The following is a 115,337-nucleotide window of genomic DNA, read 5'->3' as shown; positions in this document are numbered from 1 at the left end:
TTTTTATAGCCTTCTTAACCCACTTCTACCCTTTGAGATAGTCTGTTAAAATATCAACTATATTATATCAATTATATTATAAAGGGAAGTAACCACCAAATAGGTTATGCGATGCAGGTGTTTGTGCCAGTCTGTCATCTTATAATGGCATACAAAAGTGTCAATATGGTTATCACCATACAGCTACAACTTTCACAAGATGGCATAACTCTGTAAAACTAAGCACAATCCAGCTCACCATTGGGGATGGGGAAACATGACAGTATAATTTATAATGCAAATGTTTTTATTTGAATTTCAAAGGCTGCAAATGAAAAACCACAATGTTTGTCAAAGGCCATTCATCTTCATGTACTACAGGCGGTGAAAACCAAATAAAGACAAAACATTTGTATATCATAATCATTGCTTCTCCAAAGTAATGGAAAATGTCCCCAGGGTGTTTAGCCTTTACTTCCAATGGCAAACTGAATAAACGGCAGGTTATTGGAGTATATATCCAAATGCTGCAGAACAGTAATCGCAATATTATATTTTGACTCTGCAGCAGAAGCCCTCTAATAATTTATTTTCCATCAGCATGAGCAGTCATTTGCACAAATGGAAATGAAAGCGCTAAAATGAGTCTCTTACTTAACAAAACCCTTCGAGTAAAGTGTGATCTGTTTGCATATTCTCCCTCAGGTAAACCCCTACCAGTTGACACTACTTAAACCCTGAAATCCAACATTGCATAACTGTTTCTATAGACTTGCCCTGCATTTCAGACAGTAGAAAAGTATTGTGTACTTAGCAAAGCAAACAGTGACTTTATACAATGAGGTTAATGTTCTGGCACGTCTAAATGAACCCCACATTCAATATATATATATAAAAAAAAAAAGAGGAATTGGGCAATCCACCTCTAACCCTTGTGTAAGCGACAAAGTCAAAGTAAGACAGTAACTTAAAGTTTTTAAAATTCTTTATTTATCAGTTTTACTGCATTTCTGCTCAATATAAAAACAATTTGCAATATGCAAGGACAAACAAATGAGTGCTTTCATTACGACACCTTTTCCCATTGAAGCATTCAGACCGGGGGGGAGGGGGGGGTTACCAGATGGAAGCAACTGAACAGGGCATGATGAAGGTATATAAAAGTCAAGGCACGCCATGTTACGGAAACACCGATCTGGCAAGATGTCTCAAAAGCTCTTCTGATAAAGGCCCTTCAGCCCAGCATCAAATAGAAGTTTGTGCGTTTTAAGGAGGGACAGAATAACCAGCATTCCAAATTCTCCTAGTCAGAAACCTTTGCTTATTGACAATCACACCAGTTCTTTTTCTGACAGATTCATGTTAAAATTTGAAATGAAATACCAGGGGAGGTTCCTGCACATCTACCAGAGCTGTCAATCATCTGGACTTGATAAGCCACCAATAAGCACAAACCATCGACCCTTTTGAAATGACAATGAACGAAAGCAGCTTGTTCCAGTCCAAATTCATCTTTCCTACAGGCTCATGTGGGCGTCATTGGTTTAAAGTTATGTTTAGTGGAGCTGGGAGGGGAGAAAGTGGGGGGATCAGGGGACCAGAAGGGGGGTGGGGGGTTGGAGTGTCGCTACTCAAAGACAGGAGTGAGAGAAGTGGCAAGGTGTTTGCCCTGGTCAGTTCACTGTCCATTCAGATCTTTGTTCTTCTCTCACATCCTGCTGTTGCAAGTCAAGCAGTCCAGGGGGTTAAAAAAATTAAAATTAAAACTGGGGTGTGACTTCTATCTCATGAAGTTCCCTCCGCCAATTTCCCTCTTGTAGCGGTTGGTGAGGTGGTCAGCCTGCACCGTGAGTTTGCACAGGACCCCGAACAGTCCCCTGAGGTGGTAGTGGAACTGGTCCTCCAGGTCCGAGTTGTCGTCCGGCAGTCGCTCCCCGCTTGATGGCTGCTGCTGCTCCTCCTGCTTGACGGCCATCTCCAGGAAGCTGGACCCGCCGCTCCTCTCCCTCTTCAGCAGACCCCACTCCATGTCGTTCTTGATGGACTTGAGCAGGAGGTAGTGCTCGTACATGTCCATCTGCTTGTTGGGACAGGGCGGCTCGTTGTTGTTGGCTTCCACCCGGCTGGCCGCCTGCTCCTCCAACAGTGGGACGTCCCGCAGCAGGCTGGGCACCATGATGGTCTCGTCCATGTTGTTGGCCGCCGCGATGAAGCGGTGCATGACGTTGATGAGGGAGTGCTTGTTGCTGGCCGGGTCGCTGATCTGCATCATGGTGAAGGTTTCGGGTGGCTTTTGGTTACGGTGGCAGGCAGATGGAGTTCAGGCGGAGTGGCTCTGTGTTCAGTTGGTGGTTGATCTGTGAGAAAGCGAGATGAAAAAAAAGGTGAGAATGTGGGTCAGGTGATGCAGCTTGATCTGATCCGTTTCCACTGTCTGCACTGCAGACCTGCCAACAGTGTAACATGAGGAAAACATGGCATCCCTGCCAAACGCACCAGAATAAACAAGATTCAACATGTAGCACTAGCGAGAGAAAAACGTTACTGTGGTTACTGTGCAAACAGAGTGCACCATGGTTGCAGCCTGCAGGCCTCATCATAACCTGGTACAGACTTTACAGTCAGCCTACTGATGCAGAAAAACCACAACGCATTTCGAGTCGGGGACTAGATACTGATCAAGCAAGGAAGTTCGTATACCAATTTAATCAATATCTATCTTAGTTATATTATATTTTGACCAACCGACAAAACCATTTTTGTTTTGTTACAGAACATCCATCACGCTCAAATCGCATTAATATGACCTTGACCGACTACAGAAAAATAATATATATAGGCTATATAACAATAATTTTAAAGTGCGATAAATAAAACGTCGACTGACCTGAACCACGAGGTATCCTGAGGTAAGTGCTTTCTTGATGATGGCGCGTTGGTTCGTAGAAACCAAGTCCAGCTCTTCTCAGCCTCTGAACACCACCCGCCGGGAAGAAAAGTGAAAATTTCCCCGGCTCGCTGACGGCGGAAGAGCTGCTTTTATATGAGACTCGGCTGGGGAAAAACACACACCCTCCCTGATTGGATCTCACGGAGGAGCCCACAGCATCTGACTCGAAACTGACCAATGACAAGCTGCATCATCAGTGCCGGCTTGTCGGCAATTTAGCTGCACCCTGCTTGCTTCCCCTATTCTTTCCAGGGCGGGGGTAGCCTCTAGGCAACACTGTACGCAAGCTTACATAATGTTCCATCAAGCGTTTTAGGTGCAGGTTTGTGCATCTGACGTATAACTGCATGTCAAGACACACACAATAGCATGCACTGTGAGTCAGAGTAAACAGGCCCGTTTGAACTTGTTCAGTGTTTTTTCTCGCCAGCATGCATCATAAATTATTATCCTCATACTCTGGTCAACCCATAATCACCAGCCTGCATCCCTGAATCATTATGTTACACAACACTGCCACCTGGTGTTTGGACTAAGCCAGTTCCCCAAAGCCACATCACGCCATAAAAGAGCCTACCTCTGCCTCTTCTGATAGTCAATGCTTCTGACGAGAAACACGCAATCACTCATCATCACTCACTATGACACCATTTAAGGTTTTGCACTTGTGGAAGCTAACCTGCAATACAGGCTATATCACGAGACACACAATATGATGTTGGTTGATTCAGATGAGTCTGACCGCAGATGAAATTTATTATTTTATTGTGTTTGTGAGGCTGTTTCATTGTGAAAATGTCTGACAACAGAAAAAACAAACTTGTTACTAATCTGTAGAGGTAACGGGTCCACCCATGATATTTACCTCCACAAATAAAAATATCAACAGATAGGCTGTGATAAAAACTCTAAACAAATACTAAATACAAAACAAATGAGGATGATTATATGTCATATCAGTCATTTTAAGAATTTGCTTTGACCCATGCCAATTAGCCCATTAGTCCAGTCCAGTGCAACTAACATTCATACACATAAGAACTCTCTCTCCACACGGTAAATAACTACAACTCTAATGTCTGATGTCATTAATATGTGCAGCCTGAGCCTGGAGTTGTAGTATTAAAAAGATAATTTCTAGATTTCAAGGGCCCCATGATGGAGGTTCATACAAAAAGTTTTGAGAGAAAAGTCTGGTGGGAATTATTTGTGTGTATGTGTAGAGAGGCCATTGCCAAAACAATTTTGCAACTCACTGATTAAGAAATACAGTTCTAGACTGGATCAGCAGTGTGTAATCAAATCTTGCAACATTCAGGATGGCTTATCAGACTGTTATGTGCAACTGTATCTAACAAATCATGTCTCAGCTTGAACCCTGGGCAGTTTGCTGGGTGAACTCAGGCTGGGCTCTCTTGAGGTATTTACTGTGCCAACATGGTGGACAGAGACACACTGCACTGTATCCAAGCCAAACTTCTATTACTTGGTGGTATTAGTGAGAAATATACCCAATTCAAGGGTATAGAGTAGAGGTAGACACTAATTGGCCTTGGATAGTCCAATCAGTATACAAACTAGTGTAGCCAAAGCTTGAAATCAGAGATCAAACTAAAACTGAATGAAGAGTATCTGACTTTATACTCATAGTTGTCTGAATTCCTACATGCACACATGCTTTATAAAAGCTAATACTCTGATTTAAAAAAAAGTACTGATCTACAGACAACTACCATACTTTAGCCACCTTTTCTATACTTAGATATTCATATGGAGCTGTACATTGGTGTGACTTTGTCAAATAGGGACAGCCCCCCTCCCCTTCTCTCTAATGGGGGCGGCTTTAGCTCAGGAGGTAGAGCGGGTCGGCCAAAGACGCAAGGGCTGGCGGTTCGATCCCCGCTCCCTCCCAGCTGCCGTCGCTGTGTCCTTGGGCAAGACACCTAACCCTCCTTGCTCCCGATGGTGTGTAGGCACCCTGCGTGGTGTATGAATGGGTGAATGTAGACTATCTACTGATTGTAAAGCACTTTGGATAAAAGCGCTATATAAATGCAGGCCATTTACCATTTTACCATAATGGGAACAGTCAGCGTTAATTAATACCAACACACTTCCCTGTGGTATAACAATGAAAATTACATTTGAAACATGCATTTCTGTTAGATGGATTACATTTAAATAAAGCTTTTAAAGTAGGCTACTCAAAGTGCTTCACATATCAGGGGGGGCTCATCTCTTCCACCACCGATGTGTAGCACCCACCTGGGTGATGCACAGCAGCCAGTTTGCACCATATCACTCAGCACACATCAGCTATCACAGTGACAGTGGAGACTAGAGGTGGTCATGATGGAAGGAGGGCCTATTTGGGAATTCAGCCAGGGCACCGGGGTTACACCCCTACTCTTGCAATGAGTGCCAATAGGATATTTAATGACCACAGTGTCAGGACCTTGGTGTAACATCTCACCCGAAGGACTGACTTGACTGCTCACTCACAGGACAGAGTCCCCGTCTCTCCCCTGGCCTGCACTGGGGATATTATTCATGAGAGCAGAGGGAAGAGCCCCTCTTTATTGGTGCTCCAACACCACATTTAGCACCTGGTGGACTCCCATTCAAGGACTAACCACAGCCAGGCCTGCTTAGCTTCCCAGACAGGCTAGCGATGTGATGCAGAAGCTGTTGTGCTGGTGTCCGTCAAAATGATGTGGTGTCACATCTTTTACATAGAAGTACTGGGTCGGTGTAAATATTTCCTGTCATATTACGTCCTCCTGCCTAGAAGAAGGATTTTTCTGCAACTTTTTAGATGAAAATGACAACAACTGTAGGATAGGCAAATTCTTATGCCACACACAAACACACTGTAAAAAAAAACTGGATTTCAGCTTTATTTTCAAGTATTTCACATGCATCCACAAATGAATAACAATTTAACACTGATAACTGTAATATGAGGACAATTAGTGTTCGAACACAAGCTTTCCAAGAAGCTGCCCATGGCTGTGCCGTCACAATCAATAGGGCCTGTGCCGATTCCCTAGCGTGAATCACATGTTCAACTTCAGGGTGGCTACTTCTCAGGCTCTACGTCTATGTGTTTCACGTACACACAAATTCACTTTTGTCTTGCGGAGAATTTGAACATTTATTAGCTTATTCTTTTCCTATTTTTCCATATCTATAGCTACGGAATTTAGCAAAATTACAAAATAAGGCAGCCACAATATATATCTAAATACACTTTCTTTTTTTGGGAGAACCGGAAATGTTTAAACTGGTAGAGTGAACCGTTTTCATTTCTACTGAAATGAAAAAGTAACAACATATGTACATGTGATAACATCTACCCTTCATGGAAATCCAGGAGCAAAAGAAATGAACTACAAAATATCTAGGTGCCATTTTTTTTCTTTTTCTTTGACAAACTACACTGCTAATACTGTCCCTTATATTTGTATCCCTTCTGCTTGGTTGCCATTAGTGAGGTCAAATAAAAGAAGCAGCAAGTTTTCCCCCCTTCTCTAAAACGATAGTATCTAACACACACACAATATTAAAATTATGAGAGATTCCACTTAGTTTGCATCGGGAGCTGCCCATCAGTAACCTATGAAGAAACAGAAAACATGTTAAGGCATGTTATCGAGTAAATCTATATATTTCGACATTAGATTCAATTATTGATTCAGCTTCTGTTTATTGGTACAAGGAGTTCACAATCTGTGTTTTTGCCTCCTATTGATCTTTTGTTTTAAAACACATTCGATTAGTCTCCGGCCAATAGCTATTATAGTTGGCTTTCTCCAGTGTGTAACGTTTTTGACTACAAGGTCCCACCTGTGGAAGGAGACTGCTAGACCATCTCATACTGGTTGTTGGTTATGTATCGAGACAAGCAGCAGGAGAGGAAGATTCCAATGAGCTGAGTGGAAGGAAATTACAGAACAAAGAAAAAGACTTGTGACAAAATATAGACAATAGCAGGATACACCAAATGTCTGTTCTTCCGCTATCACCAGCAGCAGAACAACATTTTCATGCCATTTCCTCCAAGACAAAAACATCCAAAACGGCGATATGTGATCTACCTGGAAGAAGGCAATTCCGAAAGAGATCCCTGCGATGATTCCTAAGTTGGCCTCCATCGCGATGGTGACCAGTGAGAAGCAACCCTGTGTACACAGACAGATGAAGATTTACAGAGCAGCTTTCAAGCTTTTTACAACAGTCAGAAATTTTGGAGCAAAACAAAAATCACAAAAAATGGCAACACACACTTAATCTAAAATCTTTGATTTATCGGAATAATTTAAATTGATGAAGACTGACGAAATGTTGCCTCGACATTAGAAGCATTGGGAGATATCAACACAGTGTGTACATTTTTACCACTTTTCCCTTTTCTTTTTTTTCAAGCACTTGTAGTGAGTTTTTGGGAAGTGCTCACTTTTTTCTGCTTAATTCAACCCAATTAAAGCAGCTACGAGCAAGATTTTAGATTGTTATTAAACAGTCTAAATTTAATATCGATGCCTCACATCTTACCTCTAATATTAGACGAGACCAACGCAGAGTAGTCTCGCTTGAAAGCAGCCGATGTGAATTGGCGAGTGTGGTCTTGATGATTAGTAGACTGTAAAGGTCTGTCTGTGGGCCGGTGTCATCAGGAAGTGAAATGAAACGGTTTGCGGCAGCCAGTTCGGCCATAACCACTAAATTACTAAATTACTTTCAAACAAACTGTTAGAATATAATGAGAGATGTTCGCGAGAGAAGTAGCAAGGGCAGCTGTTTTGGGTCTGTTGCTACGGCCGTAAACCGTTTCGCTCTGTCTAGCAACTGTTTACAGCTGCCGTAAACTGTTTCGCTCTGCCTAGCAACAGACCCAAAACAAGAAGGACGGCTTTCCCCTCCTGCTGCCTTTGCTACTTTCTGCTCTCGCGAACATCTCTCGTTATATTCCAACAGTTTGTTTGAAAGTAATTTAGTAATTTTGTGGTTATGGCCGAAGTGGCTGCCGCAAACCGTTTCATTTCACTTCCTGATGACACCGGCCCGCAGACAGACCTTTACAGTCTATGAGACAGACTAATCATCAAGACCACATTCACCGATTCACTCTGCTTTCAAGCGAGACTACTCTGCATTGGTCTCGTCTAATATTAGAGGTAAGATGTGAGGCATCGATATTAAATTTAGACTGTTTAATAACAATCGAAAATCTTGCTCGTAGCTGCTTTAAATGACACAAATATCCAGTGATCTCACCTCTCTGTACACCTCGTTTCCAAACTTCTCAGGGTTTTTGAGGGTCTCTGGTGCGCAGTTAGCATCGTCTTTACAGCAGCTGATAGGGATACCCTTCTCTTTAAAGTAGGTGGTCTCCAACCAGTCTGTGTAATTCGTCTTCCCGCAGCACTTCAGCTACATGTTAAAGAGCAGACAAAACAAATAAGACGTTGCAGTAACAAATGTCTTTATTCAACACAAAAGTGGGTCAGCATTTTTAATGACAGACAACAAAGGGCAACGTGGGACATTTGAGACAGGGCATGCACTATTCAACAAATGACTTGGCACTGAAACTCCTGGGCACAAGTCTCTGGTTAGTGGTGTTAGTGGTTAAAAAAAGGCTTATAACCAAACAGTAAATGTTACTTTATGTAGAAAGAGACAGATCATCTAAAGTCAGATGAGAGCAAGAGTCAGACGACAAACCTCCCACTTACAGTTGTTTGAATGGTGTCGACAGCAGTGCTCGGTTTGTCTGTGCCATTGTAATTCTTCACAGCGTTTGAATAGGCATCTGATAATATGGCCTTGATCTGGACAATTTGAAACAAAGGAGGTTAGATTCTGGCTGGCTGTGTTTGTGTGTGTGTGTGTGTGTGTGTGTGTGTGTGTGTTTTCTGCACTTAACTCACCTCGTGCCTAAAGAGGAAACCTGAGATTCCAGCCACAAGCTCAGCCAGGAATACCAAGGCCAGGAACATGGCATACTGCGAAGAACAAACAAACTTAAACAAAACACTATCAACACAAGGACACGTTTGACTTGTACTGGGGGAATACTGAACGGCGGCGCACTGACCAGTTTGAGCATCCATGGGCTACCGCGGCATGTAGCGAAGCAGCCGAACAGTCCGAAAATAACGATGATGGCTCCGGTCCCAATGAGGACATATGGCGCGTTGGTGCTCTTGTCAGACGACAGGGAGAAATAGGCCTCCAGGCTTACCTTCCCCCACACGCCGACCGCCAGCAGGATCACTCCTGTGAACTGAGAGACAGCAAAGAGACTGATCAGTGAACTGAGACAGCAAAGAGACTGATCAAGGGCTTTTTAGGCTGCTTCTGAGACGCAAACCTGAGATTTAAGGCTCTCAAACCAGCCGGCTTAATTACACACTGGCTAACCTCTTCCATCACGCTCAGAGAAGAAGCTGTCAGGAGGCCTCGCAAAAAAAACAGCTGTGAAAATATGCAGCTTTGCAGCATACGAACCAGGGTTCAAAAAAAGCATTTCATTGCAAAATTACATCCAGCATTTACAAAAAAGTTGAATAAAATGACACCCACCATCTCATAATGACAGCTGCTCACATGAAAGTTGAACACATTAAGGGTTAGTGTGTTATAGGAGTCATCGTAAGACATTTTATGAAATAGTACATTTCTTGAGGGCAAAATCATTTACATTTTACAAATATTTCCTGATGTATTTGAGGTACCCAAAGGTTTCTATATTTGTAATTATATCTATTGTATTTGCGAATGAAACCCTTCATATCAACAGTTAGGCTAATCTACAACATATTATGGACAGATCCTCTTTTCATTGAGTACACTGATGAGGTGAAATCTAGGAAACAGACATTATTGATTCTCCTTATTCAATCTGTACTGATCACAAAGGAGGATTTGTAAGCTTTGGGACAACTGAGATGCGGATTGTGCAAAAGGGACTGCAACTTAAAATCAGTAAAATGTAAACATTTTAGTACCTTCAGTGTAGGCTATAAACAGGTTATTTAGAGTATATGGCCACATAAACTCTACTTTGGCTTGAGGCAAACTAGTGTCAGTCAGGAAAAGGGACTCAAGTTGTCAGATATTTTATGCATGCAGATATTTTATGAGATTTACCAGTCAACATTTTATTATAAACACACCTGGGGCCAGCAGGAGCCCGAGGTTTCCACGGCTCAGCATCTTTCTCTTAACGTTATTACCCACAAGTCATTAGTCTGACAGTCGGGAGGCATCAGCTCATCCAACCAAGAGCAATAAATGGCCAGATAAAAGCATCGAGGTGAACTTTGTGAGTGAGGTGGCCGTTTGCTCGGTGCAAAGATTAATGGCTGCATGGGGGAAAACGTCAGCAACTGACTGATTTCTTCAACATCAATTTAAGATTTTCTCCCACATATATCGCACTTGGATTGTAGAAATAAGCACGATGAATGGCGGTGTTTAAATACTTTCCTGCACAGTACACCAGCTATTAACGCCACACAGCTGGTGACATTTACACGAAAGGAATCTTATCATTGGCTACAATTTTACAGTCCCAATCGGTGTCACAAAGTAACACTGCTGACTGTTTTTTTTTTCTTTAACATTTTTACGATTCTTAGGCCGCCGAGTGGCTGCACAAACAACACATCTGTTAATAGGAATGGAATAGGCTCTTCTAGCGTCGGTGAAATTCCAACAAGTGGTCTTCTCTTATTTCAATCCAGAACCCCAGTCCAATTTGAATTACGACCATTTTTACAGCACATTTCTCTTCACATGTGGGCAGCAGCGACGATCCACAATTGACCCAGACCCTGATCTGAGAAAATGATGTCACGTAGCGTTTGGCATCGCCGCTTAGCCCCATTGTTGCCTTTAGCTTGTTGTCCCCCATTGCATGTCAGGGCAACTTACCCAAAATATGAGACTGTAGGAAATGAGGAAAGTCTTCAGACAGGTAATCACGGGCTTCGTCTGAAGCCGTCGAGACGGCGGAGACATGGTGGCTTCTTCACTTTGTGGGGGAAAAGAGAAAAGTTCACTGCGCCCTGTTGGGGAGAGAAAAAACTTTGGGTGATAAATCCAAAGAGAGGGGGAAGTGTCGTCACTAACCCAGATTCATTTTCCTGACGGGAGAAAAAAAAAGCTTTCCGACAAACAGCGTCAAGTCAGCCAGGATGAGAGAGAAGAGGGGAAAAACGGATTCTCGGTTATAACTTTCAAAATAAAACGATATTGTTGTTGCTGTCCACAAAGAGTCAATAACACAAAACAGACAACATAGAATGATGACAAAGACCCTGAAAAAGTCAAGTTTAACCAATAATAAAGTTGTTCTTAAGAGCTCTACCACTTGACACATCAGATTTTATTTTGAAGGCAGTCTCGTTAAATCCGGTCTAATCTGACTACTTCTGTTTTGCTTTACAATAATGTACACAAAGATTAGACTTCTAGTGGGGCAGATAGCTAAACCAATTGTCCATTTTATGACTAAAGCATGATTGTTTCAGCATATCATCAATATACCCTAAGATTCAATTTCAGAAGTGGAGGCACTTTTCATCTGACCTCTGGTGACCTTGAGAGGTCCTCAAGCATTGCATTTTCCCAGTTTTTGCCCCATCACTCGGCATTATAATCTATATCTTTGCCAAAAAGGGATTTTTGTTCTAATAACCATGCTTATTTGCTGACAGCTGCCTCAGCCATGGCCCCGTAACACAATGGTTCTCAAAGTGGGGTTCCAGGGGGTCCCCAGCAAAAAAGCAGAATAATTTATTCATAAGTCTTGAGGTAGGCCTACTGTTTTCTTTCAATATTTTATTTTCATTTTTCTATACAACACAAACAAAACAAAACAGACAGGCTCAGACACAAGAAAAGAAAAGAAAAGAAAGGAAAAAAACATACAACATAATGAACATTCAACATTACAGTGGTGCTACCAGCCACATAAGGTGCTTATGTGTTTGCAGGCGATGTACTTGAGATCTCACGCAAGGGGTCTATAGGAAACCAGCCGGGCGAGTCACCCGTCGCCCCTAACCTCATCGAGGTAGGCTAAAAATGGGTCCCATAGCCTATAGTTAGAAATTTTCTAAGTGAGTCGGTTCTCAGGAACCTGAGTCTCTCCATCCGTATAACAGAGATCATGTCCATCAACCACAATTGGAAAGAGGGTGAAGAGGGGAACTTCCATTCCTTAAGAATTAGTTTTTTTGCAACGGTTGTCCCCAGTGTCAGAGATTGTTGTCCAGAGAGGACTCCGAGCAGCCAAAGATGGCAAGTTCTGCCTCTGGCTGAAGGGTTATTTCGTAGGCCTTAGAGTGCCTTGAGGTACCTACTGTTGGGATAGTACTTCAAGTATTGCCAGCCTTTCAATTTCATTTGTAAATGCAAGGCATAGATAGTCCTCACACTTTAGATGAGTTCACACAAAATACAACAAACAACTAAATGCTTTACATTACAACATGAATTAATCAGCAACTGTAGCATTAATAAGTGTTTATAGAACTAAACTATATAGAACTATTAACACACTGACTAACCATTAGTGCAGTGGTCCTCAAAGTGGGATCCAGGGACCCCCAAGGGTCCTTGAGGGGATTCCAGGGGGTCCCCAGCAAAAAGGGGAATAATTTATTTTCACTATAATTCCATTCATAAGTACCACAATGACAGAATGTATGACTATTTTGGTCATGGGGTTCATATACTTTCTGTAATAAAACATCTAAAAGCTGAAGTCTTATCAGATGGGGGACCCAGGGAACAACATCTTATCAAAAGGGGGTCTAATTTGTGTCAGTTTAGGGGCCCTTGATGTGAAAAAGGTTGAGACCTGTAAACAAAGTTCTGCTTAGAGCACCAATTTTGCCAGGGGGGCTCCTAACCTGATACATGTACAGTAAAAGTGCATGTTTATTTCCATGTGTGACTTCTGTTGTATGTTACAGGCCTACAGATTGAATTCCATGACTGTCATTCATTGGACCTCATTTGAGAAATCAAGTGCTTCTATGCTGACTGAAATCTACATGTACATTAATAAGAATAATGTACAAATCTACAAAGTGAAAACCGTCACCATGAGCAGCAGCCAGCAGTGCAAGAAGTCTTTGTGAAGCATGTTAGATCAGTGATCAAAGAGATGGGGAGCCCGTTTCTGGCAGATCCAGGGTCTTCTGGTGCTTCAATCCAGAGAAAAATCTCCATAGGATTATTATATGAATATTATACCATAACAAAAATATTATAAGCTCACCATACTGACTACATGCACATAATCCATATAGAAATATTGTATATTATTGTTGTTATTATTATTATTATTATTATTATTATTATTATTATTATCATTATTATTACAATTTATGTTTCTTGCCTTGCTTGTCCGTTCTTACCATTTGATTTACTTTTTTTTTTTTTTTACCTTTGTATATTATTATACAGCTGTATTACAGCTGTATTATAATTATGTATGATATAGGCAGCAGCAGCAGCTGCTATATTCTTTCGGTAGGGAATCAGCTTTTATCTTATTCTCATCATTTATATTGTTATTATGTATTTATCTAATGTCTAATGCAATTGGAGAGGAATTGTGGGAGTATTTTTACAGTCTATGGAGGAAACAGAGGACAACCTTGAGAAGTCCGACAGTGCCACCAAGCGGCGTTTTCCTTGTTGCTGCTCAACTAGGAGGAGGATTTACAAAACGAAGAAGACACTGGTGTGACTGGACTGGAGCGTCTGCTCTCCTTATGGATTAAAAAGTAGTTTGATTTGTAAACTATCGCTGGATTAACTTATTTTAATTTAAGTCTGTGATTCTCAACCACAGCCTGCACAAAAGCCTTTTTTTATCCGCACAGCAGGCGGTATCATCATTCTTTGCGCTTCACGACAGGCTACATTCTACGATGTCACTCAGCCGCATCGTCGCAGTGTTTATTTTCTACTTTACAGGTGAGTTGCTGAGCCTGAACACTGAAGGTAAGAAAACCCCAGCAAGGCCTTTCTGCACTTCTGAGTTTGTGCATCGAGTTTATGTGTTTCCATTCTTTAGGGCCTAAAGAATAGAAACATATTTTTGCTTCTTCTTTTTTTGCTGTATGCCTAAAGTTTAAGCGTAGGCCTAGAGCAAAAATATGTCAAGAAAAGAAAAAAAAGAAAGAAAAAAAATCAATACATCGATATTAATGTCTCGACATGATTGGTTGAGACAGTAGAAATCCCAGATGTCTATCATCTCATCATCATAACTCATCATAACACAAGACTGCAGTTGGGAAATCTCCTCAGTAATAACTCTTGTATTAGATGCAGATGTGCTGGATGTTTGAGGAGAGTGAATGAATACAAATGGCGCCCATCTGTCCCTGGAATGAGGAGCTCACAACACAAATTCCCCCTTAGAATATGCAAATTAAATAAAAAATGTTTTAGTTGTAAGAGTGCAGGTGAATTGGCTTCCTCTTCTCTCTGTGTGTTTTGTATGTTTTCAGGCTTCTGCTGTTAGTGTGTAATTACAGCTCCAATCACTACGAGCTAATTACTGAGTCCCCACAGGCCAATCCCCCGAGATTGACTGACATGACCTTAGATCCACCCATGCACAGATGATAATGCAGAATGATTAAAAGGACGTCAGGTCAGTTATCATCTCAGCTTTGTTATTATGCAAGACAAGGCTGTATTTAGCACAGTTCATACACAAGGCAAACGTGCTTCACATAAAGGAGAAAAAATACATAAAATGACATGAAATAGAGCAGTCACTCAGTCAGCGAGTAAAACTCTGAGTGAGATTCCCTCATTTTTTTCTCCTCTCAAAAGGAAATCAATTTAGATGAGATCTTGAAGCATTCCTCAAAGGAGCCTAGTCTTTCCAGTCTTATACCCCATCAGGCCCCACAGCTCCTATAGGACTTAAGTGTTCCTGTGTCATCTAACAATTACAATTATAAACTTCAAGACATCCTTCAATTCTCAATACAGGTTTGAGGATCCTATCGGAGCGGATAAACTACTTGCAGCGTAGACTCCTGTTGGGATCATGTTTGTGATACCAATGATGAATACCTTTGTATAAAATGGGTAAAACATCAATAAAAGAAAGAAAATAAATAAAGACAACACCTGTTACATCTACATCCAGATGATTTAGGAGAAGGCCACAGAGTAAGGGAATGTTTTGAGCCAACTTAAACGTTTTCACCCCGGGGAACAACTAACAGACTGGGCCCATAATATGACCTCAGAGGTCTGGGTGGCTCAAGGAGTAGGTCAGAAATGGATTTTGGAGCTAAGCCATTTAGATCTTTATAGACAATTCTATGCCACATGGCACACTGGAAGCCAATGCAGTGACAAAGAACTGGTGTAATGTGTTCTGTGTTTTTTTTGTCTTAAGTCACAACTGTGGCAGCAGCATTCTGAATGAGCTGTAACTGCCCGAGATAGAAGGCCATTACCAATACCACAGTCTAACCTGCTGGTGCTGGTAATAAAAGCATGTATCAGCATCGGCTTTTTATTAGTCCCAGATTGCTTCCTGTCCAAGTCTAACAGGATTGATTGGCATCAGCAATGGCATGTTTTAAATGAAAGCCTTCTGTACAATAACTCAACTTTTGTCAGCCGGCCATCGGTGGTGGAGCTGTCAAGTACGTCTAATGTGACTCATCCCTCCTGTTTGGATGCATGACTCCCTCAGTCAGTCAGTCCACTAAGAGCGTTGCTGAGCGTTTGTGTCTGGTTTGACTGATGCACACACTGTGTCAGTGTCTGGGCATCCTGCACTCTTTCCAACAGCACTGCCTCAGCAGTTTCACCCATATGTAATTAAAAAGATTGCGCCGATAGATCATTCATCTCAAGGTAATATCAAGAGAGGATGTAGGCTGGTTGTCTGTGTCACATTAACATTGACTTTGAGTCCTCCTGGTGCATATTGCCTTATTCAAATACTAGGCACACAAATCTGATGAGCTCATCTTGTTCATTTCCCCCGTGACTAATTTCCTGTAAGGGGGACTTGGGAAATATGAGTCTGAGGAAGTGTTACTGAGTGGAACGTTGAACTCATTAAAAGCTGATGATAGGTGTGATAGAAACATCACTGGAACAATTTCCAGAGCGGGAGTAGCCGTTTAAATGTGACAAAACTGCCATTATTAGGGAGAGCAGTGCCTGTTCGACCTCTCCTTGGGTCCCCAGTTTAGTGGAACCCCTTGCTCTCCCTGCAGAGGTACTACCCCTCATGCTCTCTCACTCTTCACCCCCCCCCCCACCTGATCACTATTTCTGTGTCTTATAAATATTGAATGTGTCGCGTGTCAAGATTGCACCAAATCCGACACTGCACTTCCTCAGGTCCGCAGCAACACACCTGCCAAATGTGAAGTTGATCGGACGAATGGTCCTCGAGATATGCGACAGACAGACAGACAGAGATTCCTGGAATTAGTAGGGCGACTTCATTGAGTGCTGAACTTAATTTGGGTGTCATCGTGCCAAAATACTCAAAATACAGCAGGTGAGGTTGAGCTGAAACTGTAGGGAAGCAGGCCTTCTAGTGCAGGAACTGACTTGATGCTGGGGGGTGAGGGGGGTGGGGAGGTTTATGGACTGGAAACTCTCAAGTTTGGCACTCCTCTCTAAACATAGAGTCATGTTCAGGGAAAAGGGGATAGGATAATTGTGCACAAACCACAAATGCTGAGAAAGGAGAATAGGAGTGAGGGAGATGTACGGTATGGAAAGTTGTATTCAGGAATAACATTGAGAATAAAAGTAGCCTACATGGACCATGCCGCTCAGCATGGGAGCAGATGAGTAATAGATGGGGGGGTGAGTAACAAGCTCAGAGTAGATAATGAAAACGTGCTGTTCATCATAATTGGCTGGCAGCTACATTGCCTCAAAAGTTTGAACCATGCCGTGAGAGGGCCAGAAGACAGGAGACAGACAAAGGTAGGAGGTAAACAAATAAAACCAACTTTAACGCCACATCTTTTATGAAGCGTGCTTTATGGCGGTGTTAATTCCTGTTGATTTATTTGCAACACTTCTCAAGAAAACAAGATAATCTCTACATCCAGGGTTTTTCAAAGCAGGGGGGCTCCAAGCTATTTCATTGGAGGCTCTCAGTGAATGGAGGTGAAACAATATTACGTTACTATCAATGGTTACATTCAACTGTTTTTTTCCCACTTTCCCAGTCAGAAACAAATACATGCCTTCAAACAGACCTTTTTATGTATTTGGTGTAGTCTGAAGTATGTCAAACAGCAATATCAGGCTATCTTGGCTCAATTGTTGAGTGTCTATGCCATAGACTCCCCATAGACTCTATGGGATCAAATAACATAATCATGATGCCATAGCCCTTTTTGCCATTTTCCTAGCTTTCTCTGGGGGGGAGGCCCACAGTCTCAGACTTTGAAAACCCCTGCTCTACATGCTTTTGTAAAGGATAGACCCTTTTCACGGGGGGCATTTTGTGTCGAAAAGGCAGAATAAACACAAGTGCAAGCAAGTTGGAAACACTCATTAGTGTTTTGCTTGCACCTGTATTTACTCTGCCTTTTCGACACAAAATGGCCCCCGTGAGAAGGGTCTATTTGTACACTTTCAGAGCATGCTTCAGGATCCAAAGTCCAAAAGCGTTCATGCAGGCTTGTTGTCCACTTCACTGATTGCAAATCCAGGTGTGGACTGGAATGTTACTGAGCCGCTGTTAAAGGAAACCTGAAAGGAGGTTATGGAAATGACTTTGTGGGGAGAGTTATTCGCATGGCAACCTGCCTCTGGATGACCTACATTTTGCTCTTGATGCAGAATCTCAAAGTCATCTCATAGCAAGTCATAATGTGCTGTTTTTACACGTCTGATTGGCTTTTATTGCTGCAGCTGCCTCTGGGACCACAGAGCTCAATGGCTACAACGAGGTGGCATCAGAGGAAGAAGCCTACACTCCTCGACTGGACTACAGCAGTGCGTATGGGAGGACACACACACACACACACACACACACACACACACACACACACACACACACACACACACACACACACACACACACACACACACACACACACACACACACACACACACACACACACACACACACACACACACACACACACACACACACACACACCTCCCAAATGCATATTATGCATCCTTTAGCCTGAATGTGCTGAACTGTCATTTTGCTTGGAAGCTCTTTTTATTCATTACAAAAAGGTTGATATTCTGTGCTTTGCTCTAAAAGAGTTCTGTTTGTTTTTCCTTGAATGCAGTGCCGCATTGGTGCCACTCTCCAGGCCTGACCAATGGGGAGGTGAAGTGCGTCTCCCCTCGACGAGGTGGCCACCGCAGCACCCTGGGCACCCGCTGCGAGATGAGCTGCGACCGCGGATACAAACTGCTGGGGAGGAGCTCCTTACAGTGCCTGGCCAGCCGCCGCTGGTCTGGGACAGCTTACTGCCGCCGTACGTAGAAACGCAAAACACTCGGGACAAAATAACTTAAGACAGTGGTTCTCAAATGGGGGTCTGGGGACCCCCAGAAGCGGGGTAATTTATTTTCGCTATAATTCCATTCATAAGTAACACAATGACTATTTTGGTCATGGGTTTTATACACTTTCTGTAATAAAACATCTAAAAGCATCAATCTTATTATCATATGGGGGACCGTGGGACAAAATCCTATCAAATGGAGGTCTGTGGTCCAATCTTTGTCAGTTTAGGGGTCCATCATGTGAAACAATTTGAGAACCACACTGACCACTTAAGATGCAACTCAACACCAAACCCAAATCTGTATAAAGCCTGCCATTTAAAGGTGCAAACTGCAAAGTATGCTACTGAAATTGCTATTGCAATCTATTATTGGCTGATCTTTGGTGCCAGGTGATGTCACCTTCTGGACTCTAGATGGTGACATCACCATCAACAAGTACAACTAAATGGGATTATTATTTATGGTTTTATTGAACAGCAATCCATAAATGCAGCTGGTAGGCTATAAGAGGTCAACAGTGACCAGGCACTTTTTCTCAGCTCTCGTTCCATCAGATAATTCCCCATTCATTTTCTCCATAGATGTTTCGAAAAACCCTTATAAAGAGTTTTAAGCCTGGAACAAAACCAAAGGGCCACCTACTGAATCGTGACCATAAAACTTTTTTTTTTTTTTGCTCCAAGTGAAATGTTTTATGGTCATGATTCAGTAGGTGGCTGGTTGGCTTGGTTCCAGGCTTAAAACTCTTTATAAGGGTTTTTCGAAACATCTATGGAGAAAATGAATGGGGAATTCTCTGATGGAACGGGAGCTGAGAAAAAGTTGGTGGTCACGGTTGAGCTCTATAAATAATAAACGTGTTATTGTGTTGTTTCTACAGAGATGCGTTGCCATGTTCTGCCCCTCATCATACATGGCAGGTACACCTGTACCCATGGCTTTATGGTGGACTCCAGGTGCGACTACATCTGTAACGCTGGCTACCGCATGGAGGGGCAGCACGCGCGCCTCTGTCAGCATGGGGGGTCGTGGAGCGGGGCTGAACCCCTTTGTTTAGGTACTTGTCACGATCCAACTAAAGCTAGCTTGATGTTCAAATTTCAAAAATCTGGTGCTGGAATAGGATTTTCCTCAGTAGTAAGATGCCACTGATGGCTAGACCAGTGGTTCTCAACGTGAGGTCTGGGGACCACCAGAGGTCCTTGTGGAGGTTCCAGAGGGTCCCCACCAAATTGTTATTGCAATTATTTCATTTAGAAGAAGCTAACATAATGACTATTTTGATCACAGTTTCTCTGTTATCTCTCTACCTGCAAAACAGTATTTTGGACAAAATCATATCTGACGATAAAAAACATTCTCAGATTTGGGCTTGAGACAAAATCTCAACAATTGTGGGTCCGTGGCTCTAATAGGGCTTTTCACACTACATGCTCTTAGCCTGGGGCTATCTAAGCCCCGGGCTAAGAGTAGGGCTAAAATAACTTAGCCCCTTTTCACACACGCATTGTTAACAAAGCATGGTGGAGATGGAAAGTCGGGGTTATCCCCGAAAAGTGGGGGATAACCCTGCTCCAGAGCAGGGCCAGCTAGCCGGGACTGAAGTCGGGGTTAGCCCACCTTGGAGTGGACCAGGATTGTGCAAGTGTGAAAGCTTTCTTAGCCCCAGGCTAAGAGACTGTGAAAAGCCCTAATGTGGACTAAATTAGGGGTATGAAAAAGGTTGAGGATCACTGGGCTACACAGCTGTACTTTTACCTCCCCTGCCTTAAGATGGACTCCAACTGAAACTTTCTGTATTGCTGGTCTGGTGGAGCTCTGCTCCCCATGTGTCCGGTCTCCCACCCACACAAATACAACAAGGCCATTTCCTGCCCCTCTGTTCTCTGGACTGTATCCAACATCATGGTGTATTATCTTCCTCCTTCAAATTCCACTCTTTCTAAAAAGGAATCGCTGCAAATAAACCGTGCCAAAAATGTGCAAACTATCAAACCACGTTAATTTTCTGTTCTGTATTATCGCCCCGTTGTTGAAAGATAGATTTAATTTCCCACTGATTTCAGATTATGATCCTCCCAAGATCAAGTGTCCTCTGTCCAGAGTCAAGGTCGCCGATCCTGGGAAGCTGACTGCCAGGGTGTCCTGGGAGCCCCCCGTTGCCACGGATACTGCTGACAAATCACTAGAGTACGCCGCTCCTTTCAGTGTTTTCTTCTCCTGTTCACTTTAATGGGGATGAAACATGTGTCCCCCTTTTTCTGCCTCTGCAGTGTCATATTAGTCGGCCCGGCGCCAGACAGCGAGTTTAAAGAGGGAGCAAGCATCATCCGATACAAAGTGTACGATCAGGCCAGGAATAGAGCCGCCTGCAAGTTCCTTGTCCGTGTGGAGGGTAAGGTGCCAAAATACTCAATGGCAAAAAGAGAATGTGATTTTCTTTATTTGACTGGAAGATTGATCAGATACATACAACATGCATGATACCTGCCAGAATGACACTGATTTTATTTTATTTTACAATATAAACACAAACCATGACAACTACTTTTTTAAATCACAAACAAAACCAAATTAAAAACAAAGAAAGTCGACTACTCGTCTGCCAGCAGAACATACAAGCAAGACGCTAACATTACTACGCGTCTTTCAGAACACACAGCAAAAACCTGCTCAGGCCGACATACAGTAGCTCATAGGTTTCCACCTATTCAGTAGTAAGCCTTCATTATTCCATCCCATCTTGCTTCAAATTGTGCTATTTTATTGTTTTCTATGGCTATAATATGCTTTCTATCTTTAAATAAAACATTTGATTGCAGTGTCTCTATAAAGTACTCGAAAGCCATACTTGGTCAAGCTGGGAGCACTGATTCGCCAAACCTGCTTGCTTGCAGGCTACCAAATTTCTTCTTTATATTTGAAAATAAGATGCTTAGGGGAAATGCAGTGGAGTAAAAGTTAAAGTTGACAGAATTATAAACACTCAAGTAAAGTACAGTTACTCAAAAAAACTAAGTACTGTACTTAAGTATTAATACCTTGTTACACCACTGTTTGATTCTTACAATGTTGCATAATTGCTGTTCTGATTTCTGTTGCGCTCTCCTCCTAGTGAGAAGGTGTTCGGATCTGCCGCCCCCTCTGTACGGCTACCTCACCTGCTCCTCTGACGGGAACAACTATGGCGCCATGTGCGAGTATCACTGTGAGGGAGGCTATGAGAGGAGGGGGATGTCTAGCCGTGTCTGCCAGTTCAACCGCAGCTGGGGTGGAGCCCCTGCTGAGTGCGTTCGTGAGTATTGACAGTCTCTAAGAACATAATTATCACGTTTATGAACTTGCTGTATATAAATAGTCGTGTATAATGGGGTTTAAATGCAGGGTATGGCTGTCTGACCTTTTGTGTATGTGCAGCAATGGAGATTAAATCAGATGTCAAGACAGCATCCGCCCTCCTGGACCAATTCTATGAAAAACGGAGGCTACTGATCCTGTCCGCCCCCGACATCACTGACCCGGACTACAAGCTGCAGAACATCATGGTACAGGTGAGGACTACAAGCTGCAGAACGTTATGGTACAGTGGAGGACGACATGCTGCAGAACATTATGGTACAGGTGAGGACTACAAGCTGCAGAACATTATGGTACAGGGGAGGACTACAAGCTGCAGAACATTATGGTACAGGTGAGGACTACAAGCTGCAGAACATTATGGTACAGGTGAGGACTACAAGCTGCAGAACATCATGGTACAGGTGAGGACTACAAGCTGGTGAGGACTACAAGCTGCAGAACATTATGGTACAGGTGAGGAAAAGTCTGTTTCCATAGGGAATGTTATAAATACTGAGTGCCGTAAAATTCCTTTGAGTCTTACAGATCCCCATGCATCTTTGTATTCCCACTAGAAAGCAGACTGTGGCTTAGACCTACGACATGTGACTGTGATTGAACTGCTGAATTCTCCGCCTCGGGAGACGGGCCGCATCAAGGAAAGTCAACTGGGCTCTGAAGTCATTGAGGGCTTGAGGTAACAGGCGGGAGGGGTCCTTATTCCCCTGGATCAAAATTATCAAATATAGACGATGCAATGTCGCATTTCCAGTGCAATTACAATGTAGTTTGAGAACAGAAAGATATTTTGTCTATAGACAGTTTTTACAGAATTGTGTTGCTAGGGAACAGTTTGGAACCCTAGCTTATTTCCTGTCAGCTATTGTATTAGCATCATGACTGTATACACTGTAACAGGATGTTAGCTAGGGGCAATTTAGAATGTTTGTTGTTTAAATGTTGTCAACTTGAAACAGTCTGTATAAAATATATACGGTAACTGTCAGGTTTTGGCATCAGTCCCTCAGAATCAAAGAGCCAGGGCTTCCATTTGGCACTGATGTTCAACGATCATACTGGGAGAAATCTATAGATACAGTCGGTCTGTGTGGGAATGCCCACAAAATGTTATACGGCTGGCGCGCGAGACTAAACAGTGGTGGAAACCCCCCCCCCCTATATCTCAATGGGCTGACTCAACAAAGACAGTGCTGCGGCTCTACACTATAGGATTGGGGATTCAACAGCAGGTACATAAGACGTCTGTTCAGATGTGCGTTTACTGCGGTGGTTGAATCCACGATCATGTCTGCCTGGGCTGGGCTATAGCAGCTAAATGCTAACCATGCTGGCTGGGAATGGGAGGATTTCCCCCAGGCTGACCCATTGACCACACGTCTATGACGAGACACCACCTGAATGTATTATAGAAGAGGACGAGATACCAATTTCTCGAACAATAGCCTCAATAGATCAGAATGCAATGCAACCACAAGACATGATGTAGGAAATCACTAAATTAAGTTGAGGAGAATTTGGTAGGCTACCACAAGATGGATAGAAGAGAGTACCGTACATTTCAACACCATTACAAAATAACGGAATGCATTGAACATCAGAATAACAGTATGAGATTATCAGAGGATGATTTTTTTTAACTTTAAGGATCTAATTTCTGTTTTGTGTTTTTGTGTGTGTAGACAAGCATTCAGAATCTCCAGGTCCTACTTCAGCATGGTGCTGTTGGATAAAAATGGAATGGACCGGGAGAGGTTCATCACCCCCGTGGCCTCAGATGAGCTCTTCTCCTACATCGATAATTTCCTGATGGACGAGGAGGAGCGAGAGAGGCTGGAGCTCCACAGAGACTTCTGTGACTAATCTAATCTGGCACTCTGGTTGCCACAGGGATAAACTGATCAGCCATATTACCAACAGAACACAAATGGCCAGCAAGCACGTCAAGAAGATGTTATAAAGGGAAACGGGGACAAGAGTAAAGCAGTTCCTCCTGTTCAAATGTGATCACTACACACTGAGACAACACTGAAGTGACACTGCACTGTTTCCTCTATATTCATCCAGCAGTGTAGACACATGACAGACAGAAAGCAGCGATCTTAGCTACCTGTGGACGGTCAAAATGTAAAAAAAAAAAAAATGAACCATGAGGTGAATATATATTTTCATCATAAAGTATTACATTTGAGGAACAAACAACCAAAATGATCCAACAACCACTGATTAGATTTTTTTAAGCCAGCTGATAATTATACACAATACACAATTAAGACCAATGGAGAATGTTTTTGGTTTTATAGTCGTTTAGTTTTTATTATATATTTTAAGACCAACCTTTATGTAAACCTTGGCTCTGATCACACACTTAGGTGTCAGCAGTTTAAAAACTACTATAGATCTAAAAATAGACAAATTAAATAATTGCAAATAGGGATTTTTATGCAACTAATATATAAACATTCATTTTACATGAAGATGTCAGGTAGTAATATGAACTACGACAGATCACATGATGTATGGATGGAAGTAAGCAAAATTTGTCAGATGCAACAGAAATTCTGTTTTACACCAGAGTTGATAATGAATGGTTTGCCGAGTATGGCAGTTATAATGCAACTATACACAAGTTCAGAGAAAAGAGTGATATGATATAACACCAGTTCTTTTGTTAAGTGCTGTGTGCGATTTTGGATTGCACAAAATAATAAAATAATATAATAAAGCAACAGTGTAGTGTTGTGATGCTTTGGTACACTTTGGAAAGAAACACCAGCATGCAGTCAGAGGTAGCTGTGACAAGTATGAACCCAACCAAAGAGACTTGTGCTTTGAGAAGAGGCTCAAAAAGGGGCCAGACATGCCATTAACAGACTTTATATATTTGTCTTAGGTATTGACATTTAGTGTTCAGCGGGCCACAAAAACTGTCTCTACTTACAGCCAAATCATCTGTTCTTGCCGACAAGTTCTGGTGTGATAAACCTGCCAGACGAATTAAGTCAATAATCTCATATTTGTCTCACAGCTTCTCCCCATTTCAGCGTCCATGGCTTTTCTCCCAAGTTTCAGGCTCTGAGCGGTGTCCTCATTTGTCCTCAGTCTTACCCATGGAGGAGCGCAGGGGGAGAGTGCCCTCTGCCCACGAGTCGGGGTACTGCATCACCTTCTGCCACAGACTCACCTCCTCTCCTACAGAGTCCATCTCCACCTCCTCCTTTCCGATTTTTAGAGTGCCTGGAAAGGTAAAGATCAGATTAATTCAGTTCCCATTCGCCCCAGTTTGATAACCATCTACGGTGATTCACAAAACTACACAGGAGAGTCCTCAAAGAGCAGACAAAATCACTGTCGCCATACCAGGGGCCAAATGTATAATATAAACCATACGTAGCATACACACAAAAAGTGTGCTGTACCACTTTCCACACAGATTTCTGAATTTAGCAAATTCCAGGTGCAGTGAGAATGTGCGCACTGGTACACATCTTTCACACATCTTTCCATGTTGGTTTGCGAATGTATAAAAATCCAGACAGATTCTTTTTTTTTAATAAATCGGATGAAAAGACTATGCATGTTTCCTGTTTCGGCCATACACAGATTTCTACACCTAAATATAGACAGAGTTGACTTCTGTCAGTCTTACCTGTGCCAGAGCTGAGGCGGACCCCTCCCAGGAACTCGTTGCTGAGCATGGCCTCTCTGTCCCAGACCGTCAGCTCCAGACACATCCCCTGCAGCTGCTCCAGGCTCAGATCTTTGTACACAAACGTGTGGTTGTAGTGCGGGTTCAGACTCTTCTTCACTACAGGAGTCTTTCTCTTTGTGGATTTGGCCTTAGAGGGAAACAAGTACCTGCGGTGCCACAAACAGTAACAAACATTTGCTTACTATGGTGATGCAATGAGTGAGGTGTATGCGGAAAACATGCTACAGCGTCAAAGCCCTCGCCTAACGCACCAAGGGCCATGGCGCAGTTGGCGTGCAGTGACTCGACACAGCTGATGTGAACAGCGCAAGTATAATATAATGTAGATGGGCAGATAACAGGAGAGAGTGAAAGCTATTACCAAGTATTATGCACTACATTCTCTCCTTCGGCTAACTTCTAGTCATTGAAATCCTAGTGAAATCACACAATTTACCCCCTGTAACCCCCGACCCCCTTGTCAAGCCGACGTTCGAGTATATAGTGTAGGTCTAGCTGCCGTCGGCAAGGCTCCAAGTGGAGGATGACGTTGTAGCATGTTCCCAGCTTTAAGAGTGGACAGACACTAACCCTTTTACGAAAGAGTCTGACGTTCCTCCTGATTTCATTGCCATCAAACTCTTTGCCTCTTTGATTAGGACGTGCAATTCTCCCCCTTCCTCAGTCTTTCCCTTCTTGCCTAGGGGGAAGAGAGGCACACCCAGCATTCAGTAAGATGAGGCGAACGTGTACAGTATCACAAGCCCAGGTAGAGCTGATTGCGCTTTTCTTACAGCAGTCTTACCTTTGATTTTGTCAGTTGTTGGCTTTGTAGGTGTGACATACTTCAAGGACACCACCAGGTCTCCTTTGTACTGAGTGAAAGCAGACGCCTGAACAGGAGCTGCCTGTTTATGAAGGAAATGTATTACTACTAGATCACAAGGAGCATCAATCAATCAATCAATCAACAAAAAAGGCAACAATAAATATTCCTTCCCCACAAATGATGCAGTCTCCTTATGGCCAATCATAACAAATATACCACCTTGTTTTGACTTGTAATGGTGGCACCACCATTGGACCAACCAGTGTAATGTTGAAAATACTTGGGTGTTTTCCACGATTCATCAAAGCCCAATCAGCAGATATCGAATGTGATGGATGGACTGGTGAACTAACGTCAACTCCTCCCATTCATCGTCAGGGATAAAATAATAATAATAATCATCTCTGATGTACCTTCCCCATGAGCGCCACTCGTTCCTCCTCAGGGGAGTCCAGGTCCCGGCAGTCCAGGGGAATCTCCACCTCTCCCAGGAAGGCATTCCGGCTGATGCGTCCGTGATGCCAGACCGATAACAGCAGGGACCGGGTGATCAGCTGGGAACGGCTGACTGAGTACTGGTGGAAGAGGAGGAGAGAAGGCTCGTCTCAACACTGATACACTTAAGGTCTAATGAATTTTAATGCAGAGGTGCTGTGGGAGTTCTTAATTAATCGCAGAACTTCTATGAAAGCAGAAGATGCACTGTGCTTTTATTGGACGTTTTATTCCCTAATCTAAACATCTCAAACATAATTAGCCTCTTTCCTCAGCTAAAATTGCTTCAGACTTTAAAGAGCAAATCGAAAACTACAGAGCCATGATGTTACAAATTGATTTATCAAGCTAATTTCCCATTCCTCAACCTTGTTTGCCGACTGTATTTAAACTATCTCTGTACATTCAGAAGGAGGCCAGCCACAAAATCAATATTTGTCACTAGCTATTCTTATCTTCAATGTCAATATCAATCTTAAAAGTCTCTGCAGGTGGGGTCATTATCTGCATCAGGCATGATGGAGCAAGTTCGGTAATCAGGGAGTGTCATTAAATCAACAGCCTGTTGGCCGACAGACTTTCTGTCTCGTTCTTGAACGGCCATTAATAAAGCATCACCTTTAAAGTCTCGTTGTAGGTGGGGCTCACGGTGTTCCTCTTGGTGCTGGTCTTCTTTTTGCTCTGGCGAGATTTGTCCGGGAGGAGGTAACATTTGACATAACTGAAAAACGAGAAAAACAAACACGTCAAGTTGAATGGCTTTTTATGTGGCGCAGCAAACCATCCAGACACTTCAACTAAATGCCATGAAAAATGTCTGTTGACATTCAATTTGCTGTGAAGCTCAAGTAATCACCTCCAGGACGTCGTTTGCGAGACTTCGTAAACACAGAGCCACCTCTTATCTAAGCTGATCAAAGTCATGTTCACATCACTGAAGGGTGTGTATGCGGTAAACAAAGAACGTATATCAGGGTCACATCTAAACACTGCTGCTCATGTGCTTTCAGTGGAAGCGGTTGCATGATGAGAAGACTGAACAGTAGAAATTCACATCTTGTGTTTAAGAAGGAAAGGAAAAGGAAAGTTAAACTCTGGCATTTTCCCACTATGCTGCAAATCATAATTCTTGCTTACATTTTTCTGACACTGGTAGCTCTCCACGGTAGAGCTAAGCTCAGAAACAAGTCAAGTCCTATATACTTACGGGTTGGAGCGCTGGCGGGAGGTGTCGCCATAGGCCAGCCCGTGACACTCCTTGATGAAGACATGGAGGCTCTGGGTGTGCTCCTCATAGCTGAGCGTGAACACCAAGTCTCCGCTCACCTCCACACTGTCGTAGTCGCCGGCCTCACTGTAAATACTCATCATACTACCCAATGTGCTCTGGACAAATACATAAAACATGGGTCAAATATCAGTTACAAATCATTCTTAGTGTTTGTTTCAATCTTGTTGCAATGGGTTAGCAGTGTGTTTGCCAAGTTCAGACAATCACAGGAAAATATATCTTAGTCAATTTAGTTTACTTTTCTGTGATTGGCACAAACTTGACACTATCTGGATTCTCCTGATGGGGCAAACCCCATTCATCTGGCCTTCAACCAACAAGCAAAGGAACAAAAAAGTTTCAACAATAGCAAATATTGACATTTAGAAATTATTCGGACAGACATAACTTTAGGGTAAACACTGCAAGTCAGTCAATATAATCAGACTTTGCTTACAGCTACAAAAGGCATTCAAACAATGACAAGAGAAGCTGCTGGCAGGTAAGAGGAAGTGACAAGGAGAAACAATAATATTAACAGGAGATGTAGAAATGTCCGTAGTGACAGCATGAAAGCCACATTATCCTCGGATTCTCGTAACCTGACGCTTTGGTTTGCACTGGTAAGATGTTGACAGACTTCGCAGTTCACACACACTGCCTTCACACTTCCTGACTTGAAGGAGGATATCCGGAGGTGATAGTTACTTGTTAAAAAGCTATCTACCATCATTTCCATTTTGAGAAACATCATAGAAACTGTACTAGCTCAAATTGAAGAAGTGAGAGACAGAAAAGTTAATTTTACCCTTGAGCTGTGCAGACTGGAGGAACCTGAAGGCACCGTCTTTTTATGGATGTTAACCAAGTTGTCAATATCTTCGTCTTCCTCTTCACCTTCCTGTAGCACCATGGAAAACGTTTAGAGGCCTGATCATACACACTATGATGATGCTATTCCCCCCCTCTGTTTAAGGAGGGGGTTTATTTTTAAACAAGTGGATCCATTCATGCAATGAGAGATACCATGATTAAGACAGTTCAAGTAGGAAGAGGAGTGAAAGGAAAGCTCCACACTGTTAAAAGTTAAAACAGCTATGGGCAATGCACCTTGCATTTCTGATCCCATGTTGTTCTTTGTATATCAATGATTTGCTGTTAATGCCTCAGTAGTGCAATGGACTTTCTAGACTCAACATTGTGCACCAACGTGCAGGGAGAAATCCACTTACAAGAGGCAGAGGTACCAAATCCTCCACTGATTACCACCTCTAACACTTTATTTGAAGGGGTGTGCATAAGACTGACATGACACTGTCATAACCATGACTTGACACGTCATGAACATGAAGGGAGGCTTTATGAATGTGTATGACTGTTGTCATCAAGTGTCATTCGGTATATTATGTCATTGTTAATGCAAAGTTGACATTGTTTGAGATGTCTTCGTTGTGACCACTTGACATTAACAAAGACAACATAACCTGTCAAATGTCTTTGTTATGACAACTTGACATAACCAAGACAGTGTAATTAGACTTACTGACATCTTAATGAAAGGTTCAAATTGTACCACTGTACACGCATGACACAGTCATAAACTCATTTAACAGTGTAATGACACGTGATGACGTCTTACTGAAAAGTTAAAATTCTACCACTGTAGTTGAGGTCAAGGAAACTATTAATGACTGGTATAAACTCATTTGACAGTGTGATTGCACTTAAGGACATCGTAATGCCTGCTATGTCATGTTTATACCAGGTTATGTCGTCTTGGTTACAAGTTGTCATAACGAAGACATCTCAAACAATGTCAACTTTGCATTAACAAGGGCATAATTTACTAAATGACAATTAATATTTATGAAAACATTCATAAAGCCTATTTCATGTTCATGACAGGTGTCACATAATGGTTATGACAGTGTCATGTCAGTCTTATGAGCACCCCTTCAAATAAAGTCTTTCCAATAATGGTAGGAGTTTGTTGAACATCACAGATTACCAATATAAAACAGTTCAGGAGTATTGTCCTCCTTACCTGCACATCAAGTTCTGGTACAGATTTGCTCCTGCTGCCCATAGAGGCCTCTGACGCATTATCTCCATTGTCACGGAGGTCCAGCACTGATGATGTATGCTCTGTTACAAACATGCACAGATGCAATTAGACCAGATTATATTGTGGAGATCACTTAATCGCTTGGGGAAGAGACCCAACAAGACGCTAACCTTGAGGATTCGCAGAACGTCGAATGCTCTTCTTGAAAATCCTATCAACATCATCCAGGGAATTTCCCTCTGGTCGCAGACAGGCCTAGTAGAGAGACAGTAAGTTGCCGTCAGACAGTAGAAGATAATGACTTCTTATGGTGGAATCATCACTGATTGAGCTGAAATTAACACGGCCAATAAAGTCTTACAGTTTTCACGTCCGAGTTAGTCCGACTGGAAGATCGACTGGAAACACTGGATCCTGCTGGACTCGACGCGACTGAGGTCCTCTCTCTCCTAGAGGATATGAACATTGGTTGAAGCTACAATTTACTTTTTTTTTTTTACAATAATATATCAAGACAAGAAATCTTACCACTGGTGCTCACTGAAAGGTAGGGAGGGGTCATAATTCATCCAATATACTTATTTTTGTTGACCGAATTGTCTATCTGTTATGCCTTGAAATATTTGACTGACTTTGCTTGATGACGCATTGTATGATACAATCTCCCCTTCCTATAATTTTGTCATGCTGCTGTTTTTGCTTCCTAAAGCTTGAAACATATTTCAACGTAGCTTTGAGTTTAGCACGTTGTCGACGGCAGCAGCTAAGACATGCATACTCAAACATCCGCCTGAAGAGGCCTGCTAGTTCTTAGCAAAATTAGTAAATTGTGTGATTTCACTATGATTTCAATGACTAGAAGTTAGTCCAAGGAGAGAATGTAGTGCATATACTTGGTCATAGCTTTTACTCTCTCCTGTTATCTGCCCATCTACATGATAGTATACTTGGGCTGTTGATGTCAGCTGTGTCGAGTCACATTTTCGGGGCGCTGCATGCCGGCTGCACCGCAGGCTTCCCGGAGGCGGCGCAGCCTTACGACATGGCCAGCGAGGGCTTTGACGCCGGACCATGAATTCTGCTCAGCATGCAGATGAGCATGCAATTAAGTCATTAGTCCGTTGTTTTGCCATACTTATAAAATATGTTATGAAGGCTTCTTGGCGCCGTTCTTAAAAATGTTCTGGCCCAGTCAGTAACGGCTTTTTACTTTTACATTCGAATATCCATCCATCCATCTTAAGCCGCTTAACCGGAGTCGGGTCGGGGAGGTTGCAGTTCCAGCAGGGGACGCCAAACTTCCCTTTCCCTGGCCACATTTGCCAGCTCTGACTGGCGCATCCCGAGGCATTCCAAAGCCAGCGTGGAGATATAATCTCTCCACCTAGCCCTCGGTCTGCACCGTGGTCTCCTCCCAGCTGGACGTGCCTGGAACACCTCCCTAGAGAGGCGACCAGGTGGGATCCGTACCAGATGCCCAAATCACCTCAACTAGCTCCTTTCTACGCAAAGGAGCAGCGGTTGTTGCAGTTCAATATTTCTATATTAACTAAATCACACATTTATCATTTGTATAAAGCTCTCAATTCAACGTTCTTATCTGTGGTATACAGTATAGCAACATAGTTGTTCCTGCCTTCATAGAGTAATGAGGCGACCAGATGGCATCCTTACCAGACGCCTCGAATAGATGACACTTATCAGTTTGTGTCTGTGACCTTGTGTGTATACAGTATATACAAGACAGTCCTAGTCATAACAGTGAGGCTTACACCCAATGTACACCAGATGCGTTACGGCTGCATTGCAGATCCGGTAAAACTGCTGGATCAGACTCTCACCCATGTTAATTGATGGGCGATACATGCGGTATGGAAAAATTAGGCACCTGTTCTATTTTTGTCGGATCCCGCACATGTTTGACAGATTACATGAGTGTGGGTCTGAGCAGATAACGCGTTCATAAACAGGTGGGATCAGCATTGTTTTTTGTTTTCTTGCAGATTGCCTGTGTTCATCATGTGCTTCTTCAACACCTGTGCTGGCTTTATGGATGCCAGTTACCTCAGCCTTGGACCAGATGCTGCTTTATGGCAGACGAGAGATGAGTGACAAGTGTTGGAGCCTAACTTGAAGCACTGAGGGGGAAGAGGGCAGGACTAAAAAGGCCCTTCCTGCCTCAAGGTGAAAGGTTGCACATTGTAGCTTTCAGTTTAGCACAACCACTTCTGCAATTCATCCTTTTAGCATGAAATGTACCTTGGTGGGTCAGGAGTTCCACGGCTGGACTCCGTCTCATTTTTGCTACTAGACAGGCTGGATTTCTCTGCAGACTCTGTGTCGCTGCGCTGCTGCAGGTCCTTTGACCTGACATCCTCCTTCACTACATATGACTCCCTTGAACTGATAGATCCTGAAGCCACACTGGATGGACTGTCAACAGAGAACGGGTCATAAATGCTGAGGCATTCTCCATGCGTTTTCATCCAAAAATCCTAAAAATGAATTCACAAAAGTGCCGTGAAGACTGATGATTACGCCTCACCCCGTCTTGGTAGGTGTCTGATCCTTCTGTCTGGGCCGAGGTACAGGAGTGGCAGAGTCGGACTTCACCTCTGTACTTTTCAACAGCACTTCTCCCGTCGTCTCACGCTTCTTCACTTTAACACAGAACAAAAGGTTTAAATCACTGTTTTACTTGTTGAAACAAAAGGAAACGGTATCATGTTATTGTAACCCCCCCCCCCCCCCCTCTCTATTTTTCCTCATTTAATTGGGTCGACATTCCAGCGACATTTCATTCTGCCCAGGCTGAGATTAGCTTACATTCCTGATGGAACTGTGCTTGCCCACTTCCTCTTCCTGTACTCACATGGGAGCCTCTTTTTCAGGGAGCTTCTCACCAGGTCGTGGCCAGGGTTGGTGGAGAAACGGTTCACCCTCTGATCGTAGAACCAGTCGCCTGTGCATTTCTTTAGGTTCCTGGAAACCAATATACATCACTGCTTTTGTTGTGAAAGGCCTAAACTGAAATAAAACCAAATGATTTAGTAGTAGATTTAAATATTACACAACATGGAGTGGGTAGTCTCAGCTCATGAGTCATTTACAGCTTAGATATTTAACTGATTAGACTTGGTTAGAAAAAACAAGCCACAAAGCTCTGAGTTTCCGGAGACAAATCTATTGATGCCACAGATAACCAGTGACAGAAGGAAGTGCCCACTCGCCTTAAAAACCAAGGGTTTTTCACAGATGCAACACTTGTATGACTACAATATACACAAAACCGTCTCTTACCCCTCTTTGATGCACACGCTGCACAGCCAGGATCCGTTGGCCCGCACCGTTCGGCAGTTCCGGCACACATGGTGTTTACATGCTTTGCACTGGCTGGAGACGACCGTCAGTCGACTCAGAGACTCCTGGCATCGGCCGCAGCTGCGCTGACTGTACCTTCCACTGCCGCGCTTTGCCCCCTTCCTCTTGATCTCCACCAACTCTGCCTTCAGCTTCCTAAATCAAGAAAGGGTTGAAAGCTCAAATGTTGTCCTTTGACAAACTCCATCGCTGGACTAGGAAAAATCCACCAGTGGATAGCCTACTCTTACACTGTTATATAGCAAGGTTTGATGTTCAATACATTCCAGGAGTTATTTTGTGATGGTTTGTTAATTGAGTTGAGTTGAGTTTATTTTTTCAACCATATAAAATACAATAAAAAGGATAAAACACAAAAGACAAAACATAAACATTTGAATCTAACAAATTTCCTCAAAAAAGCAAAACAATTGAGTTCGAGCAGAAGGAAGCAAATGCTTATCTAGTCCTGCCCCTTTCTTCACAATATCATAACAAATCTTACAATGTTAAAATAAAAATAGAATAAAGAAAAAACAAATAAAAAAATCAAAAGAAAAAATATTACACTTTAGTGATCCTCAGTTTTGTACTTAGTCAATTAGTGTTTTCTTATATCTGGTTTTGAACAATACAATGTTCTTACTCCTTTTAGTTTCCTCATCAAAACGTTTCCACAGGGTTACCCCACAAACTGAAACACACAAGCTTTTAAAGGTAGTGCGTACATAAGGTTGTTTTAGATTAAATTTCCCTCTCTCTCTATCCATGAACAGTTTTTGTATGTTACTTGGCAGTACATTATTCCTTGCTTTAAACATTATTAGTGCAGTTCCAAGTTTCACAATATCCATAAATTTCAAAGTCTGTGTCTTAAGAAACAATTGGTTAGTATGCTCACGATACCCAACATGATTGACTAACCGTATTGCTTTTTTTTGCAATGTGCACATCTTCTGTGTTGTGCTCTTATAAGTATTACCCCATACTTCCACACAGTAGATCAGATGTGGTAATATAAGTGTGCAATACAGAGTGTGCAGTGTTTCCTGATTTAGTATGTATCTTATTTTACCTAATATTCCTATGCTCCTGGCAATCTTGGTGCACAACATTTTTATCTGGGGTTTCAAGACCCCCCTATAGTCATGTTTCAAGATGTATATAAAATACTCTACTTTGAATAATAATTTGTGTCCGATGGTTCTTCCCACACAAAAAAGTTAAATTATCTTGATAAAATCCTTAAGATGACTTCCCTCCTTCTCCCTCATTAAAAAATCCAAAGCAATTAATCAGGGTTATCTAGAACCTAACTAGCCAATCACAGCATACAACACAGGCTTTCAACACATTTCAAAGTGACAATAAGGGTTCCTGACCGATCTGCAGTATATGACGAGTTGGGAGTGAGAATAAGTTGGGGCTTTAACTGCTGCATACTGGACAGGGATTGTCTCCAAGGTTTGTGATGTCACGAATCTTGCTTGTTGAAAACGGCCTTTTCAGTGAGCCCAGAGAAACTTTCCACTTTCAGCAGACAATAGACCCTTTTCACGGGGGGCATTTTGTGTCAAAAAGGCAGGGTAAACAGGTGCAAGCAAAACACTGAGGGTTTCCAACTTCCATGAGTCTAAGTTGGAAACCCTCATTAGTGTTTTGCTTGCACCTGTGTTTACCCTGCCTTTTTGACACAAAATGCCCCCCGTAAAAAGGGTCTACTGTGAAAACAGTCTTCTAGTGTCAAACTCGACACAGACATCATTCTACACAGTGAAGCTCAGACATCCAACTGTAGGAACAAGAATAAAAACGAATTTTTGACTTTATCTTTTAACTTTTTTTTGCTGTACCCACACTTTCAACGTGCCTCATTTAGTACCACTTCAGTCAGTTATTTCCTACATTTCCCAGAATGACATTCAACACCCCCCAAAAGAACGAGCATGACCCTGCTGCATTTAGCTGTAGGTTTCACATGAATTCATCTGCGTTTCTACATTTTAAGCTTGAGTTTTTCCTTTAATGAAAGTCTGCTCTCTGTCTACGGATCATCGGTCATGATGAGTGAGGTTAAAGTAACAAGGAATTGTAATACGATGAAGAGCCGTCTCCTCACCGTACGCGCTGCTCCTCTGCCTGCCTCAGCACCTCGTCCCGACGCAGCACCTCCAGGATCAGCTCCCGCTCAGAGTCGGTCAGGAAGGCCAGGTTGATCATGTCTGCAGCCTGCGGCATTGTAGGTCCTCAGCAGGTTCACTAGCCCAACTCAAAGGGGTGTCCCATTTAGGACAGAAGGCTCTTGAAGACAAAACAGTAGACAAAGAATGGTTTGAGATGGGAAAGTAGTCGACTGTCTATATACCTTGTAACTGCTGGAAAACAGTTAAATACCCAATAAATACTTAAAAAAATTAAGATGGAAAAGAAGTCACATAAGGCAACAAACATGGAAAAACCCTACAGAGGGAACAGAACCTCTCTGACCCTAGCTCCTAACAGAGAGAGCCTGTCTGAAGACTGAGCTCAGAGCTGCACAGCACTCCGCTGCAAGAGGAGGAACTTGGTGACTAGATGTTTGCACTGAGGGAGACACACATGGGCAGGGACAGTTGTGCTGTCCTGATAAAGTGACTGGTAGACAGCAGTGACCCTACTCCCTTCCTGTTGGCCTCCATGTAGCGAAGTCTGCTGCCAGCGTCCCATCACTGCTGGAGATAGCCTGGTTAAAACCATGCTGTTCACGGGACTTTGCATTCTGTTGCAGTCGAGCGAAACAGAATGTGAGGCCGCGTGACCAGGATGATTTGAACCAGACTATGCTGGAGACGTGTCTTTAAGGAAAGGACAAGGCAGCCACTGCCTGATATCAAATCATTAGATGACACAACAATTCATGGAAACTCTACATAATGTCAACTCCCATCAGCTTTGTGGTACTTTCAGAATTTGAAAAAGTAGGCTATTTCTTGAAATCAATTAGCATATTTGAAATTGTATTTAAAACAAATCAACACTGGCCTTTAGACCGGTGGTTCTGTGGGTCAGGACCCCCCCCCCCCCCTCCCCTCCCCTCCCCAACAGGTCACAAGAAAACTTGAGAGTTGTGACAACTTGTTAGATGATTTATGAGATAAGAGGGAACAAACTGTTCTACAATACAAATATGTCTAGTTTGTTTTGTGAAATATTGAATAGTTTTCAGCCTCTAGGCCTCCTGTGATCCTTGATAAGGATGATTTATTTTATCTTATTGTATTTATGGTATATTCCTATGCCTCTTGTCTCTGTTTATATTATCGCTACCTGAGTGTGAGCAACTGTTGCATTGACTCAATTTCCCCTCGGGGATCAATAAAGTTTTCTGATTCTGATAATCAAAACAAACCTGAAAAGGTAAAAGAATCGTTTGGTTGAAATTTTTCCACTACTCTGCATATGCAGCCTGTGAAAATCATGTCATATTGAGAGGACTTATGGGAAACATGGGAAAAATTTGTCCAAAACGATTTTTCTAAATGTCAAGGAACCAGGATGCTGGAGGATTAAAAATCCCACAGAGCCAAGCAGGGTGAAAGGTGGTTTAGAGTGGCAAAGGCAGAAACAACATGAGCTCAGCATATGACGAAGGTTCCCACCCTCTAAGGATACAGAGAGCCGGGTGGAGCTCTCCAGTATAAACCATTTGTTTAATCATAATTATAACATCAAGCTTGTCCTCTGCCATCTTCCCATTTGAATATGAATGTTCCATATGAACAGCCTCAATGAAAGAAGTGTTTAAGAAGGTGGGAGAAATGATTAAATATCGGGGGGAGGAACACCCTATACTTTAAAGTAGAACCTTTTCCTCATTGTTTGAACACTTGAGGCCAGTTGACTCAGGGTTCATCTGAATAATACCGGCAAGGCAACTTGACGAGAGGATAATCTTCAAGGAAACAGTGCATGCAGGAAGAGACTGCATTGACTGGATTAATTCTTAAAAAAAGAAAAGAAAATGTAGAATGATCCCTCTCACACACACTCACACACACACACACACACACACACACACACACACACACACACACACACAGGTTGTTTGAGACAACTTCAGGTGGACACACGTTTTTCCAAGGATTAGTGCAAGCATACAAACATCAGTGTCTGTGATACAAATTATGTCATGTGTCAAATTACCATGAAAATAAACGTGTATAAATGTTACTAGTGGTATGCGAACGCTAGTCTTAATTTGCATTGAACAAACAAAACATAAAACTCTAGTGCAAGTCGGCAGATTAAAAATCATGTTTTAAGAACACACCAATCAGCTATAAATAAACTGTCAAAGATCAAAATGTGATTACAACTCACGGAAAATAAGATAACTCAAAACCCCGATATTCACTTCATAAAAGCAAAGAGCTGCGCTAATCCAAGTGTAGGCTACGGGCTGCAGACTTGGAAGCGGAGACAATGTTTTGTATAAGCACAAGATAACAGATAGAAAGCAGCAAAGCAGCAAACAAGTGCGCTAATTAAGAGAAAATTACATTCACCTGCTGGCTGCTGCTGTTTAAAGTTGACTTCACTTCACCCCCTCCTCCCTAGGATAACGTTGCGTCACTACGGGCGACGGCGAGGAATTTCTCACAAAATGCAACAAAAGAGGAATTTAAACCCGTAGAGACGATAGATTCACACCGCATTTAAAGTAATAATAGTGTTGTGTGCTTGTAAATAGGCTGACTCACCTTCCTCAGAGGCAACACGCGGCTATACTATCCAGTCTTTCCCTCCTTTTGCCTCCCGTCTGTCTCTCAAACTGTTGACTTTCTGACCCAAGTCCCGGAAGATAAGGAGACTGAGGAAAGTTTGGCGCAGCAGCGCCTCTGAACATTTTCCATGCCAGGTCACAGGTGCACCGTGCATAATGTCCTGCAGTCGCACTGGATGTGGAAAAATATGCACTTTGCGATCAGCTCTTAACCCACAGAGGAGGCGTTGGAGTAAAATGGTCATTTAGAGGGTTTGTTAGGTTATTTTAAATGTACACCATAACGTGTGCAATGCAATAATTGACAGAGTTATAATTATATAAATCTAGAAAGTGAGCCATTTTCCTCATTGGGTGTGGATGCAAAAAAAACAGGGAATAGGGAAGGGGTGTGTCTGTGTACAATATGGAAGTAATCTCATATTATGATCTGTATTAGAGTAAATATTACCACTGAACATCATGTCGACATTCATAGTAATGGTAAAACACAAACATAGTAACATGTCTTAAAGAAAGGCTGTCCATTTTGAAATAAAAAATAGATTATTCACAACCCTTAAGATTAGTTTTGGATAGCAATGTGACCTAATGCAATTTGCACCATTACTTGAAATTTGTAGGCTCTGAAAATAAGTCAGCTCTGATTTTGAGGGATTGAATATAGCACTTTACATCAATGTAAAACAAAATAGGCCTAATGCATTTTGAAATCACTTTAGTACAGCAAAATATATAACATCATTGAGGGGAGTTAATGAATAAATCTGCGCGACTATCACTGCTCTATTATCAGGATACTCATGCTCAAGCCTTTAGGGAATTTGTAACCGTATATTTTGTGTTTGAAAACTGAATGACTTGCACTTTTTGTCTGAAATGACAGACTAAAAGTAGTCAAGATCTGAAGAGGTTCTCAGCTTACAGGTTAATTGAATCCATATGAGATGAATGGTAAAGTATATATAGTATGGTATACTGCTTTTAAGTGTGTGATCCTAGTTTCCAAAACAACCTTTCCAGCAATACCAAATACATACATATACATTGTAGGTCAATATGTCTGGATATTGCTGCAGTTAGTTTGGGCATTGGTAAAGCACAGAGGAAACTGACCACTTGCAGTCAGGAGCTGTATGGTTCTGTCAGGCAGATTTCAATGATTAGCACAGAGATGGGCTGTTTATGGCACATGGTTGAGAGCCACTGGTCTAGCAGGTAATTTCACTCATTAGTTCCTCCTCGCTGGTTGAGGTTATGCTGCTGAGAGTGAACTCAGACGGTGTATGGTTGGAATGAAACCATGCAAACTCTTGGCACTCCAAGGCATGTTATTCCTGCTCTGGAGTATAGCAACTGTTATACATTGAAATGTACTATTAAGCTTTTTAGGCAGTGCCCGTTCGCCTTTCACTGAAAAGTGTCTGAATTTTACAATTTATGGTGTTTTCTTTGGACTACGGGAGTGGCACTTGTTGGCGTTTGCTGGATAATTGCCTTATAAGGGAGAGGGATTCTGTGCTCAGCTGATGGCATGATGCTTATCCACTCTTGCTTTCAACCTATTTGGAGTTACTACTGAAGTTTGTGTGTTTGATGTTCACTGATAAATTAACTGCTAAGTCACCTAGGAAGCTTTTGTGATGACGTGGGTTTGATTTCCACAAAAATCAGAAGAAAAGTGCACTGCTGGATAATCTTTTGTCATCACATTTTATTGGTGGAAGTAGGCCATTTTTAGAGCAATTGAGTTTCACAGTCTTTTCCATTTTCACATTTTTCATCATCGTAAACACCCTACACATTGGCCATTAATTAGTTGTAGACATTAGCTGTTGTGACAGACACACAAAAGTGGGGTAACAAAATATGCCTGCCTGGTAAACAAATGTGCAAGGCTGCTACAATTTCAAACCGACCAGCCACGTTAGGTTTCAACCTAGCCTTGTTGTTATGTGGTTTGGCTTGCATGTATGGTGGATTTAAATAAGAACATGACAAAATAAAAAAATAAATCTGTGTCTATGTTAGTCTGTTCAGTTCAGGGCGGTCTGCACTCCAAGTCCAGCACAACGTGGTGAACATGAGGTGCGTATGATTTGACATGCTCTATGTGCTGGATGTTGGTTATCCACGGGGCACCAGTGATGTCCTCTAACAAAGAGGCGATGCGGCCGGCCGTGTCGTGGGCCCAGTCATGCCAACCCTCTCTGTCAATCTTTTCGCCAGAAGCCCTCTGGGCTGCTTCACTCGTAGCTGGAGCGAGCGCTGGGTTCCGTAGCGGTGAGGTGACATTCTGGTGAATGTGTAAAATGCCTCCGGTTGTTTTCTTCAGCAGGCGACAGGCGACGAGCCAGCCGTCCTGTGAGCTCGGTATGAGGCCTAGGTTCACTCTGTCAGCGAGATCACACAGTGGGAGCTAGGGGGGGGAAATCAACCAACCATTATATTGGCTCGAGTTTCTGTGTATAAAAGTATCGGTTGGTACAAATGGAAAGCAACAGTATTTGAGTTTGTAAATGGGGGAGGGTGGGCAGGTATTGAAAAAATATATAAATGCAACACTTTTGTTTTTGCTCCCATGTTTCATGAGATGAAATAAAAGATCTAAGACTTTTTCTATGCACACAAAAGTTTTATTTCTCTCACATTTTGCTCACTAATTTGCTTAAATCCATGTTAGTGAGTCCTGGGCTGAAATAATCCATCCACTGGACAGGTGTGGCATAACAAGGTGCTGTTTAAACAGCATGATGATTGCACATGCACATGCATGGGCTGGTCACTCTGAAATGTGCAGTTTTATCACACAACACAATGACACAGATGTTGCAAGTTTTGAGGTAGCATGCAATTAGCATGCCGACTGCAGGAATGATCACCAGTGCTGGTGAATTGAATGTTCATTTTTCTACCATGTGTTATGCTACCTTCAAATGGAACTTGTGAGCATGTGGACATGGTTACGAGTTACGACATGGCAAGTTGTGTACAGTTACAGTACACTTCCCGTGTCATAAGATTTCCACTTCCGAAGTGGTGAATACCAAAGGAGGGGGCGTTGATATGGACTCTTCTCATGAACATGGTAAACACAGCCCCATTTGAAGGCAGCAATATTGTAATCATCATGCGGTTTAATCAGCGTCTTGATATGCCACACCTGTCAGGTGGATCAAGGGCATCACTTTGTGTTGAAAAGTGATGGAGACAACCTAGGATATGATATGGCCTCCACCTATCATGTACACAACTTCCCATGTCATAACCATGTCGTAAAACACGAGCTCATGAGTTCCATTTGAAGGCAGCATAACACATTGGAGACGACTTATGGTTGTGAAATGAACATTCAATTCACAGGACACCTTAGGACAGTGATTCGGTGGTTGCATATGAACAAAAGACGCAGCAAGCGGCTATTGTTTTTTAAACTGTAGGCAAATCAACGAAAAAGGCAGTGCGGTGCGCCGTCTGATCGGGGCCTTATTGAGCCAGTGAGTGAACAGGCACTAGTTATAAACGCTCAGTCAACTGAAACCCTCCTGACTGAATAGATACAGTCGGTCTTTGTGGGAACGCCCACAAAATGTTACTATGGCTGGTGCGCGAGAATAGATGGTGGGGTAAAACCCCCCATATACCCCAATGGGCTGACTCACCAAAGGATGGTGCTGTGCCTCTACACTACAGGATCGGGGATTCAAAAGCAGGTACATACACGTCTGTTCAGATGTTACGTTCACTGCGGGGGTTGAATCCCTGATCCTGTCTGCCTGGGCTGGGCTAGCAGCTAAATGCTAACTCTGCTGCATTGGAAAAACGGGAGGATTTACTTACCCCACGCTGATCCATTGAACACGCGTCTATGACGAGACACTGACGGTATCTATAGTGAACTAATCCGTTAAAACGGAGGCAGAGCTCAAACTGTCATTGTGTATCGACAATGACACGAGTCATAAGTGAAAGGATGTTTGACTCTTACTTGTCGATTGTCTCCCTGGTGAACAGTGCAGCGATCTGACACTCCGTTTCCCTCCAGGTTTTTCTTTAGAGCTTCGACAGCATCTGAGTTCCACTCACAAGCATGAACATGGCTGGCTCCCGCATGCACCAAATATGGGAGAGTGAAGTATCCAATACCTGAGAACAGTTGTACATAACAAAAACAGCATCATATCAAATATCAATAAGGATCCCCCCCATATCAATATATATCACAGTATTGGTTACCATGTTAAGTGTGATGGCAAACAAAACTCATAATATTCCTTCATATGTTTCATAGTGTTCAGGTGCTTTTTATGATCAATTTAGAGAAGGGAATTGTGTATTACAGTATCACAATGTCATTACATCATCGTGATATAATCCCACAGAAAGGTGCCTATAATATTGAATTGTTGCCCACAGTAAAAACTGTTATAGCCTGAATGTATTGAAAATGGTTTTATTACCTGCGTACAAATCCACCACAGTCTCCCCTCTGCAGTCAAAAGCCGCAATCCGTAGTTTCTCTGTTATGTTTCCAGCTGAGAACATGGATTTGGTGACGTCAAACTCATACCTGAAAAAACATTGGAGGTTTTTGACACAGGCAACTTGACATATTGTGACTCCTTCACAAGTTTTAACAGTTTCCAATCCGTGTACTATTACTAGCTGCATATAACAGTTCGCAAATGCTAAATCAACAGTACTGATTGATTAGGACTGTGAGTTACTTGATGCCGTTGTCTGTATGTGTCACCCAGCTGTGCTCTCCCAGCAGCATCGTCACCACAGGAGATCTGAATCCATCGCTGGAGATTCGACTCATCTTTGCCAGGCGCTTTGCTCCCAGACCTTTTGCCACTGCACTCCAGAGCTCTTGATCTAGAAAAATAAATAAATAATAAAACATTATAAAAAAATTATAAAAAAGCCTTATCCTTGTTACTGTTTGTTTTTATGTTTTGTCTTTGCACCCATTATGCTTAGCTGCGCTGGTGGGAGGTCCCTCTTTGAATTTGCCTGCCAAAGTTTTTTTCTTCTCCTAATAAGGTTATCTTGGTGCTTTGTTTTGTTTCCCTGTATTTAATTTTGTTGCATCCTGTATTGCATCATTTTGTTACTTACTTGGCACATTCAGCCCTCTACTCTCCACCATAATAGATGATGTGTGGTGAGCATTCTGGCGCAAACTGTCTGGCTGCCATGCATCACCCAGGTGGGTGCTACACATCAGGGGTGGAAGAGTTGAGTTTCCCCCCCGCCCTCCCCTGATAAGCGCTTTGAGTATCTAGGAAGGTGCTGAGAACAAAAATGCAATAAATTATTATTATTGTTATTATTGATTAGACAGATCTAGGTAGGTTCATTCTCTGTAAATACCTTGGATGAATGCCTATATAAATAAATGTATCCCAGTCAATTACGTTGCACACGTCTTGAACAGACAAAAGCACAATAGCATAAATTTTAGTCAATACCAAGTTTCCTCCATACTGGCAGAGAGAAACTGTTGTCTCCAAGTAGGGCTAGGTCTCCATGCCACTGGCAGCTGTGGGGAATGTCCCCACTCAGGTCCTCTGTCCATCTTTCTCCATGTGACTCCAACACCCCCTGTAGGATTTTCACTAGTTTACTTCCAAATGACCTCCCCCTCTCCCTCTTTGACTGCCGAGGAGCCTGTTGTGAAAGCAGGACATATACAACAGTTGCATATTAAAACTGTCAATGTGCAATGAAATTATTGTCTGATGCTAATATTGAAGTGAAACAAATCGCCCATTACCTGACTCCAGACAATTTCACAAATACTATTTGAAGCCACTCTGTTCTGGAGGGATTGTAGATCAAGCTGTGACAGACAGGATGGTAGGATGGGCAAAAGTACAGTCCCATCACATTCTTTCTGTAAGCAGAACCTCAGGTCCAGAGCGCCTCGGGACTGCAAATGTTTCCTTTGAAGAAAAAACAAACATTTATAGGGTAGCGTAAAATTTCGTACAAAAAGCCACAGCAAACGTATTCAGCCGTTTTATCAATCAACCTTTTTGTTCCCACTGCCTACAAACTAGTGGTTCCCATGCTAACTGCTAGCTAACCCAGCAGCTAGTAACTGTCACGCTGATTACCTGAACTGTTGTGCTTGACACTGCGACACATGAAGACATGGGACACTGTCCATTTACATTCAAGAAACATACACGAATAATATCTGACATAAAATAACTTGTAGAAAATTAACGCTAGTTCACACGATGTGCAAGTGCTGCGACCCAACATAAACACCGGAGCATGTTTCTAGTCGGATTATTATGTAGGACGGACTATTTAAAACATAACTTTAGCGTTAATATTAAAACAGTTTACCCTCTCTAATCTTTCTGACTCCGGATAAGAACCCATGAAAAAGCTAGCATGTGGTTGTATTATAGACATTGATTAGAGATTGAAGACACAACATACTTATTTGTAAAATATAAATAAATTGCAAGCCAGCGAGCGAGCTACTTTGGACAAGTTGCCACCTTGTGCCAGTAGGTGGAGACAAACGTCCAAACGCTCATGAAAGTCAATGTACTGTAGTTGGCAGTCTGGGTCATCCATGGTCTGGGTAGTCCTGGGTCTATTATAAAACCTCATTGGTCCTGTTCAGTTGCACATTTCAACAATAAAGCAGAAAGGTTTTCAATTCTTTAAAATAAGTTGTGTCATATTTTAGTAGCGTTATGTCTTCGTTATACTTCCTGCTTTTAATGTTTTCATGCCAAATTGGTTTCATGTAGGCTAATTTCAACCACAAGTTTTTAAAGGTAAAACACAAAGTAAGGTATAGTACTTGAGTACAAATATGTAGTTACTGTTTATCACTGTATGAAGAACCATTTCCACTGATGCAGAACACAAACTTCTGCCTTGTCAAGGTGTCAGATTTTAATCGTCTCATGGAGAGAACATTGTAAGTTAATACAATTTATTTCTCAAATAGCACAGATACATTTGTCATGCTACCTCATAAGCTCTCAGTTTCCTGTCACTTCAGAGCACCTTGAGATGAACCTGCCCCACCCCTCTGCATTTAATCCACTCCTCATGTAATGAAAATTGCCATTAGAATGATAAGTCTGACTTTTAGCTGCCTGCAGTCATTATAGCCTATTTGATATGCAGTTTGGCTAAGGCAACATCTGACAGATCATGTAGGCTATTAGGCATACTAATGTCATCCTCTCTGGTGCAGATGTAAATAGCAGGAATCCTGGCTGAAGTGATGTACAGTAGCTGTGGCTCGACCGGTTCATTGCGTCCAGTCCTGCAGTTTCCGCCAGGAAGAAGGATGTCTGACTGGTCTCCTGAGTCATTTATGTCCACACCACAGCCTCCCCTGCTGCTCCTGATAAAGTGCCATTTCCCTGCATCTGTATAGCAAGTGTAAGGCCATTATAGCTGTGTGACTAAGTTGAACCAATATTTAACCATCATAATATTACTTTTTATTATAATACTGTTATAATTTCCCCACAAAAAGGTTAAAAAAAGTAAATGTCTGATCACTGATAGACTTTAACTGGAAGATTTAACAGTGAACTAGACCTGAGAGTGAGACTGTAATTCAGTTCATATGGAGTTGGATCAGGGCTAAACCATGTCTTGAGATAATTTTGTGTGAATTCAGTTTTAATCTACAGTAATGGGGGGAAAGGGTAAGAGGTGAGTAGCATGACTTCTGAAAGGAAATATATCTGTTGCCCTGCTCGGGGCCAGCTGCCAACAAAAGGGATTGGCTATTGAATAGGAGTAGAGTTATTAAAGCCTTAAAAGGGTAGGCTAACCTAAATTATTAGAAACATATTTCAAGCTAGAATCAAAATCCAGAGATTTCTGGGAGAGGGCTTTGCATTCATTTTAAGGATTGGCTCTATAAAGTTTGTGACAACAGAGATTTGAGAAAGTAACATTATCTGTCTTTGACTTGGTAGGGGTTGTTTGGCATCTTTTTCCATTAGCTGATCATTTGGTTTGCCATTTTATTCACCATAGGCTTCCATCTGTAAATTGATGTTAAACACCTTGAAAACCTGCAAATATTTCCAGATTGATGAAACTGTTCCCTAAAGCCTCACGCTTGTTTCCTCCACTGTACCTTATGCAAACTTGACCCCCATCTGATGTTCAAAAAGCAAAAGGCTGGCTAACTCAGTAAAAGCAATCTGCATTAAATATTAAAATCAATTTGAACTTTGAGTTCTTCTTGTGAAATAATTGACTTCTAAATATTTATGAAGATATGAGATTATGGGATTTCTTTCTAATACCTAGAATAAAAAGGATGGATGGTTGTCTTTAGGCTATAATGGCCAATGCCTGTGGGTGGGGGGGGGGGAGTGGAACTAATTCAAGTTTAAAGGGAAACTGAGCAGAAACGACATGAGAGATGCAAAGAGTTAAGTAGTCAGAATTAATTCTAATATTATAAGGGACACAAAGAATATTTTGCAATTCAATCTCCAAAAGCATATCTGTTGATGCAAATAATGGCTCACTTGATTGAAAACACTTAATTTACATTCATCATGGCCGCTCATGTTTTCAAATATTATAGTGAAAGGTAGCCTAATTAACATGAATCATGCTCAGTGTCCACCTCTGACAGGAGCATTTAGACTGCAAATGGAGCAACAACACTTCAGGGATAATAACCTCAAGACCAGAAAAAATGCATCAAGTGTCTAAATAATTATCTTAATTAATAAAACTCCCCTGGGTGATACTACAGGCTAGCGATTTTGCATATTAATATGCCTTGAATGGGACCTGGCTTGATCTCCTTTGTTCCTTTTCGTTTTACCTGTTCTGCCCCTTTAAGAATAGACATTTCAATCTAGGCGTGTTTCCTGCTGCCATTGACTAAACCAAGAGCTCGTATCCTGCGGGAAAAAAGCAGAGCAAATACACCTTATCATCCAGGCTGCGAATATTTTTAATTCCCCGCTCGCTTCGACGGAGTCCTGCTTTTATTTTTTTGGAAGAGGCTTAATGATAATTTCCAGTCGCATGGTGACAGTCGCATATGTGGACACTGAGTGCGCCTGTGTGATCATTTATGATTTATCGAGATGATATGAACGTCAACCGGTCAAGGTCCGCTCTCCCAATGCAAGAACCAAGACTGGATTTTATCGCTTCGTGTGGGAAAGCTCTGCCGCAAGCTTTTGGATGAATTTCAGCTACTAAATTGCAATATCCACTGGACAGCAGGGTGTTGTGATTTCCCCCCTTTCCCCTCAGCAGTGTGGGAGTCCAGCCACTGGATTGACATGCTGCAGTAAGAGGAGAAGCACTTGACTAGAAATATGGATTAAATGATTGTTGATGATGTGACTGCGACACTGAAATGAAAAGAAAAAATGTTTCAAAGTCGTCGCCCTGTCGAGAAATCACTATTGGTGTTGAATCAGTCGTTTCTTTGTTGCCAGTGGATTGTGTGACACTTTGATTCAACAGTATTTGACTAGCAAGGGGTGTATGCTATCAGCTCCATCATCAGCAGTTTATTGTCTCAATACATCGTTGCAGTAGGCTATAGCACATAACACCACCTATTAGGCTACTGTAACTCCTGCAAATTAGAGCAGTAAATATAAAAGATTGACACCACATTTCTATTTTGAAGCAATTTTCTCATTTACCAAAGAAGGACTATATTGACAAGACTATATTGACAAGTGGCACCATGTCGGCGGTGATGATAACACGAAAGGTGCGAAAATGGGAAAAGCTCCCGGGAAAAAACACTTTCTGCTGCGACGGCCGGGTGATGATGGCCCGGCAGAAAGGCGTCTTCTATCTCACCCTCTTCCTCATCGTCGGGACCTGCGCCCTCTTCTTTGCATTCGAGTAAGTAACGGCCTTTAAAACCTCACTTCTTACTTACTGCAGTGTCAATGAGCAGTGGTCAGGGGCCACATATGACAAATAATGCTGCTGTAGTGACTTGCATTTTGTCTGTGGCACTACTTAGTTATAGTCATCCATATCCTACTTTATGGTAGGCTGTTTATTTTAATCTGTTACTATTTCTGTAGTAGTTCACATTTTCTGACCTATTATGGTATAATTTGGGATATTTATGTGCCTTTATAGCCTAATTTCTTAAAATATCCCTATAATTCTTTCTCCTAATGGTTTTCTTGGATGATATAACACACTGTTATCTGACCTGTAACCTACTGTACTGCACGCGCCTCATCAGCAATAAACAGTAATTTCCTATTTTGATAAGCTCCCAAACGGCACTGTGCTCGCCTGTTTCCCTGCTCAAAATTGAACTCCTGCTAGGGCAAAGGTATACAATTGACCACATACTGTAGCGTTTAATATTTAATAACCGCTGCTGTCCAGTGAAAGAGCCTCTCGCTTATGTCTTCTGTTGCTTCAGCAGTTCTGTCTCAACCCACTAGCACAACCCAATGGACCCATTATCTCAACACACACACACACACACACACACACACACACACAACCATGTGGGCCCAATCCCAGCCTATCAGGATGTACCGTGGCAGGAAGAAGGGCACGTTTTAAATGATAGAACATGATTTTGAATCATTTTAATAAAGATCATCCTTACTGCTTCTGTTCAAGGCCCCACATTCTCTCTCTCTCTCTCTTCTCTCTCTCTCTCTCTCACTCACACACACACACACACACACAGACACACACAGACACAGACACAGACACACACACACACACACTTTTAAATTCAACCCACAAATCGAGCAGCACGAGTTAGCACAAGGTGTTGCCCTGTAACACTAACTCCTCTTGACTGTGGGTCAAGAGGAGCTGGGAGGAGAGAGAAGACTAGTAGCTGCTCTCTCCAGTGCCAAGCCCGATCGCATCTCTGTCCGCTCGGCGCTGTAATGGCAGCCTGCTGGCCTGTGGCTCCGGACAGAAGGAGCTGTTGTCCGGCACGGGGCAGAGAGAGAGACTGATACTGCCGGCGTGGGGCAGAGAGAGAGACTGATACTGCGGGAGGAGGCCCTGCGGTGACTAATGGCCGGAGGGTCGTTAGCAGGCTACATTCATATTACAGTTGAGTGTGATTATCTCTCATGGGGAGGAATGGATATTAACATGGAGACTGAGCCGGACAACGGGGGGGTGGGGGGTAATTCCAAACTCACCATTACAGGGCAATTTGAGACATATCTGATTGAAACCTCTGCCATGCTGCTGACAGAGTAATAGTCTTCTGCAGAAACGCTCTGAGATTTTTGATGCATCTGCAAACTGGCATCATGCAACTATAATAGCAGGAATAATGCAGTAAGCATTGGTATTAGATATGTCTATGGATGAATAGTGGAATATTTTTCCTTGGTTTAATTTAGAACATAGTCATCATAACCTCACTCTAATTCCACAGCTGGAGACACAGCTGGAGTGGTATAGTAATGCATGAAATTTGGTTTTATTCAAAGCACCTTACCGTGGCCTTCATTTATCAATATCTCTGTATGTGTAAAAGGTTGAAAACTGATAAAATATTCTATTTAATCTATCTATTGAATCTATTCAATCTATTTAATGCACACAATATGTATGCCATTGCCACCTTTTCCTAAGACCCACAATCAAATTTTATGAAGAAATGAGTTTGATAGTGTATTTAAAACAGTCTTTGTGTAAATGCATGTGTATTTTGCGTGATAAATTAGGCCCAATGCATAGGCTACTGTACTGTAGGCCTATGGGATGTAAACCCCGGCCTAGCCCATGCAGTGCATCCCTATTAAGCTGCAGGACAGGACCAAAACAGGGCCTGCAATGTTCAGCTTTATCATTGTGTTTTGTGTTATTAAGAAAACCATGTTACAGCCACAGGCCAAATAATGCACCACAGTTTGCTTGTGCCTCATTTGTGGCTGTAGTTTTCTTGGATTGGATGCTGTGTTCCTTTCATGTGGGCTTAGCTTCACTGTGGCGTCGATGTGAGAACAGAGGGCAGTGTCTTGGGGGTAAGGGCTGTCTTGGGGGTAAGGGCTGGCTCAGGGCAGTGTCTTGGAGGTAAGGGCTGGCTCAGGGCAGTGTCTTGGGGGGTAAGGGCTGGTTCAGGGCAGTGTCTTGAGGGTAAGGGCTGGCTCAGGGCAGTGTCTTGGGGGTAAGGGCTGGCTCAGGGCAGTGTCTTGGGGTAAGGGCTGGCTCAGGGCAGTGTCTTGGGGGTAAGGGCTGGCTCAGGGCAGTCTCTTGGGGTAAGGGCTGTTTTGGGGGTAAGGGCTGGCTCAGGGCAGTGTCTTGGAGGTAAGGGCTGGCTCAGGGCAGTGTCTTGGGGGTAAGGGCTGGCTCAGGGCAGTGTCTTGGGGGTAAGGGCTGGCTCAGGGCAGTGTCTTGGGGTAAGGGCTGGCTCAGGGCAGTGTCTTGGGGGTAAGGGCTGGCTCAGGGCAGTCTCTTGGGGTAAGGGCTGTTTTGGGGGTAAGGGCTGGCTCAGGGCAGTGTCTTGGAGGTAAGGGCTGGCTCAGGGCAGTGTCTTGGGGGTAAGGGCTGGCTCAGGGCAGTGTCTTGGGGGTAAGTGCTGGCTCAGGGGAGTGTCTTGGGGGTAAGGGCTGTCTTGGGGGTGAGGACTGGCTCAGGGCAGTGTCTTGCGGGTAAGGGCTGGCTCAGGGCAGTGTCTTGGAGGTAAGGGCTGGCTCAGGGCAGTGTCTTGAGGGTAAGGGCTGGCTCAGGGCAGTGTCTTGGAGGTAAGGGCTGGCTCAAGGCAGTGTATTGGGGGTAAGGGCTGGCTCAGGGCAGTGTCTTTGGGGGTAAGGGCTGGCTCAGGGCAGTGTCTTGGGGGTAAGGGCTGGCTCAGGGCAGTGTCTTGGAGGTAAGGGCTGGCTCAGGGCAGTGTATTGGGGGTAAGGGCTGGCTCAGGGCAGTGTCTTGGGGGTAAGGGCTGGCTCAGGGCAGTGTCTTGGGGTTAAGGGCTGGCTCAGGGCAGTGTCTTGGGGTAAGGGCTGGCTCAGGGCAGTGTCTTGGGGGTAAGGGCTGGCTCAGGTCAGTGTCTTGGAGGTAAGGGCTGGCTCAGGGCAGTGTCTTGGGGGTAAGGGCTGGCTCAGGGCAGTGTCTTGGTGGTAAGGGCTGGCTCAGGGCAGTGTCTTGGGGTTAAGGGCTGGCTCAGGGCAGTGTCTTGGTGGTAAGGGCTGGCTCAGGGCAGTGTCTTGGGGGTAAGGGCTGGCTCAGGGCAGTGTCTTGGTGGTAAGGGCTGGCTCAGGGCAGTGTCTTGGGGGTAAGGGTTGGCTCAGGGCAGTGTCTTGGAGGTAAGGGCTGGCTCAGGGCAGTGTCTTGGGGGTAAGGGCTGGCTCAGGGCAGTGTATTGGGGGTAAGGGCTGGCTCAGGGCAGTGTCTTGGAGGTAAGGGCTGGCTCAGGGCAGTGTCTTGGGGGTAAGGGCTGGCTCAGGGCAGTGTCTTGGAGGTAAGGGCTGGCTCAGGGCAGTGTCTTGGAGGTAAGGGCTGGCTCAGGGCAGTGTCTTGGAGGTAAGGGCTGGCTCAGGGCAGTGTCTTGGAGGGAAGGGCTGGCTCAGGGCAGTGTCTTGGGGTAAGGGCTGGCTCATGTCCAACAACAGCCAAGTAGACATCTCATTTCTATCATTAGCCATCAGTAGGCCGTGCCGTGCAGGAAGGCTTCTCTGGGCAGCGCTTGTGCTAAATTGCGGAAATGAAGGCACAATCGGAAAGCCCAATTAGGAAGAGCCAAACAAATTAGTCACTGAAGAGGTGGTTCCGGCCTGTCTTTTTCTTGCTCGGCAGAATTCAAGGATTGCTTGTCCTTAGCTTGTTGGTTCTATTATCCACTGGCCCAATTTTTTTAATGGGACTTTACATAATTACACTGGGTATTATTTATGCTGTGAATCAGAGCTTACCTATGATAGCAAGAAGGCTTTTATAGTCTCTTGGCTGATATGCTACAGTGCGTGTCCCAGAAGGCTCGCTCACAGCCTGGGGGATGTTCACTGGGTGTGCGTGTGCGTCTGCGTGTGTGTGTGTGTGTGGGTGCGTGCATGCATGTGTGTGTGTGTGTGTGTGTGTGTGTGTGCGCGTGGGTGCGTGTGTGTGTGCGTGCCACCTATGGAGGTTGGATGAAGGAGCAGGAGTCTGGCACACAAGGACAGTGTGTCATCTGTGCGTCTGTGCAGCCAGGGAAGTGTATGTGCATGTAATGAGTGTGATCCTTTGTGTGTGTGTGTGTGTCCTTTATGTACATGTATATCGTCCAATGAAAACCTTGTACCTTGAACATTGGGTTCGCTTTGGGCTCTGTTAATTTGTGACATCTTGTAGACTGAATGATTAATCGATTAATAAAAACCACAATAGATTCATTTATAATGGAAATAATCGATAGTTGAGTTTGAAAGGGTTTATACGCCCAAGGATGGTCAAATCATTTCGATATAAGCCTGTAGTAATCCTTCAGTTGTAGTGAAAACATAAAAAAAAAAATCACCAAAATTGGGTTATAGTATGTCTGCTTCCTCAAATGAGAGCCTGTAAGGAGGAGGGGGAGGAGTGCAGTGCTGAGCGAGCAGAGTGAGTGCGGTGGGAGCAGATCTAGTAACAGAGCTTCCCTAGCCGTCTCTCCCCTACCCCGTCTCCCCCCGTCAGCCAATCAGAAGCGTGGCTCCTCCTGGCCCCAGGCTAACCAGCCAATAGGATGATTTACGCCCGGCTCGGAGAACATGCTCCCATTTACACTGACCATGATCTACAGCCTTTGTCCTGCCAAGAGGAGTGTGCTGGTTTTCCTGCGGAGGGTGAAGTGATTTTGCCCCTAACATGCACACCATACTGGGAAGGAAATGTAATACATTTGCTCAGTTCATCTGTTTTGTATCTAATAGATGCTGCCACTCTCCATGGAGATCTGTATCAAGATGATACCATCAGCTTTCTTTGTTTTGGGGGGGTGTGTGGGGGGGGGTGTAATGTCTTAGTCTCTACTCAATTTGCAGATAATTATGGTATTGTGGGGACTTGTTAGGCGTGCATTGATTTTCTTTTTCCTGCCTCTCTATAGGTGCCTCTTTCCCCTTGCCGGCAGGTCACTCGGATTGTATTTCATTTGCCTGAAATGAAACCATTACCAGATTTATCATTATTCTCCATTCCACTTTATAGATTGTTAATGAAGGTTTTTGATCCTGTGATGTAACATCGCTAATCCCACATTTACTTTAGATATATATCTTTTTAATGACCACTGCATCTCCTGATTCATCTATCAGTCGTTTGGTATTTAGCTGTTGCATAATAAAGCAGAGGGATTTAAAAATCCGATTTTAGCCTATGGAGCTTTAGTGTAACCTCTCCCAAATGCATCCACACATTGGATTAAGATTAGACAGAGATAAAAGGGAGATTAAAAGGTGTATGTTTCTGGGCAGATCTTTGCAGTCCGGTGTTCATAGCAGGATGTCTAGGCATGACTCTGACTATAATACAAAGGTAAACGTTGTTTGAGACTCCTGCAGCAGATGGATGAAAGCAGCCTGTAATCATAATATTTACCACAGTTGATAATTGAGTGATTTTTCTGTCTTTGTCTGGATGGGGGAAGAGAGGGCAAATAGAGTTTGTGAGCTTCTGCTTTTTCCCAGCAGTGCCCTCGAAACAGAGAGAGCCTCCAGTTTACAGATGTTTGCATGACAGAGGGAAGTGACAGTATACAGGCCCCTACAGGCCCTCTGTGGATGTGCCAGCAGAGCAAGTGCATCATTCATTTCTGCCATTCGTGCAGGTTTCCAGCAGATTACACCTGTGTTAAGTATTAATAAAGGCAGGACAGGACATGTTTCAGCAACGGTAAAACGTCAGGAGGAGGCATGACGTTGAACATGATCTTGGGTTGAGTGGTATTATCGCTTATAGCAGTCGAGGTGAATTTAATATGTCAAGATCCCTACTTTAGAAGCTTCTTCTCGTCTCTGAGCTTATGTCATCCTGTGTTGACAGGGAAATCACACGGATCAAAGTGTATAGTAGATGCTCCTAATGTATCTAATGTACCCTAGCTCCCACCCATCACACACACACACACACACACACACACACACACACACACACACACACACACACAGACTCCAGTGTATGTAGTGAACTTCACACCCTACTTCAGTTACCTATTATTGCCGTGCTGTGGTAAGGCAGATAACTGGAGCTACTGCAAGGTGGCTTTGCATACAGGAAAAACGCTTCTTACCTTATCTCTTCTATGTATTCAAAGTCTTGTATTTCAGGACAGGGGTTGAAATGCTAGAAGTCCACGGCTGATTTGTCATGGTTGCTGTGGCAGTCCACTAAGTGGGAGCTAAATATAGCTGGTGGGATAAACATGGGAAGGTCAGGCAAATATGATGTTGGAAGTGATTACTGAGCACACTCCATCTTTTCTAAAGCAGGTGGTGCTGAATTCAAGCTCTGATCAAGGCAACAGTAAACGCATGGTCCCCTCGTGAAGTCTGCTGCTAGTGGAGTTATAGTGCTACTGCAGGCCGAGGGCTAATCAGTGTCACTTCCAAAGAGCTGGAAGGCAGGCAGGGGTGAGATGCATCATTTCAACTACTTTGACCCAAATCAGTTCGATTTGCAGCAGATGGACAGAGGGATGGGGAATTGGACTTGAGACTTGGACTTGAGTCGCACTTAAATCATACAGACCTGAGTGACTTGAGACTTGACTTGAGACTTGACTTGGACTTGGAGATTTGGGACTTGTGAACAATCTTTATTTTTGTGTGTATTAACATTAAGGAAAGGTCTACTAATAATACTGTCAACTGATCAACTGTATGCTAATAGATAAAGGAGTGAGGGTAATACAGTAGCCTACATGCTTTGAATCCCTTAGTTTTAGCTATGCAGTGTTCTAAACAGACCGGATGGCATCCAGCAGATAATGGAGCGCTCATCCATAAGAGACTTGAAACTTGACTTGGATTTGTGACCACAGAGACCATAGCTCAAAGACTTGAGACTTGACTTGGACTTGTGACCACAGAGACCATAGCTCAAAGACTTGAGACTTGACTTGGACCTGTGACCACAGAGACCATAGCTCAAAGACTTGAGACTTGACTTGGACTTGTGACCACAGAGACCATAGCTCAAAGACTTGAGACTTGACTTGGACTTGTGACCACAGAGACCATAGCTCAAAGACTTGAGACTTGACTTGGACTTGTGACCACAGAGACCATAGCTCAAAGACTTGAGACTTGACTTGGACTTGCAAAAAATGACTTGTGAGCATCTCTGGCGATGGAGTCAAGTAAGGGAGAGAGGAAGGTCCGTGAGGTGTGTGTGTCTTTTTGTGGTCTGACGGATAGCCTCGTTGATGAAAAGAGATTTCACCAAATGGATAAAGGACCTGCTTAAGTTGAGGTTTTCTGTTCCATCTGTGGTGATAGATACAGTCAGCACACAGAGTACCACCCATGCTCTCACTAAACGTAGGAAATGGTAACATCCTGGAAGGACGTGGGGTGTTGATGGGAAGCGATGATGGAGTGTGCCTTGAACGCCGACCAGTCATCATTACTGGAATTACACCCATGATCCACAGAGCGCTGGCCCAGTCTGCCTCCTCACTGCTGCCTGCTCACTCTGACCCACTGGCTGTCCTCTGCTGTCTCCTCACTGCTGCCTGCTCACTCTGGCCCAGTCTGCCTCCTCACTGCTGCCTGCTCACTCTGACCCAGTCTGCCTCCTCACTGCTGCCTGCTCACTCTGACCCAGTCTGCCTCCTCACTGCTGCCTGCTCACTCTGGCCCACTGGCTGTCCTCTGCTGTCTCCTCACTGCTGCCTGCTCACTCTGACCCACTGGCTGTCCTCTGCTGTCTCCGCACTAACCAATGGAGCAAACACGCATCTCAGGCTCGGTCGGACCAGTGGAAATTTCTATTGATTTGATCTCGGCTCTTGTTTTCCATTAGTGTGAATCAGACACTACAGGAAAACTAATCGGACCAGTCTGGCAGGTGTAGCGTGCCATTGTGTCGCCAGTGCTCAGGTATGCTGACTTACCTGGCTCAGCTACAGAGTGAGCTGAACAGGTGGACTTTGTTCTCTGCCGTCACGCGCCGCGCTTGTTTACCCTGCTACGACGTCCCTTTGCTTTTCTATTTCCTCTGTGTGTGTGTGTGTGTGTGTGTGTGTGTGTGTGTGTGTGTGTGTGTGTGTGTTGTGTGAGAGAATAAAATGCCACCCAGAGTGACAAGACGAGGGGGAAATCATGGATGACACTGGAACCAGTCAAATCAAGCTAAACCAGCAGCGATGATTTCAGAATGAAAATATTAACATGCATTAGTACTGATTTCAAGCATGCTTTCAGATTTTCTCACCCAAAGGGATTGATAGGATATATCATTAGTTATATTAGTTTATTAGATAAATGGGTGTTGTCCATATTATGTTAATCTATATAGTATGTATCTTGTAACTTTGTTTTGATACTTTACAAATAAATTCTCCCTATTGTTAGAACAGATTGACCTGACGCTGCCAGATGGTTTGTTTTCACATAACCATCTGGGAATGAGTCGCTCGTTAAACAGTTTAAAAGAGGCAGGCGCTTTCAAAAGATACCTGGCAGTAGGGCTGGGTGATATAGCAAAAAATCTATCGACATAAAATATTTCATATCAGTCAATATTGATAATTATTGATAATTTTTAAAGATCATTTTTGGGGCATTTGGGGCGGCCACGTGAAGGACTAAGCCTTAGTGGTACGCGTTCTACCAGCCAGGTGATTTTTTTAATGATGGAATAAAATGGCGTGGTGAGTGAAGTTAAGTCAGTCTTAAGGATGGGCGGCCTAACAAACCGCAGACTTTTGGACGCCCTGCCAGGGGTTGACAGGCTATCGTCGTTCGCTAGCGGGAGGCTAGTCTGGACTAAGCTGCTCTCTCTCCCATGCACTCAAAGTGCAAGGCGGAGGCTAAAGAAACGTCCGGGCCGCCACTTAATATGTTTGGATGGGAACTTTAGAATTTGTCCGTTAACTGATTGACTGTTTGCCGGTCACTCATAGCATGCTCCATTATCAAGAGACATATCGATATGCTGTCGTCACACCTAAAGCCCGCCCGTAGCTGCCTCTGGATGCTGATTGGTGCGAACCGCTGGTTCGGATTCCAACCAATAGATTTGGAGCGTGGCAAGATGGATTTGTCGTGTGATCGTGATCTTGCGTGAAATCCAACTTCCATATAAAGTCATTTCTGCTCCAACAAAAGCTGTTATGATAACTGTTATGATACAGCTAATTAACTATATCATGTATAAAGCTGTTATGATAACTGTTATGATACAGGTCATGAACAATATCATGTATAAAGCTGTTATGATAACTGTTATGATACAGGTCATGAACAATATCATGTATGAAGCTGTTATGATAACTGTTATGATACAGGTCATGAACAATATCATGTATGAAGCTGTTATGATAACTGTTATGATACAGCTAATTAACTATATCATGTATAAAGCTGTTATGATAACTGTTATGATACAGCTAATTAACTATATCATGTATAAAGCTGTTATGATAACTGTTATGATACAGCTAATTAACTATATCATGTATAAAGCTGTTATGATAACTGTTATGATACAGGTCATGAACAATATCATGTATAAAGCTGTTATGATAACTGTTATGATACAGCTAATTAACTATCATGTATAAAGCTGTTATAACTGTTATGATACAGCTAATTAACTATATCATGTATAAAGCTGTTATGATAACTGTTATGATACAGCTAATTAACTATATCATGTATAAAGCTGTTATGATAACTGTTATGATACAGGTCATGAACAATATCATGTATAAAGCTGTTATGATAACTGTTATGATACAGCTAATGAACAATATCATGTATAAAGCTGTTATGATAACTGTTATGATACAGCTAATGAACAATATAATGTATAGGCTGATTTGGCTTTTATATTGATAATAATAAACATCTATCTTTTGGCAATGTTTCACTCCACATATAGCATTGCAGTGGTTCACAAATCTCCATTTTCCATATCATGGAGTCTTCATCTGGTGATGTGAGCTGTGTGGGCAGAGTTACGCCATGACATGCAATACCCTGTTAGTCTTATACAGGATGTTGCACAGGTGTGTCCATATCCTGTAGTATGACATTAAGTGTTGCATTATGAATATTATGATCTCTGCCACATGGGAAGGAGACAGTTTATCTATTAATAACTGCATGCGGAAGCCTTTTTCGCTGCTGTTCTCTACTCTGTCGCAACACTTTGCACTGCAGACTGTCCTGCTGGCTGCAGACTGTCCTGCTGCTGTCCACTCTGTCGCAGCACTTTGCACTGCAGACTGTCCTGCTGGATGCAGACTGTCCTGCTGCTGTCCACTCTGTCGCAGCACTTTGCACTGCAGACTGTCCTGCTGGATGCAGGCTGTCCTGCTGCTGTCCACTCTGTCGCAGCACTTTGCACTGCAGACTGTCCTGCTGGCTGCAGACTGTCCTGCTGCTGTCCACTCTGTCGCAGCACTTTGCACTGCAGACTGTCCTGCTGGCTGCAGACTGTCCTGCTGCTGTCCACTCTGTCGCAGCACTTAGTTTGCAGTGCAGACTGTCCTGCTGGCTGCAGTGTCACTGGCCTGGCAATCGGATTTATGCAAATGTTTCTCCTCTCCTCCAGAAGGTGAGGGCAGTGTGGCATAATGTTGTGGATTCACCACCATGCCTTCAGTGTGGCCTAGAGGCTGGGCAGCTCTTCAGTTCATGACCTGATGCTGAGTACACTGCGTCGCAATATGGATGATCGTGTCCTGTCGCGCCGCGTCGGCACATGCTGCCCTGTGGGCTGAGAGTTAGGAACAGCTAATGGCCTCTCGTGAGTTATCTGAGCGGGCTCTGCTGTTTCTGTTGTGCTCGCCTCGTTATCTCTGCAGTCATACTTGTGTGTGTCGACGGGAAGCAGAAAATTATCTTTGCTCCGCGTAAAAATAGATTTATTTGAACTCTGAGTATTTGTTTTGGTATGAAATCAAGATATAGCAAGATGCAATAATCTTCCGCCTGTAATTCTGTCATATAACTGCGATAAGGCCAAACGGTTGCATTTACAGTAATAATTGTGGCTAGAATGCTTATGTCAATGTTTATCCCTAAATGAGGGGAAAACCAATGTTCTCCTCTCACCGGATCTAAATACACTCAACCCTTTTTCCACACTGGCTCCTCATTCTCAACCACCTGTTGTTCCCCTACAGATGTCCCTACCTGACTTACCACCTGTCTCCTGCCATCCCAGTCTTCGCTGCACTGCTCTTCCTCTTCGTCATGGCGATGCTGCTGAGGACCAGCTTCAGCGACCCGGGGGTGCTGCCGCGGGCGCTCCCCGAGGAAGCCACCTTCATCGAGATGGAGATTGGTGAGTTACAGCAGGGACTGTTGACACAAGTTTGAAAACATTGATCCCTTTAGGTGTGATGGACTTGCAAGCAGTTGTTTCGTTAATGCCGGTAGAAAAGAGTTAAACCAGCTTTACGAGCATCGCCATGCATACACCTGTTAGTGACAATGTGCTAATACAATGCACCTTTTCATGGAGTTTGACCAGTGCAGCTATTCCCAACCTGTGGGCCGTGAAGCTATTGCAAATGGGCCGCCAACTTGTTTGCAAAACATTATGATCTTCGTGGGGGAAAAAGTAATTATTATGCATGAGAATGCATTTCTCCATTGTTGAATTATAGTTCTTTAATCATTTATTTGATCATTAGACTATTGCAGACAGCCCATCAGTTTTCTTTTCTGATTTGTGTGGTGCTGATAGACAGCTCCTTTTATCGTTGAAATAAAAAGTGCTCTGAGGAGTGAGGACGCATTTTGGTCTTTTGGCCTCCATACTGTTTCCAGTCCGACGTGTTTGAGATGTTCTCGTGAGCCGTGAGTCTGAACAGGTTGTTGTGGACCGCTGACCCAGTCTGCAGGCTTGACTTACAGCACAGCACTTTGCCTTGATGTGTGCATAACTATCAGGCAAACCAGCAGGCCCCGCCCCTTATCTCCCTCCATTCACACACTATGTCAACAAGACAAAGGATTATTACAGTTCATGTGCCTGTTCCACCATCAGGCAGACGGGCTTATTCATTCTTCTTTTCCTCAAAGAATGCCATCAGGGGATGTGGACTGCAAATCAATTGAGAGTCTATTCAAATGAAAGCATTTTGGAGGTGTGAATACTTCAGCAGGAGACCTGTTGTGTTACAGACAGTGTACATGTTGCGTTACGGCTGCGTTGCAGATCGGGTAAAACTGTTGGATGGACTCTCGCCCATGTTAATAGATGGGCAGTACATGTTAATATATGGGTAGTACATGTTAATAGATGGGCAGTACATGTTAATATATGGGCAGTACATGTTAATAGATGGGCAGTACATGTTAATATATGGGCAGTACATGTTAATAGATGGGCAGTACATGTTAATAGATGGGCAGTACATGTTAATAGATGGGCAGTACATACATGCAATATGGAACAATTACACACCTGTAGGAACATCTGACCAAGCCCCAAGTACCGCTGGTGGGAATTGAACCCAGGTCTCCGTGGTGGAAGGCAAGTGCTTTGATGCCCCCAAAACCTGGAGATTTCAAACAAAAAGAAGCATGCATTGCTGTCCTCCATATAAGGTTTTATTTTTTATGACCACTTCCTGCCCAGACTCTCTCCTCATATAGAGGAATAAGCCTATCTGCAATATCTCTGCAACAGCCCCCCTCCCTGCTCTCTCCCCCCTCTCTCCTCTCTCCCTGCTCTCTCCATCCTCTCTCTCCCCTCTCCCTGCTCTCTCCATCCTCTCTCCCTGCTCTCTCCATCCTCTCTCCCTCCTCTCTCCCTGCTCTCTCCATCCTCTCTCCATCCTCTCTCCCTGCTCTCTCCATCCTCTCTCCCTCCTCTCTCCCCTCTCCCTCCCCTCTCCCTCCTCTCTCCATCCTCTCTCCCCTCTCCCTGCTCTCTCCATCCTCTCTCTCTCTCCCTCCCTCCTCTCTCCATCCTCATGCCCCCCTCCCTGCTCCTCTCGCCTCCCTCCTCATGCCTCCGTCTCTGTGTGGCTGTTCAGCGTTCACAGATTCAGTGTCCTTCAGCCATCACCCGTCCTCTCTCGTTTCAAAGCAGAGGAGGCGCAGTGGTTTAACTATCGAGCTACGGCTGCAGTGACCCTGTGGAGGATGTATTGCTGCTGTATGTAACCTATATGAGGAAATCTCAGATAGAGCAATGCTTCGCAACCACACATTAGAAATACACACACACACACACACACACACACACACACACACACACTACTAACACACTAACACACAAATCGACTGAGCCTTATTTGTCTTACTGAGTACTACATATATTTCCCGTTTGCGTTGACCTTGATCAGCATGGAGCCTAGCTCACCCTTCAGCCTACTTTCACTACCTTCCCTTTTTTGGCTTCCCTTCTCACACGCCACCAATTCTCACAAGGCAAAATGTCCCACAAAAAGCAAAACATTCATCATTCAGAGATGCTAAAATGGGCGTGCTGACTGTGTGAAGAATATGCACTGCAACAGCTAAAACAAACAGTTTAACATCATCGTCACCCATCCCACACATATAGCTATTCTCAACAGTATGTTTTTAATGCTATGCTAGCTGTTATGATGCAGCGTGGGCGTGCTAAAGGGAAACAGAGCTGATGATGAAGCCTCCCCAGCCCCGCTGCTCTGTCACTTCAGCCCGTTAGTGGCTGGTCCCCGGGGGGATGCTAATCCGACGAGAGGCATCCTCTTGGAATGTATCCTAGCACACTGGCAGCCTGAGGGAGTGGCATCATCCCCCATCAGTGATGACTCATTCATTTATTCAGTGCTGTTTTTACCCTGAAAGCTACATTCTGTGGATTTATAATTCCCAGCTTTTTGTCTTGTGCTCGATGTTGTGCAGTCAGATAAGATCATTTTCAACGCTTTCGGATATTGATCTGTGCATTTCTTTTCTTAGGTTCAGGTTTCGCTAGGTTCATTACTCTGCATGAAGGCAGGAACAACTATGTTGCTATACTGTATACCACAGATAAGAATGTTGAATTGAGAGCTTTATACAAATGATAAATGTGTGATTTAGTTAATATAGAAATATTGAACTGCAACAACCGCTGCTCCTTTGCGTAGAAAGGAGCCAGTTGAGGTGATTTGGGCATCTGGTATGGATCCCACCTGGTCGCCTCTCTAGGGAGGTGTTCCAGGCACATCCAGCTGGGAGGAGACCACAGGGCAGACCGAGGGCTAGGTGGAGAGATTATATCTCCCCTCTGGTCTGGGCAAAGATGGGAAGTAACTAAGTACAAATACTTTGTTACTGTACTTAAGTAGGATTTTCAGGTATCTACTGTATTTATTTTTCTGACAACCTTTTACTTTTACTCCCTACATTTTAACAGAAATATCTGTACTTTCTACTCCTTACATTTTCAAAACAGGCTAGTTACTTTTGTTGTAATGCATGACAAAAACGATGTAACATAGTTTGTCTGTCTCTCTCTCTTGTCGCACATCCAAAACAAGACACGGAGTCTAAATAAGGCGTGGCCGATGATGTCACAAATTAATCACTGATGATGTCACAGGTGATCTCATCAGTGATGTAACTCGAGCATAGTGATGTCATCAGTGAGTGATGTCATCAGTGAGTGACGTCATCACTCATGTTATTACAATCTCATGATGTAATAATGTTATGCTGTCATGTTATGATGTCATAATGTCCAACCCACATTCAGTCCCTTCATAATGCCTTCTGTTTGAGACCCAGCATACAAGTCGGTGTGATACAGTGACAGATCTGAAGGAATGGCTGTTCGAGCAGGGCATAACAACAGGCGGCGGCTCCATGATGCTGCCTGGGCAGGAGATCTGGACAGACTGAGGAGCCTACTGCAGGAAGACCGCTTCAGAAGGCAGATCAATGAGCAGTGGTGGAGGACCCCTCTGAGGGAGGCAAGGTCATGCTGCCTGTGTGGACTACTTGATCACCCAGGGAGCACAGGTAGACCTAGCTGATGAGGATGACTGGACACCTCTCTTGTGTACCATACACTACGGTCACCTGGACTGTGTTCGGATCCTCCTGGAAGCTGGGGCCGACCCAAACAGAAGCAGACATGGCTCCACCCCGGTCTACTTGGCTGCCCGGGCAGGAAGCCTGGAGATACTGCAGGAACTCATCAGGTTCCATGCTGCTGTTCCTGTTGACATAGACACCGATCACACCCTCAAGATGTCTCCTCTCTACATCAGTGCTGAACGCAACCACCTGGACTGCTTCCGCCTGCTGCTCCAGGCCGCTGGCATTCTGACCCGTGACGTGGCTTCTCACCTGCTGGAGGTGGTGCTGTATAACAGGTGCCAAAGTCTGCCCTTTGTCCAGCTGCTCCTGGACCACGGTGCCGACCCGGCCCTGGTGAGGGAGCAGCCACAGCTGGAGGAGACGGCGGATCCAGAGGCTCTCAGGGTCTTTCTGGAGGCCAAGAGATTTCCTCTGGCCCACATGTGTCGGATCCGGATCCGCCAAGCGCTGGGCAGACATCGCCTGAACCAAGTCCACTCTCTACCACTAACACAAGTGATGAAGGACTTTGTGCTCTACCAAAACTGACTTGAAGGACTGTCGGTTTATTTTCATTTCCTAGATTTAGTTCTTCAGTGACTGTTTCAAACAAATCCAGGACCAGAGATTAAATACCATCAGCATACACCACCTGTATCCAATCCTACTACTATAATTGGAGAGCGTGTGTGCTCGGTTCATCGTCTCCAGAGTCCCCACCCCAGAATTGAGCGTGCAGCGCGCAGAAATTCGGTTTATCTTAATATGACATGAGGTTCCGTTAGCTTTGCACAGAAACAGCCGGGAGAAATACATTTTACTTTTATACTTGATTACATTTCAGAGCCTGTCATTTTTTACTTTTACTTGATTAAACAAGTTGAATCAGTACTTCTACTTTTACCAGAGTCTTTATTTCGACGAGTGTGTGTACTTTTCCCATCTCTGGGCCTGGGAACGCCTCGGGGATCGCCCAGGCAGAGCTGGCTAATGTGGCCACGGAAAGGGAAGTTTGGGGGTCCCCTGCTGGAACTGCTACCTCCACGACCCGATCCTGGATAAGCGGTTGAAGATGGATGGATGAACTGCAACTCTACTCACCTCAGAACACTTCCCCCAGCCCAGATTCTTTTTTTTTTCTTTTTTTGTTACCTCAAATGAGCATGCTTGCTCTTTTCCAGCAGCTTCCTGCTTCACATTCACCCAGTTACCCACATTCACACCTGGGAGCTGCCCAGTCTTCTGCTGTGGAGCAGCTGGGGGTTACTAGGTGCCTTGCTTAAGGGCACGTTGATTCCCAAACACATTTCCCCAGCCTTCCCGTAACTAACCTGCCTCTAACCTCTAGGTAATTGCTACCCAAAATGATCAATGATCAGTGGGGGTTTTTAAAGTCCCTACAAGGAACTTTTAACTGGTTATTATGAAACAGTCTAAATTTAATACTGATGCCTCTATATGACCTACATCACCAAATGAGACCATCAGCGAGATTATTTCTATATTTTTAAACGCTTGTGCTCGGGTCATTACATTATCTCATCGCAATGCATCCTGCAAACAGCTGTTTAAAAAAGAAAATAATCGTGTTAAAACTAAGTACCTTCTCGCTTCTTAAACAAATGCTTGTGCTAGCCAGAACACAAAGCGGTGCTACTCATGGGAAATGCCGTCTTCGTACGGCTTTTTTCCACAGGGGGCGCTAAAATCAACACAAAATGAAAGCTTGTAGCTGCTTTAAGCCAAGAGCATGTCAATGTAGGAAGATCTGACAGGACATTCTCATGTATAATAGCTATTCTTGTAAAAAAAAAAAAAAAAAAAATTGTTTGAGTGGTTGTATCCGGTGACTTTATGTCCTAACATAGCAAGACAACATTGCATTATGGTCTTGCTGATAAATAATAACAGCTCAGCGAAGATAACAGACCATCGTAAATACCGGATTCAGCCAATGTTGTCATTCACTGACACTCTCAAGGTTCAGTTTTTCTGATTTATGACGTATTTCTTGCCTCTGTCGCCTCAATCTGACATTTCTCACTGCCCGCTAAAGGAAAGGTCTTACAGCTGGTGTGTGGCCACCAAATGGAGGCAGACATCAGCCCGCAATGAGATGATGATAGATCCGATCCGATGGAGAGATTGTGGAGCTGCACAATGTGAAATGCACTTTGGGCATAATGGCATCGCGTGAGCATTAACTAGATACTTCCATGCCTCCTGCTGAGTACAAAACTGTCTCTTCTGTGTCGCTTATGTGTAAATATAGTTGATTGTGTGGTCAAGACTGCCGACATCTCTTCATGCCCGTGTTGTTTTGTGTTTCCTTTCCACAGAGGCTGCCAACGGGAACGTCCCCGTAGGCCAGCGGCCGCCGCCTCGAATCCGCAACGTCCAGATCAACAACCAGATTGTCAAGCTCAAATACTGCTACACCTGCAAGATCTTCAGACCACCTCGTGCGTCTCACTGCAGCATCTGTGACAACTGTGTGGGTAAGAAAGCACTTCTCTCATCCTCTCTTGTTCTATTTGACAGACAAAGGCTTTTGCAAAGTGAGTAATGTTTCTGTGAGTGGGAGACTGAGGAATACATTGAGAGACGACGATGATTGCTGAAGCCTTGACCTCGTTCTCCGCTCTGCATTGATTTGTCACAGTGATGGAATTATTTAAAAAACTGACATTTATAAATAAATGTTTAAGCAGACAGAAAAGTTTGGAAAAAGATCAAAATAGACGGTCTAAGAAGTTGAACGAAGAATGTCTGATGTTGCCGGCCCTCTGTCCAAGGGCCGGCAACTTCACAGACAGTAGTTTTTTGGGAATGTGCTTTGAATATTGAATGCTGTGTTATGTGTGTGTGTGTGTGTGTGTGTGTGTGTGTGCGCGCGCGTGTGTGTGTGTTTGCGCGCGTGCGCGCGCGTGTGTGTGTGTGTGTGTGCGTGTGCATGTGTGTGTGTGTGTGCGTGTGCATGTGTGTGTGTGTGTGTGTAGCTGTGCCGTCTTAACCCTGCAGAATAACAGTCATTTGGCAGCTGCTGATTGAGGAATGCTTTTGAAGGGAGCATAGACTCAAACAGTGGAGGCTCAGTCACTGTGAACACTAGGCTGTCTGTGTGGGGCGAGTCCACCTGCTGTAGGAACACACACACACACACACACACACACACACACACACACACACACACACACACACACACACAGACTGGACATGACATGACAGAGCAGCATGCCTCAATCCTTCTCTGTCAGCAGTTTCCTTCTCAATGTAACATTGTTTATAGCAGTGCAAATCTATCAATAGAATAATAAAGACTGGCCCAATATCACATGTTAGATTTCATTGTTGTCCCGTGAAAACCCTGTAACTCCAATTTTAGTGATCTTCATGCTTTCACTTCAGTTGAGGGATTACATGCTCAGAGGTAGGGCTGGGCAATATACAATATACAATATACATTACTGATGCAATATACAATATAGAATATACATTGCTGATGATTATATTTGAAAAATCCCATTGTGTAAATATTTTGTGAAAGCACCAATAGTCACCCCTTCAATATTGCTGCCTGTAATATCGAGGTACTTGGTCAAAAAATATTGTGATGTTTGATCAGCCAGCCCTACCCAGAGGGTTTCAGCCTCTTGGGCTTATGAAAGCCACAGAAATTCTACAGGCTAAAGTCAAAAATGCATTGTGATCAAGATAAAACAAGGATGTTTTTCTTAGCTCCTCAAAAGTTGACATTTTGCAGATTTTCACCTGACAGCATTGATTCATTTATGCCTAGTAGGGTTGAACCAATACCGCTACCGGAATTCGGTACCGGTCCCCAACGGTACCTTTTTTCAGTACTATACTCATTAATTATCATGTAATTTCCGTTATTTAAAAAAAAGTCCAAACTTATCAATTTCAACATTGTTATTTATTTAGAACATTTTACACACAGATCAGATGCGCTCTCAGCAGATACCGACATTTGAGACCATTAGATTTGACTTGAATCAGTAGGTACTGTCGTACCAAATCCCAATAATTCGGTCCTTAAGAGTACCGATTTCGTTATCCAACCCTAATATAATGCCAAGTGATTGTAAGCATCAAAATTAGCCACGTATGCTTTAACCTCACATCGACGGCAAAGTGTTTCACACGCGTGTGCTTGCGTCTCCATGTGTATGTTGTTGTTGTGAAACCCCATCCCAGGTGTACAGCTGTTGTTTGCGACAGGGAAAAGTGTAAAGCAAGATGTTTGCCTCTGTTGTCCACCTGACCCTGGCCTGCTCTCACCTGGCTGTGCTCCAAATGAAAGAAGAGGAGCGAGGAGACAGCCATCACTATATTTAGACCAGACGAAGAGGGAAATGGCTCCTGTAGCATGCACGTCTTTGAGAAAGTGACCGCAAACGACTGACATTGGTGTATTTTTATTATATTTGATTGTTTTTTCTCTCTTTCAAAAGGTATGTGTGTTTTATAGTAACATTGGTGAGATCAAAGCTTAAAGGGACAGTTCACCCTGCCAACCGTCTCACCGTGCAGATTGCGCATTTGGCGGGTGCAGTTCAGTTGAAAGAAAATAGTTCCTCCCTGAAACTGCTGACAACAATTTATTTTATTTTTATTTAACCTTTATTTAGACAGGCGAGTCATTAAGAACAAATTCTTATTTACACTGACGGCCTGTGGGGTAAGGGAGAGGGGCTGCAAAAAGAGTCATGTTAAGGATAAAAAGGATAAAAACAGTGCATTATAAAACAGGGTATAAAACATAACAACAATCACATAGGATAGAGCCAAAACACAACATAACACAACACGGCACAACGTAGAACCAACACAACACAGCACAACGCAGCACAACACAACAAGACAAAACAATACAGGATAAACCAAACAAAACACAGCATGATGGGGGAAGGGGGTAGATGGAGGGAGGGGTAGAGAGGGAGGGAGGGGGGATGGGAAGAAGGGAGGAGGGAGGGAGGAAAGGAGAAGGGGAAAGGGGGTAGAGGGAGGGGGGAGGGAAGAAGGGAGGGGGAGGGGAGGAAAAGGGGAAGGGGGTAGAGGGAGGGGGGATGGGAAGAAGGGAGGGGGGAGGGAGGAAAAGGAGAAGGGAAAGGGGGTAGAGGGAGGGAAGGGGTAAAGAGGGAGGGGGAGATGGGAAGAAGGGGGGGTAGGAAAAGGAGAAGGGGGAGGGGGTAGAGAGGGAGAGGGGGGGTAGTAAAGGGAGAAGGGGGAGGGGGGGTACTATGAGGGGGGGAAGCAGACACAGCGGTCAACAAAGAGCTGTTGGAGTTGCTGTTTGAAAATGGAAAGTGATGTCAGGGTTGCGAGTTTGAGGGTGCTCTGAAGAATATTCCAGTCGTATGCTGCTGCAAAACGGAAAGGAGGTGCGGCCGAAGACAGTTCTATAAGCGGTTGAGCTGGGGATAGAAAGCTGGATGTACCCGCTTGATCTTGTACTATAGGTGTTTGTTGCTATGTGGAGGAGAGATGAGAGGTAATGTGGTGTCTTGCCTAGTATAGACTTAAAAATAAAGTGGTGCCAATGGAGGGACAAGGTCTGTGAATTATCTTGAGTGACTGGGTCATGATTTCTGGAAAGAGACATTGGTGTTGATTTATTTATTCACGCTTTGAGCACCACAAGCCGAGTACCATCCAGTTCAATTGTATTCGAGAGAAGGCAGAAGGCAGTCCCGATGGCCGATATCTCTAAAACTCACACCAAAATAATCTAGATATGTATTTTTGATTTACGGTACATTTTATACTTCTTCTCCCCCCCCCTCCTCTCTCATCCCCAGACCGTTTTGACCACCACTGTCCCTGGGTGGGCAACTGTGTGGGCAAGAGGAACTACCGGTACTTCTACCTGTTCACCCTATCGCTCTCCCTGCTCACCATTTACATCTTCACCTTTGACATCGTCCACGTCGTCATGCGTAAGTATCCTGCTTAAACTCCCATGGAATGAACTCCCATTACTGTCACTTCCTGGAAATATCTTTCATCGGTGACCTCATGCTGTACCAGTAGGCGTGAATATACATTTCTAACCAATTAAAGCATCTGATTTTTGAACAGTCCCACCCCTCTGCACCCTTCACATCAAATGAAATTGCCTTTCTCTCCCTGATTCATATTCCATTGGCTTAGACTTTTTAATGATCTGTCACTCCATTATGTCCGTCCCGCCCCAACATCCTATTTCAACTGGAAAATCAAGGAAGTAAAGATGTCATTTAATGAGGTATTTTTAAGTCAAAATAAATGATATCAGATCCCATCCCCTGGCTGCCGACGACTTGTAGGAAGGAGTAAGGGGGAGAAAAGGAATGCGCAGGTGCGTCATGTTGGAGAATGACACAATCTGATAGCTGAGAGAATGTGACAAAACAGGGAGGATGACCTGTGACATAAGAAAAGTACCACCTAAACACACACACACACACACACACACACACACACACACACACGCTGAAACAGACGCATTTCGGACAAGGCTTTCCCCCCAAGCGTGACATGCAAAAGCAAATGACTGCTCCAAGTGATTTTCTTTGATCATCATCCCGCTTTCACTATCCCACCCTACGCAGACAGATGATGAGGAGACGGCTGGAGGCTGTGGAATGCTTCTACAGTCAGGATAATTAGCTCTGGGCATGTGATCTTAATACAGCCGCCCTGTCACTCTTTGAACGTCATGTGTAATATATTAAAGAATCAGGCATTTTTAATGAGTGAGGAGACTGATGAGTATGGCCTGTGGTCTTAGATGGAGCTTGTTGGAGAGTCTGTAACTGTGTTTGTGTGTGTCTTTTCTTTTTAACTTGTCCCTGTGTTGCTCTGTTCACAGGCTCAGTGGATTCTGGCTTTTTGAGCACCTTGAAGCAAACACCTGGAACATATCCTTTTAATCTCTGCCCGCTACATACACATACACACACATGTACCATGTGCGCTATGTTTACCTTTTAATCTCTGCCCGCTACATACAGTACACATACACACACATGTACCGTGTGCGCTATGTTTACCTTTCAATCTCTGCCCGCTACATACACATACACACACATGTACCATGTGCACTATGTTTACCTTTTAATCTCTGCCCGCTACATACACATACACACACATGTACCGTGTGCGCTATGTTTACCTGCCTGCTACATACACATACACACATGTACCGTGTGCGCTGTTTAATCTCTGCCCGCTACATACACATACACACACATGTACTGTACCGTGTGCGCTGTTTAATCTCTGCCCGCTACATACACATACACACACATGTACCGTGTGCGCTATGTTTACCTACATACCGTGTGCGCTATGTTTACCCGCTACATACCGTGTGTGCTATGTTTACCCGCCATCTCAGGATAGAAATTCAAAGACATCAACGAATCCCTTCGGGCATGACACCGCAGTGAAAGCAATATGACATTTGATTGTGTGTAGAACACCCAGATGGCCATTTCATTCCTGCCTTTGCTGCTACTTATTGACCTTGTGCTTTTGTCCCCATACGCTTATTTCCTTTGCTTAAAGGTCACAGGCTTTTCTTAGCTTCTATACTTGTCTGCCTTTTTTTTCTCTCTCTCTCTCTCTTTCTGTCACCTGTTGTTCACTGTTTGATCAGTGTCCGTGCAGGAAGGCAGAATAGCATCTGTTGTTTGTCTTAACTCAAGTTCACTGTGCTGGAGGTGTTGGTGTGTTTCTTCACCCTGTGGTCAGTGGTGGGACTGACTGGCTTCCACACCTACCTGATCTCCCTCAACCAAACCACTAATGAGGATGTAAGTATATTGTACGACTATTAAACCATGTGTCACCACGGCAACCTGAACGGCAACCCTGTCGGACCGAATAAGAGTGGAGTGAAGCTTACCTTCATGGCTGGATGGAAGCCTTGGCTGACGCAGCTGCTTGTCTCTCGCCAGCTCGCGCTTCTTGGTTCACCAGCACTCGGTCTCTGTAACCCTTCTCCAGTTCAGGTTTAGACACATCACACGCGGACAATACTCAAACAAAAAGACTGTTACAAAACAGGAAAACTTTATAATCTACAGTATTGACTTGGCTATAGTCTCTCCCCAGACTCAAATATTATGTTGAATCGCTGCGCTCCGCATAAATGAGTCTGTGCCACTTCACTGCCACAGTTGGTATTTGAGGGTGGGTCTAGGGGGTTTGAATTTGAATGAGTGACAGGTTGTTGCACCAACGAGAGAGTGGTTTGAAAAATGGGCTGTGCCTCCCGCATACTACATAAATGAGTGGGGCTCCCTGATCGCAAAGTCGTTACTGATTGGTGAATGGTGAATCCACCACTCACCAATCACTGGCCAAGATTCTGTGCCCAGTTTGGTGAGAGGAGTGTCCCAGACACAAAGAGAGATCTGCAGCATGCAGTAATGTAGTGTGTCAGCGTAAGAACTCTCGTGGGTCTGGCGTTGAGACTAACTTGGCTATAGCGCACGGCAATCGCCACCTTCGCTTTGGTTCAAGGGCTTCAAGAGAGTGAACTCCAACCCGGAAGTCCTTGATAAAGACTTCAGTGTCAACGTAACTAAGCGTACGCTTCAACCCACCTCATATTGACAGCCATAATAACATTAATAAGACAAATTCATAAGCTCGGCAAATCCATGAGCGAGGGTGACCGTGACATGTTATGTGTCATTAAGGCTGTTTGTCCATGAATCCATCAACATGCACAGATTCAAAATCACATCAAAAGTACAACCCAACTGCAGTCATCTATTAAAGATGGGAGAATTCTCCACAGTGAAGGTATTTTGCCTGTCCTCACTTCAACCCTGCCACCATCACAAATCCATGTTGTGTAGCCAAGCTTTGTTCAAACTTTCTTTGTCCAAACCTTTATTTTATATTCTATCAAGATCCCAAGGGTACCAGAGAAACCAAATATGTCATGCTAAATTACATATAAATGTGTATAAAGGATGTGCAAGATACCGTATCTAGGTTCTTTTTATATTTGTGGTGTTCTGGGTTTGAATATTTTTCACACATTATAAGCTATAGCTTCAATCAAGCAGGTACATACTACACATATATACAGGTACATAATATGTATGTCACAGTAGGTTCAAAGTTAGAACGTGTAGAATATGCATGTGTAACAAATTGTTATAAATTTTCTAACTTTGAAGCTACTTAAGGGGAAAATCAGAGTTCCAGGGGGTGATGGGTTAATTTAAGGTTAGAACTTGAGTTTAGGGTTAAGTTTAGAATTTGGATTAGGTTTAGTTTAGGGTTAAGGTTAGGCATGTAGTGGAGTGTGTTGAGGTTTAGGGAATGAATGTAGTCATTGAAGTTGAACGTCCCCACAAGTATTTCAAACGTGTGTGTCTGTGTGTGTGTGTGTGTGTGTGTGTGTGCGTGTGTGTGCGTGTGTGTGTGTACAGTACATGTTGCATGTCCTCCACGTGGCTGGAAAGGTAAACAGAGATGCTCGGGTGTCACTGTAAACATGGCAAATTTCCAATAGCACAGAGCTGTTTCCGGGGCAACCGCACTGCCTCGGTCCAGGCTGAGGCAACAACATGATCATAAACTGATATAAAAATAAAAACAACGGTCTTTCCTACTTGTAAAATTTATACATCAAATGTTTTTAGTTGCCATTTTTCCCTCCGGTACAGAGTTGGCTATGTTTTCGCCCCTGTTTGTTTGTCAGCAGGATATCTAAAAAAAGTTATGTCGGATTTGCCCGAAAAATAGGTCATGGGCCAACTTAGGAGTGATTAACTTTCCACACCCACTGGCCAAAATAGGGTGTGAGAATTTCCGTGTCCAATCACTGAAAGCACCTAATTTTACAAATGGATTCACCGAACACCACGCCGTGCTCTACTGAGGGCATAATTGTTTGGTAGGGCATTTTGATATGGGCTATTTTTACTGAATTCTAGTTGAAAATGTCAGGAAAAGAAATTTAAAAAATATTTCTGATTTATTTATAGGCTATTACACAATACCTGTTCTGAGTTTCCAAAAATACAAAAAAAGTAAACATTTATATGTATGTGTGTGTGTGTGTGTGTGTGTGTGTGTGTGTGTGTGTGTGTGTGTGTGTGTGTGTATATATGTATATATATATATATATATATATATATATATATATATATTATACACACATATAAACTTAGAAGTATCAAAAAATAGAAAACTATATAACAATAAAACAAACAAATAAAAGCTATAATAAGCTTGCTGTTTGCCAGACCTCCCTCGAAGCAAAATTGACCGGAGGGGTGTTTGCTCTTTCATTTCGCCCATATTTTCTTATTTGATCATTTATTTATCCAGTCCAGCACCGTTGAGACTGAGGATCTCTTACAAGGCAGACAGCAGCAGCAGTCGCATCCTGTTTGAGTTTGAGCCGACATATTGGTCAGTAAATATTTAGAATGCGAACAGCGGCAGTTGGATCGGCGGCAGTTGGTGCCCTGTCTGCTCAGCAGCGGGGTGACGCTGCCTGATGATGATGATGATGATGAAAAGAATATGCACAAATGGCAGCTGCTCAGGGGGTCAAGTGGGTCGCCGGAATAGAACAAAATGGCAGCAGCTGATTACTGACATGAAAGACGCTCCCTGGCTCTATGGGAACGGAGTATTGACTGCTTCAGTATTACCATTGAGTCATTATCTAGTTTCTAGTTCATTGTTAGGCCAGTAATTCTATCAGACTCCACCACACACACACACACACACACACACACACACACACACACACACACACACACACACACACACACACACACACACAAACTCACTGATGAAAAGTAGATGGTGAAGTGATGCAGTTGCATCAAGCCCCAGAGGGAGTAATTTGTGTTGTGTCTGTGTACAGTACCGTCACAGCGTGTACTGTATACTTTATGAGGGAGTAATTTGTGGTGTGCCTGTGTACTAAAGTACCGTCACAGTGTGTGTACTTTATTTGAGGCTTTGTCAGCCCACATCTGACTGCAGTGGCGCTGGCAGGGAGCGCAGAGCAGCAGCAGCAGTGGTGGTGGGAGGTGCTTTACTTTATTGTGATGATTAATTTATAATGCCCTTTTTTCTTTCCTCATGGCTGGCGGATGCATATATATATATATATATATATATATATATATATATATATATATATATATATATATAATACTGTATATATGAGCGATGCAATATGCACCAACCTATAATGTTGCTCCAGGAGCGGGAACAATGCCCGTCATCCTGGCCGCTTCAATATCTGTGATTGGCCTAATAATAGATGCATCGATACCTGCAGGGGCTTGGCCAGCAGCCAGAAATACTGGTGTGGTGTAGAGAGAGAGAGAGGGCGAGGCAGAGAGAGAAAGAGGGCGAGGCAGAGAGAGAGAGGGCGAGGGAGAGAGAGTGAGAGAGAGAGAGAGAGAGAGAAATGAGAAAAAAGATAGTCGGGGAGAAAGGGAGGAACAGCGGTGAAAAAGAGAAGGCACCTTGAGTGCTGTGGCTGGCATGGTCGCTCATGGGGAAGACACAGCTGTGTCCGCAATACACACACACACACCCATGCATGCCATGCATGCATACCAAAGGAACTTGTCATTATACAGTAGTGTATATGCCCTATGAGTAGCCTATTACCTTTATCTGTAGTGTCTAATATTTTATACATGGGCCTGAATATACGTTGTAGCAAGAATAATTTGTCATGGCGGAATCCTGGATATGATTTATCAGATTTATTCAATGAATTATTTATGTGGCTTTAATCTCTGGCTGCCATGCTTTTTCTCCTGGTGTGTTCCCATTAAACCAGGAATTATTAAATCCCTGACAAGATCCCTTTTGTAGGTCAAGCCCAAGCCTGTGGGAACAACATCTAAAAATGGAACTGTGCTTTTGAATAAGGTATAAGCACAAGGAATGTCTTTTAGAAAAGCCAGCCGATCAGTTCGCTCTGTTTGGCGGGCTTGTAAGCGGTCCGGGTGCTCAGCATTAGACACGGTTTGGAATTGGCTGATGGTTTGGTCAAACTATCGGGTTCTCTGCCCCAGTAACGGGGACATCGCGTGTTTTTTTTGTTTTGTTTTTCTAGATCAAAGGCTCGTGGTCAGGGAAGAACAGAGTCCAGAACCCTTACAGCCACAAGAACATCATCAAGAACTGCTGTGAGGTGCTGTGTGGGCCGGCGTACCCGAGGTAAGAGCGTTATAGTTGTGCCAGGGAACTGAAAGTGCACGGAGAGGAGGAAAAGAAATGAGAAGAGAAAACCATGTTAGCAGGCAGGGTACTCCCCCATAACCTTGCTTGCAAGATGGATAACCTCGCGAGATCCAAAGAGATTCTCTAGTGAAACGTAATGTGAAGCTAAACCGTCCATCTGGCAGAGTCAGGTTAACTCCCCCATCCTCACATCTTCACACAGATTCCCATTTAAACCTTTTTACATCAATCAAACCTAAACATATAATCTGTATCTCTGTTGTTTTCTATGCTGACTTTGGCTTTTAGACTGTGATAGCTGCCTGAGGTCATCAGTCAGTTAGCTGTGTATCTGTCCATGTAGCGTCTTTTCTTTTCCATTCTGGTGAATACGGAACAGGATGTTGTTGCTGACTGATAGTCTTGTCTTACTCCCCAGCGTCTTGGACAGAAGAGGCCTGATGCAGGAGGATGCGCTGCCTGCTCCTACCTGTACAACCCCGGTTGGCTTACCCACCTCTGACAGCACCTACCCAGTGCCACAAACCACGGTGCGCCAAGACACAAGAAACACACACACACACACACACACACACACACACCTGTGGCTCTGGCTCTAAAATGGTACCAGCCTGTAAGACACCAAATAGCGCACAGTGAGCGGGCATAAAATAGAGTCTAAACCAATTACAGAGCCCACTGGGGAGAGCGAAGCAGGTGTGTGAGGAAATAAAGTGCTGTGAGTGGAAAGCCTTTTTCCTATCGCACTGACGTTGATAATCCAGGAGCCATTTTGTGCCTCTCTGTGTAGAATCCTTCCAACTGTAATTGAATATATTTTGCTTGGATCCATCATCCCCATGAATAGTGTAACGTTGTCGGTTCTCAAAAATAGAATTAGGCTTGTGTCTAAATGAACCACAACAACAATAGAACCAACTGAGCAAAAAGGTTGTCACTTAGGAAGGTATCAAAATAGGGAGTGGACTCACCTAGCGTGCCGCTCGGCCCAAACAGCAGGTCGGGCTGTGCAGTTAGTGTCACTTGGCCAGCTCAAGCTGGGGTATGGAGGCTAGTCAGGGTTAGCCTCCATGTATTGGCTTTGATGCTGAACAAAAATATCTCAAAACAGGGGGATTAAGAGAAACTAGGAAACAGGTGCGACAGAGAGAATATGGCTTCCGTGATCAGAGTGGCAGAGGAAAATGGCAGAGAGATCCGCTGCTTCCTGCCACATTATATATTATATACATTATATATCCTACTCAAATCCACTCCCACTTCCTAGATGACAACCTTGGCTACGTCATACCAATTAATCAGGGGTAACCACATGTAACGACCTGTGACAATAGCTATATCATTAGATAAGATTGTGCTGAGCGTCAGCAGGGTAGTATGGAGGTAAACGCACTTGTCTACCACCGCAGAGACCCGGGTTCCATTCCCATAATTGGCTGTGTCTGTGGGTGGGAAGCCGGTTGGGTATGAGTCCGGGTCGCCGCAGTAGCACCTCCTCTGGTCGGTCGCGGTGCCTGTTCTGGGGGCAGGGGAACTGGGGGGGAATAGTGTGATCCTCCCATGTACTACACCCTGCTGGTGAAAATCCTCACTGTCAGGCGAAAAGAAGCGGCTGGCGACTGACTGAGGAAACGTGCTAGTCTACCACTCTCCCCAGAGCGGGTGGAGCAATGATCGGGACAGCAGGGGGATAATAATAATAATAATAATAATAATAATAATAATAATAATAATAATAATAATAATAATAATTAAAAGATAAGCTTTTGCTATGCCAACTTTTTCATATTTAAACATGAATCTGGCATCTCTCTTCTCTGTGCAGCCAACAGCTGATGTTGGTATTAAAACATTTTATTGCCACATGCATACAGTACTGCAGGACCTCATATTGTTCAGTTTTAGATGATTTAAGTGGTTAGGGAAGATCCAGTCACTGTTAATTTAATTTGGAGCACTTATTCTAGCACAATTGAATTAGAGAATAGAAAGCAGCTCACTACAACAGGTGCCTGAGGCGATGGCCTTGATTTCAAAGAAAGAAGCTTCGGCACACTGTCTCCAACCCAAGTTTTACATTTAACAATAAAGCAGAACTTGCATTGGAGCCAGTGTGCAGAAGCGTTTTTTTTCTTTGAAAGCATGATTGAATTAAGAATGAGTGTATATCATTGATTTTAGCCATTTGGATAGGCCATATTGTGCCTTAGCCACAGCTACTGTTATTGTTTTTGTATCCATTTGTTTTCATTTGTGTGATTCCTGCTGTGGTTCCGGTCTTCAGTAGTAGTTGCATTTGCCTCGTTTCAGCACGCAATTCTCTGCCTACAGAAAACCACAGCTCCACTCATCCCCAACGAGCACACACCTGACGACGCCAAGCCGAGAATCGACTCCTCAACAGAGAGGACCTCCTCAACAGACAGGACCTCCTCGATAGAGAAGACCTCCTCAATAGAGAAGACCTGCTCCTCCCCCGATGAGGAGGAGTCGCCCGTTCCCAAGCTGCCGCCGCTGGCTTCGCCCGAGACCGACGCAGATACCTCCATCATCAAAGACAAGGCCCACTAGCTGCGTGAAGGGGGCGGTCTTCCACCCAGCCCCTCCTCCAGCCTCCCGCTTGGTCAGGAGGTGGAACATTATTAATCAATGTCTGATTACTGTGCGGGTGACTCGGTTACATTTCGACTCCTGCTCTACATTCCACCTGAAAGGCGGAGTTACAGTTGCAGCCCCCTTTTCTCCCAACCAGGGCCTGTGGAGCTGTTTGATTGACAGTCGCTCCTGTGGGAAGGGGCGTGATCTAATTCAGCTTCCCTCTGTCCTCTGAACATTGCATGGAAAGACCCACAGGGGGAGAAACTGCTGGAAGAACACACACACAACACCCCCGCAGGTCGCCCGTGGGCTCGCTCTGACTGTCAGTGCTACTTTCACTTTATTTAATATAGCATAATGACATTTATTGTGAGAGGCCAGTTCAAATATACTCTTAGGATTGCAAGTGTCTGACAAAGACAATATTCCTTCTGGACATGTGTAAATGTTGGATCATGCATACGGTCAGATTTCAGTTTATCCAGTGCACACATTACATGCCCTATGCAATTCATGGGAAAAGGCTGACCAAGCAGCCTTTTTGACACGTGTGGATACAAGAGTTGCACCTACAGTCGTGAGCATCAGTCTGTCGGCACACAATGATGTCTTGGTAGCGGAAGAACATGCAAATCCTCCACTGAGATTGAAAGGAAATATCTCACAAGCTCCCTCCAGTCACATCACAGTCTACCTTGTATTCTGATATTGCTGCATCCAGTACTGTTGTTATTTGATCTCTTTTTTTTATCGACTTAATCCAGATCAATGACCGTCCTTCCATTTTTATACCGTCAGAGGTGCAGAGTGGCGTCAGGGCTCTGAAATGGTCGTTGTCTGGAAGACTGTAGAGTTTGTACAGTACAGTCTTGTATCCAGGAGACACTTTGCCAGTGTCCCAGTGTGTCTGAGGGAAAAGTGTCCCAGTGTGTCTGAGGGAAAAGTGTCCCAGTGTGTCTGAGGGAAAAGGCCTGCTTGCTGTTGATAGTAGACACTATAGTAACAGTGCCTTATCGTAAACAGTTGCACTATCGTATGCAACTAAAGGTCAACTAACAGAGAACCCCCTCAACTCCGTTCAAACCAGAGATACATACAGTGTTTCATGAGGTAATGTCACCGTTTATACACTACCAATTAGACTATGAGAGGCAAAAATAATAATAAGCAAAGCCATTGTTGACTTGTACATAGTTTAAAGTAGGTATAGATGTGCTAAAAGCAGCTGATGGGTGAGCACAGGTGGCAGCCATGTTCATTTTGAGAGAGTTTGTGGGCCAGTGTTAAAGGGCCACTTTGTCGATTTTCAACCAACTTTGTATCATTACAAAATCAGTAGTATGCAAATGACCAATGTTTAACTTCCTCTGGATCTTGCCTGGACCCAGAGCTCCCCGTTCATTCACAGAACTTCCGGGTCCAAATGATGTCATATGGAGCAATTCTTCTTCTTCTTATGGCTTTCCGGCAGCCTGGATGCCTTGCGGCACATTGCTGCCTCTCACAGTTAGGGAATATTCTTCCTCTTCTCACCCAGACACAATTGTATGAGTTTGCCCAAACACAACCCTCTGTATTTCATCTATCTCTGGTTCAGATACACCCACCTCACCCATATAGAGCAAATGTGCCATGGTGTCACTATTACTGTCACGATTTACTATTACTATCACTATCACTATTGTTCTTTCTACCTTCGTTTGCAGAACGTCCTTGTCCAAATGACATCATTGTGACATCACTTGAACCAGGAGGTTCTGTGAATGAACGGGGAGCTCTCGGTCCAGGCAAGATGGAGGGAAGTTCAACTTTGTTCATTACCGATTTTGCAATGATACAAAACTGGTTGAAAATCGACAGTGTCCCTTTAATGATTGTGCCTGTGAGCTTGAACACCTCCTGCAAATCACGTCACAGCTCACGATCCGCTCTCTTCCTGCTGCCCTGTCTCCCCTCTCTTGTCTCACAATAAAACAGCTGCTTTGGAAAAAAGAATCTCTCATATTCAAACCCTGCTCTCTCCTCTCCTTGCACACTTGCTGTGAGTTATCCCTGTATTCCAAGAGGAAGGCAGAGAGGTGTATGTTTATCCTTCTTTTTCCACACAACTGCGTGCTTTCTTTGCGTCAAATGGAGCACGGCATTTATCGAGGATTGAGAATTTTGTTTGGGTCACACAGATTGCTGGAGGGGATTCACGAAGATGAGGAGAGACAGTCCAGATAACCCTAAGTGTTTTAAGTGATGCTAGTTGGTAGCGAGAGTTTGTATTAGTCATTGTGTTGTATGCAAGACCAGAGTTAATGTTTGTGAAATATACTTGTATAGAAACTCTAGTATATCACCAGTGTCATTATTGATTATTAGACCCTGAGATCTGCCCGAGACCATTTACTGAACACACAGCAGAGCCACAGTTATTGTAACTCGTAAAGAATTCAATTAAACTCCAAAAATATTGGCTGCATTGCTACTATATAGTGTGAATTAAATTAATTAAGCAGTGCTGAAAATGTCAGCTGCTAGGAGTGATGACAGCTGTGTTATTATTTATTTTTATCAACAACACTGGAAACAATTTGTTGAGAATAAAGACTGAGAATGGATGCTTTTAGACAATGAAAGGTTATCCATATTAGATATCCATATTTATTTTCACTATACTTGGATAGTTAAGAACCTGGAGAGAAAACCCAACAGGTTTCCTTAGAAAGATACAGTAAAATGGCTGACCGTATCATTTCTGTGAAGTGTCATTTGTGAAGGTTTGATTTCCGATGAGCAGTACTAACACAAAATCAACCTTTAAAGCTGAATTTAGTGGGTTTTCATTCTGGAAAAGGTTTTTTGAAGACAGTTTTAGTCGACTTCATGGCTTTGCATTGCTGTCACCGAAAAGCAAGAATGTAGATCGATTGTCCATAAAAGATGGGATGTTTGTGTTGAATTCCAGTGTATGGTGGTTTTAAAGTCAATTTTATTGGGACTATTGGACCTTAGCTATCAGCACTGTGGGTTCACAGTTCTGACCGAGGTGACTGTAGCCTGTCAAGTTGGGCTCCAGAAGAACTCAACATTTGCATAACATTTAGAGTTATGATTTTAATGTTAAAATGACATGACGGGGTCAGATCTGAATGCTCTGATCGATCTATTACATTGCATCATGTATACAGATACAGTACTATACCATTGATGGGACTTATTTATGTTCACTTTGTTTAGTAATAACACTGTGATTATATGTATTTCATTCAATTTACTTCACTTCTTTTTACATGATCGATGTGTCTGGTAAATAAACAATATTGTATTATTATTTCATGTCTCGTGCTTGCATTGATTGAATTATGACATTTGCGATGTTATCAAGATGAGATGAGACTTACGGAATGATATTTTATTCAAATTCTATTTACAGCAAAGTCAACACCCTCACAACATCCTCATGCATGAAATGTAACCGAAATCAAACATTTCAAACAGAATGGAAAAAGTCAACTAAAATGTAGCACTTTGGCAATTCTGCTGACAAACAAGGTATTTATATTTACAAATAACCAAAAATGGGAGATGAAAACATTTTACATTCATATTTGAAAGAGACATTTTTAAGATACAATTTAATTTTAAGATGTAACAAAAAGAAGGAAAGCGTTTGAAAAGCTTGAACGTAACGATCTCAAACAGTAAAGACATCTTACATTGTCATACCTCAGCAGGAACTAACCACCAAGCAACATCTCGTTCAATAAGTCATCTTGTACAAACTCTATGATAACAACATATTATTTCAGAACAATGTACTCTGGTGTGAAAGATGAAGAGAAATTGTGCTGCTTGAACCACCCAGGTTTGACTCCTAGCCATACCAGGCAAGTGACCTCTCAGCCAGGATCACAGAGAATACAACCCTACTGTTCTGCAAATGAGGAACCTGACGCAAGTTCGTGTTTTATCCTTACATTATGCTTCCATCCACACTGCTCTCTTATAATGAAGAGCCGGAGTTCTTTGGTTAATGGCATGACATATCCTGAGAAATTCTGAGGACCCGCGAATGAATAAAGTTCCAGTGCTTCCCCCATCTCACTTCTCAAGAGCCTTCATCCACTGTCAGCTGCTGCAGCTCCTCCTGCACAGAGTGCAGCTGGTCTGTTTGGTCCTCCTCTGGCTCCCCTGAGTCCTCCTCTTGCTTCTCTGCCTCTGGCTTCTTCTCCTCTGGTTGCTCATGCTGGACGACGACCGCCTCCTCCTCTGTCTTTGGTTCCTCACGGCCGTTCTCCAGGTTCTCCGAGCTCTCAAAGCAGCCGGAATCCCTCGGCTCCTTGGAGCTGTCCCCGGATCGCTCCTCCTCATCTGGGTCTGACTCATCGTCAGCTGAATGGGGCAAAGACAGACGCAGTTGAAAACAGAATAGCTTGGCAATACATACTTTGTATACGGTGTAATTGATATATTTGTATGTATTGCTTGTCATTTTATATTGTGGTTTTGTGTGGAATTTTTGTTTGCTGCCCTCTTGGTCAGGGCACTCTTGCAAAAGAGATGAACATCTCAATGGGACTCACCTACAGTATATAGTTAAATAAAGGAGAAATAATAATAATAAAAAGAAACATCCAATTCCTTAATCCATCCTAAGCCCTAATATGTCCTCTTATCCTGCTCAAATGCTTCAGAGAGAGAATTTAAGGTCAGGTTGTGTAAAGCTGTAAACAAACAGGGCACGTCTAATCCTCTAATTCATCCTGCTTAATATGCTTATTAAAATCACATAAAAGCGCCGGTATTCTCTGCTCAATGTCTTCTGATCGGAGTCATTTCTTGTGTAATTAACATAGGGAAGTGTGTTACCACAGCTAACTGCAACGCTAACGGGCATCTATAAACTGTATTCAGAGTATAGCCATTGCTCCAGGAGAGGTGTTAGAACTGCACCTAATTACTTGTCTGGAAGGCAAACGAGCTCAGATATCAAAGCCTTTCTGAGGACAAAATAGGCTTTTCCTACAAGTGAGCGTAACTGCAAACAGTGAGTGGCGTGTTAGTGAGCCGTATAAAAGGTACCTTTTAGTTGAGGCAGAAAAAATGTGATGCTACCTGAAAGCATACCCCAAAGACACACACACACACTGCCTGAACCTGACGCCTGAGTGTCGACTGTCGAGTAACATTATTGGGACATCATACGCTTTGATTGAGAGCTTAGATTAGAAGGAGTTTATTCATTGCTAGCCTGGGGGAAAGGATCATTATGATAGATTATGGGCAGTGCAGAGTTGTATGACTGTGTGAATGTGGTAGCTGGACGTGAAACTTACAGTCTCTCATCAGTTCAGTGGCGTTGAGGATCTTGTTGCGCTGTTCTTGGTTGGTGATGTTCAGCTCGTTGAGGTGAGACTCCTTCAGCCCTCTGAAATCCTCCAGGCTCTGGAAACCATGCATGGACAGCAACGAGCCCAGCTCCTGAAACACACAAGACGATTACATTCACACAAATAGGGTTTAGAGAGAGATGCATTTTGTAACAGTTCAAAGATGTGGTCTATAAAGGTGACTAGAAGTATGTGGATGATGGCAACCATCACAGCAGGTAGTTATACTGTATCAGGTGTTAGCTGACCTACAAATCATATCTAGCAATACAAAATAGTGTCAGATTTGGTTTAGGGAGATCATCTGGACTACATTAGGGGTCCCTGATATGGAAAAGGTTGAGAATCACTGTCTTACGGTCAGGCCGATGCTCTCCAACACTTCCTCCAGGGTTTTGGGTTTGTCTTTGGATCGGTTGTTGCTGTGGTTGCGTTTCCTCCGGACCGGGGGGCTCTCGTCAGGCAAAATGTTGACGTAGATGAACTTGAAGGAGCCCACCTTAGTGTTGAGCTTCCCTGTCCAGGTCCCCACCGGGGGCTTCTCAATGATGTAGATGATGTCACCTTTCTGTAAGAGAGGTGATGCATGAGTACCTCAGCTTAGATGTTAGGATGATGTCACCAAATCCCTATGAGTCCTGAACCAGGCTGAATGAATAATTAAATGCATGCCGCCTATAACATCAATACTATTCCAGGGTTTATAAAAGTCTGCACCCATCAGAGTTAATTTGACAGTTTTGGTGTGTGTGTGTGTGTGTGTGTGTGTGTGTGTGTGTGTGTGTGTGTGTGTGTGTGTGTGTGTGTGTGTGTGTGTGTGTGTGTGTGTGTGTGTGTGGGCATGCGTCCGTGCGCGTGTCTGTGTGTGTGCGCGTGTGCGTGTGTGTTGCCCTGTGCTCTGTGGAGCAACATCTCTCCAAGTAACACTTGTCAACACAAAATAATTGAGTGTGACTGAAGAAGTCACACTTATTACCATGAGGTAATTCCCCCTTCCAGCTTGCATGTCACATATGAGCAAAACTACAGACTATTTTCATCCTTTTGCTCATGGTATAGCATTGTATAATTCGCACTTCAGTGACCGAATCACTACAGGAAAAATTATGCTGTTTCTCAAACAAGTAGTCAGTAATGGGCCATGTTGTTAACCTGATGCTGCCAGATGGGGGCAGTATTGTTATCACAACAAGACAATACCGCCCCCATCTGGCAGCATCAGGTTACCATCTTGTGCCTTCATGAATGATAATCAGAGTGGCCCTTTTTGTTTCACTCTAACAAGCTCCCTGGGGAACGGCTTGACAAGACAGAAGAGGCCGAGGGGGCTGAAGCAGAGGATTTCCCTCGGGACTCACTTGGAGTTTGAGCGACTCCACATCGTACGGGCTGGGGATGAAGTCAGTGTGGACCAGCGCGCGGCCACAGAAGGGTCCGGTGTAGGCTTGGCCGTTCTCCTCCAGCCTCATGCTGTCTCTCTGGCAGTAACCGCTGTCCAAGCTCTGTCTGTCACCACCTGAGACACACACACACACACACACACACACACACACATGCAGATTCACTCTCATGTTCAGTAACTCCAAACTCGTACTCAGGAACTGTGGACTCGTACTCAGGTAATGGGGACTCAACTCGGACTCTTCTTTGGTGACTCGGACTTGGACTCTCATAACGGACAAGCCCGTCTTTTATTGTCACACGAACACCACAATACATGCATGCGGCCACAACACACTCATGCTGACGGTGGCCGGTGAAAAGTGTCCTCTGCATTTAACCCATCCAGGCATGTCCTTTTCTCCGAGGGGCAGGCCAGGAGCAGTGGTCGCTTTCTCGTACAGCGCCCGGGGACCAACTTTGGATGTTGTCGTCACTGGTCGGATGACGATGACAATCTGATCTTCTGCATGTTTTTAGTGGGGGGTTATATACGGAGGAACTCCCTGGGGGGTACGGGGAGAACATGCAAACTCCACACAGAGAGAAAGGCCCTTACGACGAGATAACCCACCTGGGCAGTGGGCACTGAAGATATGGGGGGGAACACAACCACAGCGCTCACAGTGTCCCAGGCGAGAATCGAACTCAGGACCTTCTAACTGTGAGGCGACAGCGCTACCGACTGCGCCACCGTACCCCCCGACTGCGCCACTATACCGCCACTCAAGACTCAAATCGAACTTGAGATATAATGACTTTACTACAACACATTCACATTGCAGGACTACTACTAATACTACTACTACTAATACATTTTATTTGTATAGTAAGCTTCAAGAAACTCTCGACACTTTACACGAAATATGAGCATAAATAAAAACAGTGTACAAATACAAAGTAAGAAACTATACTAAAACCAACTACTACATAAAAAATAAATAACAGTAGTGCTCAGTAATGAAGTCAATAAAACAAAAAGGGAAAATATAGAAATAAGGTGGAGGAAGAAAGTCAGATCTTTGAACATACTCGTCAACTTATTTACTTTAAAATCAAGCTTATATGCTAATTTTTACTTGCAAACAGTGATGTGAGGTGTTTGTAGAATGGCGGGGCGACTTACTGCCAGAGAGCTGGCGGGTGACGGGGTAGGGTGTGGTGTCCCCTGATCCTGTGGAGCACACAGACGTCCTCTGTCCCGCACACAGGTCTGGGAGACAGTCACTGACAGGAGAGAGGGAGCACTCCTCACCACTCTCCACCTGCAAGCACAAAGGAAAAGCATGAGGGTGCATTCACTTTCAATTCACTCAGTTAAAAATGTTAATTGGAAGTGCAATTAATTCACATACTAATGATGCTACAGGTCTCTTTCTCCTGAGCCTGATTTATTATAATGATGTGATACCTTCTGATCCCTGTAAGGAAATGATCTTTTAGCTTTTTCACTCCCTACAAACTAATCCAACCTGTTGCCCTTAAATCTAGCTGTACATATAAGAATCTTTTTATGGAAAAGCGTTTCCAGTTTTACCATTTATTTTTAATTAATTGAATCAAGTGAATTGTTCCAAACCCTGCTAACAGCTGAGACTCATCCTGCCTTTGTTTCGACAATACAATGCACAAGTTTGTCCAATAGGTGGAGCCAATTTCTATCGTTTGTGACAGCCTTCTTCCTATTTCAGGTGGTGTTTACATACTGTACTGTGTGTGCTGTAACTGTCTTCATAAAAGCTATGCTGTGTTTCTGTATAGGTAAAAATCTATAGTTCAACTATATATCATAGATAGCATTTTGCAGTGTATAAATGTATGAATTGTTATGAGTTGAACTGTAAAATATTATGATATTCATCGAGGAAAGTGTTTAAGGCTTTGTTAAAGGCTTTACCCCCTCCTCAGCCAGGGCCTTCTGCATTCTCTTGGATGTTTTGCGCGTCATGGTACGTGAGATGACGTTGCGCCATGTCTTGCCAAGCTTGCTGCCACTTTTCACAGCTTCCTCTGCTGTCACGCCCTCTGCTGCCATCACCTGGGATCACAGTTATGGTCATCATTGAGAGCATTTCTCTAATCAAATTGAGTGCATTTTAATCAGTCACACACATGCAAACAGTTTCAAAAAGGCTATTTGGCATAAATTAGAGAGAGCCTATGCAGTGTTGAATTAGTGTGTGTTTTTCATCAGCAGGTTTAGATAGAAAACAGCACGATGGGTACACACACTGCTTTAATTTCTTTTGGAAATACTTGTACAGTAGCCTACAGCACCTTGTTGTTTTTAAGTGTTAACACAAGCCACAAAAGCTATAGGCCCCGTGGTAACTGAGTTGGCATTCACACATTGTTTATGACCACAAAGACGCGCAGGCACGCACATGCATGCACACGCGTGCGCGCGCGCGCGCACACACACACACACACACACACACACGCACACACACACATGCACACACACATGCACACACACACACACACACACACACACACACACACACACACACACACACACACACACACACACACACACACACACTTCTGTGACCACACTCACAGTCTCACAGTTTGTCCGTGTTACCAGAGATAACTCGATGGCTGTGTGAACCCAATGACTCTGGGCTCAGACGTGAAGGCTATAATGCGATCAGTTCTTTATGAGACAGTTTATGAGGCAAATGAGACTGTCAGCTAGTGTGCGTCTGTGACAGACATCCTGTCTGGGTGCCACTGTCATCCGGCTTCAGCATCAACATCATCATCTTTCTTACTTCCCCTCTTCTTCTAAACCCCATTCACGTACTTGTCCTCCGATTTCCAGTCATGGCATGCGCAATCCTGTTAGCAACTTCAGTCTCTGTCAATTTCAATATTTGCGAGCAACATCCACCTGTATTTCAGGAAGTAGTAACTGTGCACTTCTGTAATGGCCCGGAACCGTGCCCGGAACTCATAAACTAATTTCTGCTCTCACCTTGTGCCACTTCTGCCCAAGTGTGGGAAAAGTGTGATTTTGAGGCTGGGTGCGGCAGTCACACAGTGATCCACACGGCCTCCACTGAGGAACAATATGATAACATCTCTGTATACATGTAGGAACTGACACGACATCCAGAGGAACTCAAAACGCAAGGGTGATAAAATAGCTTCTACTTCTCAAAAAGGCACACATGTCTAACCATCTGTTTGTGTGTGTGTGTGTGTGTGTGTGTGTGTGTGTGTGTGTGTGTGTGTGTGTGTGTGTGTGTGTGTGTGTGTGTGTGTGTGTGTGTGTGTGTGTGTGTGTGTGTGTGTGTGTGTTCCTGTTTGAGAGGAACAACAAGTGACGAATGAGTGAGTAAATGTGTGACAGTGCAACAATCCAACTTACTGCCTCATCCAAGACGAACTCCTTATCTGTCACAACGGGAGAGTTGGGTTTGTGCTTCATGAAGTCCTTGAAGCTGCTGGACCTTTGCAGGCTGAGCTGGAAACACATTGTCAATTGCATTTGGTTTAAACTCACAAACACAAGGTCCAGGGAAGCATACACTCGCTATAGAGCTGAAATATGAGGGCAGTAACAAAAGTAAAGAGTCAACAATGCATCGTAGTAAATCATCTCTGTAATACACACGCCTTACCACAAGGCGGCAAGTGTAAACATTTAAGCTGTACGAGTCAAAACAGCCTGCAGAAATAGGCAGTCAGGCAGTTTTGTGGTGCTTTTTAGTCGAACTTTACATCTTGGATCATGCTGGTCCTTATCTCCCCAAACGTGTTCATAGATTGAATCTTTAGCTGGATTAGTCAGAAGAGCCACTGCCTGCCTGGGCCTTCCATCGCACAGTTATCAAAAGGTTATGAAGAGGCATGAATGTGGATCAGTGCTCCTGCTGCAGATGGTGGCTTGTTTCTGAAAGTCCTGTGTAGTAGTTGTAGCAGCACAAAGGAAACGATGCATGGGCGAAGCGCAAGACAATTCCCCTGCTATCACAGATAGTTAGTGTTCAGAAGACAGAGTAAAGGCTCCCATGACAAGATGATATATGAAGTGGCTTTCAAAACAGACACAGACACAGGCAATGATCAAATGAGTTACAAATGACAGAAGCCACCATCTGCTGCTATTTTTAGTGTGGATATAAAAGAAGAAGGAGAGGAGGCTAATTGCAGAAACTGGTCTAAGCCTTTGACTGTTGTATTAGAAGTTCTCAGTCTGATTAGTGTTACTTGCCTAAAAACACTAATCTAAAACACAAATGACTTATTTTGAGCCAAAGCCAACGTTTTGGTCTGTATTTATGCAACTGGCCTCTGGAGTCAAGACTGTGCAGAGTAGAGTTTCGACTAAGTTCTTAGGTATGATTTTCCATGTAACCACATCACCTTATCTCAAACCATCCTTCTTCTTGGTTGAAACCACACAGGAAGCAGGCACAGCTTGAGCAACTGCTGCCGACCAATCATTGCAGACATGCAGCCAGCCTTGGTGTCTGACAGTCTGTGTCTGCATCTCGGCTGAACGATTAAACCACCAACACACCCCAGGGAACAATTGCTATTATTATGAGGCAATGTTGCAGGAGAATGATTATTTTCCCTGTCATAATTCTCCTCCCTGAAAACCTATGAATCTTTCAAATCAGTCAATTCTTGCTGGTGAGAATTACTGTATGTGTGTTGATGGGATGATGGTTGAGAAGAAAGGTAATGAGATGTGTAATGATAAGATCTGAAACACAAAAGCTGTGTGGATGGAAAACAATGGGGCACTCATGGTGTCAAGGCGTAGGAGGCTATAGCGCTGATCCTGGCAGCCAGAGACGAAGGAGCTTAAGCCACAAAACATCTTCTGACTCAAATGACATCTGTAGCAGTGACTCACTCAACCATAGTAGAGGAACCTAACTTTTCTAAGAGTGCATGTTTGAAATTGAAGCCTCTTTTTGTTGGGGGTGGGAGGGGGGGGGGTAGTTGAACCTTGCTAAGCCTTAAGTTTCATTATAGGTTTTGTTGTTCAGCTTCACCGCAAAGGTTGGAGTGGCACATCCTGTGAAAACGAGCTGCACAAAGACAGACTGTATGTGTGTTGCATTGCATTGCAAACATCGTCACTTAAAGGAACAGTTCCCCAAAAATGGAAATTCGGTCATCATCTGGTCACACTCATGCCAGTTGACCAATGACCATTGACTTCAGTACAGTACAACTGTCAAAGTCAAAGGTGACTGGTTTTCTCTCGAGTTGTGCTGTAACCGCCCTGTGTGTTATACGAACAAACTTCACTTGTTTCAACAGGAATGAGGGTGATTCTTCCCAATCACACCAATCAATCAATCCCTTAATATGCCTCTTTATAAAGGCTCATCTTGTGCAGGTTCACTTTACCTTCTTTAACCCTTAAAAACACAAACCTTACTCACCTTCTTCTTCTGCCCCTGCTCTTTCTTCTGCACCTGCTCCTTCTCCGAAGCATTGGAAGGTCGTCGCCTCAACATCTTCTTCTTCTGTGGTCCTCGCACCTCTGTGGCAAAACGCTGTTGAAGTAAATCAATCGATAAGGGTTTCTGTCACTCTGGAGTCACAGCCGATGTACTCAGATTATAAAACAGAGGAAGACAGAACTCTCCTCCTTTGCAGCGGAGCGCAACGCAGAGACTGAGAGGAAGTCACATGGCTACACAGGAACTATATAAAAGGCAAACCCTGTTTTTGGAGCTCTGCTTTTACACACCGTCTGCTCTTTCACAGGGTTTGTTATTTCTCAGTCTTCTTGCGCGCCAATAGGTTCTATGGCTCAATACTACACAATAATCCACTCGCACGACACAGTTCAGCAGAATGTCATTACCAACTGATGTTTTCACACAATCAGTTTGAACAGTACAGTTGTTAACCGACAATGTATATTTAAAATATTTAAAGCCAATGCAGGCCAAAGACTAAAACAATTAATACAATAAATAAATAAAATAATGCATATCCCACACTGGTCATTTTTTGGTATAGTGTAATAAAAAAAATGATCATGTGGATTTCATATTCTTCAGTCAGATAATACAGTAACTGTGCTGCTAGCCTAAGGAGAGAATCATCAAGTAAGATAAGTTGTTTACAAAGCATTTAATCCTCTAAACCATGCTACAGTATCAAGATGTTGTACATGAGATCCCACGCAAGGGGTCTGAGAGAAACCAGCCGGGTGGGTCACCCGTCATCCCTAACCTTGTCAAGGTAGGCCAGAAACGGGTTCCAGATAGTTGAACATTTCTTAAGTGAGTGGGGCCCCCGGATACCTGAGTCTCCCCATACATATCATGTCAACCACAGCTGAAAAGAAGGTGGAGAGGGGGACTTCCATTCCTTCAGAATTAGTTTCTTTGCAACAGTCGTCCCGTGTCAGAGACTGTTGCACAGCCGTAGGGAGGAGCAGAGAGGATTCTGAGCAGCCAAAGATGGCGAGTTCCGCCTCCGGCTGAAGGGTTATTTTATAGGCCTTAGAGTACCAGTCAAATATTTTGGCCCAGAATCTGGATAGTGAAGGGCAAAACCAAAAAGCATGGGACAGTGTGCCCTCTGACACCTATCACATAGTGATGAGAGAGAAGGGACTATCTTGTGCAACCTATGCTTGGAATAATGAAGCCATTATGCTTTTGACTTCAGCAGAATGTTGAACTGAATTTGCTGGCAGGCAACATTGAATCATGCAACGCTGCAGCTCGTTGCTTAGTCATACTCCACATATGAACACCTATTTCGTATGGGAACTGAGGTGCAGAAGTGAAATATATGTAATGATGATATATTATTTAGAAACTCAGTAATGGCCTTATGACAGCTGCAGCGGAAGCCTGCATATACCAAAATCATAAACTGGCAGATAAATCAAAGACAGGCTAGCACATCCAACTGTGGATGTATAGATGGGAAAAGTGGTTTCTGAGATAGTAAAAATGAGATGCAGGGTGATTCAGAAACCCATGTTCACATTATAATAACAACCAAAAATAGACAAATAAGCAGAAAACAACTTGAGTGACCCATACTGTAGAAATGTGCATATTTTTTGCATGCACACACTCAGTGTAGGTAGGCTGTAGAGAAAAGCAAGCATTAGTAAGAAAACCAGAGGGAAGTAGAAGGTAAGTTGAATTTAACTTGTTATTTTCGTGTGGCAGCACACCACATAAGAAGATGCCCTATTTTTGTTTCCTGTCGCTCTCTCTGTCGTAGCTAATCCTTCTGCACATCTTAGAGGTACCAAATTATGAAGAAAAAAGTTATGCAAGGTTTTGATTTCACTGGAGGTTCATTGAAGCCTATGAGGGGGCATTAATTACCAGTGATAAGACCCACACAGAGCTGTTAGGGACATGGATGGTACTCTACACATACCGTAGTAACACTGTAACTACACAAACAATGTAATGCGGAAGAAGCTGTTTTGCTCTCACAGAACAGAACAATGATCTCATATTTTCAACATCAAGAGTCATATTATTGTTCCTCTTTTTGAGGCCTCTTTACCTCAACATCACGCAACCCAGATATGTGTGAATTTGCCATTTCTAAGAGGACATCTTGTCTCAAATGGAACTTTCAACCGAACTACACCCATTAACAGGGTGTACTTCAATTGTTAGCTGCTGGGGGGGGGGGGGGGCGTCCTACATGAAACTACTTACAAGAAAGTCTGTGGATTATCTTGAGTAACCGGGTCATGATTGCTGAAAACAGACATTGCTGAGTTTGACAGGGCCGGATTTTTAAATTAGGTCATTATTATGGCCGAATAAATGGTTAATTAGTGGCCATAATGAGTGGACAATGGACACAGGTTCAGTACCATGGAGAGCTCCAATTGTTAGCTACTGATGCAGCACACCTGAGCGGAGTTGTAATCAGCCAGGGAAGTGAACAATGAAAACCCTCGGGTGAGAAAGAGGAGACAGTCACAACACCATGTGACTGTCTGTGTAAACAACAGTTATCTTCAGCTGTATCTTCAGATGCAGGGTGGGGCATGATCGGAACCATTCACACCTCCAAGCCACTGTGACAGAATAGTTGCCAGGCAACCGGCCTTCTGCTGACATGTGCTCTTCACAATGTGGCACAACTGAACCACAAGATCTGTTCACACATGGCAAGCTGACTGCTGTTTAGTCTCAGCATGAAATGATGACCCCAATTATCTGCCGTTGTCAGCCGTCGTTAAGGTGATAAGACATTACCAAGGCTGGGAAAGTGTTGGACTATTAATGTTCAATGTCATTTTTGTGGGAATTAGGAATTGTTTATAATATAAATTGTTTATAATATATAATAATATATTATATAATATATAATAAAATATATAAATATATATTTATAATAATATATTATAATACATTCATGAATATCCAACACTATATGTACCCAAATCATATGTAAACCATACTTCCTCTTTTCTAGTCAAGATATTCATGTTTATATCAATGTAATTGTCTCGTGTTTGTGTGCCTCTCTGCTCCCTTGTGGTTCTTCCCATTTCTCACCAACTATAATCCCAATGAAGATCAACAATTCCTGTACAGACCATGTTTTGTATTGTTATTTATCTGTCAGTTTGATCACTTTTCAAGTTTTCACTCATTAAAAAATATATATATATAACTTTAAAACACTTAAATTGTATTGTTGTGGAGTTACCGGTATGCTTAATAAAAATAAACTGTAAATTGAGTCTTAAAAAGAGCGTTACTTTAATAAAATAGAAATTATATTGCATTGCCAAGTGGCAAAAGCCCCTTTCAGCAGGTCATACAAATATCCAATTTAAAGCAAAAAAATTAAAACCAAAAATCACATTCAATTCAATTCAAATATCAAACAAACAATATCGATTAAAACTAAACTAAACAAAAAGAGCTAAACGGTAAAAATCCAGTGCATCTCTCAAACCTGGTTTAGTTGCATTGTTGTCAGCGGAGACTGTATAGGGTAACATTATTGTGCAACTCAGCTGTGATATAAACCGACTGAGAGAAATGGGGAGACGGGGGGGGGGGGGGGGGGGGGGGCTGTTCAGACGATGGTGTAGAGGACCATGGCGGCCAGAGTGGCGAGGGTCAGGGAGACGGAGCAGACGGATGCAGAGGAGCCGGTCTCCTGGAAGGACTCCGTGTTCTTGAGCATCCACGCCTTCTCCTCCTGCAGCCCCTGCTTGTCCAGCTCCGCACCCAGCACCTCCCGGATGCTCCCATAGTATCTGTCCAGCCACTGCAGCTACAGGGAGAGAAGGCCATAATGTCATTAACATACACTACAAGAGGCAAAGCTTTGGGTTAGGCTTACAGTTTCTCTCTCTCTCTCTCTCTCTCTCTCTCTCTCTCTCTCTCTCTCTCTCTCTCTCTCTCTCTCTCTCTCTCTCGCTCTCTCTCTCTTTAAACTATTTTCCACATTTTAGAATAAGAAACAAATTTCAAGCATTTATGCATAAACCTTTAGACCAAATGGCTTTAAATTAATGGGGAAAAACATAGTAAATCCCATCAGGTGTCTGCAACATTTTGGCTGGTAGTGTATGTGTGTGTACGTTTCTCTTTAATTGAGCTGACAAAATATAGCAGCTACAGTACAGTCGATTTCACACGTGGTTTTCTTTTCTAAAAGAGCGACTTGCGTCCGAGAAGCAGAAAAAAACTTCAATCTGAAGAAAGTTGTGTGAAGGGGATTTTTTTTTGAAAGAGGAAACCAACATTTGTGTGCCAGGAAAGGTGATATAACATGACACCGGTTTGACGTCACCTGCATGTCTTTACAAAGGGGGGGGAGGCAATAGCTTATCTTCCAGTCAGGTATTTACTCTCTTGGGTGCTTTTTTAGTATCTCCATCAAATAAATGTAATTCTAAGCACATGAATGTGAAACTGCAATTAACGTCTTTAATTATGCACAAAGATCATTTATTTCTTACCTGTTCAGCGCTAAGGAGAGAGGTGTCAATTAACTTTCTGTCATATGGAACAAGTGACACTGTGTCAAAGGTCAGGAAGTGGTTACCGTACTGAGGGGAAGAAAAGCACATTCAGTAGAGCCAGAAATCATTCACCATGACATGATGTTAAATGACTGATATTATGCTTCAAAAACAAGATCAGCAATTATCAATAACTTTCTGATTTGGACAACCGGTCCATGGATTCATCCCACTAATGCTGTTACCTTTGTCTTTGCAGGTACGACCACAGCAACATCTTCAATCCGGATGCCAAAATCATTCTCCTTGTAATATCCTGGTTCTGAGAGAAAGATATAATCAAATTGTTATTTTTCACATTTTGCTAAAAACGCGCTCGTATCTGAAACAGGAGAAAGTACAAAATGTAATTTTCAATTCCCTTAAACAGATTTAGATTGTGATGGATGCATAATAAAGAGGAGATGTGGGGTTATGGGATGTGAAATGTTCTGATGAAGCCTCACCTATAGAGGTGAACATGCCAGCTGTGAAAGGGATGTTGTTACTCTGAAAGCCAACCGGCCCTGGAAAAATTAGAGTAATACAAATTATGACAACAATACCAATTACAGAACATGGTTACACAAAATCTGCCCTCAAACACGGTTCATGTATATTTGATTTGATTTATGTGCATGAACAAGTATTTTCACACTCTTCCAATATTTAATTTTTTAACTTTATCCTGAAACAGAACAAGACAAACAAACAGGCTCAGATACAGGGGGAAAACAAAACAAACAAACAAAAACATGCCACAACAACACTCAATATTACAGTTTTGTAATATAATATAGTGCTACCAGCTGGATAGGATGCTTATGTGCTTCTAGGAAATGTTGTGTAAGAGGTCAATGAGGAACTAGCCGGGCAAGTCACCTGCTGCCCCTAACCTCATTGAGGTAGGCTAGAAACGGGTCCCAAATAGTTAGACATTTTTTTATTGAGTTGGTCCTTAGGGACCTGAGTCTCTTATAACAAAGATCATGTCTGTCAACTACAATTGGAAAGAGGGTGAAGAGGGGGACTTCCATTCCATCAAAATGAATTTTTTGGCAACAGTTGTCCCCAGTGTCAGAGACTGTTGCACAGCTGTAGGGAAGTCGAGAGAGAGTCTCCGAGCAGCCGAAGATGGCAAGTTCTGAGAAGTAACTGCTGATTTTCTTTACACTATTCTAATTTCTTGAAATACTGTTTTGGGGGTTTTCTGGAGCTGTAGGCCAAAATTATGAAAAATGAAACAAATAAAGGCTAGACATATTTCACTTTGTATGTAATGAATCTATAATCTATAAAAAGTTTCACTTTTTGAAAGGAATTATGGAAAAAACTAACTTTTCCATGATATTCAAATTTTTGGGAAAGGATCTGTATATATACTAGGCATCTCGCGCGCTCGATTCCTAGGCTCGCCCTGCAGCTCGCCGAGCTGGCCATCGCATACGCAGCTCAGCCGATATAAAGATGGCATGGCTTGCTGTGATCGTTTCCTTTCAGTTTCCCTTGCACCAATTCCTCCCATCTCCCTGAAGCTCATTCTCATAAAGCTGTTTCAGGGGTTTTCTGCTCCTTTTTGTCAAGCAAGGTGAGAGTGAGGGGTGCGCATTGAGAAATGAAATGTGTGCTCACAAATCCAAACTGCTTGCCAGGTTATTCATTTTCCGGCTCTCAGCTATTAGCTGAGAGTGCAGTGAAGTTCAGTTTGATGTAAAATCTCACACAGCCTCCCATGCATCATCAATTGTTTTGCTTCAGATTGTATTGCTTTTTGACATCCCTGATTATTGAAGTGTTTCATTTGCTTTAGTAGGCTGGATTTTGACTTTGAATTGTGTTCATATATGCAGATGAAGTGCAAAAATCTCAATAGGAAGTTAACTTTCGATATGAGATCATATAATTCGCAAAACCTATCAAAATAAAAGTGGTCCTACACTCATGAATTCCGAAGTAGTTTCCTATGCCATGACCCGTGCCGTGGCCGTAGTTCAAGCCCACTTCCCACAGTGCCCGGCGGCCCAGCATCTCCATGTTTACACCTGTTGATAAACAAAGATAAACAAAGGCCATATAGAGAGCTATGAATCAAACATCCTGTTGCAGATGGTAAACATCCATCCCTGCTTTTTTTTTAGAACAAGATCTTTAAGTCATGGTGAGTGGAGAAACAGCGCTCTCTAGTGTTGAAATGGAGAAGGCCTGATTCTGAACTAATTTAGAACTTTCATGTTCATACCCACCTTTTGTCCCCCAGGGAAATATGGTTCGAGATATCTCAATGTTTCCCATGAGCACTCGGGTAAAGGCCTCCTATGCAACGAGACGTGGAAATGGTATTTAATCCAAGAACATGTGACTCATTCTCCAAAAGAAGTTAAAACAAATGCTAAACATTTGCAATGGTATATCATGCTGGCCATCATGCTGTTTCAATGTTATAGAAAAAGAAATCCCTTCAGATGGTAGGTAGTATTTTGAGTAATCTAGCAAGAGTTGTACCCTTTCCATCGCTGTGGGGGTTCCCCAGTGAACTGTCCGAGTGATGTCAGTGGTGCCATCTCTAATAGTAGTGAGAGAAAGGTTGATTCATTTTAAACAATCATGACTTAAGGTAAAACTACAGTTAGTCTGTGACAATAGAGTCTATTTACTCACAGATACTGGCCACCAGAGTCCACCAGGTACATCTCTTCAACTGTCAGCTTCCGGTCGGTTTCATTTGTGGGGCTGCAACACAGCAGTCATGACAAAACAGCAGCAGCATACCTCTGGAATGCTGCTAACCCACTAGGAGAAAACTGAATGCTGCTAACCCACTAGGAGAAAACTGAATGCTGCTAACCCACTAGGAGAAAACTGAATGCTGCTAACCCACTAGGAGAAAACTGAATGACCTATTACATGTGATAAAAACAAAAAAGAAAAAGAAAAAAGGTGAAGGATTTTAATTCGGCGTACCTGTAATGGGCAAGAGCAGCATTGGGTCCACTTGCAGAGATCGTCTCGAAGCTCGGGCCTCTGCTGTCACTCTGTTTCCTACAATAACAATTGTATTAGCTGGGAAACTCTACAATTTGATGAACGTTTATTTGTCTCTATTTTGACTTTATTTTTAGACATTAAAGTACTGTAGTGAGTACAATGAGATATGGCACTTAGTTAAACAGCTAAATTACAGCAATCCCCCATAAATTATGCATAAATCTAATTTATTTTTTTACAGTAATTGAGTCATTCTCTAGAGACCAGTGATATTCTCAGATTTGGGTCAGAGAGACAAAGACTCATTAAATGGGGGTCCTTGTGGCCCTAATGTGGACTAAATTAGTGTCACCTGCGACACATGTTGACATAGTGTGCTGCCGTCAGCTCCGTCTCCTTCCCCTCGGGCACGGCCTTCTCCAGCCACATCAGAAGCTGGACGACTGCCACCGCATCCCTCACCTACACACAGCCAGAATGACACACAGAGAGGCCTCAGCTAAACATCCCTCACATACACACAGCCAGAATGACACATAGAGAGGCCTCAGCTCATCCCTCACCTACACACAGCCAGAATGACACACAGAGAGGCCTCAGCTAAACATCCCTTACCTACACACAGCCAGAATGACACACAGAGAGGCCTCAGCTAAACATCCCTCACATACACACAGCCAGAATGACACATAGAGAGGCCTCAGCTCATCCCTCACCTACACACAGCCAGAATGACACACAGAGAGGCCTCAGCTAAACATCCCTCACCTACACACAGCCAGAATGACACACAGAGAGGCCTCAGCTAAACATCCCTTACCTACACACAGCCAGAATGACACACAGAGAGGCCTCAGCTAAACATCCCTCACCTACACACAGCCAGAATGACACACAGAGAGGCCTCAGCTAACATCCCTCACCTACACACAGACAGAATGACACACAGAGAGGGCTCAGCTAAACATCCCTCACCTACACACAGCCAGAATGACACACAGAGAGGGCTCAGCTAACATCCCTCACCTACACACAGCCAGAATGACACACAGAGAGGCCTCAGCTAAACATCCCTCACCTACACACAGCCAGAATGACACATAGAAAGGCCTCAGCTAAACATCCCTCACCTACACACAGCCAGAATGACACACAGAGAGGGCCCAGCTAACATCCCTCACCTACACACAGCCAGAATGACACACAGAGAGGCCTCAGCTAAACATCCCTCACCTACACACAGCCAGAATGACACACAGAGAGGCCTCAGCTAAACATCCCTCACCTACACACAGCCAGAATGACACAGAGAGGCCTCAGCTAAACATCCCTCACCTACACACAGCCAGAATGACACACAGAGAGGCCTCAGCTAAACATCCCTCACCTACACACAGCCAGAATGACACACAGAGAGGCCTCAGCTAAACATCCCTCACCTACACACAGCCAGAATGACACACAGAGAGGCCTCAGCTAAACTCAGCATCAAAGAAAACAACACCAAATATATTGAATATATTGAATTAAGTATTGAAAATTCACGTTACAAGGCTGTTTAGACTAGCTGTCACCGAGGTAACAGCTAGTTTTCCTGGGATCGGAAAAGACTTGCAGCCACTAAATGCAGCCACTGAAAGCATAACTGTGTGGGGTGCTTTGAATGTGTATGTGTGTGTGTGTGTGTGTGTGTGTGTGTGTGTGTGTGTGTGTGTGTGTGTGTGTGTGTGTGTGTGTGTGTGTGTGTGTATGTGTGTGTGTGTGTGTGTGTGTGTGTGTGTGCGTGCGCACATGTGCGTGTGCGCGTGTGTGTGTGCGTGCACGCATGTGTGTGGATGACATACGTGAGCATCCCTCAGGATACGTTGCTCAGTCTCATCTTTCACCGCTTTAGTCGTCAACACAGGAGAGTAGGAGCTGGTCAGCAGCTTATCCTACACGAGGGAGAGACAGAGGCAATGAATAATAATAATAATAATAATAATAATAATAATAATAATAATAATAATAATAATAGTAATAATAACAATAATAATAATAATAATAATAATAATAATAATAATAATAATAATGTAAAAAAATATATATAATTTATCTATGCCTGGAGGGACATCGTATTTTCCCTTGTCCTCCGCAACAACAGGGAGGGAATTGCACATTGTACAGGGATTGCACATTGTAATTCACAGAGGGGTTTCCCGGCAGCTAGTTGGGATTCAGGGTCTTGCTCAAGGACATGTCAGCAGGGCAGATGTTTGCTGATGGACTCCCTAATCACTTCACGCCCCTGCCAGTGCCACCCCTAATTTCACCTTTTAATATGTCAACATGAATGTAATCTATTCTTTTCCACTGACATCTACAGTATGCACAGATACTGTCCTACTGTAGATGAAAACAACCCCTTTAAAGGAAGGATACAGACAGATCGAATATTATATTTCGTCAATATAAAAATAATGACATGTTAAATGCCAATAATTATAGTATGGTGGCCCCAGGTGAAAACTGAAAAGTGGGTATATTATTTTTTTGATGCTGAATTTTCTTGCCTTGACATTTTGACTAAACTGACAGCATGTGAAAACTATAAAAGAGTTTTACATGTGTATGGTGCTGTTAAATACTTTATAGACTTGTAAACTTTGTAAACAGACCAGTATTTTGCATTTTAGAAAACATGATTTTCATCTACAAATTAAGCTCTTCCAGATCATAATGTGAGTGATATTGTATATGAGTATAGCCTTGATGGGATCTCTTTGTTCCGCTGCTGTCATCACCTGTGGTGTGATCAGCTCATAAAGTGCGTAGTTGGTGTACTCTGTACCGATCCACACTTTAACCCCGGGCTGGGCCACATACGTCTGGAGGGAGGCTCGCACGCTGTCATAGTCTCTCAACTGGACACAGTGAGACTGGGTACAGGAGGCGTTCAGGTACACCTTCATATCCTCTGTCACTCTGTCAATGTGTAAAAAGAGCCTGCAACAAGGTGTGGGTTAGATTAGATAAGATTAAATAAGATTCAATTGATATATGAGTTAAAATACAACAAGTTGTTCGTCCAAATACAATCCAAAAAATGGCCTGGAATGAAACCTTCAAGAATAAAAACACAGACAAATCTGAATTATTTCCACTAGGGGTCTTCAAGACAAGCTAAAGCAATGGGCAGTACATCCTGAAAACATTGAGCACCATTTCATTTAAAACTATCTAATTTAAAAGCATTAAACATTGGCTTGTGTTTAGGTTTTCGGGGCAGGTGAGAGAGACAGGAGCAGATAACCTTACAAATGTGGCTGTAACATAACTGTCAACAACGTTCACAAGAAATCCCTGTCAATTAAGTGGACTTGCCAGATGTCATCCATTGTCAGCAGTGTGTAGGAGTAGAAGAAGGGGTTGTATGGGATGTCGTTTCCACGCATGTTGAACAACCCTGAGAGAAACACACACACGCATGCACACAGGCACACACACACACACACACACACACACACACACACACACACACACACACACACACACACGCACACACACACACGCAACACAGGCACACAGGCGATCAGCAGCAGCTCACATTTATTTCCATGATCTGCTAGATCCCTGAGCCCAGACTCTGCTGGTGTCTGATGCTTTTGTCTGCAATACGTGCCTTTCTGTGGGCTCCTGTCATTCAAAAGAGACACACTAATTCTCAAATCATAAGTCAGTGAGTGTACTGTATGTACTTAGACTGTAGTGCTGTGTGACTCCAACAATACACCATGTAGGTTATGTAGTCGTTTGGTTTTGATACATTTGCTATTCATTTACAGGGTGGGAACTGATTGAGGAGCCAATATGCATTGCTACAGCCTACTTGCTTCAAGTTGCAATTTCAAGATGGTTAAATGAAGCTCATACATAATCTGATTGCATTTGCCATTGGTGCATGACACCAATGGCAAAGCTTATACCCACAGCCTGCTTCTAGTGAGTCAGATTAAGCCTATCCTAAAACTCACACTTCTCGCTACAAGGAAATGTAATGAATACATTTACATTTACCTACAGTATTAGGCATTAACTGACACATAATCAGTGCATCTTTCAACAGTAGAATAAGATACATTTCCTAAATCAGCAACACTACAAGCTACGTTGAAGTCATCTAGAAATCAGATTTATTCAAACATGACTTTAGAGGTTCTTTGGCACCATGTATGATCTGCAAAGTTTGCGTTTCTTACAGGCAGTTTCGTCCAGTGCTGATAGTAAAAGGGCAGTGGGCTGGTATGGATTGTCCCTCATCTCACTCCGTATGTGCCCCACCTTCATCTGCCAGGTCCTTTCTGTGGGGACACGCACGCACGCACGCACGCACGCACGCACACACGGTCGCACGCACGCACGCACGCACGCACGCACGCACGCACGCACGCACGCACGCACGCACGCACGCACGCACGCACGCACGCACACACACACACACACACACACACACACACACACACACACACACACACACTATTAGCTTTATGATCCTCTGCATTTACCTACTCTCCGACAATGATAAATACTAAAAGGGCCGCTATGGCTGGGTGACAGTCAGACAACTTCCCTTATCTGGTGCATTTTCCATTCCCTTAAAGTTATATGACTTGATTTGACAAGCAGCAATAAAAACATGCATCAGCCGTCTTTATGGCTGTGTTTGCTTCCTGGCCAGTTTGCAGGTATTTATAAGCCTCACAGATAGCGGGCACCACACTGGCAGACCATCAGACGCACAGTGTGTGTGAATAGACAAATACACACAATAGACACACATTCAACATTTCTATATCGTTCACACACACACACACACACACACACACACAAGCAAACATACGTATGACTTTGTCTGGCAGGCGGGTGAGGTGGTCAGGTGGGACGGGCTCTCTGTCTGTCCACACGCTGTCCACCAGGTTATTATCAGGGATGGACCTGAGGGTGCGATTGCTCGGTGCCAGGTAGGTGCTGTAGTCCTCCTGCGTTTCTAATGGAGGAAATTGCAGACCATTACACACACTGAACTGAATCAATCACAAAGTCAACATTCTGCATGGCGTCTGGAGGCCGCGTCAATACTTTTCCATCTGCTTGGGTGAGCGAGCGCTTTATTGACGTTAAGCCGGACTGACAGGATGGTGAATGGGGGCCGGGCCGACTTACTGAGTGAGAAGAGGAAGGGATCAAAGCCGATCTCGCTGCCCTCCGGAACCTCAGAGATGAGCCAGTCTACCATGCTGCTGATGGACCCTGGGGAACACCACACATGACAGACTTTATCAAGCCATTACTGAGTTTAAAGGATGCAACAGTACAGATTAAGAAGGCCGACCTGTGCGGCTGTTATGAATATTATGGTGCAAAATGTGGATTGTAAGATTGGACTGATATACCGGTTTCAGTATTTGGCTATCATGATCCAGAAAACACCATGGTTAAGTAATGCACAAACTAATCCAAAGCTTTAAAGGCAGAGATGGGAAAGGTACACACATTCAATCTTTACCTAAGTAGAAGTACATGTCTAAAAAAAGACTGGTAAAAGTAGAAGTACTGATTCAACTTGTTTACTCAAGTAAAAGTAAGAAATTACAGGCTCTGAAATGTAATCAAGTAGTATAAAAGTAAAAAGTATTTCTACCAGCTGTTTCTGTGCAAAGCTTATGAACCTCACGTCATATTAAGATCAACAGAATTTTCATGCTGCGCGCACTCAGTCCTTCAGTGGTGACTCTGGAGACGATGAACCAAGCACTCACGGACACACTCCAATTATCGCTCTCCAATTATAGTAAAAATTCCGGACTATAAGCCGCGGCTTTTTTCCCGTTTTTTGGCCCCTGCGGCTTATATAACGGTGCGTCTTATCTATGGATTTTTTCAGAAAAAAAAAAAAAAAAAAAAAAAAAACTCTCTTTTTTAGCACTCTTTCTAACTATAAATCCACTTCTGTTTTAATTTCCTCTCTTGCCCTCTTTTCACCACACCGCGGACACTGTGTGCACTGTAAAAATAAACAACGGTGGTGTTGTGTTATGTTGTTTTGTTGAAATGTTGTAATACGGTAAATGGGAGCTTCCTCAAACAGCCATCTCTTCCCGACAATCCCCTCTGTGCGTGACCACTTACATATGGTAATTACGGTAAGCAAACGGCCACTCGGGCAACAACTCCCTCCCCCGACTACCAGGAGAAAATCACAAACTTCGGCGAATTCACACAAAGGAAGATCAAGGAATATTCACAACAAGACGAGCAGTAGAAGCAACACTCTCACTTACCATGGGGAAGGTACGCAGAAATTCACACGAGGCAGCTTTCAAGTTGAAAGCAGTCAATCTCGCATTAAAAGAGAGCAGCCGCCGATCAAACAGAGCAGCCGCGCGTAACCTGGGCAAAAGGGACTGTCCGTCCGGGGGAGAACTACTGAACAACTCCCTCCCGACTATCAGGAGAAAATCACAAACTTCGGCGAATTCACACAAAGGAAGATCACGGAATATTATAGGAGTGTGAAAACATCCACAATTACCAACGGGTTCCAAAACGCTGGACTGCTGCGGGATGAAGAGGATGACGCCACGGGGACTGCCCCCTAGTCCGATACCTCACGAGTCCGATACCTCACGAGTCCGACACCTCATGGTTTTGGGTTAGGGTCTGGGGGAGGTTAGGTTTAGGCGTGGGGGTGGGAGAGGTTAGGTTTTGGGTTAGGGTCTGGGGGATGTTAGGTTTAGGCGTGGGGGTGGGAGAGGTTAGGTTTTGGGTTAGGGTCTGGGGGAAGTTAGCCTCTTTTTTCGGACTCGTGAGGTGTCGGACTCGTGAGGTATCGGACTCGTGCCATGGCACCTGAAGGAGAGAGGAGAGTGGTTGACGAAGCCACCCTGAACCTGTTCGTTTCCGACACTGAAGATGAGGACTTTGGTGGTTTCAGTACGCAGGAAGAAGAGGAAGACGAGGATTAGTGACTTGACTTCTCTGGTTACAGGTTTGCTGCACATATACGGTAGCCTATTGTTGTGTGATTTTGTCTGGGGATTAGTGACCTGACTTTTGTTTTGTTTTGTTGAAATGTTAATAAATGGGAGCTTCCCCAAACAGCGATCTCTTTCCCGACATTCCTCTCTGTGCACGAACCCTTTCATATGGTAATTAAACATCAAAACACCCGCGGCTTATAGTCCGGTGCGGCTTATAGAAGAAAAAAATAGTCAATTTTGGTCCCGCGGCTTATACACCGGTGCGTCTTATAGTCCGGAATTTACGGGTAGGATTGGCTACAGGTGGTGTATGCTGATGGTATTTAATCTCTGGTCCTGGATTTGTTTGAAACACAGTCACAGAAGAACTAAATCTAGGAAATGAAAATAAATAAACCGACAGTCCTTCAAGTCAGTTTTGGTAGAGCACAAAGTCCTTCATCACTTGTGTTAGTGGTAGAGAGTGGACTTGGTTCAGGCGATGTCTGCCCAGCGCTTGGCGGATCCGGATCCGACACATGTGGGCCAGAGGAAATCTCTTGGCCTCCAGAAAGACCCTGAGAGCCTCTGGATCCGCCGTCTCCTCCAGCTGTGGCTGCTCCCTCACCAGGGCCGGGTCGGCACCGTGGTCCAGGAGCAGCTGGACAAAGGGCAGCCTTTGGCACCTGTTATACAGCACCACCTCCAGCAGGTGAGAAGCCACGTCACGGGTCAGAATGCTAGCGGCCTGGAGCAGCAGGCGGAAGCAGCCCAGGTGGTTGCGTTCAACACTGATGTAGAGATACCTTTCGAGGGTTCGATCGGTGTCTATGTCAACAGGAACAGCGGCACGGAACCTGATGAGTTCCTGCAGTATGTCCAGCCTTCCATCAGAGGCAGCATGGTAGACCAGGTTGTAGCCACGTACCCTTCTTTTGGGGTTGGCCCCGGCTTCCAGGAGGATCCGGACACAGTCCAGGTGACTGCGATACACAGCATATTCGAGAGCCGTGCAGTCCCATTCATCAGCTAGGTCTACCAGGGCTCCCTGGGTGATCAGGTAGTCCACACATGCAGCATGACCCCGCATGACTGCAGACTTCAGAGGGGTCATCCACTGACGCAAAAACAAACACTGCTCATTGATCTGCCTTCTGTCTTCCTGCAGCAGGCTCCTCAGTATGTCCAGGTCTCCTGCCCAAGCGGCATCGTGGAGCCGCCTGTCACCATGCCGTGATCGAACAGCCATTCCTTCAGATCTATCACTGTACCACACCGACTTGCACGCTGTCTCAAACAGAAGGCATTATGAAGGGACTGAATGTGGGTTGGGCATTATGACATCATAACATTATGACATTGTGACATTATGACATCATAACATTATGACATCATGAAATTATTACATCATGACGTAATAGCATAACATTATGACTGATGACATCACTATGCTTGACATCATCTGTGACATCATTAGTGATTGATTTGTGACATCATCGGCCATGCCTGAATTAGACTCTGTGTGTCTTGTTTTGGAAGTCATGCATTAAAACTAAAGTAACTAGCCTGTTTTGAGAATGTAAGGAGGTGAAAGTACAGATATTTCTGTTAAAATGTATGGGGTAAAACTAAACTAAAAACAAACAAACAAAAACTCTGTAAAGTACAGATACAGTAGGCTACCTGAAAATCCTACTTTGTACAGTAACAAAGTATTTGTACACTTCCCATCTCTGTTTAAAGGTGCAATACGTGTAATTCTTACTATCCCAGAGCACAAAAAGTCCATCAATCATCTGCAGGGGTTCTTGGTCAATACCATTGTTTCAATAATTACTTTGCCAGGCTCTGAGATGTCTGGCTTCTGACAGGAAATACACTTGAGTTTAAACTGTTCCCTAGCAACAGAATTCCAGTGAAACACTTTCTAGGCCTATAGTGCACTACTTCTGTAATAGGGAATGATTTGGAACAGAGCTAGTCTCTCCACTAGACCTTTCTGACTCATCCTTGCTCTAATTGGCATACTTATCTCCACTTTGAAAATGTGACTTTATTATTTTATGTCATTTACAGGTCACACTCAGTGACAGCCGGTGGTATTTCGACCATCATGTAGGCGGTCATTTTTCTGTTTATTACAGATTATGAAAGTGCAGATTGTAAGCTTTCAAATGATGTCACACATTGTAATGAAGGAGATATGCTTATTTGAATGTTCATACTCCTAAAAGCCACATTCAGAGATAACGGTCCGCAAAGTTGGAGAAGCTTTTCACACCCAGGCAGCCAGGTAAGGGGGGGAGTGGACAACAAGGACTTTTATTTAACAAGATACACTTATTTACTGATTTTAAAACAGCTGCATTTTATGTGGAATGGATAGTTCAAAACAAAAACTGATGTGTTAATGGAAAAAACGAAAAACACATTTAAAAAAAAAATATTTCCCCCCCTCATTTTCTGGGAATTACAATCGGCCTACATGAGGTACTTTCTCCTGCGGCATGTCACCCGCCGTTGGATGTCAATAAAATTCATCGATTACTTATTTCCCCTTTAGAACAAAATCTGCTATATGTTCATTATTGTATACTACACAGTGCAAATGTGTGAAGGTCAGCATTGACTTTACTTTGTTTCATGCAATTCTTATGAAGTAAAATAATGATTATAATAGGCTACTATTTATTATCAGGATGTTTTTGGGCAAGATCGTCATACCATAAACATTTGATACTGGCCATGTTTACCACGTTGTCATAACTAGTAACATTATCAGCACCCCACCATCTCTTTCCAGCTCCCAGTTGCAGTCCATCTGTCTCTCAGCTTGAAGCCAGTAGCGGCTGTCTGTCCCCAGCACGGCCTTGGTCTGAGTAACTACCGCAGTGCCTGGGGAGGGAGGGCAACAGCTGCGTCATGGCGGGGCCAGTGTTGACACTGAATTACAACTGACTATAAATGTCAGTTGACTTATTACAGTGCATGATGGGCCAGCTAATCGTGAAAAATATAATGGGTGGGTGAAACAAGCAAGGTTAAAGGATTAGTTCACTCATAAATGAAAATTCTATCATCTACTCAGTCACCCTCATGCCTGGTAAAACACAGGTGAAGTTTGTCCATATAACACACAGGGAGGTTGACAGCACAACTCCATATCAACCTTCTCTAAAACAACTGAAGTCAATGGGGACCAGTTCTTCAGAGCTCCAAAAAGACCTATATTGACACACCATAATTTAGTGCAAATCTTAACTACAGCGGGTGATTTGCAACAAATAATGATGTAGAGGTATTTATATAAATGTACATTGTGATTGTCTGTTTAAACAGGTCCCATTGAGTGCGTTTACATGCAGACAATAAACAGTTTACTAGCGGATTTCTGGAGTTACCTGATTATTCAAATGGTCATGTAAACAGCATAAACCGATAAGCTTTATCAGTTTATGGCCGTTATCAGATTATGAATAAACCGATAAACATACCTAGGTTTTTGGCCAATAACCTGTCTTTTGAGTGCATGTATACAGCGTATCAGGTTTCTTGTGGGTTTATACATCTGCGCATGTACAAGTTGCATGTAAAAAGTTGAATTACCGCCGCCTTCTGGAGAGAAATCCGACTAATTGACTGAATCATGTAAACCCGGGTTTTTCCTATTGTCGGATTATTAAAGTGCATGTAAACGCAGAAATCAGATTATTGCCATAAACTGATTACTCACAGTTATCAGTTTATTGGTGTGCATGCAAATGCACTCAGTGAGTGCGTTTACATGCAGACAATAAACGGATAACTGAGAATAATCAGTTTATGGCAATAATCTGATTTCTGCGTTTACATGCACTTTAATAATCCGACAATAGGAGAAACCCGGGTTTACATGATTCAGTCAATTAGTCGGATTTCTCTCCAGAAAGGCAGCATTAATTCCGCAATAAAACAACAGAAAATAGTTGCAAAATGCAAAATCACATTTTCCTAATTTATTTGTCCAGCGCAGAGGATGGTTTAGGTGAAAATTAGGTTGTGTATCTCGTCTACTTTACTAAAATTGGAATAGGCATCGCGTCGCTTTGGAAGTGCATCTGTCAATAATATTTCCAACTTTACCGAGCACACAGCACAGAGGCAGGCAGGTGAGGTGACTTAAGCACGTCAAATGTTGATGACCCACAACGTGTGTTGAATTGAAATACTCTACCTGTCAGAAAACGGACAGAATTTGTCACGGATATTAACGTTATGTGTGTCTTGTGTTTTGAACGACTGAGTCTGTTGTCCGTAGGCTACGTGTTTTTTTTAATCTGTCATCTGAAAAACATCGTCACGCACGCACCTTGGACAATGCGTTTTATTAATAAATTCATCATTCTATTTGCAATCCGAGACAAATGTTCGTCCCTGTTCACGGCATGGCACTGGGGACTTTATTCGTGCAAGCAGACTCCACAGTCGTCTCCTGGTGCCTGTTAGAGGGACACCGGGGGAGAGAGAGCAGAGCTCCCCGCTCCGCTCCGCTCTCCCCCCGCTGTGGCCGGGGGAGAGGGAGGAGAGAGGGGCCAGTGAGTGCAGCGCGTCTCTCCCTACCTCACTCGCTCCTGTCTCCTATCTCCCGCAACTCGTACATGCGCAGATATATAAACCCGAAAGAAACCCGGTTAATGTGTATACATGCAGAGAGAAGACCGATTATTGGCCAGAAACCTAGGTGTGTTTATCGGTTTATTCATAACCCGTTTATGACCATAAACGGATAAAGCTTATCCGTTTATGCTGTTTACATGACCACTTGAATAATCAGGTAACTCAGAAATCCGCTAATAAACAGTTTATTGGTGTGCATGTAAACGCACTCAGTGACTTCAGTTGTTTTGGAGAAGGCTTCTACGAAGTTGTGCTGGGGTTGGTGCAAAAATCGTTTGGCTCCAATTTCAGCTCGGGCAGGCAGTTGATTGGCTGTACGTCGGGCACGTGGTGGGATTAAGGTGGGCAAAATGGCCGACAGCATTAGATTAGCTAACAAGCTAACGCTAAGCTACTGATGTTATCAGACATGATAGACGTTAAAAATATGAATCAGGGTTAGACCCTGTTGTGGACCCCGAGCCGAGCACTTCCGGTAGGGCGAACACAAACAGAATCGGTAAGATCGGTAGATCCTGTACCTACACTGGCAACCTCCCTGTGTGTTACTGTATAACATTTCACCTTTCCGATGATGACACAACTTTCATTTTTTGGCGAACTATTCCTTTAAGAAAAAGGACATAGGAAGCGCAGGCGGCAGCCCAGCAATGTGGATGAACTGTATACGCGTTTGTCATCCCACACATTGTCATTCCACTGTTGCACCCTAACGTGACAAAGGTCAAAGTCCAGTAACAATGGCTGCATATCTGCTGGAATACAAAGCTGGCATGTCAGATTCTCAATAGAGGTTCACACACAAATGATAAATGTGTTGTGTGTGGTTTTCTACAATGGGCAGAAAATGTCTCCTTTCTTTATAGTTCCTCCAGCAGCACTTTAGTCTATGCATTCTCAATGGAAAAGATGAGGCCTTTGGAGAGTGATTGCTCCTCTTAATCCTTTCATCTATGCAACAGCTGAGTGTACAATAGCTATGATTATCTGTTCTGCTCTCAACTGTTGGTGTGTGCTGAATAGTAACACACCGCGGCGCCGATTCAGCCCTCATTCACCACCAGTGTCTCTGCCAGTGAGAATACTGATGATTGATGAAAGTTGGGGACGCAGTGAATGAGAGCCCGATGAAGCCAAATGAATAGGCTTCATCGGTGAGGAGGAGGGAGCTGAGTCATGAGGAGGAGGAGGAGGAAGACGAGGAGGAAGAGGAGTGAGAGGAGGCGGGACGAGCGAGAGGCAGACATGTACCTGCGGAGCCTGTGAAGCCGGTCATGAAGAGCATCCTAGCATCGCGTGGTGCAATGTACTCACTCTGTCAGAGACACAGACTAGTTCAGCGACACACTCCCACCCCCCCACCCCCACACCCACACACACAGAAACACACCCTCAAATGCTCCCATAAAGCATGCTTGCCTTGATGACCTATGACCTTCACAGAATAGACCGTTTCAACATGACAACATAAACACTCTAAATTGGCCCTATGCTTATACTGCACTTTCTGTTGCAATGCTTGCTAAAGCAATAGCTGACAGGGAATAAACTTGAGTCCAAACTGTTCGCTAGCAACAGAATTACCATGAAACGGTCTGTAGTCAGACGATAGGAAGTAGGGCTAGCGCCAATTTAGAATGTTTATGGTGAAACGTCCATAAATGGTCTATAAACATAGGCATATGCACAAACCCTCAAACAGACACACGAAAACACACACACACACACACACACACACGCGAAAACACACACACACACACACACACACACACACGCGAAAACACACACACACACAGACACACACACACACACACACACACACACACACACACGCATGCTTTAAATCCTGCTGAGTTAATTATGATGGACATGGACAGCAGACATACCAGGTGAGCATCAGTGCCAGGAATGATGTAAGCAGAGATTTTTAGGGGCCCCATTGCCGCTCTGAGGTCCTGCAATCTGAGAGTGGTATTGACCGCTGTGCTGGGGAGGTACTGTGTGAGACACACACACACACACACAACACAACACACACACGCACGCACGCACGCACGCACCCACGCACGCACACACACACACACACACACACACACACACACACACACACACACACACACACACAGACACACACATTGGGGAGAGTCTTCAGATTTAATTAAAACCTGCAAAACTGCTGAATCATCCCTTTTGTGTCTCTCCCATTGTAATCATTAACTGTAGCAGATGTGCACAATGATTAACTGTGGTAAAAAGTGTATTGAAACAACGTGCAGCATTTCTTCTTTCTGCAATTTAATTCGGTTGAAGTCATTTTGATGAGAAGTTGAGAGTGTCAAGATCACGGGCCGGTGCTCCTACCGGTGGGACCGCTGAGCAGTTCCTCTCAGTTCTCCCTTCGTCAACAGCAGCAACGCTGTTTCCTGAAAGATGAAAAGCACGAGGAAGAGGGAGAGACATTGGAAAAACATGTGAGTAAAGTGCCGCTCTCATTGGACAACTTATCACGTATCATCCTTTTTGAGTGGCAGAGCCAACTTTTTCCCCTTTTAAAATAAATCGATGCAGCTTAATAAGACGTCTAAGGACAAATGTCAGTGGTCAATCAAACGGAAGGATGATGGACAACCTCTGTCTGCAGAGACCGAAGAGAGCAGCCATGCAAAAAACAACATCAAAGACACAATCAATCAAGACACTGTAATTCAATCATGTTCATGTTCATGCTCATGGATGCTCAGTGCAACATGAACACAGACATGGTTATTGAACAGAACTGTCATTCCCATGAGTCTCAGCCACCGCCAAATCTTATGCAAAGAAATTCCAGTGAATAAACCAATAGGCATGGGAAGAGCAGATGGCACTTTCTTATGCCCAATTTGCAAGCAACAGCATGAGTCTTGTTCATGAGGCAACATAGATTTGGAAGGAGCATTTTAAATAAAATATATGCTGATTAATAAATATATGAAATATATGCTGGAAACATTTTAAATGTATGCTGTTAGACTTTACCCAGTCCTATCAGAAATGGTCAGATATCTTTTTTCAGCCTCTTTCATGACAATAAACATGTGGAAATATTGATATTTGCTGTAAGTCAATAAAAGTCTTGAAACAGAGAGCAGACGCTACCAGCACAGACAGATCAACAATAGTGAGTATAGAGCATTGACTGTATAATATATGGTATAAAGAGGAACTTTTACCTGCCAGAGCTAGGAAGGACAGAGCCAACAGCCACCTATAGGAAGGCATCTTGGCCCCAGCAGCCAACGAACCCACAGACAGAATGGCAACAAAGCAGGTGCTCCACGTCTATGCAGCGTATGTGAGAATGTGTGGGAGTTCAGTGAGAAATGTGTGTGAGTGTCTGGTAGAGTAAGTGTGTGACTGTGTCTGTCCTCCCTCTCTCTCTCTCTCTCTCTCTCTCTCTCTCTCTCTCTCTCTCTCCAGATTCTCCACTCACGGCGGCCCTCTGATAGGAATCATGTGCGGTGGCTTTGGGGGTGGATCTCCGGCTGGGAACAATGTCTTTGCTCCCTGCCATAAAACACAATTGTGTCAAGCCGTTATCTCCTGGCATGTTGCCTGAGTTGCTCACCTGTCTTAGCAGCACGGCCATGCAACTGTGAAGAGACGAGACTTTGACGAAGGCTCCCCTGCTCAGCTCTTCATTTCTATGCAAATGTTCTAAGATAAGAGTTGTTGTGAAGGCTTGTGTAAAGCCGGTATAGACGGTTTTAACTTGACAACAATAACAACCGTCACAACCCACCTGAATATCCGGGTTTACTTCCTGTATATATAGCTGAGCGCAGGCTGATATTTGGCTGATATTAAATGTTAACGTTAGGCCGTGTCTCCGACAGACACAGTAACAAGGTAGCCTATTTCGGTCTTTATGTGTACTATTTCGGTCTTTATGTCTTGTAGTAGTTGTTGTTGTTGTTGTTGTTGATAGTTGCCATAACAACCACCCCTGTCGGAAAGACGTGCACACGCTGGGTAGTAGGAAGCGCTGTTGTCTGGTCCGGAGCTAGCCTGAGAGGCTAATAAAAGCTACATGTTACAGAGTAAGCTGACTATCAGTACGTTATTGCACGCATAGGCCTATCTTTACATTTAAACGTATAGCAAAAAAAAAAGAGAAAAGAAATAGAAGTAGGCTATGTCAGTGTTTTCCCCTGAACAGCTGAGAAAGTAGACACTGTAAATAGTTTGCCGCCTGTATTTTATGTCCTTTCATGCAAGCCAAATATGAAAGAGATAAAAGAGGAGGATCAGGATCAGGATCAGGATATACTTTATTGTCCCCGAGAGGAAATTTGTCTTGGACAACAGTGCTACATACAGCTGCATCATAAAAAAGAAGACAACACAAATGACAAAGTGACATAACAGGAACAACAAAGGTCTACACATTTTTTCGTGAAGAAATGCACCTTACATGTGAAGTGCATGGAATTGTATTGCAACTGACCCGTCAAAGGAAAAGACCCATAAGATAAAGAATCGCACTGAGGATAAAAGATGACATGTGCAAAGAAAATGGGCGGGAGACTAGATAAGGTGACCTATGCTACTGTGCAAAAGTGGCTTACAAATTAAAACAAATGGTGATAAAAGCAATTTGATAATAAAACCAATAAAATAGTAAGACCACAGCATGATCACGTTTAAAAAAATGATAAAGTGCATTATTGAAATGAAAATTTAAATAATAATAGAATAAAATAATAAAAAGGTTCAAATAGAAAATTATAAAGGACAAAGAGGACGAGGACAAAGACGAAGAAGGAGGAGAGGAGGAGGAGGGAGAGTGTATGACCAGGAGACTTATTCGAGCAGAGATACGTCATCGCGTGTTTAAACATATGAACAGACTGGATTGTAGTCATAGGGCTCTATTCTCCCACAGGCCATCGGCGCTATTACGGGCCTTAACCGCAAAAAAACGTGCCTTGCGCCTGTTTCGGCAAGATAGCAATAGGCTTTAGGCTGCCAAATGCGCTTTAGGCCGAATGGGCGTGGCGCAGTCCCAAAGTGGGCGTGTCGGCGCTAAATACCAGCCTAGTGATATCTTGGGACCTGGCCTACATTTAGCGCTTTGCGCTTTTGAAAAGCAGGCCTATTCTCTGCCTTCACTGCTTCTTCTCTGTCACCCTTCTCTCTCTCTCTCTCTGAGTTCCCAGCATGCATTGTGTTTCTTCATTTCGCTACTAAATAGCCACCAAATGAGCCAAAATAGATATAAAAGGTAGTTCTAAATTAATGTGTAATGGTAACACAGCCTGCCATTGTCAACATTTCAATATTGGACCAAATAAAACTTCGAAATGAAAACACCACCCTATGTGAAACATATATGTCCTCTTGAGCCTATATATACCCCTTGTCGAGTTAACGTGATTTAGAGAAGTAACAGCGGAACGCGCTTCGGAACGCGCTTCTAATGGCATCTGCTATACTGTGATGTCCCTCCAATAACTTGGCCCTATTTCACATTTAGTTTTACAATAAAAACACATTTATGCAA

General features: G+C 43.5%; 8 protein-coding genes and 1 pseudogene across 13 annotated transcripts; 3 read left to right on the top strand and 6 right to left on the bottom strand.

Annotated features, from left to right (window-relative positions):
• Window positions 1–946: 946 nt before the first annotated feature.
• On the bottom strand, window positions 947–2,998 carry mid1ip1l (MID1 interacting protein 1, like). The gene is made up of 2 exons (XM_083651490.1): window positions 2,867–2,998; window positions 947–2,336 (listed from the first exon to the last, which is right to left on the bottom strand). The coding sequence occupies exon 2, from the start codon at window positions 2,249–2,251 to the stop codon at window positions 1,760–1,762; it is 492 nt and encodes a 163-aa protein (XP_083507616.1). The 5' UTR covers window positions 2,252–2,336; window positions 2,867–2,998; the 3' UTR covers window positions 947–1,759.
• Window positions 2,999–5,813: 2,815 nt separating this feature from the next.
• On the bottom strand, window positions 5,814–11,021 carry tspan6 (tetraspanin 6). Its single transcript, XM_083651400.1, has 8 exons — window positions 10,871–11,021; window positions 9,030–9,218; window positions 8,863–8,937; window positions 8,668–8,763; window positions 8,207–8,362; window positions 7,027–7,110; window positions 6,776–6,860; window positions 5,814–6,545 (listed from the first exon to the last, which is right to left on the bottom strand). The coding sequence occupies exons 1-7, from the start codon at window positions 10,955–10,957 to the stop codon at window positions 6,792–6,794; spliced, it is 756 nt and encodes a 251-aa protein (XP_083507526.1). The 5' UTR covers window positions 10,958–11,021; the 3' UTR covers window positions 5,814–6,545; window positions 6,776–6,791.
• Window positions 11,022–13,692: 2,671 nt separating this feature from the next.
• srpx2 (sushi-repeat containing protein X-linked 2) lies at window positions 13,693–24,006 on the top strand. 2 transcript variants are annotated; one of them, XM_083652278.1, is made up of 10 exons: window positions 13,693–13,930; window positions 17,879–17,962; window positions 18,271–18,462; window positions 19,377–19,553; window positions 20,563–20,686; window positions 20,770–20,891; window positions 21,612–21,791; window positions 21,914–22,047; window positions 22,411–22,532; window positions 23,536–24,006. In XM_083652278.1, exons 1-10 carry the CDS (start codon window positions 13,885–13,887, stop codon window positions 23,714–23,716), a joined length of 1,362 nt encoding a protein of 453 aa, XP_083508404.1. In that variant the 5' UTR covers window positions 13,693–13,884; the 3' UTR covers window positions 23,717–24,006. The 2 variants fall into 2 exon arrangements, with proteins under 2 accessions (XP_083508404.1, XP_083508403.1); XM_083652277.1 differs by having other exon boundaries at window positions 13,693–13,957.
• On the bottom strand, window positions 23,750–38,423 carry sytl4 (synaptotagmin-like 4). 4 transcript variants are annotated; one of them, XM_083652272.1, is made up of 18 exons: window positions 38,303–38,398; window positions 38,108–38,197; window positions 35,683–35,864; window positions 33,504–33,719; window positions 33,076–33,185; window positions 32,749–32,863; window positions 32,463–32,636; window positions 30,565–30,652; window positions 30,374–30,458; window positions 30,183–30,283; window positions 28,947–29,039; window positions 28,076–28,254; window positions 27,487–27,589; window positions 26,787–26,948; window positions 26,350–26,452; window positions 26,136–26,244; window positions 25,503–25,711; window positions 23,751–25,090 (listed from the first exon to the last, which is right to left on the bottom strand). In XM_083652272.1, exons 3-18 carry the CDS (start codon window positions 35,799–35,801, stop codon window positions 24,942–24,944), a joined length of 2,115 nt encoding a protein of 704 aa, XP_083508398.1. In that variant the 5' UTR covers window positions 35,802–35,864; window positions 38,108–38,197; window positions 38,303–38,398; the 3' UTR covers window positions 23,751–24,941. The 4 variants fall into 4 exon arrangements, with proteins under 4 accessions (XP_083508400.1, XP_083508398.1, XP_083508399.1 ...); XM_083652273.1 differs by having other exon boundaries at window positions 38,108–38,155; window positions 38,303–38,374; XM_083652274.1 differs by lacking the exon at window positions 38,108–38,197 and having other exon boundaries at window positions 23,750–25,090; window positions 38,303–38,423.
• Window positions 38,424–40,192: 1,769 nt separating this feature from the next.
• Window positions 40,193–44,576, bottom strand: trmt12 (tRNA methyltransferase 12 homolog). The gene is made up of 7 exons (XM_083651604.1): window positions 44,448–44,576; window positions 44,105–44,273; window positions 43,800–43,998; window positions 43,053–43,203; window positions 42,786–42,895; window positions 42,314–42,471; window positions 40,193–40,744 (listed from the first exon to the last, which is right to left on the bottom strand). Exons 1-7 carry the CDS (start codon window positions 44,498–44,500, stop codon window positions 40,367–40,369), a joined length of 1,218 nt encoding a protein of 405 aa, XP_083507730.1. The 5' UTR covers window positions 44,501–44,576; the 3' UTR covers window positions 40,193–40,366.
• A 2,776-nt stretch (window positions 44,577–47,352) lies between these two features.
• On the top strand, window positions 47,353–81,641 carry zdhhc9 (zDHHC palmitoyltransferase 9). The gene is made up of 9 exons (XM_083652485.1): window positions 47,353–48,213; window positions 59,621–59,781; window positions 65,843–66,001; window positions 69,326–69,463; window positions 70,378–70,421; window positions 71,216–71,323; window positions 75,625–75,728; window positions 76,171–76,282; window positions 78,084–81,641. Exons 1-9 carry the CDS (start codon window positions 48,050–48,052, stop codon window positions 78,321–78,323), a joined length of 1,230 nt encoding a protein of 409 aa, XP_083508611.1. The 5' UTR covers window positions 47,353–48,049; the 3' UTR covers window positions 78,324–81,641.
• On the top strand, window positions 63,248–64,786 carry LOC310790785 (ankyrin repeat and SOCS box protein 1-like; annotated as a pseudogene). The gene is made up of 2 exons: window positions 63,248–63,995; window positions 64,688–64,786. The product of its transcript is annotated as an ankyrin repeat and SOCS box protein 1-like (transcript).
• A 79-nt stretch (window positions 81,642–81,720) lies between the features above and the next one.
• Window positions 81,721–90,750, bottom strand: sash3 (SAM and SH3 domain containing 3). The gene is made up of 8 exons (XM_083652484.1): window positions 90,577–90,750; window positions 88,542–88,637; window positions 87,066–87,206; window positions 86,295–86,433; window positions 85,087–85,244; window positions 84,087–84,296; window positions 83,675–83,819; window positions 81,721–82,730 (listed from the first exon to the last, which is right to left on the bottom strand). Exons 1-8 carry the CDS (start codon window positions 90,649–90,651, stop codon window positions 82,447–82,449), a joined length of 1,248 nt encoding a protein of 415 aa, XP_083508610.1. The 5' UTR covers window positions 90,652–90,750; the 3' UTR covers window positions 81,721–82,446.
• A 3,472-nt stretch (window positions 90,751–94,222) lies between these two features.
• On the bottom strand, window positions 94,223–113,056 carry xpnpep2 (X-prolyl aminopeptidase (aminopeptidase P) 2, membrane-bound; the record flags this gene model as incomplete). The annotated part of the gene is made up of 21 exons (XM_083651839.1): window positions 94,223–94,423; window positions 95,115–95,204; window positions 95,363–95,439; window positions 95,624–95,683; window positions 97,094–97,198; window positions 97,400–97,469; window positions 97,659–97,719; window positions 97,815–97,886; window positions 98,118–98,195; window positions 98,494–98,603; window positions 99,986–100,075; window positions 100,925–101,126; window positions 101,505–101,586; window positions 102,380–102,481; window positions 103,021–103,167; window positions 103,344–103,430; window positions 107,930–108,034; window positions 111,047–111,110; window positions 111,682–111,792; window positions 112,157–112,218; window positions 113,008–113,056. The coding sequence occupies 21 exons, from the start codon at window positions 113,054–113,056 to the stop codon at window positions 94,223–94,225; spliced, it is 2,025 nt and encodes a 674-aa protein (XP_083507965.1).
• Window positions 113,057–115,337: the final 2,281 nt, after the last annotated feature.

Source organism: Poromitra crassiceps (genome assembly GCF_964638095.1).
Source record: "Poromitra crassiceps genome assembly, chromosome: 15".
In the NCBI taxonomy this organism is placed as follows: domain Eukaryota; kingdom Metazoa; phylum Chordata; class Actinopteri; order Beryciformes; family Melamphaidae; genus Poromitra; species Poromitra crassiceps.
The sequence above is the reverse complement of the archived record's forward strand: the minus strand, read 5'-3'. Positions and strand labels throughout refer to the sequence as shown.

Bases quoted from the DNA above. Each gene is read 5' to 3' on its own strand.
- sytl4 (XM_083652274.1), bottom strand. From the start codon at position 35,801: ATGCCGCAGGCTGCAGACATGATCAACCTGGCCTTCCTGACCGACTCT. The intron at 32,637-32,748 runs GTGAGGCGTAAT...CTCTGTTGACAG, and splicing joins CAGACACCTACCAAGACGGG to TCCATCCAGTGTGGCTTCAG. The intron at 25,712-26,135 runs GTTAGTGTCTGT...GTGGCACCGCAG, and splicing joins TCAGACTCTTTCGTAAAAGG to GTACTTGTTTCCCTCTAAGG.
- mid1ip1l (XM_083651490.1), bottom strand. From the start codon at position 2,251: ATGATGCAGATCAGCGACCCGGCCAGCAACAAGCACTCCCTCATCAAC.
- srpx2 (XM_083652277.1), top strand. From the start codon at position 13,885: ATGTCACTCAGCCGCATCGTCGCAGTGTTTATTTTCTACTTTACAGGT. The intron at 20,687-20,769 runs GTACGCCGCTCC...CTGCCTCTGCAG, and splicing joins ACTGCTGACAAATCACTAGA to TGTCATATTAGTCGGCCCGG. The intron at 20,892-21,611 runs GTAAGGTGCCAA...CTCTCCTCCTAG, and splicing joins GTTCCTTGTCCGTGTGGAGG to TGAGAAGGTGTTCGGATCTG.
- zdhhc9 (XM_083652485.1), top strand. From the start codon at position 48,050: ATGTCGGCGGTGATGATAACACGAAAGGTGCGAAAATGGGAAAAGCTC. The intron at 75,729-76,170 runs GTAAGAGCGTTA...CTTACTCCCCAG, and splicing joins TGTGGGCCGGCGTACCCGAG to CGTCTTGGACAGAAGAGGCC. The intron at 76,283-78,083 runs GTGCGCCAAGAC...CTCTGCCTACAG, and splicing joins ACCCAGTGCCACAAACCACG to AAAACCACAGCTCCACTCAT.
- trmt12 (XM_083651604.1), bottom strand. From the start codon at position 44,500: ATGGACAGTGTCCCATGTCTTCATGTGTCGCAGTGTCAAGCACAACAG. The intron at 44,274-44,447 runs GTAATCAGCGTG...TTTTCTTCAAAG, and splicing joins TGTCAAGCACAACAGTTCAG to GAAACATTTGCAGTCCCGAG. The intron at 40,745-42,313 runs GTAAGAGTCAAA...TCCCCCCCCTAG, and splicing joins ACCAGGGAGACAATCGACAA to CTCCCACTGTGTGATCTCGC.
- sash3 (XM_083652484.1), bottom strand. From the start codon at position 90,651: ATGTTGAGGCGACGACCTTCCAATGCTTCGGAGAAGGAGCAGGTGCAG. The intron at 86,434-87,065 runs GTAAAGCCTTTA...TTGTGCTTGCAG, and splicing joins AGGCCCTGGCTGAGGAGGGG to GTGGAGAGTGGTGAGGAGTG. The intron at 85,245-86,294 runs GTAAGTCGCCCC...TGTGTGTCTCAG, and splicing joins CACCCGCCAGCTCTCTGGCA to GTGGTGACAGACAGAGCTTG.
- tspan6 (XM_083651400.1), bottom strand. From the start codon at position 10,957: ATGTCTCCGCCGTCTCGACGGCTTCAGACGAAGCCCGTGATTACCTGT. The intron at 8,363-8,667 runs GTAAGTGGGAGG...TTTAACATGTAG, and splicing joins TCGACACCATTCAAACAACT to CTGAAGTGCTGCGGGAAGAC. The intron at 6,861-7,026 runs GTAGATCACATA...CCTTCCACTCAG, and splicing joins TCGGAATTGCCTTCTTCCAG to CTCATTGGAATCTTCCTCTC.